The sequence below is a fragment of the Hylobates moloch genome, unplaced genomic scaffold, assembly GCF_009828535.3.
Source record: "Hylobates moloch isolate HMO894 unplaced genomic scaffold, HMol_V3 SCAFFOLD_5, whole genome shotgun sequence".
In the NCBI taxonomy this organism is placed as follows: Eukaryota; Metazoa; Chordata; class Mammalia; order Primates; family Hylobatidae; genus Hylobates; species Hylobates moloch.
In genome coordinates, this window is record NW_026652280.1 from 78410513 (window position 1) to 78553781 (window position 143269).

General features: G+C 42.6%; 4 protein-coding genes and 1 pseudogene across 17 annotated transcripts; 2 read left to right on the forward strand and 3 right to left on the reverse strand.

Annotated features, from left to right (window-relative positions):
- Window positions 1-15364: 15364 nt before the first annotated feature.
- On the forward strand, window positions 15365-73962 carry STX3 (syntaxin 3). Of its 14 annotated transcripts, none has more exons than XM_058438734.1 (12): window positions 15365-15695; window positions 23357-23920; window positions 41680-41763; window positions 55114-55213; window positions 56948-57022; window positions 58596-58663; window positions 60162-60270; window positions 61153-61226; window positions 61434-61568; window positions 63399-63509; window positions 65295-65408; window positions 68455-70694. In XM_058438734.1, the coding sequence occupies exons 2-11, from the start codon at window positions 23891-23893 to the stop codon at window positions 65376-65378; spliced, it is 870 nt and encodes a 289-aa protein (XP_058294717.1). In that variant the 5' UTR covers window positions 15365-15695; window positions 23357-23890; the 3' UTR covers window positions 65379-65408; window positions 68455-70694. The 14 variants fall into 14 exon arrangements, with proteins under 14 accessions (XP_058294717.1, XP_058294719.1, XP_058294713.1 ...); XM_058438736.1 differs by lacking the exons at window positions 15365-15695; window positions 63399-63509; window positions 65295-65408; window positions 68455-70694 and adding exons at window positions 22482-23191; window positions 63629-63739; window positions 71219-71301; window positions 71844-73962; XM_058438730.1 differs by lacking the exon at window positions 15365-15695 and adding an exon at window positions 22482-23191.
- Window positions 16850-17886, forward strand: LOC116468827 (olfactory receptor 10V1-like; annotated as a pseudogene).
- Window positions 73963-74161: 199 nt separating the features above from the next.
- Window positions 74162-79128, reverse strand: MRPL16 (mitochondrial ribosomal protein L16). The gene is made up of 4 exons (XM_032152975.2): window positions 78941-79128; window positions 78205-78270; window positions 75734-75882; window positions 74162-74857 (listed from the first exon to the last, which is right to left on the reverse strand). The coding sequence occupies exons 1-4, from the start codon at window positions 78993-78995 to the stop codon at window positions 74372-74374; spliced, it is 756 nt and encodes a 251-aa protein (XP_032008866.1). The 5' UTR covers window positions 78996-79128; the 3' UTR covers window positions 74162-74371.
- Window positions 79129-98081: 18953 nt separating this feature from the next.
- CBLIF (cobalamin binding intrinsic factor) lies at window positions 98082-115579 on the reverse strand. The gene is made up of 9 exons (XM_032151814.3): window positions 115455-115579; window positions 113930-114106; window positions 113081-113194; window positions 112495-112635; window positions 109852-110033; window positions 105891-106068; window positions 104522-104723; window positions 100479-100597; window positions 98082-98354 (listed from the first exon to the last, which is right to left on the reverse strand). The coding sequence occupies exons 1-9, from the start codon at window positions 115531-115533 to the stop codon at window positions 98293-98295; spliced, it is 1254 nt and encodes a 417-aa protein (XP_032007705.1). The 5' UTR covers window positions 115534-115579; the 3' UTR covers window positions 98082-98292.
- Window positions 115580-122620: 7041 nt separating this feature from the next.
- Window positions 122621-136538, reverse strand: TCN1 (transcobalamin 1). The gene is made up of 9 exons (XM_032151816.2): window positions 136443-136538; window positions 133976-134155; window positions 132652-132792; window positions 131294-131449; window positions 128828-129018; window positions 125650-125839; window positions 124436-124619; window positions 123012-123130; window positions 122621-122845 (listed from the first exon to the last, which is right to left on the reverse strand). Exons 1-9 carry the CDS (start codon window positions 136519-136521, stop codon window positions 122784-122786), a joined length of 1302 nt encoding a protein of 433 aa, XP_032007707.1. The 5' UTR covers window positions 136522-136538; the 3' UTR covers window positions 122621-122783.
- Window positions 136539-143269: the final 6731 nt, after the last annotated feature.

Genomic DNA, 143269 nt, shown 5'->3' on the forward strand with positions numbered 1-143269 from the left:
CAGCCTCCCAAAGTGCTAGGATTACAGGCACGAGCCACCAAACCCAGCCTGCCTTCTGTATTTGTAGGCTTTCTAGGTCCCCAGCCCATTGGATGGTACCAGCTGACACTGAGGGCAGATCTCCCCCACCTAATCCACTCAGACTCACACACTAATCTCCTCTGGCAACATCCTCACAGACACACCTAAAATAATGTTTTAACAGGTTTCTAGGTATCCCTTAATCCAGACAAGTTGACACCTAAAATTGAGTCCACACGTCCACCCTTGTCAATTTGGCACCAATATTCATCTCTTTAAACCATAGTTAATTTCCAGATAGGGACAATAATAAGGTAATAGTTCTGCCTAATGTGATGCAACTGTCACATGATTGTGATTTTGGGGAATTTAAATATAAGGGATTTTTAGTTTAGAAATTTTGATCTTTCAGGATTTCAACTTTTGGGACTGTGTATGGTGTTTGAGATTGTGATCCAAACCCCTTAATGTCTTGGCCTATGAAATGCTGATCAGCACTAATTTCTCCACTTTGTATTAGATTCCAATGATGAATCCCTGGATTGGCTCCTACTGTTACCGGAAAGGGGTCCCGACCCAGAACCCAAGAGAGGGTTCTTGGATCTTGTGCAAGAGAGAATTCAGGGCAAGTCCATAGAGTAAACTGAAAGCAAGTTTGTTAAGAAAGTAAAGGAATAAAAGAATGGCAACTCCATAGGCAGAGCAGCAGAATGGGCTGCTCATTGGCTATTTTTATGGTTATTTCTTGATTATATGCTAAACAAGGAGTGAGTTATTCATAAGTTTTCTGGGAAAGGGTTGGGCAATTCCCAGAACTGAGGATTCCTCCCCTTTTTAGACCATATAGGGTAACTTCCTGACATTGCCATGGCATTTGTAAACTGTCATGGTGCTGGTATTATGGCAGGCCAGGTCTCACTAATGCAGGCCTCCATTACAACTGTCCCAGCACTGACTGAATAGCTAGGTTAAACATTAAAAGCTGATTGAGCCAGTGCCCTTATACAAAGGTTGGAATGTAACAAACAGCCCACCAAGAGTTTGACTTAGGCTTTTCCTGGGCCTTCAAGCATGACAGGATAATGAAGGAATTCTTAACAGGACCCTTTTAGGATTAACCAAGTTTTATTGGGGGTCTGAAGAAACTCCCCAGGCCTCCACAAACAAGTTTACTGGGGTCTAAAGGAACTTCCCCAAACCTTTATGATCTAGCAGGAGACAAGATAAGGGTAATCACCCCAGCACCTAGACCCATTTAGATTAAGTAAACTTACTGAGGCTCCAGAAAAAGGTCTTCAGGACTCAGACCTCAGTTATAGATTTAAAGAATTTGGCTGGGTGTGGTAGCTCATGCCTGTAATCCCAGCACTTTGGGAGGCCGAGGTGGGCAGGTCACCTGAGGTCAGGAGTTTAAGACCAGCCTGACCAACATGGAGAAACCCTGTCTCTACTAAAAGTACAAAATTAGCTGGGCATGGTGGTGGGTGCCTGTAATCCTAGCTACTTGGGAGGCTGAGGCAGAAGAATTGCTTGAACCCGGGAGGCAGAGGTTGCGGGGAGCCAAGATTGTGCCATTGCACTCCAGCCTGGGCAACAAGAGTGAAACTCCGTCTCAAAAAAAAAAAAAAGTTAATCACTTGTGTCTTTAGATGAATGCACACTTACATGTAGACATACAGCTTAGAAGGTATATAAATTCTGGAAAACTGTAATTTTGAGTTGGTCTGGTGATAATTTCTGGGCCTTCTCGCTTCTCCGGTTACAGAAATGAAAACTCTCTTCCTGCCCCATTCATCTGCATCTCATTATTGGGCCACAAGAAAAGGTGGTAGAGTGGATGCCATCCCGTCTCCTGTTTTGAGGGCCTACATCCCTGAAGGCATGCAGATCCAGTGGATTTACATATCCATATGTCTTTCTGACCCTTTGTCTTTTAAGGCCTGCTCAAGTTCCACTGCCTCAAGAAAATCTGTCTGGCAACTCTGTCTGGTGGTGATCTTTCTCTTTTCATTAAATCATACTTCTTTCTATAAACTGAGTTTCATGTTTTGGTATTGCCTCTATAATATGCCTGTAAGGCCCCTTGGGTCAGAAGAAATGGCTTACTTTTTCTCTGTATTTTCTGGCACAGTGCTGGGCACATGGTAAGTGCTTAGCCTTAGGGTCCAGGGTACAAACTTGAGCTGTAATCTTTCCTTTATGTAAAAAGGGGATAATAATAATGACAGCTTTCCTACCTCAAAGGATTGGAATGATAGTCAAATGAGATAATGGGTATGTAAAAATATAATAAGAAAGTACACAATAAGCCATGTGTGTGTATATATGTGTGTGTGTGTGTGTGTGTGTGTGTGTATCTTTAAGGTCTTTAGTCACTTGCAACTGAATAGCTCTCGCTAAGTTGTTTAAGTCCCACCTTCCTGAAGGTCATATCAGCCCTTCGCAAAATAAGTAGTAGAGTCAGCTGCTTCTTATGGCAGTATATTGGGTCCTGCAATCCTTCCAGGGGAATGCCAAAACCACAATGGGCAATGAGCAGGGTTGTTATGCAGATTGGTGGACAGGCTCAAATGGAAGATTAGGAGTAGGGAAAGATATTTTCAAGATACCTTCCTTAGTAAGATTAAAAAAAAAAATCTCATTCTCTTCTTCTGCTTTTTCTTTTTTTCTTTTGATACGGAGTCTCCCTCTGTCTCCCAGGCTGGAGTGCAGTGGTGCAATCATGACTCACTGCAACCTCCGCCTCCTAAGTTCAAGTGATTCTCCTGCCTCAGCCTCCCGAGTAGCTGGGACTACAGGCATGCGCCACCATACCTGGCTAATTTTTTTTTTGTATTTTTAGTAGAGACGAGGTTTCGCCATGTTGGTCAGGCTGGTCTCAAACTCCTGACCTCGAATGATCTGCCCACCACGGCATCCCAAAGTGCTGGGATTACAGGTGTGAGCCACCATACCTGGCCCCTCATTCTCTTCTTGATGTTGCAAATGCAATGCAATAGAGGATAGAAGCCACTCTATCCCATATCTAATAGTGCAATATACAAAAAAGGGAAAAAAGGGAAAACCAATATGGAAACCCAGTGGCAAGAATTCTTGGGGTCCTTGGCTGGGCAACAACATTAAGAAGTGCAGGGTCATATACGCATTTTATTTATTTTATTTTATTTTTTTAGAGTCGGGGTCTCAATCTCTCATCCAGGCTGGAGGGCAGTGGCATAATCATGGCTCACTGCAGCCTTGAGCTCCTGGCCTCAAGTGATTCTCCCACCTCAGCTTCCTGAATTTTTGGGATTACAAGGATCAACCATAGTGCTGAGCACAGGTATTTTTAATAGTGCTAATGTGGAGAAGATTTGATAAATATTTTATCTATAACAATGGCATTTATTGAACTTAATAAATTACTTCTCTATTTTTAATCTATTTTATTCCCAATATCCTTCCACAAAAGATTCGAAGAAGCTTAAAGATACATCTAATCCAAAAGTTAAAAACACATCATCAAGAAGATTGGGGTAAAGAAAAAAATCCATCAGGATTGTAAAAAATACAGTAGTAAGATTGGTATGCAGAAAGGCAAAGCATGTGCTCCTCTGCGGTTTAGAGAGTGGCCAGCTATAGGCATCTGAGCTTCCTAGTAGCCAAGAGAAAGAATGAAACACGATTAAATTTGAGAATTTTAAAGTTCATATAATAACATACAAATATATGAAGAAATCTAACTTTTTGGCATAACCTTAGATGTAAAAGGGTCTTTTCCTACAGTTTTCAAAGGAGAATATACCATATATTAAAACACATCAGCAATGATAATAACACTAGCTGTCTTTTATTGGGCATTTAAGTATGTATCAGACATTGTTTTAGGTGCTTAGCACATGTTAACTCATTTGAGTCCACAAAATCTTATGGGGTAAGTACAATTATCATTCCCATTTTACACATAAAGAACTGAGGCTCAGAGAGAGTAAGCAAATTTCCCAAGATTACACAGGTACTAAGTGCTGGCTCAGCCTCACTCCAGAGCCTGTAACCTTAACCACTAATTCTCAATGTAGGCTAATGGTGTGTCATCGACATACAAGGCACTTCAAGCAGTTCTGGAAAGGGCCATCACAACCAGTAAAAGGATACAGCTATTTGATTGTCTAACTTGATTTTAGGGAATAAACCTAAACTATTAGAGACTGATTAGCCAGCAAGTGTTTCAAGAAATGCCCCAAGAACACTGTTTTACTCAACCAGGATCTTGATAGGAATTGGAAACGAGAAAATTTCTGATTATAGTTTCTACCCAAGAGCTGGAACACCTATATTCTGCAATAATAATGAGTAAGAAGTTTTACATTTAGTGTACAAGATTTGGACATGATTGGTTTTCATTTCTTTAAAAAATGTTTTTATTTCAATAAGTTTTTGGGGAACAGGTGATGTTTGGTTACGTGAATAAGTTTGTTATGGTGACTTCTGAGATTTTGGTGCACCCATCACCTAAGCAGTGTACACTGTACCCAATGTGTAGTCTTTTATCCCTCACCACCCCGCACCCTTTCCCGAGTCACAAAAGTCCAGTGCATCATTCTCATGCCTTTGCGCCCTCATCACTTAACTCTCATATATGAGTGAGAACATATGATGTTTGGTTTTCCATTCCTGAGGTACTTCATTTAGAATAATAGTCTCCAATTCCATCCATGTTGCTGCGAATGCCATTATTTCATTCCTTTTTATGGCTGAGTAGTATTCCATGGTGTATATATATATATATATAACCTTTATCCACTCGTTCATTGATGGGCATTTGGGCTGGTTCCATATTTTTGCAATTGCAAACTGCGCTGCTATAAACGTGCATGTGCAAGTGTCTTTTCATATAATAACTTATTTTCCTCTAGGTATCTACCAGATACCTAGTAGTGGGATTGCTGGATGAAACAGTAGTTCTACTTCTAGTCCTTTAAGGATCTCCACACTGTTTACCATAGGGGTTTTACTAGTTTACATTCCCACCAACAGTGTAAAAGTGTTCCCTTTTTACTGCATCCACGCCAACATCTATTTTTTTTGATTTTTTGATTACGGCCATTCTTGCAGGAGTGAGGTGGTATCGCATTGGGGTTTTGATTTGCATTTCCCTGATCATTAGTGATGTTGAGCATTTTTCCGTATGCTTGCTAGCCATTTGTATATCTTCTTTTGAGAATTGTTTATTCATGTCCTTAGCCCACTTTTTGATGGGATTGTTTGTTTTTTTCTCACTGATTTGTTTGAGTTCTTTGTAGATTCTTGATATTAGTCCTTTGTTGAATATATGGATTATGAAGATTTTCTCCCACTCTGTGGGTTGTCTGTTAACTCTGCTGATTTTATCTTTTTTTTTTTCCTGATGAAATCTCGCTCTGTCACCAAGGCTGGAGTGCAGTGGGTCAATCTTGGCCATGTTGGCCAGGCTGGTCTTGAACTCCTGACCTCAAGTGATTTGCCCACTTTGGCTTCCCAAAGTGCTAGGATTACAGGCGTGAGACACTGTGCCCGGCCTCTGCTGATTATTTCTTTTGTGCTCAGAAGCTTTTTATTTTAATTAAGCCCCATCTCTTTATCTTTGTTTTTGTTGCATTTGCTTTTGGGTTCTTGGTCATAAATTCTTTGCCCAAGCCAATGTCTAGAAGTGTGTTTTTCTCATGTTACCTTCCAGAAGCTTTATGGTTTCAGGTCTTAAAGTCCTTAAACCATCTTGAGTTGATTTTTGTATAAGGTGACAGAGGAGGATCCAGTTTCATTCTTCTACATGTGGCTTGCCAATTATCCCAGAACTATCTGTTGAATAGGGTGTCCTTTCCCCACTTTGTGTTTTTGTCTGCTTTGTCAAACAGCAGTTGGCTATAAGTATTTGGGTTTATTTCTGTGTTCTCTATTCTATTCCATTGGTCTATGTGCCTATTTTTATACCAGTACCATGCTGTTTTGCTGGCTATGGTCTTATAGTATAGTTTGAAGTTGGGTAATGTGACGCCTCCAGATTTGTTCTTTTTGCTTAGTCTTGCTTTGGCTATGTGGGCTCTTTTTTGGTTCTGTATGAATTTTAGGATTGTTTTTTCAGTTCTGTGAAGAATGATGGTGGTATTTTGATAGGAATTGCAATTAATTTATAGATTGCTTTTGGTAGTATGATCACTTTCCCAATATTGATTCTAACCATCCATGAGCATGGGATGTGTTTCCATTTGTTTGTGTCGTCTATGATTTCTTTCAGCAGTGTTTTGTAGTTTTCCTTGTAGAGGTCTTTCATGTCCTTGGTCAGGTATATTACTAAGTATTATTTTTGCAGCTATTGTGAAAGTGGTTGAGTTCTTGATTTGATTCTCAGCTACATCACTGTTGGTATATAGCAGAGCTACTGACTTGTGTATGTTAATTTTGTATCCTGAAACTTTACTGAATTCATTTACCAGTTCTAGGAGCTTTTTGGATGAGTCTTTAGGGTTGTCTAGGTATACAATCATATCATCAGCAAACAGCAACAGTTTGACTTCCTCTTTACCAATTTGGATGCCCTTTATTTTATTCTCTTGTCTGATTGCTCTGGCTAGGACTTCCAGTACTATGTTGAAGAGAAGTGGTGAGAGTGGGCATCCTTGTCTTTTTCCAGTTCTCAGGGAGAATGCTTTCACCTTTTCCCCGTTCAGTATAATGTTAGCTATGGGTTTGTCTTAGATGGCTTTTATTACTTTAAGATATGTCCCTTCTATGCCAATTTCTTTTAATCATAAAGGGATGCCGGATTTTGTCAAATGCTTTTTCTGCATCTATTGAGATGATCCTGTGATTTTTTATTTTAATTCTGCTTGTGTGGTGTATCACATTTATTGATTTACATATGTTAACCCATCCCTGCCTCCCTGGTATGAAACCCACTTGATCATGGTGAATTATCTTTTTGATACACTGTTGGATTCGGTTTACTAGTATTTTGTTGAGGATATGTCCATGAGACCTATGTTCATCAGAGATATTGGCCTGTAGTTTTCTTTTTTTGCTATGTCCTTTCCTGGTTTTGGTATTAGGGTGACACTGGATTCATAGAATGATTTAGGGAGGATTCCCTCTTTCTGTATCTTTTGGAATAGTGTCAATAGGATTGGTATCAATTCTTCTTTGAATGTCTGATAGAATTCAGCTGTGAATCTGTCCGGTCCTAGACTTTTTTTTGTCAGCAATTTTTTGGTTACCATTTCAATCTCACTGCTTGTTATTAGTCTGTTCAGAGATTCTATATCTTCCTGGTTTAATCTGGGAGGGTTGTATATTTCCAGGAGTTTATTCATTTCCTCTAGGTTTTCTAGTTTATACATTTCAAGGTATTCATAGAAGCCTTGAATAATCTTTTGTATTTCTGTGGTATCAGTTGTACTATCTCCTGTTTTGTTCCTAACTGGGCTTATTTGGATCTTCTCTCTTCTTTACTTTGTTAATCTCGCTAATGGTCTATCAATTTTATTTTAATTTGTTGAGACAGAGTCTTGCTCTGTCATTCAGGCTGCAGTGCAGTGGCACAATCTTGGCTCACTGCAACCTCTGCTTCCTGGGTTCAAGTGATTCTCCTACCTCAGCCTCCCAAGTGGCTAGAACTGCAGGCCCATGCCACCACGCCTGCCTAATTTTTTGTTGTTTTAGTAGAGATGAGGTTTTGCCATTTTGGCCAAGCTGATCTCGATTTCTTGACCTCAGATGATCCGCCCACTTCAGCCTCCCAAAATGCTGGGATTACAGGCATGAGTCACCACCCCTAGCCTATCAATTTTACTTATTTTTTTCAAAGAACCAGCTTTTTGTTTCATTTATCTTTTGTATTTCTTGTTTGTTTCAATTTCATTTAGTTCTGTTCTGATCTTCGTTATTTCTTTTCTTCTGCTGGGTTTGGGTTTGGATTGTTCTTATTTCTCCAGTTCTGTGAGGTGTGATCTTAGATTGTCTATTTGTGCTTCTTCAGACTTTTTGATGTAGGCATTTAATGCTATGAACTTTCCTCTTAACACCACTTTTGCTGTATCCCAGAGGTTTTGATAGGTTGTGTCACTATTATCATTCAGTTCAAATAATTTTTAAATTCCCATCTTGATTTCATTGTTGCCCCAGCGATCATTCAGGAGCAGGTTATTTAATTTCCGTGTATTTGCATGTTTAAGGATTCTTTTTGGAGTTGATTTCCAATTTTATTCCACTGAGAGAGTACTTGATATAATTTCAATTTACTGAGAATTGTTTTGTGGCCTATCATATGGCCTATCCTGGAGAATGTTCCATGCGCTGATGAATAGAATGTATATTTTGCAGTTGTTGGGTAGAATGTTCTATAAATATCTGTTACATTTATTTGCTGTAAGGTATAGTTTAGGTTCCTTGTTTCTCTGTTGACTTTCTGTCTTGTTGACCTGGCTAGTACTGTCAGTGGAGTATTAATGTCTCCCACTATTATTGTGTTGATGTCTATCTCATTTCTTAGGTCCAGTAGTAACTGTTTTATAAATTTGGGAGCTCCAATGTGTTAGGTGCATATATATTTAGAATTGTGTATTTTCCTGTTGGACTAGTCCTTTTGTCATTATATAATGTCCCTCTTTGTCTCTTTTAACTGCTGTTGCTTTAAAGTTTGTTTAGTCTGATATAAGAATAGCTATTCCTGGCCAGCTGCAGTGGCTCACATCTGTAATCCCAGAACTTAGGGAGGCCGAGGTGGGCAGATCACCTGAGGTCAGGTGTTTGAGACCATCCTGGCCAACATGGTGAAACCCTGTCTCTACTAAAAATACAAAAATTAGTTGGGTATGGCAGTCCTCCCACTTTGGCCTCCCAAAGTGCTGGGACTACAGGCATGAGCCACCATGCCCAGCCAACTTTCTTTTTTTTAACTAAAGATGTCAGGCAGGCCATAGCTCAGCTTCAGGTGGCCCCCCCTCTGACACTCACGGTCTCTTTTTGCTGATTACCCATAATAGTGGAGGAAGATTACATATAAAGTCAAAAGTCTAGGTTAAAATCCCACATCAGCCACTGATGAACTGTGCAAACTTGGAAAAATAATTTCACCTCTGTGAATTGTTGTTTTGCCATCTGCAGAGCTGCATGTTAACCATTGCCCAAGATATTAAGTATTATAGGATTGAAATGAAATATAAATGAAACTTTGTAAATGTTAAATTATAACACAAATCATATGGTCAGTGTCGATGTCCTAATTGTTCCTAACTCCTCATCACACTCTCCTACTTCTTTATTGTGGCTGCCATCCTGATATCTGCTCTGCAGAGGGGAGGCACAAGGCTTTTCCCACCTGCTCCTTCCACCTGGTTTAATTCTCCTCCAGCACAATGAACAAGTCTCACCTATTTGTGCCCCAGCTCCATCTTCCCTTATGAGAGGGGCAAGGTAGTGTCTACCGTTTACACATGCATCACTCCTGTGCCAAAGCCCTTGATCTGCAACATGAGGAAGAAGGAACTCAAGCATGCTCTTTAAAAAAAAGAAGAAATTGCAAGGTTCTTGCTGCTCAGAACACATTGACTCTTTCTGGATATTGTTGATCAAGAAGCTATTTCTACCTGGAAAAGAAAATTGAATGAACCATAAGAAGTTAAGGGAAAAAAGACACCTAAGTGTCAGGAATTGTTGTAAATTCTATTGACTCTCCTTTTGTTGCTGTGTATCCGTTTTCTGGCTGTGAAGACACAATGTCTTTTTTCATCTCTAAAATCAGTCTGCTTGTGAGGCCTGTTGAAAGTACCATCAAGTGAGACTGTGGACTTAATAGTCCTATATAAATTGCTAAGCCTGATCTCAGATGACTTGGGGTCTTTTTTTTTTTTTTTTTTTTTGAGACGGAGTCTCGCTCTGTCGCCCAGGCTGGAGTGCAGTGGCGCAATCTCGGCTGACTGCAAGCTCCGCCTCCCGGGTTCACGCCATTCTCCTGCCTCAGCCTCTCCGAGTAGCTGGGACTACAGGCGCCCGCCACCACGCCCGGCTAATTTTTTGTATTTTTTTTAGTAGAGACGGGGTGTCACCATGGTCTCGATCTCCTGACCTCGTGATCCGCCCGCCTCGGCCTCCCAAAGTGCTGGGATTACAAGCGTGAGCCACCGCGCCCGGCCGACTTGGGGTCTTGATTCTGTTGCTTCCTAGAAACAAAATCCATTTCTCTTTTCTTTCTGAAATGCATTTACATTATTTAGGTGACTATTAGCTAAGAAGGCAAGTGTGTTAAGTTCCAGTAGCCACAAGATATCAGAATTCTCAAATGCTGCTGAAAGGAGTTACCGTAAGATGTTGTATCATCTTCTCTTCTAGAACAGAATAAATCAGCATTTCTTAAAATGCTGGCTTACTTTCAGGTGCCTACTTTCCTCAAATGACTGGTAAAAAAAAAATTCCATGGCTAAGAGGAAGAAAAGTGCATACTAACACTGCTTTCCTCTTGAGGACTCACATGCACTTCATCTGGGGTGTCCTAGAATGAAACAATCTTTGTAGGGTTGGAGTTTCCCAAAACATTTGATCATGAGAACTCTTTCTTTAACCACCTATGAATTTAGCCGAATGAAGACAATCTTCTGGGAATACTTTCAGAGAAATGGTTATGTAAATAACCAACAGCAAAGACTTAAGGAAATGGTACTAGGTGGAATGGTCCTTTAGCTCTGAATGAAGTAAGTCTACTGTAACAGAATCCAGGCTGTAGACGTCAACTCATAAGCAAATTGGTTTTTTTTCTTTCTTTCTTTTTTTTTTTTTTTGAGACAGGATCTTGCCCTGTCACTCAGGCTGGAGTGCAGTGGCATGATCACGGCTTACTGCAGGCTTTAACTCCTGGGCTCAAGTGATCCTTCCATTTCAGCCCCCTGAGTAGCTGGGACTACAGGTGCATGTCACCAGACTTGACTAATTTTTATTTTTTTTTTGTAGAGATGGGGTCTCACTATGTGACCCAGGCTGGTCTCTAACTCCTGGATGCAAACAATCCTCCTACCTCTCCTCCCAAAGTGTTGGGCACCTGGCCTATGAGCAAACTGAAAATGCAAATTTTTTTTTTTTTTTTTTTTTTGAGACAGAGTCTTGCTGTCCCCCAGGCTGGAGTGCAGTGGCGCGATCTTGGCTCACTGCAGGCTCCGCCCCACAGGGTTCACGCCATTCTCCTGCCTCAGCCTCCCGAGTAGCTGGGACTACAGGCGCCCGCCACCTCGCCTGGCTAATTTTTTGTATTTTTAGTAGAGACGGGGTTTCACTGTGATAGCCAGGATGGTCTCAATCTCCTGACCTCGTGATCCGCCCGCCTCGGCCTCCCGAAGTGCTGGGATTACAGGCGTGAGCCACTGCGCCTGGCCTGAAAACGCAAATTGTTAGGCTCATGTCCATCTTTGAATTACTGAACACAATTCCTTTAGATATATTTTAAGGTTTGATTGTTACCCAGGTAAGTTTGACCTAGAAACCAAAAAATTTCAAGAAAAAAACACTAAAAATACAATGATTTAATAATTTTTTGAAGTAAAATTCACTCCTCACTCTTAGCTTTTAGCAGTGGCTCATACCTGTAATTTGAAGCAATCCAGGAGTCTGAGGCAGGAAGATTGCTTGAGCCCAGGAGTTTGAGATCAGCCTGGGCAATATAGTGAGACCTCATCTCTAAAATAAGTAGATAAATAGATAAATAAATAGAAATAAAAATAAAAAGATCTTTGGGGGCATAGAACATTTACTGGAGTGTAAATGCTTACTATTCTTAGAGAGGGGAGATGTAGGTGTTTGTTGAGGCCTCATTTATCAATAGCAAGCTTGGCTGGGCCCCCCTTCAAGCCATAGAGACACAGCCCATACTTGCCAACTGTGTCCACTGGGGTTAGTGGTTGCATTTGGGAGACTCAGGTTGAAATGATGGGGTCAGCTAGAGGCTCTCAGTAAATCAATGGGGAATGTGGGAGAAAATAATTCATTGATCATGGTAACAGCCTCATAGTTGCCTGGGATCCCATCACTTTCTTTTCCAAACTCCCTGGAGTCTGATTCTAGAAGATGGGCCAGAAAATGGCTAAGGGCTGGTGCCATTTGCAAAGGAGTCAATAGATTTTTCTCGCTGAAGCTTTTTTAAAATATGAGTTTTCATTTGTACATTAAATTCAGCAAATAGAGAACCGTTAAAGGCACATTAAATTCAGCAAATAGGCTGGGTGCGGTGGCTCAGGCCTGTAATCCCAGCACTTTGGGAGGCCGAGGCAGGCAGATCACCTGACATCAGGAGTTCGAGACCAGCCTGCCAACCCAGTGAAACTCCATGTCTACTAAAAATACAAAAATTAGCCAGGTGATGTGGCAGGTGCCTGTAATCCCAGCTACTTGGAAGGCTGAGGCAGGAGAATCCCGTGAACCCAGGAGGCGGAGGTTGCGGTGAGCTGAGATTGCGCAACTGCACTCCAGCCTGGGTAACAGAGTGAGACTCCATCTCAAAAAAAAAAAAACAAATTCAGCAAATAGAGAACCATACTTACAGGCATAGATAATGGAGAAAAAGAAAGGCAAAAGAAATGGAAAGAGAGGGGCAGACTGGGATAATGAAATGTAGAACTTAAAGAAGAAAGAGAAAGTTAAAAATATTTTGTGTGGTTGGAATTAATAAAGTACTGTCAAATAGTGCCTTCTGCACAGAAAGACACATTTTCTCACTCACATGTAGGAGCTAAAAAAAGTGGATCTCATGGAGGTAGACAATAGAATGGTGGTTACCAGAGACTGAGAATGGAAGCAGGGAGGGAGGATGAAGAGAAGTTCGTGAAGACGTGCAAAAATACAGTTAAATAGGTTGAATTATTTCTAGTGTTCAATAGTAGAGTGGGGAAATTACAGTAACAATAATTTATTGTATATTTCAAAGTAGCTAAAAGAGAAGAATTGTAATGTTCCCAACACAAAGATAAATATTTGAGGTGATGGATATTCCAATTACCCCTGTTTGATCATTACACATGTATACAGCTATCAAAATATCACATGTACCCCCCAGATATGTATAACCATTATATAAAATTTTTTTAAAAATATTGCTTTCTGTGTTATGCAGAGACTGTTTTTCTGGCTTTAGCAGAAAGAGTGTAGACTCGAAATAAATTGAACTGTGGCTGGGCTTGGTGGCTCACACCTGTAATCCTAGCACTTTGGGAGGCAGAGGTGGTGGATCACCTGAGGTCAGGGATTCAAGACTAGCTGGCCAACATAGTGAAACCCCGTCTCTACTAAAAATACAAAAATTAGCCTGGCATGGTGGCAGCAGGTGCCTGTAATCCCAGCTACTTGGGAGGCTGAGGCAGGGGAATCGCTTGAACCTGGGGGGCGGCGGAGGTTGCAGTGAGCTGAGATTACACCACTGCACTCCAGCCTGGGTGACAGAGTGAGACTCCGTCTCAAATAAAATAAAATAAAATAAAAATAAAAAAAAAATAAAAATAAACAAATAAATTGAATTGCAACTCAAACATGGCAGCTGCTCCACCACGTGCATCCTGAAGCACTGGGCAGTAGAACAAAACCTTGAAACACAACCCATCTGAAAGCTTATTCATGGTCTGTAGCCTGTAGGCCAGCAGCTTGCAATTACTGCTCTAGTGCAATTAAATGGTTTTGTTTGAGTGGACACTTGACCACTCGTATGTCCTTAAAATATATCCCAGCCCAGGATTCACATACACCCTTAAATGGGTGTGACTGTTTCTTAAGGAAAGGTTTTGTATTTTTTTTCAAGACTGCTTTGAAAAACTCCTGCCAAATTTTCACACACAAACACACACACACACACACACACACACACACACACCCTGTAAGTCCTTCTTTTCAATAATGGTTCCAGAGTTTTCAGAGCTATTCGTATTGGAAGTGAAAGTTTTAGGTTCTACATGAATAAGGATTTAAACATCTTTTGTATTTATTTATAAGTGAGGGATAAGTATATATAAATAGTACAATACACATTGTTATGTAACAAAAAGTGAGTGAGTTGAATTTAAGAAAAATGTTAAGTAAATAATATCTATAACTGAGATAAAATATAAGTCATGAAGGTTGTTCATGAATAATGCAAGTTTGGAAATTTTATTTTTTCCTTTTTTTTTTTTTTTTTTTTAAGCGATAGGGTCTCACTCTGTCACCCATGCTGGAGTGCAGTGGTGTCATCATAGCTCACTGCAGCCTCAAACTCCTGGACTCAGAGGATCCTCTTGTCTCAGTCTTCCATGTAGCTGGGACTACAGGTGTGCACCACCACATCGGGCTAATTAAAAAGACATTTTTCTTTTCTTTTTTTTTTGGTAGAGATAAGGTCTTGCTATGTTGCCCAGGCTGGTCTCAAACTCCTGGGCTCAAGTGATCTTTCTGCCACAGCTTCCCAGATTGCTGACATTGCATGTGTGAGCCACCACTCCTGATCTATTTTCTATATTTTATACAATCTTGACCATGTATCAATATGAGCAGTTTGCATAAAATGCTTCATTTATAAAAAGTATGTATGGTCTTGAACAACATTAGATGAATGAATGAAGGAATGTCCAGTGATATAATATTCTGCAATCAATGAATGCTAAACATGTGCTATATGCTTAGCACCACACGAGAAAATGCAATGCAATATCTAGCTGAATTAGTTACTCTCTTTGAGGACCTATCCTGGTAGAGGTGGAACAACAAGTCCTATAATATCACAGAGTGATAACTGCTATAATTGGGGTGGGCACAAAGCCAGTACAGAGCATGAAACATGGAATCATTTTTCCTTCTTGGAGGAGGGTGGAGGAAAGTGTATATATCAGAATTAATCTTCATTTAACAGGAGGCACTTGGCTGAAATTTGAAGATTCTGAGAATTTGTCTAGGTGCACAAAATTAGCCTCTGCTTTGATGAATTAAAGCTGGCTATTTTGCCAAACTTATCTTAAATGTGGAGAATAAAAACTTAAGCAATGATTAAAATACAGCTAGCTAAGTGTAGCCTGGGCGTGGTGGCTCATGCCTTTAATCCCAGCACTTTGGGAGGCCGAGGTGGGTGGATCACCTGAGGTCAGGAGTTCAAGACCAGCCTGACCAATATGGTGAAACCCTGTCTCTATTAAAAATACAAAAGTTAGCTGGGCGTGGTGGTGTGCGCCTGTAGTCCCAGCTACTTGGGAGGCTGAGACAGGAGAATTGCTTGAACCCGGGAGGTGGAGGTTGCAGTGAGCTGAGATCGCACCACTGCACTCCAGCCTGGGCAACAGAGCAAGACTCTGTCTCAAATATATATATATGTCTAGTAGCAATTAAACCAGTTTAGACTATCTTGTCTTTAAGCAATTCCTGTTTGTGTTCAAACATTAACCCTACTGGGGATGGTCAAGTTGAAAGGTAAGTTATCCTCTTGGGGCTTTACTGAACCAAAGTAGGCAGGGAATTCTCCAGAAATGATATGAGAAGGAGAGAGAGTTGAGAAAGAACCTACAGTGAAAGCCCCACTGCCTTCTCTTTTGAAGCAGCAGCAAGAAAGGACTAACAGAATCTAAATGTGTGCTTCCCTCGGTGAAAGGTGGTTTATCTGAGATTTGACTCCGTGGTTCCCAAGATAGTAAGAAGAAGATTCTACCTCGGGCTCTACTCAGCTTCAGGTAAGGATGTGATCATCAGCCTCTCTGCGCAGAAGACAAGGAAGGGTAAAGGGAAGACTGGGCTGATTGGGCTGTTATGTGGTCTAAACCCTGGGGAATGGACCAGTGAACCCTACGGGCTTTGGGATTTCCTAACCCTGTGAGGGACTTCCTGGTGTGGAGTTACAAATGAATTGAAACATTCACAATAGTTTAACCGCCTGGAGCTAATGAAGTGACATTATATGCTAATGATACTAACAACAAGTAAGTCTTCCAAACAGACATTATGAGTGACATCAATAAATGGTGAACTAGGGGGTCCCAGGCCTCACTCTCCCCACAGAAAGGTCAACTAGCAACTACCCACAGACAAAAACACTTTGGTAAAAACCGCAAAACATGGGACCCAAGTGGTTTAGCTGTGAAGTTTCTCCCTACATCCCGTTTCCCATGAGGTGGGAAAAGGGAACTAGGGAGGCAACATTCAGCCTCCCTAGCACATCCTAAGACATTTCTCAGGAAGCTCACTTCATAGTATTAATGATTATTGCTAACATTTATGAAGAGCTGACTGGGAGCCAGATACACTTATTCTCACAACATTTTTTTTGACCTGCGTCTTACCTTTATATTTATAGATAAAGAAGTTGCAGCAGAAAGCTTCAACAAGTTATCCGAGGTCATACCCTTGGTCAATCAGATCAGGAATTAGAACCTAGACTAGAGGCTGTACTCTTGACAATCAGGCAAGAGATCAAAGTAGAGGGCTTTGTGGTCTGGGAATGGTATAGTGTGTTTTAAATTTCAGTGCTGACTCAAAGATGTATTTGTGCACCAATGTTCCCAGCAGCATTATTCAAAATAGCCAAAAAGTGGAAATAGTTCAGTGTCCATGAGCAGAAGAATGGGTAAACAAAAGGTAGCATATACATACAATGGAATATTATTCAGCCTTTAAAAGAAGGCAGTGTTTTTTGTTTGTTTGTTTGTTTTTTAAAGGCAGGGTCTCACTTTGTCACCCAGGCTGGAGTGCAATGGCTTGATCTCGGCTCACTGCAACTCCACCTCCTGGATTCAAGCAATTCTCCTGCCTCAGCCTCCCTAGAAGCTGGGATTACAGGGGCATACCACCACACCCAGCTAATTTTTGTATTTTTAGTAGAGGTGGGGTTTCACCATGTTGACCAGGCTGGTCTTGAACTCCTGACCTCAGGTGATCCACCCGCCTCTGCCTTCCAAAATGCTGGGATTACAGGCATGAGCTACCATGCCCAGCCTCCATGTACTTCTTCCTGACAAATTTTGCAGCTCTGGAGATCTTCTACTTTTTCACCATTGCCCCTCTGACTCTGGCCAATGTCCTGTCCATGGGGAGAAACCTCATTTCCCTGCCCGGCTGTGGAGCCCAGATGTTCTTCTTCATCTTCCTGGGAAGGGCTGACTGCATCCTGCTGGCCGTCGTGGCCTTTGACTGGTTTGTGGCCATCTGTCATCCTCTCTGTTACAGCCTCATCATGAGTTGGAGGTTGTGTGTCCAGCTGACCCTGGGGTCTCTGCTGCTGGGGTTCTTCTTAGCCATGCAGCTGACCATGCTTATCTCCCAACTCCCTTTATGCAGCAGCAAAGAAAGCAGCATGTTCTACTGTCATGTCCTCCCTGTCATGTGAGACTGGCCTGTGCAGATACCTGGGTCCATGAGGCCACTATGTCTGGGTCAGCATCACCGTTCTCACCGTCCCCTTCCTGCTCATCACTCTCTCCTATGTCTTCATCATGGCCGCCATCCTGAAGATCTGCTCTGCAGAGGGGAGGCACAAGGCCTTCTCCACCTTTCCTCCCACCTGACTGTGGTTCTCCTCCAGGACTGATGTACACGCCTCGTCTTCTTGTGTCCCAGCTCTAGCTACTGTCCTGAGAGGGGCCAGGCAGTGTCTCTGCTTTACACCTTCATTACCCCTGTGCTGAACCCTTTGATCTACAGCATGAGGAACACAGAACTTAAGGATGCTTTGAAGAGTGCAATGATGAGCGTTCTGCTGCTCTAAACACATGCCACTCTTCAATACTGCTGGGCAGAGACACATGGCATACTGCCAGAAAGATAAGAAGGGGGACAACAGTTGATTGTGTTTTATACTGTTACTTCTTAGTTATTTTTGAAAAGTCATTTTCCATTTCCCAGCCTCAGGCTCTTCACCTCCAAAATAGAGATTAAAACACCTGCAGGATCTAAATTCTGGGGGTACTTCTGAGGATCAATAGATATATTAAGTGAAAATACTTTGTGACTTTTAAAGCGAGATATGGGCAGGGCGAGGTGGCTCACGCCTGTAATCCCAGCACTTTAGGAGGCTGAGGTGGGTGGATCACCTGAGGTCAGGAGTTCGAAACCAGCCTGGCCAAACTGGTGAAACGCTGTCTCTACTAAAAATACAAAAATTAGCCCGGCGTGGTGGCGGGCGCCTGTAATCCCAGCTGCTTGGGAGGATGAGGCAGGAGAATCACTTGGACCCAGGAGGCAGAGGTTGCAGTGAGCCAAGATGACACCACTGCACTCCAGCCTGGACAACAAGAGTGAGACTCCATCTGAAAAAAAAAAAAAAAAAAAAAAAGGGAGATATGGCAGTAAATGTGGTTATTGCCATCTTCACCATCATGTAAAATCTGCCCTACCTTGGATTTATCTCCAGATGTTGTTCTTAGGTTCTCAGCAGTCCCAAACAATGCACATGTGGGGCTAAGCCAAGAATAGGATTCAAATGAAACTGGGACCACTGAGTTTGTGCTTTTTTTTGAATTAATAATCTTTCATCCTAATTTCTATTCCAGGGAAAGGTGATGGGGAAAATATCGGAGTCTTGGGGTTTTGGTAGCTTCTCTTTTCTTTCTTTCTTTTTTTTTTTTTTTTTTTAGATAAGAGTCTTGCTGTGTTGCCCAGGCTGGAGAGTGCAGTGGTGCAATCTTGGCTCATTGCAGCCTCCACACCCTGGGGTTCAAGCATTCTCCCACCTCAGCCTCCCAAGTAGCTGGGACTACAGGTGCCATACCACCACACCTGGCTAATTTTTGTATTTTTAGTAAAGACGGGGTTTCACCACGTTGGCCAGGCTGGTCTCGAACTCCTGACCTCAGTTGATCTGCCCACCTTGACCTCCCAAAGTGCTGGGATTACAGGTGTGAGCCATCACACCCGATCTCTTTTCTTACCTTTATACCAGAGCTTATTGGTCTCCATATGAATCATTGGCTCTGTATCAGTCTGCCTCTGAAATGTTCTCCCCACGACTATTCATTCCCCTCCCCTTTCTCCCGCAAATGCGCGGTCATGATTCCCTAAGCTGAGGGATGTATTTTGCCATGTTTTCCAAACTCTTTTTTCTTTGGAGGATGTCTTGAAATGGGTTGTGTTGTTGAACTTATGTTTATAAATGCAGCATTATGTTGGAGAATGCTGAACTTATGTTGGAAAATGCTGACTCTGAATATCAAGATGGTTATTATTTTATCTGTGAATGAACTATTCCAGGCATTTCTCAGTTTCCCATGCTCTCTGAGAAAGCAGTGCAGTTATAAAGGGTTAGCAGACTTTTTTTCAAGTTATTGAATTACGGAAGTAACAATTCTCATATATATTAACTCACTTATCCTCACAAAAACCCATGCAATGGGTACTATTATTATTATTATTTATTATTATTAGTTTTTTGAGACAGAGTATTGTTCTGTCACCCAGGCTATAGTGCAGTGGTGCAATCTTGGCTCACTGCAACCTCCTCCTTCCAGATTCAAGCAATTCTCATGCCTCAGCCGCCTGAGTTGCTGGCATTACAGGCATGAGCCACCACGCTTGGCTGATTTTTGTATTTTTAGTAGAGACAGGGTTTCACCATGCTGGCCAGGCTGGTCTCAAACTCCTGACCTCAGGTGATCCACCCACCTCGGCCTCCCAAAGTGCTGGGATTACAGGTGTGAGCCACCGCGCCCAGCAGAGATGGGTATTATTATTATCTTTGCTTATGGATAAGGACATTGAGGCACAGGGGCATTAAATCAATTGCTGAAGGTCACACAACCATTAGTGGTAGAACTGAGATTTGAACTGGGTAGTTTGGCTCCACAGCCTGGGCAGGCAACCACTGCCTTTTGCAGCATGCCTATCAGCATGCTATGTGAGCTTGGGAAAATCATCTTATTTGTCTGTACTTAATTTAATTTATAATAAAATGGGGATAATAATATCTACCCTAACTCCCTCCCTGAGTGATTGTGTGAGATATCAGAACAAAACAAAGTTATAAAAGTGCAGTAAAATTCAGTATGGCTATTCAAACATTCACACGAGGAAATACATTAGATGGCTTATTTCTTTAATTACAAGGAGTTTAAAGCCACAATTATCCAATTGCCCTTTACCTGTACTTCATTATGAATATCCTGTTACTCTTTTTAAAGGAATATATATACTTTTAATTTTTTTTTTGAGACATGTCTCCCTCTGTCACCCAGCCTGGAGTGCAGTGGTGTGATCATAGCTCACTGCAGCCTCAAAATTCTGGGCTCAAGCAATCCTGCACCTCAGCCTACTGAGTAGCTGGGGACTACATGTGCGCACCACTACACCTGGCTAATTTTTTTTTTTTTTTTTTTTTTGAGACAGAGCCTTGCTCTGTCACCAGGCTGGAGTGCAGTGGCGCGATCTCGCCTCATTGCAACCTCTGCCTCCCGGGTTCAAGCAATTCTCACTGCAGCCTCTGCCCCCCCGGGTTCAAGCAATTCTCCTGCCTCAGCCTCCCAAGTAGCTGGGATTACAAGCACACACCACCACGCCCAGCTAAGTTTTGTATTTTTAGTAGAGACGGGATTTCACCATGTTGGCCAAGATGGTCTTGATCTCCTGACCTCATGATCCACCTGCCTCAGCCTCCCAAAGTGCTACGACTACAGGCATGAGTCACTGCACCCGGCTCAATTTATGTAAGCTTTGTAGAAATGGGGTGTCACTCTGTTGCCCAAGCTGACGAAGAATTTTTTTTTATTATTATTATACTTTAAGTTTTAGGGTACATGTGCACAAAGTGCAGGTTTGTTACATATGTATACATGTGCCATGTTGGTGTGCTGCACCCATTGACTCGTCATTTAGCATTAGGTATATCTCCTAATGCTGTCCCTCCCCTCTCCCCTCACCCCACAACAGTCCCCGACAAAGAACTTTTAACACAGTTGACACTGTACAACTATGGAAGGTGCCACCTTGGGAATGTCTGGAAAAACTAAAAAAGTTAAAATGGCAAAAACTCCAAAAATTATTGGGTGTCTTATGGCATGCTAGGCCTTATCTAAAGCCCCTTTCTGGATTACCTGATTTTTTAGTGATTTGTGCCTTATAAAATCTTGCAGCTATTTTCCAACTTGGTAAGTTGTAGAAAATTCATAGGAATGCCAATGATTCTTGTCCGTAGAGATGCAAATGAATTTTGCCTGGTAGAAGTGCAATTGCTCTCCCAGCACCCCGAGGCCAGTTCTGCATTTATTATTTATTTATTTTTATTAAAAATATAATTTTTAAGACAGAGTTTTGCTCTGTGGTCCAGGCTGGAGTGCAGTGGTATGATCTCAGTTCACTGCAACCTCTGCTTCCCAGGTTCCAGAGATTCTTCTGCCTCAGCCTCTCGAGTAGCTGGGATTTATAGGCGTGCACTGTCATGCTAATTTTTTGTATTTTTAGTAGAGATGAGGTTTCAAGATGTTGGTCAGGCTGGTCTCGAACTCCTAACTTCAAGTGATCTGCCTGCCTCAGCCTCCCACAGTGCTGGGATTACAGGCGTGAGCCACTGCACCCGGCCAGTTGTGCATTTATTAACATGTTCATTTCAGCATTCCTGATTGCCTATATATGTGTGTACACTTTGTGTTTTCCTCTGGACAGGGCTAGCCCTTTACTGGTCTCCTCATTCATTAATGAATTAAAGTCTTTGATGTGTGTGCATTTTATATTTGTAGAGGAGTCAAGATTTTACTCTTTTCAAAACAATTATCCTGTAACAGGAACCCTCTGAGCAGAGGCTGACAGGCCACCTTGATTCCTGCTGTAGAAACAGAATTTCTTACTCCAGACCCCAATAGTCCTTTTCAGATTCCTAACGTGAAGGGTTATTCATATCTCGGCCTCTCTCAGAAGGCTCTATTTTCTTGAAGTGTGGGGACGTACCTATCCCCACTAACAAAAATGTGTTAAGGGGCAGGGCACAGTGGCGCACGCCTGTAATCCCAGCCCTTCGAGAGGCCGAGGCGGGCGGATCGCTTGAGTACAGGAGTTCTAGACCAGCCTGGGCAACATGGCAAAACCCCATCTCTACAAAAACAAAACAAAACAAAACAAAACAAAACAAAACAAAACAAAACAAAACAAAAAACACAAAAATTAGCCGGGCATAGTGGCGCGCGCCTGTAATCCCAGCTACTTGGGAGGCTGAGATGGGAGGATGGGTTGGGCTCAGGGGATCGAGGCTGCAGACAGCGGTGATCGCGCCACTGCACTCAACCTGGGCAACAGAGTGAGACTCTGTCTAAAAACAAACAAACAAACAAACAAACAAACAAACAAACAAACAAACAAAAAACAAACAAACAAACAAACAAACAAACAAACAAACAAACAAACAAACAACCCCCCCAAACTCCCCAAACGTGTTAGGGGAAGGAGGTGGGACAGCGTGTATTTCTGACCTACTCGCCTTTCCTAGTATGACCACCAGGGGGCGCGGAAGCCCTCCCGGTACTAGGGCGGGGACACCCTGCTCAGCGAGCACAGCGGGCAGAGGGAAGTGTGCAGCACGCGAGAGAGAACTAGGGCCGAGACCCGCGGGGCCGGCTGAAAGCCCGACCTCTGCCATACGCACCGTATCTTTATGGGAGCCGATGAGGTCAGCAGGGAGCACGCATTCAGATGGCAGAAGAGGGCAAAGTACTGCTAGAATTACAAAGATATTTACAGCCTTTTAACCTGAAAGCACAGAGCAGATCCTATTCTTCAGAATTAAATCTTCGGCTCGTCAGTCCCGTTTGTGGAGCTCCACTCTGATGAATGTGTCATTTGTTCCCAAGAAGACAAATTGGGTAGGGAGAAGAGGGAGAGGCGGGGAGAAGACGAGATAACGGGACGATCTGCTCTTCCGGAAGCAGAAGCTGCCTGGGAACCACCTGCACACCGCGCAGGCTGCGAGGAGGGGGAGCGCTCCAGTGCAAAGCTCTGTATTTTAAAGCCCCTCCTCGCTCACAGGCTTCACAGCAAACTACGAAGTGGGTATCATCTCTGATTTACAGACACGGGAACGGGGTCCTCTTGAGAAACGATGCTTTCCCAAACGTATGCAAATTGTGAGTGCCAAGTGTCTCCACTGGCACTAACAACATCGAGTTGCTTACGTTTCTTGGAGCGGTCCCGATTTCCAACAAGCAAAAGATCCAACTTCTCTGACCACCCTGACCGTCCTGTATCTCCAGATCTCCAGGTCTTTCCTCTGGACACCTCCCCCACCCCCCCACTTTCACTGCCAGCAGCCCGGAGGCTGCGCGGGATCCCGCTACTCGGAAGGCCTTCCCCCTGGCGGGATATTTTTAGAACACTGGACTGCCATCCAATGTAGCCCACATCACATTGTCTTATTTGTTTTCAGGAGCTTGTCCCCGCCTAGCAACGAGTCGGCTAAGAACTGGATCCTAGCGAGGAGCCCGGCACAGACAGCGAATGACCGCAGCCAGACAGTCGCTCTTGCTCTTCCTCGGCCCTGTGGCAGGATCCGCCGGTGCAGGGGCCTCTCCCCGGACTCCACGCGTATCTGGAGTGCTCTCGGGTTAGGGAAGGGGGCTTTGGAGACGCCCCGGGCGGCTGGGCGGTGGCGGGACGCGGGCCCTTTAAGAAGGAGCGCGGGGCGCGGCCAGGTAGGGGCGGGTCCCGGGCGGATCAGCGCTGCGCCGGCGCCGGCCCGGGAGCCGGATTTGGAGCGCCGCGGCGCCGGTGGGGGCGGAGGGGGCGGCGCGGCGGAGGCTCCTGTGGCCTCGGACGCTCCTGCTAGCTAGCGGCCGCCACCCGCCGCCGCCTGCGCCTCCAGCTCCTTCGCCCCGGCGGGCCCGGCCGCCGCTTCCGGCAGCTCACCTGGGACGCGCTCACCTGGGACGCGCTACCTGCCTCCGGGCGCCTGGGCTTCAGGATGAAGGACCGGCTGGAGCAGCTGAAGGCCGTGAGTTTCGCCGCAGGCGGGGTGCTGCCAAGAGGGGTGCTGCATGGGAGAGGGGCTTCCCTTTGCTCCCCTAGTCGAGGCTGGAGGGGTCCCGAGCCGGAGGCTTGCCCTCCCCAAGCCCCCACCGCTTTCCGCGCCGGTTCCGCACCCTCTCCTCCCCTCCCCCGCGGGGTCATGTGCCCGGTGATTCATCGCTAGGCAATGATTTTCCTGAACGCCTCTAACCCTCCCACCCCGCAAGCTGGACAGTGTCTGTCCAGAGCTGGTTCCCGAAGTGGGTGCTTGGGCCGGGGAGGTCAGGGGTCCCTTCACCACCTGCCCACTGCTGCCTGGCACTATGCCCAGGACCAGCCTCCTTCTCCCTTTCCTGTTTCTCTCCTGAGGGGCTACAGGCCTGGCTGCCCCTTCCCCCAGGGAGCAGCTCAGAGCTCCCTGGTGACCTCTGGAGCTGTGAGCCGGTCACATGCTGGGATGGGTCAGCTCCTCTCCAACCGGTGGTCTGTAATTGTTATCCACGGGTGTCGTTGTCCCCCCTCCCCCGCCGTATCTTTTGGAACAGCTGTGGTTAGGTCAAAGGATCTGAAGGTAGACTGCTTCCAGCCTTGGCTGCGCAAAAGCTGTAAAGCCTTAGGCTACTTACTCTAAGTCTCTGTTTCCTTATCTATCAAATGGGAATGATCATACCCTAGGAATTTGTTGGGAGAATCAGATGATCCAATGGAACTTGACACAGAAAAGGGTTAACGCATGGGATTTTAAGCCAGATATTCATTGACTCATGCAGTACATAATTATTGAGTGTATTCTATGGGGAGGTCCAGTGCTAAGCCTTGGAGATTCACTGGCACAGGTTCTACCTTAATAGAATTAAAATCTAGCCCTTGACACTCAAGAGTTCAGTCCATCTACTTTGGAGCTTGTCACAAGTGTAGCAGCCGCAGAATCAGAATCTAATTATTCATCAATTTCCCCAGGTGATTCACGGGCACATTACAGTTTGGGAAGCACTGGACTGGATTAGAACTGAGGTTGCCTCCTGGCTCCACTGCTTACTGGTGATCCCTTAAACTCCCAGCCTAAGTTTTGTCATTTGTAAAATGGGTACTTTGAAATGCAACAGAACATGCGTAAGAACACTTTTAGGGTGCATGGCACGGAGGACTTATTAAATGGTGAAATATTATGCTAATAACTGTGAGTGCTCTTTGGAAAATGCCAGGGACTGTTGGGATGATGTTACAAGAGTTTATCCTTTTCCTCCCTTGCTTGGATGAGACCTTCATGCCTGTTTCACCTGTCCTGTGTAGCAGGGCTGCGGAGGAGGCAGGTAGCTGGGGAAGTGAGAGAAGCAAAGGGACAGTTGCCTATTGTGGGAGTGGCCTCCCTGCCTCAGGCTTGTGCTTAGTCATCTCAGCCTCACAGCGTCCAGGTTACTGATGGGGCAGAATTTATTGCCCCTGTTTTTATAGATGGGGAAACTGCTGCTCACGGGGTAGGAGGGATGCTCCAGGACACAGAGCCGGCCAGGGCACCACCAGGAGAGGAACCCAGGCTCTTGACACTCTCCACAGCGCTCCTTCCCTTGAAGCACGCTGGTTGGGGAGGCAGAAGGAAAAGAAGAGCACGATTTTGAAGATCTCTCTGTGTCAGCACACCCAGCAACCATAAAAAAGTACAAAACTGAGCAGCAGACTCTTCCATTTATTAGGAAATCCATTTCCAGAGGAAGATACTCCATGCCCCCTTTCAGTATCTCGTTGTCAACAATGAGCAAAGAGTCTTAACTGAGCTTTGAGTTCCAAGAAGAAATTTAATTTGCCTGGAAACCCTGAGCAAGTCTCTTTGCCTCTCCTTGGTGCCTCATGGTTACCCTCTGTACAATGGAATTAATGATAGGTTTCCTCCCCTTCCCTCTTGGGGATGTGGTGAAAGTGAGACTGGAGATGGTGGTGTTATTATGGGAGGATTGTTCTGAAATCACAGGGTGGCTTCTGTAGCGTCTTGGAGCAGATGCATGGCAGCACGGGACAAAGGGACACAGGTGGCAGGTTCCAAGACTCTGATCACTGTGCTTCTTTGCATCACTTAACTTCTCTGCTTCTCAATTCCTCCTTTGTACAACAAGGAATTGAGTTGATCTCAGAAGTCCCTTCTGGCGTTATTATAGGTTTTTCTGTGAAGACTGTTAAGGTTACGTGGATTTTGGTGTCAGTTCACCTCCTCTTATCCCCTTTCCCCAGCCAGACTCCCAGGGATCACCCTCACTGAAACAAGATATACGTCTTCTCCCTCTGATTTCCATTATCAATTAGAAGCATTTGTTAACCTGCATGAAACAAATTGCACATTGAGCAGCCTATGCAATCTCTTTCTGTGGTGTTCTTTCTAAATCCTGGGGAAGGGAGGTGGTAACTGCCTCCCGAGAGCTGGAGGGCTTTCAGTGCCTGAGATTGGCTTTGCTCTGGGTAGATACAAGGAGAACATGTGGGGTTGATGGGTAGAAATGAGGAATCTGTAAGAATGCATTTTTAGTAGACAGAGCTGCCCAAGGATGGAGTAGATGGTGTACCCTCCAGCATGGGAAGGAGGCAAGAAGCTTGTTGGAATGTTGAATGTTGTAGGAATTTGAGCATCTCTTGGAGGGGAGGTGAACTCGGAGATATAAGGCCTTCACCAACCTTAAGAATGTGTGGTTTTATAAAATGCTTAATTGTCTGTGAGCCTGTCCTGAGGCTTTGAAGTCTACAGGGACTGAGGCCTCAAGAGTTGCCCCTGTAAAGTGGCTCATCACCCTTTTCCCATAGGATCATCGTGAGGGTAAAATGAGATAATCTGTGACAATCACCCACCACTGTTATTGTGAGTTCCTCTGTCTTGGCCTGCTGGTAGCAGCGTCCACACAGAAGGGCATCCCTTCCTGAGGCCATGGTCACAAGACCTGACTCACCTGGTCTCATCTCATCTCATCTCTTGCACTGCTCTTCTTGGTGGGCTCCCTCGACAGCCTGCTTCTTCAGTGACAGAGGACAGGCTTGCCAAGAATGTGCAATGCCTCTACCCAGCCTATCCCAGGACATGGTTTTCTCTGACTTCTCAGCAGCTGAACTTTAAATCTGCTGAGTCCAGACAGTTCCTGCTCTAGTGATCTTTTGCATGGCCCTGTTTTCATTCAGCAAACATTTGCTGAGTACTGAGTACCTACTGTGTGCCAGTCCTTGTACTAGATGCTGGAGTGTGGTGGTGATAAACGCATGTTCCTGGCCCTTAGAAAGTTCATGGTCAGGTAGGAAGAAACAGAAGAAATAGACATGAGGATATCATCCTTGTGATAGAAGCAACCACAGGAAGACGCTGTTGGCCAGTCTTTGGAAGATGGGAGATGGGCATTAGGCTTTGGGTGGGTTCCCAAGAAGAAGTAATGCTTGAGCTCAGCTGCTTCTTCCAGCCCAATCTGACCTTTTCAGATGTATAAAGGTGGTTGGAGATACATAAGGTATCTTATGTAAAGATACATAAAGATACCTTGTATCTAATCCTCTCAACCCTGCAAAGCAGAGTGGGTTTTTCTATTATTCTCATTCTACAAGTGAGTGAATTGAGGCTTAACAAGAAAGGCAAGGATCCTAGATTGTCTTAATCACTCTCCCATTAGTGTATAAACCATCAAGCACATAAACAACTCAAGGGAGCATCAGCAGAGTCGCATGTGCATGGTACCTGCTGACCACCATGATCAGAGCTTTGTGACCTCTGTGTGCCTAGCATCCTGCTGGGCATCAAGTTTAGGCAGGATTGACAAAGTCCTAGTATCAAAGGGTAAATGATTACACAGGGGAAGACAAAGACATGTAGTACAAGAGGACCAACAATCAAAGGGAGATGATGGATGGACAAGAGGACCAACAATCAAAGGGAGATGATGGATGGAGAAGCCAGTGATGTATGGAATAGAGGTTGAAGGCTTTGGGCTCCCTTGGAGACTGATCTATAGAGGACTAGAAATGACGTGGATGTAATGACCCTTCAAAGACCAGCACTAATAGGGACACACTAATGAAATCGACCACCTGGGGCTCTAAAGGCCAGACTGACTTTTTACTCTCTCTGTGTCTTGCTGCTTCCTAAATGGCTGTTGTTGGCCTCCTTCCCCACTGGAAGCTCCAGGATCTTTGTGGAATCATAGTTCCTTAGGATAACATTATAACCCCATCAGCAACATGGAGCTGTGTACTTCCCCTTTAAAGCTTAATTTGTTAATAAATATTTATTGAGCCGTTTTTATGTGCCAGGTGCTTTGGATCATAACTGAACCTTAACATACCAATCTGCACTTCACTGAGATTCTGTCCTTCTCTAGTCATAAAATTTCATACAAGTCAGGATTCCTGCCTCCCTGCTTTTCTGTACCTGGGAGGATTCACTCTCTGGGAGAGCTGTTTTTCTGTGAGCAGACAGGAAGCAGAGCTGAGAGTGATGGGGATTGAGTAGGGATTACAGCCCCATCAGCTGGAGGCCAGAAGATGCTTGGATGAGAGAAGGGGATTAATTTTATTTTTATTCCTGTGAGTGTGGGGGAAGTTGGGGGAATTGGCAGGAGCTAAGGGAGGGACATTTGTTCATGTTGTCCTCTCTCTCTTCCAAAGCTTCCTCCCTGCCTTTTGTCAAAATTTCTACCCATCTTCCAAAACTCATTTTTTATAGGTAGTAGTGGTCTGTAACTGCAACCTAGAATACTCTCCTCCATTCTTGCAGCTCTCACGGGGTGCATGTTGCTTTGCAGTGGGTTGTATTTTTGTTTGTTTGTTTGTTACCATGGAGTGGGTTTGAAACCACTGTCCATTGCTTTTTATAAGTTGGACCCTTTATCTTCTAGGTCCTTTTGTCTTTAAGGTCAATGTTTCTAGTACTTCTTGTTACCATTATCAATTACAATAACAATGATCATTTATTGAGCAGCTACTATTGGACAGACTTGTGCTACATACCTTACATACCTTGTCTCTAATTCTCTCAACCCTGCAAAGCAAAGTGAGTTTTTATATTATTCTCATTTACAAACAAGGGAATTGAGATATTATTCTCATTTTACAAGTGAAGGAATTGAGACTCAGGTTTGACTGAGATCCCCATCTGGGACGTGGTGGGCTCAAGAGTTGAACATGTGTGTCTTGCTTCTTCGTATCACCTTACACTGTATTCGATTGTGTCCCTAACTGCACTATATGCCCCTGATGCAACAGCAGTTTTAATAGTCCTCTGGAGCCCCAGTGCCTAGCACTCTGCATGGTAGGCCTGTATTAAACATTTGTCTCTTAGTTGATTAATAACAGCTTGACCCTTACACATCCTTTACTCATTATTACGACTTACTTGTCTTGCTCCATTCCCTGTGGGCTAGTGAACCTTTACCTACCTGAAGTGGAACATTTACTGAGGGAACCCATATGTTTGCTAATGAAGCCAGACCTTACAGGTCCATCCCCAAGGACGGAGTTCCAAGGCTCCTAACTACACCTAAACACCTAGCCCAAGATGACATGGAAGGTTGCCCCTATTTAGAAAGACGATGAAGGCGAAGATGTGGCTACCATGGTGAAAACTTAGCTACTCCATTTTTCTCCTGGCAAAATCCTACGTATCTCCAAAGTCTCAGTTCCAGTGTCATCCAGCTTCCCAGGCTGACAGCACTGACCATGCCTTTCCTCAGACCCCACAAACTTTATTTTTGGTGGTATACACAAATAGCCACATGGTATTGCAATTTCAGATGCCACTGGCTCTGTTAGTTCTTGTGCTCTGGAAGAGCACAGACCACGTGTGTCTCATTCTCTCTTGTACCCTCCCAGCCCAAAGCCTGTAAAGCTGTAAACCAAACCGTCCCGTTGATGAATGGGGATATTCTGTAAATGTATTTGCCTGCAGATTCTGTAGTCCCTGAGGGGCCTTATCTCCAGCCACCTTTATGTTAGGCCCCTCGGCAACTGCCCTCACCCCATCTCCTCTCTCAGGGTAGCCTGGTTTTTGGCATTGGACCAGCTCCATGGCAACTTTCCCCAGTCTCCATCTGGAAACTGAGTGAAGTTCAACCCCTACCTAAAGAGATTAGTGGAGCAAATACTGTCTGGGTATGTTCAACTGTCTGGGTATGTTCAGCTGTCTGGGTTAGGACAGCTCAGTATGGCATCAGGATTTTTTTTTTAAATAAATTTTTAAGTTTTAGCCTACTTTTAGATTTATGGAAAAGTTGCAAAGATAGTACAGAGAGTTCTTGTCTAGTCCTCTCCTGGTTCCCTCACTTGGTCACATTTTATATTACAGTGTACACTTAGCAAAACTACGAGACTTATATTGGTACATTACTATTCACCCAACTCCAGACTTTATTTGGATTTCACTAGTTTTTCCACTTATGTCCTCTTTCTCTTCTGGGATGCGATCCAGGACACCACATTGCATTCAGTTGTCGCGTCTCCTTAGCTTCCTCTGGCCTGTCTGACAATTGCTTAGTCTCTTGTTTTTTTGTGACCTTGTCGGCAGGGCTCCGTCATCTGTTTTCTAGTGCCCTGGAAGCACATTTCCTGTGGCTGGTGCTACATGCTACAGCTAGGGTGGTGGTGGAGCAGCCGTTAAGAGGCAATACTCCAGATGGCTGAGGACAAAGACCCAGCAGCCGGCTGCCCAGGCACCCCTCCTAGCTCATGTGCCCACTGTCCACAGGATCTTGGGCAGGTCACTTGGTGTCTTTATGCATTAGTTTTCTCAGCTGTAAGATGGGGAATATCCCCAGAAGACTGGCCTAGGGATTAACTGTCATGGTCCATAGAAAGCACACATCTTAGAAAGATCCTCACTCAGTGCATGTTGAGTGTTTAGTGAAGGTTGCGCGTTGTCACTGTTATTTAAGTATTCTAGAATGACCATGAGGGAGAGGAAGCTTGCGAGACAGAGGCTGAAAGGAGGGTTTGGGGAGAAGGCTGAGGATGGAGTAAGACAGTATTAGTTCCTTTCTTCCTCCTCTCTGTGTCCTTGAGAACTGAGTGCCATGGTGGTGTCCAGAGGCCAGGGCAGGAGACAGGGGAAGGGAGTGGAAGTCAGAGAGGGAAGAAGTGTGGGGTGGAGGAGGAAGGATCTAAAGGACACCTGAGATCTCCAGGAGGAAGAAGAAGGCCTTCTTTGAATCTCCTTGAATGGCTCCTGGGATGAGAGAGAAAGCAGGAGGAAGGTCTGATCTTCTCACCCTGAGTGGCCTTCTTGTAGGTTTCATTTGGGTAAATCCACGCATTCCTCAAAATTTCTCCAAGGAGTCACTTCTGCCAACATTCTCTAATAAGATTCCATCTTCCCCAGGCTCAACCTTGAATTCCGGCAAGGTTGGGCACTGCGTCTTCTCTTGGGTGTTTAATTCCTTGGGCTAAGCACTGTCCTCACCTGTCATGTGGTGGCGTGTCGCATGGACTGTTGCTTGGCAGATGTTAGATGTGCAATAAATACTGCCGGATGAATGAATGAACAAATGAATCTGTTACTTTGCATGGAACATTGTGGCTGTGCTGATGGGTAATGAGGCCTTGAGATGCCTCTCTGAGTTAATGAAGGAGTGAACATTGGATTAGACCACCCAGGTTTCTAATCTTGGCTGTGTTCCTTATTAACTGTGTGATTCTGGATGAATTAACCTTCCTAGCCACAGATTCCTTGTTAGTGTACATAACATCTACGTAGAGGGCCTTTTCCCCCTCTTCTTCCTTACTTGGGACTTTTTATCCTTCTTCTCTAGACCCACCTCAGGTCTGGAGAAGCAAAAGCAAGTAGGATGGCATGTGAGGATTAGACTTCAATGATTTTTGTATCCGATAAGCAGAATGCAAGTTCTTCTGAAACACACATAGAAGATTAAGAAATACCATGTATTAAGACACAAAGAAAATGCCAAATCTCACAGAATAAAAGTCATATAGGCCGTTTCCTAACAGTGATATAATTAGAAATGAATACAATAATTGTCCTCCCCAGGCTAATCCATATTGGAAATGTAAGAACGCCTTTCTAAATAACTCTCGGGCTAAAGATAAATCAAAGTAGAAATGACAAACTATTTAGAAATAAATGATTGGCCGGGTGCGGTGGCTCATGCCTATAATCCCAGCACTTTGGGAGGCCGAGGCAGGTGGATCACCTGAGATTGGGAGTTTGAGACCATCCTGGCCAACATGGCGGAAACCCTGTCTCTACTAAAAATACAAAATTAGCCGGGCATGGTGGTGCATGCCTGTAATCCCAGCTACTCAGGAGGCTGAGGCAGGAGAATCACTTGAACCCGGGAGGTGGAGGTTGCAGTGAGCCGAGATTGAGCCATTGCACTCCAGCCTGGGCAACAAGAGCGAAACTCTGTCTCAAAAAAAAAAAAAAAAAAAAGGGAATGATCACAAGAGTGGTAAATATCAAAATTTTGGAGAAGAAGTGGAAGAAGAATTGAGAGGGAGCTCTGTTTCTTTAAAAGCATATAGTAGAAAAATGACAGATTTAAAGCACATGAGGTAAATGCCAATGAATACATGAAATTCTCTCCTCCTGAGACATCTAGTGTCACCGTCTAAGAATTGGCATTAGAATTGCATCTTTGACAGAAACTCTTAGCAAAAACAAGGCCCAATTTTCTGCTTTAGATAGCACGATCTTGGGCATTTAATATGTGCCTGGCATTGCTCTAAACATGTCACCTGTAGTACTGATTTAATCCTTGCAACAATTCTATGAGCAGATTATTCTTGTCATGTCACAAATGAAGAAACTGAGGCACAGAGGTTAAGTAATCTGTTTAAGACCATATAGCTATTAAATGGTAGAGCCAGGTTTTCAACTCTATATCTCTGTAGAGGTACAGAGATGCATCTGACTGCCTGAGTTGGATTATATAACTGGTATCTTTTTCACTCATGCATATAGGTTAATCCAACTTAGTTTTATGGATGTTGCGGTATCCCCTGAAATAAGCGAGAGCGTGTTCACTGAGCCTGAGTGGGGAGGGCGCCTTCACGTGCGTGTAGTGGGGAACAGCAGGAGCCCTGGGCTCCCACAGACTTGCCTGTGAGTCCTAATGAGGTCATTTATTAGCTGAATCATTTTGGATGAATTATTTAATTAAGCAGTTGTCTTACCTGGAAATGGGGAAAGTAATATTTGTCCCTCAGAAGGTTGATGGGAGAATTAATACATTTGAAACCACAAAAGTGCCTGCAACAACACACCCACACATTATCTATTATTATTATTATTATTATTGTTAGGGCACACTGAGTGGAGTGGGGTCCTCAGGGACCTTGGCTCTTGTCCAGTTGTCCACTGGCTCACTGGCCTTGGGCTCACTGATAGGATTTATTCTGCAGTGTCTTCGTCTTTCAAATAGGGCTAATTCTTTCCTCAAGTTGTTCAGCTAGGGCTTTCTTCGAAGTAAAAGCATGAGGCTCACTTAGGATATCATTATCTGTCGATTTCCTCTTGATTTCATCTGATGAGTGTGTTGGGGAAGATGGAATTAAGTGAAAAAGGGAAGTGTGCCCTCTGGGAGGGTTTCACTGGAAGAGAAAGCACAGCTTAGTGAGAGAACTGGGCACTGGAGAAGAGTCATTTGACTCTTCACATAGGAAACAGAGCATGGAGTGCCGGTTGAGAACCTACACTCAGAATTTCTGGCTCTTTAAAGAAGAGGGACTGGAGAAACCAGATGTTGGGCAGTGTGTGCATGGGTGTGTGTGTGTGTGTGTGTGTGTGTGTGTGTGTGTATGTGTGTGTCTGTGTAACCTTTGTAAGTGGTGGTATTTGTCTTTAGGAATCCCCAGACCCTCATTTGGAGGGAGGCAGTTGGGAGAAGTGGGTAGCAAGGACAAGAAAAAACAGGTGTCAGGCTGGGTGTGGTGGCTCATGCCTGTAATCCCAGCACGTTGGGAGACCAAGGCCGGTGGATCACCCGAGGTCAGGAGTCCAAGACCAGCCTGAGCTACATGGTGAAACCCCGTCTCTACTAAAAATAGAAAAATTAGCTGGGTGTGGTGGTGTGTGCCTGTAATCCCAGCTGTTTGGAAGGCTGAGGCAGGAGAATCACTTGAACACAGGAGGCAGAGGCTGCAGTGAGCCGAGATTGCACCACTGTACTCCAGCCTGGGAGATAGAGCAAGACTCTGTCTCAAAACAAACAAACAAACAAAAAAAAAACCCAGGTGTGTCATTGTCTCTTTGAGTTAAATTTATTGGGAGGTAATCTGGATTTATAAAGAAGCATCTGTGTATCCAGAGAAATAATTGTTTAAATTTGGAGAAGAGAAGTTGCAAGAATTTGTACTCACTTGGTTGTGCCACGAGGGGTGCTGTCCCACCGGCCCACAAATCTTTAATGTCCCACTGTGGGAAGTTAAGGACCAGATATACCCTTTCCCTTCCATTATTTCTTTGACCCAGAAACTTTCCTGGGGGCTCCTGGGCTTTCTGCCTTGTCCTGGGACCCTTTTGTCTGCCTGGGGTCTGGCACCTGTGGCAGGAAGAGATTCAGAGCTGGTGAACAGTGTGCTCTTCCTCTGGGATGACTTCCTTTTTCTTTGTCTCATTCTGCCTTGCTGCTCTGATTTGTAAAAATTCTTAAGGAGATACTGATGATTTAAACTTACGTTGCAGATGTGTTTTAACTTGGAAAGGAGGGACAAACTCTTTCTTTTTAGAAAGCACTTGTTCATCTATTTCTGTGATTTTCCAACTTTTTTTCTTTCTTTTGTAACAGTAGGACTCTTTCTTAAAATGAAATCTTATATTGAATCCCAGTGTATACAGCAGATAAAAGTAAAGCTCTGCAGATTGAAGAGGGAGTGAGGCTCAGGACGGCTACATCCCCCCATTGGCTTCCTCCTCCCTGAGTACCCTGAGTGGGGTTTCTGAGGCACATGTGAAGTTTCCCGGGTTTCCACAGGTCTGCACTGGAAAGCCAAGCCCCTCCTTAATTGATGAGAAAGGCTTAATAGAAACAAATGTTGTCCCCAAAGGGCCACAGCTCCACTCTCTCAGCCCAGGATGCTTTCTGCAGGGTTGGGCTGCTTAGCTTCTGGGCCCCAGCTGCTCTCAGTGAGAAGCTGCCCTGAGCAGCATGCAGTGCGATAAGAAGGGCTTAGGACAGATGACTTAAGCTTGAGCTGTGTTTCAGCAAATCAGTAGCTGGGAGACCTTGAATAACTTACACCTTCTCTGACCTGCACGTTCTCAACTACATGCTGCAGATGGGATTCGTTGACGTGGTGTACACAAAGCAGCTAGTGTCTTGTGGCCACCTAGCACCTACTAGGGGCTCTATAGGTTGCATATATTTTTATAAATTATATGAGCTAATGAAGAGAGGAAGCTGTGGTCAGATAGACTAACAATGATAGAGAAGGCAGTTGAGACAAAGACACTGAGCCTTGAGAGAGAGGAATTGCAGTTCAATTGTTTGAGGTTGCATTCTGGGCCCCTGAACTCTTTCTACTTTCTGTCCAGAGAGGAGGTCATAGCCCTGGCTGACCTTTCTGGATTTGGGTGCACACTTGAGGGGTAGGGTCGGGGGAGATAGATCCCAGGTTGGAGTTCATTGTTGCCTAAGTCATTGGTGATATCTCTCATCTCCTGGGGTGAGAGGCATCTAGAGGTTGGGGAGGAGAGGAAGTTGATGGCTGGGCTTGTGGTTCACTTGTATGTTTTTTATTGTGGCTGATATTGCAGGTACTGTAATGTTCCTATTACCACATATGTTGATTCTTTGATAAAGATGCTGAAGTTCTTTTCTTGGCTAAGCTCAGTCATGTGGGCTGAAGATAAGGGCATTGTATGTTTTCCTTGTCCTTGGGTTCTGATGCCTCTAGATCTGCAAGAGAGCACATGTGTGTCAGAAGGGCAGGAGCCCTTGCCCTGGGATTGGTTGAGCTTGCTCTGTAGGGAAGCCTGCTGGTAGCTCCAGTTTCATGTGACTCCAGATAACATGCGATGATGGCCTCTTCCTTGAGTTTTCTGATCTGGACCAAACTTTGTTGTTGTTGTTTTGTATTTTTGGAAGTGGCATGCTACAGTGGGAGAAACTCTGCATGGGAAAATGGAAATCCAGAAACCTGGGTTCTACTCCTTTCTGTGTCAGTAACTCATTATTTCATCTTGAGCCTTGGTTTCCCCCTGGTTTCTGTCCAGACCTCCTCTCTGGACAGAAAGTAAAAAGAGTTCAGGGGCCCAGAATGCAACCTCAACGTTTCCCCTTTTCTAAGTGAGGGGATTTGATGGTAAAATCTTTAACATTGCATTCAGCTCTGAAAGTCCTGTATCTGAAGATACTCATATCCAGGTCAAAGCTATAGAGAAGTTGACTTGGCCAGATCTTATATATGGTTGCTTTACTGAGTTCTTACTGTGTGCTCTACATTGCATAGGGAATTTTAAAATATTATCATATTGAATTCTCACAGCATCCCTGGCAGATAGCATATATTTTTTTATAGAAGGAGGCAGGGAAAAGGGGTGGATTTTGCAGGGATTCTCTCTGTTGCAGTAAAACCAAAGAGTACATTTTGGCAGTGCTGGTAGGCATGCAGTCACATTGCATGTGACAGGCAGATTCAGTCAGTTGGTATCAACTTCAGCTTTCTATGTGCCCAGCCTTGTGTCAGGTGCCCAGGAGATACTAGTAACACTTATGAGATACTATCCCTGACTTCAAGTTGGTTAAAATTGAGCTTGAAGTTGAGATTGCAACTCATTAAACTATTTGATAAACATGAAGTGGGGCAAGTTTTCTGGGAGAAATGCGCCCTGAGCTGGGCCTTAAGAGTTGTATTTGGATAGCAGAGGAGTATATGAATATTGGTTGTGGTTGGGAATAAGGGGACATAGTTCTAATATGACTATTGGTGGTGGTTGGGAATAAGGGGGCATGGTATTAAGAAAGCCCAGGAGCAGGAAGCAATGGGATGTGTGCAGAAGACATAAGGAGATCAAGTTGATGAGCAGAAGGTGCCTGGGGGAGAATAGTGGGAATATAGCTAAACGCATAAATACGGTCAGCTTCCAAAGAGTTATGACAGACAGGCTGAGGACTTTTACACAGTAAGTAATAGGGAACCATCATGTATTGGGAAACAGGGACATAATGGGATTGGACCAGAGAGATAATGGAGGTGGGTATGGGCAGGAGGCTGTTGTAATGGTACAGGGTCTGCTACTCAAGCAAAGTCCAAAAATACTCTATTATTCCTATTTTATAGATGAGGAAATTGAGGCTCAGAGATATGTTACACGTGTGTAACTTTACAGGGAGGTAGCAGTGTGGTTTTGTTACATGGCTCTATTACATAGTAGTGAGGTCTGGGCTTTTAGTGTATCCATCATCCAAATAGTATACATTGTATCCATTAAGTAATTTCTTGTCATCTACTCCCCTGCACACATGTGTTGGGAAACAGGGACACACACATTTCTTTTTTTTTTTTTTTTTTAAGAGGGAGTCTCGCTGTCGCCCAGGCTGGAGTGCAGTGGCGCGATCTTGGCTCACTGCAGGCTTTGCCTCCCAGGTTCACGCCATTCTCCTGCCTCAGCCTCCCAAGTAGCTGGGACTACAGGCGCCCATCACCACATCCGGCTAATTTTTTGTATTTTTGGTAGAGACGGGGGTTCACCGTGTTAGCCAGGATGGTCTCGATCTCCTGACCCCGTGATCCGCCCGCCTCGGCCTCCCAAAGTGCTGGGATTACAGGCGTGAGCCACCGCGCCCGGCCACACATTTCTTTATCCAATCATCCATTGATGGATACTTAGGTTGATTCCATATTTTTGAGGCTCAGAGGGGTTAAACCATCTGTTTAATGTTCAGTGAGTAGCATGTGATGGACCGTGATATAGAGCCCTGGCCATTCTGTTGCCATGGAGCCGATCTTACTGACTTAGCCTTTAGTTTGAGAACTTCCTGTGGTGGTGGTGGTGGTGGTGGTGGAGGAGGAGGAGGAGGAGGAGGAGAAGGAGAGGAGGGACAGTGATGACTCAAAGGGGATTCTGCTCACGTAGACCCACATCTTTTCAGCGGGGCAGTGGGGTTAGGCGCTGATGTATGCCTTATATTGTGCTTTCCCTATCTGATCGCTTTCAGTCCTCATAAAGGTCATAAGGTCTGTGGGGGTATTACTACTTATGGGTTAGAAACTCAGAGAGGTTTGGGACTTGACTGAGGCATCTCAGCCAGTAATTGGTAACAGCAGGTTTTGGACCTAGGTTTCTGTTTGCCCATTTCACAGATTCTCACTGAAGGCGACCAGGCTGCCTGGCTAGATCTGCTCAAAGTCAAGAAGTAGCCATTGTGGATGTGGGGAATCCCTGTATGGATACTAGGGGTCTCGAGAACTTACGTCATGATGCAGTAATAGGTGTCTGCCTCCCGTGCTCCAGGTCACAGTTGTTCCCAGCTTCTGGAAACTTCCTTTAATCCATCCCATAATGGTAGCCTCTTCCCATTTCCTTAACACATGTGTTTGAAGGCTGAATTGATGTCTTGTAGTGTATACGCGTGTGTGTGTGGATATATGTATGTGTTTGTGTGTGTGGGGGGAGGGTGTGTGGGTGTGTGTGGGTGTATGTTTGGAGGGGGTGTGTTGGAGTGTGGGTGTATGTGTGTAGTGGGGTGTGGGTTATGGGTGTCGGTGTGTGGGAGCTTGTAGGTGTGTGTTATGTGTGTAAGGGTATGTGTGTGTGCTGTATGTGTATGAAAGGTATATGAAGGGGTAGGGGTGTATGTGTGGAATGTACGTGTGTAGGGTGTGTGTATGTGTGTATTTATGTCTAGGGTGTGTGTATGTGGGGTGTGGGTGGGCGGGTGTATGTGTTGAGTGTGTGTATATATAGGGTGCGTGTGTATGTGGGGAGTGTGTGTGTGTGGGTATATGTATGTATACAGATATACTTGAGGTCTGTCCCCTCAGTCATTCTCTAGATGACTCTGAAGAAAGGATACTCCCCAAAAAGCTTATTGATTCACTCTCCTAGAGGAAGACCGGGTTACATCAAACTTCTTGGGAGCTGCAACTCTCTAGAGGTTGCTGAGGGGCCAGAGAGTTGATGATACTTGATGAAGAGAACATTTTGTCTCAAACTTTAGAAACTGATGGTGAATCCTGGCTGCTAGTCTCTGTGGAAGCTAGTTATTTATTCAGCTAAAATTGGTTAAATTTCTATTATATGCCTGGTACAGGATGAGCACTCAGGAAATGTGGAATAAATTAATGACAAGTACAGTGCTCAGTTTTAATTGCAAGTGACAAAACCCAAGTCTGGCTAAATGAACTTAAAAAAGACCTATTAGGAGGATACTGTTCAACTCATTGAAAGAAGACTAGGGAAGATCTATAGAACCTGCCCAAAGCCAAGAGGTGTGGTGGGAAGCATGGGAACGAGGGCAGCTCTGGGAATTTCATGGACATCTCTGGGGGCAGCCATTGACTGACTCGGGCCCATTCACTTCAGACTCCTTTCACAATTCAGATTCCTCAGGGAGCTTGGGTCACTGTTGATCGACTCCCCCAAATCATGTGGGGGGCGTGAGGGGTTGCTCCACAGAGGAAGGTGTTTCGAGCAGACACAGACACACATACAAGTATCCACTGCGGCTGGGTGCAGTGGCTCACAGCTGTAATCCCAGCACGTTGGGAAGCTGAGGCAGGTGGATTACTTGAGGCCAGGATTTTGAGATCAGCTTGGGGAACTTAGTGAGACCCCCGTCCCTACAAAACAATAAAAAATTTATCTGGGCCTAGTGGTGCATACCTGCAGTCCTAGCTATTTGGGAGGCTGAGGTAGGAGGATCACTTGGGCCTAGGAGGTTGAAGGTGGGGTGAGCTGTAATTGCGCCATTGCATTCCAGCCTGGGCAACAGAGTGAGTCCTCCTGAATAAACTTGCCCCCACTGCCCCCACACCCCCCCACCCCCCAGCCCACAGAATCTCCAGGAGTTTGTAGTCGGTGGGGAAAGACAGGTGAGTAAAGGGGTGAGTAAAGGGCTGTGATGGTTGGTGTTGAAAGTTTGTGCAAAGTGCAGTGGGAGCTTAGGGAGGTTTTAACTTTTGCATGCGGGAGCCATGCCCAGGTCAGGCATACAGACAGAGGTTGTCCGAGCTGAGTTTTAAGAGCTAAGGAAATTTTTGTCAGTTGGACCAATGCCTTTCAGGAGGACACCCTGTGTGATAGAGTGATCTAAAAGAATGGTGTGCCCAGGAAATGGTGTGTCCAAGTGCTTGCTTGGTCTAGAGTGTGCATCATAGAAGGAGAAGTATGGGTGGAGCTGGATCTTAAAGGGCCCCACGTGCTCTGTTAGGCACTGGACCCTTAAATTCTAGGAGCTGAGCTATCATTGGATGATGTTATGTGGCAGAGGGACATGGTCAGTTCTGAGTTTGGGGAAGATGATTGGGGAGGTGGTAGCAGTGCCCTCAAATTCAACTCCCTTGCATGTGGCTATTAAGCTGGGGATGCTGATTGTTGCAGACCAGCCAGAGAATGAGATGCTGGGGGAGCCAATCAAGAGACTCTCCACATGGCTGGAGAATCCCAAATAGCCATAGGATTTCTGAGTAACAACTTCTGCTGTGGATTCAGGGGGATGCTAGTGGGTGAAGGAAAGAGGCTTCTGGTGACATTCATTGCCCATGGAGTTCTGAGTGTTCGAGAGTGCTGTATCTTGGACTTAGAGGGTCAGAGGCTGCTGAAGCTTGTGAAGAAGCAGGCATGGGGGGTTTATCCCCTGCCTCACCTCCACCTTTCACAACAGTCAGTTCTCTGTGCTTAGAAATCAGCAATGTGCTGTGCAGCAGCTGTCTGGGAAGAACATTGAAGAGGAATGTAGAAACAGCTCGGGCCCTTATGCTGGGTGGGAATGGAATCACTTCCTTTAGATGGCCATTTTCTGAATTTTTACAGAGGAAGTTGAATGAGATTGAGAAAGCTTGGGTCCCCAGAGTTGGCTAGGGGCCGGGGGAGAGCTTCCTCTTTCTTATAAACAGGAGCTTCTGACAGGGAGTGACATAGCATTGTTTCCTTTGTGATAGGTGGTTTCTGAAAACAGGAAAATCTTTACTCCTAATGTGAAAATTGAAAGCTTATGCTTTGTAGGAATTGTGTCTGGAACCTGTTTGAACAGCGTGGAGAAGGGTTTAGCAACCCTGGGGTTCAGATCCAAAAGATAAGTTCGATTTTACCTGTTGCCATGTTTTAGCTGTGTGGTTTTTGCCAAGTTACCTAACCTCCCTAAGTTTTAGGTTCCTCAACTGTAGTGAGTTACAGTAACTACCACCACCACCAACAGCAACAAAACCTAGCATGTGTTGAACTTACAGTGTACCAGGCACCATGCAAAAGCATCCTATATTCATTATCTCTTTTATACCTTACACAATCCTATGAAGCAGGTAGTGTTGTTATCAGCATTTAACAGATAAGGAAACCTAGGCACAGCAAGATAGGTAACTTGCCAGTTCCTCCCTTCCTCACCCCCTCACCCCCTGAAAGAAAACACACACACACAAAACCCAGCAATTGGTAGACCCAGGATTTAATTTCAGATGTTGAGACACCAGAGTTTGATGTATCAGAGAGCTGTTATGAGTTTTAAAGGAAATTTTGTGTAAAATGCTGAATATAGTTCCTAGTACTTCATGAGCATTCAATAATGTTAGCCATTTATTGTGTTTTTAGTCTCACTCTGCTCTTGCCTTTTGCAGAAGCAGCTGACACAGGATGATGATACTGATGAGGTTGAGATTGCTATCGACAACACGGCTTTTATGGATGAGTTCTTTTCTGAGGTAGGCAACCTTCCTGTATTTTTTTCTAAATGTACATAAGGAAACACTGTTTCCTTAGTAAGAATAAAAAACCTTAGATTTTTCAGGGTAGCAGAGGATGGGGTAACTAGGGTGGGATGGCCAAAGAAATTAAAATGACATTATTTTCAATATTTACTTGAATCTGGATTTTTAAAAATCTTAAGAAAGTCAGCAGAGGGTCAATTATGTGTAATTGAAGGATGCTTTTAAAGTCTTACACTGTATGACAACATTTTAATGATATCCTTTCTTGCTTAAAGTACATAACAAATACAGAATCAACCATAGGATCACAACCATGAGTATAAAACATTGCATCTTTAGGCTTGTGATTCAGATACATCAAATGTGTAGTTTTGAAAATTTTGGGGCCAGACATGGTGCCTCACGCCTGTAAGCCCAGCACTTTGGGAGGTTGAGGCAGGTGGATCACTTGAGGTCAGGAGTTCGAGACCAACCTGGCCAACATGGCAAAACCCTGCCTCTACTAAAAATACAAAAATTAGCCAGGCGCACCTGTAATCCCAGCTACTTGGGAGGCTGAGGCAAAAGAATCACTTGAACCCGGGAGGTGGAGATTGCAGTGAGTCGAGATCGCACCACTGCACTCCAGCCTGGGTGACAGAGTGAGACTTCGTCTCATAAAAAAAAAAAAAAATTTATAGTCCCTCTGACTGAATTCTAGTGGTAACTGAGAAACCAAGCTGCCAGTTTAGTTTTGTAAAAGTTCAACAGGGGCAAAAATGGGTTCATGTCTACAGATCCATGTACTCTGATCTTAAAAGTCCTTGATGGGATGGTGCTATGATAGGTAGGTGGTAGAGGAAAGCTTGTAGAGGCAGTAGTATATCATGGATGAAAACACTGGCTTTGGAGCTGGGTACACTTGGGCCCAAATCTCAACCCTGCTTCTGAGAAGCTGTTGATTTCATGAACATTCCTTAACAATCTGTGTCTGGGCTTCCTTACCTGTAAATTAGGATTGATAATGCAATTTCCCATAGGTAGGATCACCTGAGCCTAGGAGTTTGAGGCTGCAGTGAGCTGTGATCATGCCACTGCATTCTAGCCTGGGCAACAGAGTGAGACCTTGTCCCCTAAAAAAAAAAAAAAAAAAAAAAATTCACTGGTTATCCAGTGTTTAGGTAAGAAAAGAAAAAAACAATAAACAACAAAAATCCCCATTGAGTTGCATAAGGATTAAGAGGGACAGGCCAGGCGCGGTGGCTCACGCTTGTAATCCCAGCACTTTGGGAGGCCAAGGCGGGCGGATCACAAGGTCAAGAGTTCGAGACCAGCCTGGCCAACACAGTGAAACCCTGTCTCTACTAAAAATACAAATATTAGCTGGGTGTGGTGGCGGGCACCTGTAATCCCAGCTACTCGAGAGGCTGAGGCAGGAGAATCGCTTGAACCCAGGAAGCGGAGGTTGCAGTGAGCCGAGATTGCGCCACTGCACTCCAGCCTGGGTGACAGAGCTAGACTCCATCTCAAAAACAAACAACAACAAAAAAACCAGGAGGAATAATGTTTGTAACACAGCGTAGCATCTGGCATATGTGCTTAATTAATGATACTTCAAAAAACAAAAACAAAAAGCTCACTATTGTTGAAGTTTCTGCCACCATACTACGGTTTCTTAGGTTTTTAATTTCCCCTGGAAAGAAAACAAGAAGTATCATGCTCTTTTTGCAGAGAGAATGTGATGCTTCCCATCCTCTAGACTGTGGATGTGGAAAAGTAACCCTCCATTTTTTTTTCTGGAAGGAATGGAGTGGGGCTTGACAGTTCGTGCCCATTTATCTGTTAGAGTAGTAAACAGGAATTAAGAATAAACTTGAGTGTATGCTGGCCTGATTGGGAAGTTGGCTGTAAACTCTCCACAGATCCCCACCCTCCTCACAGGCGGGTCCATCAGAGTCATAGTGAGATGAAACAACACTTAGGCTTTGTGAGTCCAGTGTTACTCCAATTGTGGATCGTGGAAGGACAATATCCTTTCACTCTGTGATGGGGTTGGACTTAAGGAGATGTTTGAAGTCTTTCTAGCTTGTCTCAGTCTGCCTTGGAGAACCAGATACATTAAAGAACTTCTTCCCTAAGATAAGGAATCTTTTCCAATACCTGTGTTCTCCTTTTTCTTCTGAGCCAGGCAGAGGGTCCCCGAGAGGACCCTCTTTGTTAGGTGGGAAGATGGTGGGCTTTGGCCTCTAAAACATGGTTTGGGTCCACTTTTCAAGCGTTTCGTAGCAGTGTAACCTTGGTCAGGTTGCTTAACCTCTCTGAGCTTTAACATCCTGCTCTGGAAATTGGGAGTGTTGGTACTTACCTTTCAAGGATGCCATGAGGATCGTATGAGATCACACATCTGGGAAGGATCGTCAGGCAGAAAAGCACTGGATGGGTGATGGCTACTTCTGAAGAGGCCTTTGAAGATTTAACAAGACCTTCAGGGCTGCTGCATTGCTTATTTCTTTCTCTTTGTTATATGGGTGTCTGTCATTTAGGGAAAAACCCCATGAAACTTATATTTAGAGTGGAGAAGAGGGACAGCATGTGGGGGTGGAAAGAACATGATCTTTGAATTAAATTCCATATCTGCCGCTAACTTTGTGATCTTGGTCACATTCCTTAACTGTTCCAAGTATCAGTGGCTTTATCTGTAAAACGGGGAGAAAAATATTCATGTCATAGATTTGGTGGAGATTAAAGGAGCTTTTGCTCAGAAAGTACTTAGCATGGGGTTCAGCAGCGTTACTTTCCTCTTTTCTTGGATCTGATAGAGCACAGAGAGGATAAGGCCTTGGGGGAGTGGGGAGAAGTAAGAGGGAGTGGATCAAGTAGGCTCTGGCCCCACCTAACATGGTCTGAATCTCAGCGCTGCCAATTACCAGTGGTACAATTTTGGAAAAGTTAACTACTCTAAACCACAATTTTCTCTGAAAGGAGAATATTCCCTGTTGGTTTTTATGGATATAAGATGAGAAAGGGTATGGGTGCACCTAGCACAGTGCCTGACATCTAGTAGATATGTTCTCATCACCCTTCTGTCCCCCAATGTACTTGTGATTAAGTAGACCACAAAGTTTATTTTATAGAATGTGGTATAGACATACTCTTGAAATTGGGATAAATTATGTTTCAGAGAATAGAGATTTGGGGAAATGAGAGATTGTCCCCCTCTATGTGACTGGTGAGCATGCCCACTACACCCTGCAGGTTATATAGCTAAGTCACTTTGTTGGGAAAGCACTCTTGATAAAACTTACTGTTTGGACTGGTTCCAGCAGGTCACCCTTGGTTATTTGCTGAGAGCATGAATCACAGCTTAGTCATAGAGGCATTTGCAAGGTGCACATGAAGTCACAGGACCAGGGTGTTTTCAGAATGTGATTTGCACTGTCAGATTCCATTGTATCTTCTCTAGCTTCTTGATCGTTGGAGAAAAAGATTGGCCCTTGGGTTTTCAGGCCACTTTGGCTGATCAAGCCAGAGCGTGGTAAATGATAAACGCCACATTTTTGTCTAATTTGCAGTTGTCTATATTTTTCTTGGTCTGTTTGCTCAGTTGGCAGAAAGTAATGTTCAGAGGAAACAGACCTGCCTTTGGAGGCAGAAACATTAGGGGTTTATTGTTCTGTATTCGTTTATCTATTCATCAAGGTATTTGAGTGCTTACTGTCTTCAAGATAGCATGTTAGGTGCTGGGGATCCAGTGTTCTGTGTGACAGGATTCTCGCCCCCTGTTGTCTCCTTATCTGGTAAGGGTGATAGAAGTTTTTAAAACGTTGTTATATGATAAGAAAAGTGTCAGTAACGTACCATGGGAGCACAGAAGAGGAGGCGTTAAATTCTGCCTGGAGTGAGGAAGGTGAGGGAAGATTTCCCTGGTTCTTAACTAGATTCGTCATCAGAATCACCTGGGGAGTTTTTTTTTGCACATACACATACCTGATTCTTAGGGACTGGAATGGCTCAGACTTTTGGATTTTTAGGAAGTTCTTACAGATAATTCCGTTGCCTACTGCAGCTGTGTACCACTGCAAAGTGATGGGGAACCTTTGAAGATTTAAACAAGGAAGTGATGGGCTCAGAGTGTGTTTTAGAAAATTCACTCTGATGGCAGTTTGTGGAGGGTGCGAAAGACCTGAAATGGAAAGATCAGCAAGCCGGTGATGGAGCCTTGACCTGAATCTGTGATCCTGAGCAGCAGTGTAGCCTATCATTTAGGGATGCTTTTGACTAACTGTGGCTTAAGCAACAAAGATATGTAATTATTTTGCATATGAAGAAGTTTGGGGTTAGGGACGGTGCCATTTAAAGGTCAGCTTGGGGTTCTAGGTCAGCATCGCTGTGATCCTCTTGGCTTTTCTCTTAGGATTGTGAGAGAGAGAGTCTGTTCTGATTATCTATTGTTATATCACAGTATAGCCCCAATATTTAGTGGTATAAAACAACTGTTTTGTTTTGCTGACAGATTCTGTGGATTAGGAATTCAAACAGGGCAAAATGGGTCTGGATTATCTCTGCTCTACAATTTCTGGGGCTTTTATTGGGAAGACTTGAACAACTGCAGGCTAGAATCTTGTAGAGGCTTTTTAAATTTTACTGTCTGGTGCCTTTACTGGGGTGGCTCAAGGGAAAAGCTCAGCAGAGACTGTCAATCAGAGCACCTACACTTGGCTTCTTTCTGTGGCTTGGGCTTCTCATAGCTGGCCCACGTAGGGCTATTGAACTTGTTACATAGAAGCTCAGGGATGCAAGGCAAGTGTTCCAGCTACAGAAGTTACATAGCACATCACTTCTGCTTGGCTCTATTACTGAAGCAGTCACAAGCCTGCCAGATTAAGAGAGTGGTACATAGGTCCCACCTGCCTGTGTTTTGAAACCACCAGTGTCAGAGCTCTATTTGGCATCACCCTGTGACAGCATTACAAGCATTAAGAAAGGGTGCAGCTAGAAAAGTCCAAAGATCCTTTCATCAGGGAGGAAAACTGCCCAGATCCTCCCATCTGACTTCCCTTATGGCCTCCTGGATAGCACTGGGTCACATGGTGTGGGCCTCCTTAGCTGGAAGGGACACCAGGAAAGTGAGTACTCAGCAAAGGGACAGGATTGCCAGGATTGCCATCAAACACATCATGATTCATCCTCTGGGGCTGGCAATGCCACTACCCAAACAAAGTCAGACTTCTGTTAAAAAGAAAGAAAGGGAAGGGGCCAGGGAATGGCTGTTTGTTGGGTCAGTCAAAATGCGTTGTCACGGATGGCAGTGTGAGATGCAAAAAGCCTTCTGTGATCAAATATGTTTGAGAAATGCTTCCTACTGCTTTCTTCTCTTGGAAACTTAAAATGCACATTAACTTATTGAAAGCTCTAAGAAGTCTTGTAATAAACCAGCTTAACTTGGCTATCCAGCATTTAATTTTTCACAGCAACACTTTCTAACATGGAACTTCTATTAATAAGGATGAAAGTTTTCTTTCTTTTCTTTTCCTTTTTTTTTTTTTTTGAGATGGAGTTTCACTCTTGTCGCCCAGGCTGGAATGCAACGGTGTGATCTCGGCTCACTGCAACCTCCACCTCCCTGGGTTCAAGTGATTTTCCTGCCTCAGCCTCCCAAGTAGCTGGGATTACAGGCATCCACAACAATGTCCAGCTAATTTTTGTATTTTTAGTAGAGACAGGGTTTCACCACGTTGGTCAGGCTGGTCTTGAACTCCTGATCTCAGGTGATCCACCCGCCTTGGCCTCCCAAAGTGTTGGGATTATAGGTGTGAGCCACTGTGCTGGCCAAAAGTTTACTTTTTTGAATGCTCTCTTAGTTTGGGCTGCTATGAGATAGTACCATAGACTGAATGGCTTATAAACAATAAGAATGTGTTTCCTACAGTTCTGGAGGCTGAAAGTCTGAGACCAGGATTCCAGCATGATTGGGTTCTGGTGAGGACTCTCTTCTGGGTTGTGGACTGCCACCTTCCTGTATCTGTATCCTTACATGGTGGAAAGAGCAGGCTAGCTCTTTGGCCTCTGCTTATAAGTGTACAAGACACAGTCATGAGGGCTCCACCCTTACAACCTAAATGCCTTCCAAAGGTCCCATCTCCCTCCAAGTACCATCACATTGGGGATTAGGCATCAACATATTAATTTTGGGAGAGCACATTCAGTCCATAACAAGTATGCATTTGTAGTGGTATAACAGACCATTTGTAGTGATATAAGAAGCATACTTGTCTCCTGCAGTTACTTATATTCATTTATTTATTCAACAAATGTCTACTGAGTGACCCACATGCTTGACAGTGATGAATATCAAGTAGTCTAAGTTGAGCAACACGTGGTCCTAGTGCTTGAGGGGGTCTGAATCAGTTCTGGGAGAAGTTAGGGTGGATAAATTGTGGGCATAGTGCAGCAGAGCCTGGCTGGGGTGAGGGGTGGGTGGAGCAATACCTGGCTGGAGGAACATGAGGTGACCAGTCTTGAAGCATACGGATTTGCTAGGTAGGCTTGATTTTTGTTAGAACTAAGAACCTCAAAGTGAATCCAACTTGGAAATCCACACATTAAATCTAGCAGGTTAAATACTTTTTAATTCTTTAAGTAGAATGTTAGATGACAATGACCTACCAAGCAAACTGGTAGATTCTGCATTTCTGGGCTTTTCCAATGGGGCAGGCAGGAAGTCTTGCCAGTCATTTGCCTATTTGCATTGAGGCCCATTCCCTGCTGTCCTTCCTCTGCTCTTCTCTGTATCACAGGGAACTACATTTCCCAGGTTCACCTGTCAATTGTTTTTGGTATATTTGACTAAGGAGAGTGTTATGGACTGAATGTTTGTGTCCCCTCAAAATTCATATGCTGGAGTCTAATCTCCAATGTGATGGTATTTGGAGGTAGGGCTTTTGGGAGGTAATTAGGTCACGAGGGCGAATTAGTACCCTTATAAAAAGAGACGGGAGAAAGATGATCTCTCTCTCAGCCATGTGAAGATACAGGAAGAAGGCAGCTGTCTACAAGCCAGGAAGAGGGTCCTCCTCAGACATCAGATCTGCCAGTGGACTTCCTAGCTGCCAGTACTGTGAGACATATATCCTGTGTTTAAGCCACCTAGGCTATGGTATTTTTCTTACAGGAACCTGAACAGATTAAGACAGTGAGGTACTAGCAGAAGACTCAAGGAGGAGGGAAGAGGCCATGGTTTTCCTCCCTTCTCTCTCCACCTCAGACATGCCTTCTTCATGGCCTCAGCTCTTTCTCAATAGACCCTGCCTCCATGGTCCCAGTTTTGCTGGTCACCTCCACCATGGTCTGGCCCCCATCAGACAGCTCTGGCTTTAGGCTCTGGCAACCTTGTCTTCCTTCTCTTTCCCTCTGACCTGCTGTTGCTAATTTTCAGAGTGCCCCAGCAAACTTCTGTTTGGCTTCTTGACGCTTCCATCCCTGCATAAACAATCCCTTTATTATATTACTTTGATTAAAATAACTAGATAGGTTTTCACTTTCCTGACTAAATTTTGAGTGATGCAAAGCCCCAACACACTTAATTTACTTGAGATTATTGTCTCAGAATACTTGTTTTCATTGGTCAGTATAATTCTGAGTTCATTCTTTTATTTTCATTCATAAAAGGAGAATTAAAACACTAGTCCTGGTCTTGATAAAATGCTTTTGGGACTTGACTTCCATTGCTTGGTTGACTGAGGTGGCCTTTTCCCTCGCTTTTCATCAACATTTGTTTTCTAAAGCAAAGAAGCAAACAAATTAAAGAGGACTTGACTGAGCAGCTCTAATATGAAGACTGTTTGGGATTCTGTCATTTTTGGGGGAAGTAAAGGTATATAAATTGTGAAAAGGAGGGATCATTTGACAGTTAAAGTCACATTACTCTTGTCACCTCAGAATAAGTTTTCAATACGTAAATATGCAGCAATTAATGCTCAACTAGAGGTACAAGGTACCTGGGAGTTTAGGAGAGGCAGAGACTAATTCTTAGGGAGAATAAACAGAGCTTTTTTGCTTTGCCTTCCATCTTACCCCATGCAACCTGCCAGTTCCACAAACTAGTACTTTCTGTGCTTTTCCTTGTTTAATTAGATTCCACTGGCTAATTAGGTCCAGAAGGAAGAGGCCATCCATATCTCGAAAATAACTCCTTCCTTTTAGTTAGATTATAGTTATTAGTATAATATAGTAATTATATTTGGCCACGCCCAACATGCAGAGTGATTGACTTGGGTGTTGACTTTAGATTTCCTTGGGTGGCTACTGATGAGGTCAGACTGTTTTATTAAGACTTTTTTACAGGATTGCTATGAGGATTAAATGAGATATGCCTGTCAATGCACTGCATAGTACCTGGCATATGATAAATGTGCAGTAATTGCTGGCATTTTTGTGTTTATCATTGTCATCACCTAACATTTATTGAACATGTATTTTATGTTAAACATTTGACATGCATTGTCTAATTTAATATTCACAAAAACTCTAAAGTGGGAATTGTGATAATTCTCATTTCACAGATGAGAGAACTGGTGCTTAGGGACACTTACGGGGTGCGTTCAAGGTCATAAATCTGCTAAGAGAGATAGAGCAGAAACTGGAACCTGGTCTGTTTGATCTTAATTCCTTAAATCCTATATTATCTAGATTCCCATATTACTAACAAAGCATTGAAAAGTACATTTTAGGCTGGGCCTGGTGGCTCATACCTGTAATCCTAGCACTTTGGGAGGCTGAGGTGGGTGGATCACTTGAGCTCAGGAGTTCGAGACCAGCCTGGCCAACATGGTGAAACCTTGTCTCTACTAAAAATACAAAAAAAAAAAAAAAAAAAAAAAGAAGGTTGGTATGGTGTCGGGTGCCTGTAATTCCAGCTACTTGGGAGGCTGAGGCAGGAGAATTGCTTGAACCCGGAAGGTGGAGGTTGCAGTGAGCCAAGATCATGCCACTGCACTCCAGCCTGGGCAACAGAGCAAGGCTTTGTCTCAAAAAAAAAAAAAAAAAAAAAAAAAAATTTAATAAACAATGTGCAATGAGAAGGCACTGGGAATATATTAGCTGTAAATTTTACGTGGTGATTTATTAAAAAAAAAACTTTTAGATTGGTTTCCTTGGTCAACAGTACTTCTTGAGGGCTCATTTTGTAAAAAGCTTTCTATAGGGAGCAGTGGTGAGAAGACAGAGAAATAGGGATCATGATCTCTGTGAAAGGCAACTGATCCATTCTCCCAAAACAGTGGATTGAACATGTGCATTAACCTGATGTGGGCTGAATATGCATGAACTTGGGAGAGAAGGTATAGGAGCCTTCCTTAGGCGTGTACCTGGTTCAGGAGACAGGATTTAGTATTCCTGAGTTCAAACCTCGGTTTTGTCTCTTTCTGCAGTATAACCTGGAGTAAATTTCTCTACTTCTTTGAGACTCGATATTCTTATATGTATAAAGAGGAGATGATGATAGCCTCATAGAAGTATTGTGAAGTGCATAGCATCATTTCTGATACAAGAATATGTTTAGTCAATTTTAGTTCTTAAATATATGACTATGCAGAGTAATTTTAGATGTCAGTATACTTAACCCCAGACAAACACATGCAATAGCCCTTAAACTTTTAGATTGGGCACTTCTCAGTTTCCTATACCCCTTCCCTGCAACTGCCTCATGATTTTTTGATTATGTGGCAAATGCACAAAAGGAAACCACATATAGCTGCCATTTCACACCATTAAATACTCAGAAAGTCACCTTTGAGGAAAACCAGTACTTCTAAGAAAAAGCAAAGCTACGAAGTTCAAAAAAAGAAAGCTCTATGGTTGGCCAGTTGCCATCCTGAGGTCCCAAAAAGGTCCTGTGATTATTTGGTGAACTGACTTAAATTGCTGTGAAATCAGATTCCCTGAAATGCCTCCAAATAGAGAGGTTGATGCAGTCAGAGGAAAGAGACCAGCTACAGTGGGTGGAGGATGGGTGGGGTGGAATGGAGTGCTCCTTGGGCCTGGGAAGTCCCATAGGCAGGTTGCGGACAGAGCACCCAGGACCAGTTCTCCTGTGCATAGGGCAGGGTGAGCATCAGCCATCCAGTCTCCAAATGCCTGTAGTGACACTGAGCCTGAGGTCTGCCATTCTCATCCTAGGAACTTCTATCTCTTCCTGTGTTTCTACCATTGACTAAATTTTGGGTCAGGATACTCTTCAGTTTATAAAATAATTTTCCAGATGAGAGAATTTCTGTGACAACCAATCTGTTGAACATGCAAAATCTAAGTCCTTCATGGCTTGTTAAAATTTGATAAACTCATTTAAAAATGTTTATTGTGTTTTCTTCTAGAAAGCCTTTCTTCCCCCCTCAATCCTGTAAAACAGTGTAATTGCTTTGGCAAGACAGTCATGTGGTGGAACTGGAAACATGGTGTGATGCAATGACATGAGTTCTAAGAGGGGCCAGTAGATTCTGAAGTGGTCACACCCCTAGAGTCTGTGAGTGTATTAGTTTGTTTTCATGGTGCTGATAAACACATCCTTGAGACTGGGCAATTTACAAAAGAAAGAGGCTTAATGGACTTTCAGTTCCATGTGGCTAGGAAAGCCTCACAGTCACAGCAGAGGTCAAGGAGGAACAAGTCACGTCTTACATGGATGGCAGCAGGCAAAAAGAGAGCTTGTGCAGGGAAACTCCTGTTTTTAAAACCATCAGATCTTATGAGACTTACTATCACTAGAACAGCACAGGAAAGACCCACTCCCATGATTCAATTGTCTCCCACTGGGTCCCTCCCACAACACATGGGGATTATGGGAGCTACAAGATGAGATTTGGGTGGGGACACAGAGCCAAACCGTATCAGTGAGTATTCATAGGTTGTAAGAGGCCCTTTTTATAGCTGGGTAGGGCTGGAGTGCTGCTAAACAGTACAGATAATTAAAAAAATTAACTCTTCAATCTAATGGAAAAAAGCATCCCACTTGGAGTGTGGAGGGCACTGTTTGCATGCTGTCTCTACCACCAGCTATGTGACCTATAATTTCTTTAAACTTGTTTCCTCATTTGAATAATGGTACTGGTCCAATCTTACAGGTTGTTTTGCAAACTCTTAAAATGCTTCACAAATATTTGAGTAGTTACCTGTATGTATATTTACATGTATATTCCCATGATATTATTACATTGTAATTTTATTCTACATCTTTCAGCAAGCAACTCTACTCTCAAACTCTGGCACATCTAAGCCAATATATTTATAGAGGGGAAAATCCTGTGCTCCAGTGGCAAAAGTACTGATTTGAGGACTAGAGAGCTCAAGTATAATTTCTCCTATTTTCTTTCTTTTTTCTTTTCTCTTTTTTTTTTTTTGAGACAGAGTCTCACTCTGTTGCTCAGGCAGGAAATGCAGTGGCACGATAATGGCTCACTGTGGCCTCAACCTCCCAGGCTCAAGGGATCCTCCGTTTTAGCCCCCTGAGTAGCTGGGACTGTAGGGGCATGCCACAATGCCTGGCTGCTTTTTGTATTTTTTGTAGCGATGGAGTTTTGCCATGTTACCCAGGCTGATCTTGAACTCCTGGGCTCAAGTAATCTGCCTGCCTCGGCCTTTCAAAGTGCTGGGATTACAGGTGTGAGCCGTTGTGCCTGGCCTTTCCTATTTTCTGTTGAATATGAAGAGCTATAATCAGGTTTTGAAAAAGGTGAAGTATCCATGGGAAAAGAGGGTTACTGGAAGCTGCATATGCATTGAGTTTTATTTTTGTTGCATCTCAGATGTTAGGATCCTACTGTATGACATTTTACAATATTTCTGTTTGTTAATTGTTGCAATGTTGATGTGCCCTTCACTTTGAGAGTGAAGCGGATAGACCCTGCAGGTGTTGAAGTCTCTCCTTCCTGCCCTGCTCCCTGTACATAGGCTTCCACTGCAGCAGGGCTGTGGTACCAGTGGCACAGGCACCTATGAAGGGGGAGCTGAGGCTGCAGTCAAAGCTCATGCAGGAATGTCTGGCAGTGGCGTTCTACCTGGGAATGAAGTGCTGCTGGAAATATTTTATGATACCCACAGCCTTGTACAATCAGGAACCTTAGAAATATGCAGAAATGGGCTGTGGCTCGAGCTACTGGGTCCTGATTGTCTGTGGAAATCAGTTAGTACAAGAACATATGTCCTAGAGAAGCTTGGGCTGTCTCCTGAGACCTTCATTGCCTAGTATCTCTTTTTTTCTCTCCTTGTCTTCTTTATCTGTTTCTGTTTTTTTTTTTTTTTTTGAGACGGAGTCTCGCTCTGTCGCCCAGGCTGGAGTGCAGTGGCGCGATCTCAGCTCACTACAAGCTCCGCCTCCTGGGTTCACGCCATTCTCCTGCCTCAGCCTCTCCGAGTAGCTGGGACTACAGGCGCCCGCCACCACACCCAGCTAATTTTTTTTTTTTGTATTTTTAGTAGAGACGGGGTTTCACCATGGTCTCGATCTCCTAACCTCGTGATCCACTCGCCTCGGCCTCCCAAAGTGCTGGGATTACAAGCGTGAGCCACCGTGCCCGGCCTTTTTTTTTTTTTTTGAGACAGAGTCTCGCTCTGTCGCCCAGGCTGGAGTGCAGTGGCACGAACTCGGCTCACTGCAAGCTCCACCTCCCGGGTTCATGCCATTCTCCTGCCTCAGCCTCCCGAGTAGCTGGGACTACAGGCGCCTGCCATCATGCCTGGCTAATTTTTTTTTTTTTTGTATTTTTTAGTAGAGACGGGGTTTCACCGTGTTGGCCATGATTGGCTTGATCTCCTGACCTCATGATCCGTCCGCCTCGGCCTCCCAAAGTGCTGGGATTACAGGTGTGAGCCACCGCACCCGGCCTATCTGTTTCTGTCTTTTTCTTCCTCTCATTCTGTGTTTTTCACTCTCTAGGTTTGTTCTTTTCCTTTCACTTCTTTCTTTTCCTTCCTTCCTTTTTCCCATCTCCTTCATTCTCACTCTTTTCTGTTCTCACTTTTTGGGCTTTAAGGCTCTGCCTGCTAAGTTCTGCCGATTCTCCCCCTCTGATCATTCTTCATGGTTTTTCTTAGCTCTTCTTGACTTTGGCCTGAATCCGTCCATCCGAAGTGGGCGAATGTATTACTCTCAGGGAGCAACAAGTACGGATTTTTAACAATTGTTCTGTTGAGATGACTTTATCTGACCATGGAAAGGGTACTCACTGGGCAGCTGAGGACTTTAAGTCATTATCTTCTTCCACAAACCCAGAAGATGGGCAGCTTTCACCAGCAGCTCTGCCAAGCATTTATCTCAACCATGGACCTGTACTTCCTCTTTGATGATGAAGGTTATTGTCTTTCTGATTATAGATTGAGGAAACTCGGCTTAACATTGACAAGATCTCAGAACATGTAGAGGAGGCTAAGAAACTCTACAGTATCATTCTCTCTGCACCGATTCCAGAGCCAAGTGAGTGTTTACTTAGAACTGAGTCACCCAACAATCCCCCTTTCCTTGGGGCTGAGCCAGCCTTGTTTTCTTGCCCTTCATGAGCAGTAGGGAAGTGTACAAGTTACAGGGCACTAGTGTACATATTATCTCATTTCCCTCCCCTTTACCTTACCTGAGCTCCTACTGCCTGGCCACAGTCAAGGTTTTCTCTTCATAGTCCCACTCCAACCATTTAGCGAGACTTTCCCTGTTTCCCAGCTAGTCCCTCTTCCTGACTAGCGACGATTCCCACTGCTACTTACATACCCTGTGCCCTGTCCCTCCTCTGAGCCTCTGCGTATGCTATTTCCCCAGCCAGAAATGCTTTTCCTAGCCCTCTTTCTGAATCCTACCAGATCAAGTCCATTTTTTCTTTCCATGAGGTGTTCCAAAATGGTTCAAGTTCATAGAAATTCCTTCTATCCCTAAACTGTTTGTTACCACCACCTAGGCAAACGCTTTTTCTCCCCTAATTGTTTGCACGGGTGTCCAACCTTTTGGCTTCCCTGGGCCACAATGGAAGAAGAATTGTCTTGGGCCATACATAAAATACACTAATACTAATGATAGCTGATGAGCTAAAAGAAAGGTTTGCACATAATTTTCCTGATATCAGCCACCACGGATAAGCAAAAAAATCCGTGCGTTCCACGGTTTGGACATGGGTGGTTTAGGGCTATATTTTCAGTTCCTTAGGAACAGGGAACAAGCCTGACACTGTCATTCCACTCTTTCATTTTTCCCATGGGCCCTATTACTTAAAGACTGAAGTGGGAACACTTTAGCAGAGCATATGGGCATTGTCTTGATCACATTCCTGTCTTCCCAGCCAGCCCGTCTCCTGCCATCCTCCTCCTGCTTCCCATGCTTCAGCCAGAGCAACTCTGTCTGGTTCCCCAGACATTTCCTGTTCACTCATACCCTTTACTTACTGTTTCTTCTCGTAGGATTCCTGCTCGTAGTCTCTTTCTCCACCTGGCCAACTCGCAGGCTTTGAGACTCAGTCCTGCTCATCTCCGTCTTTAGAAGCTTTTCCAGATCCCTCCAGGCTGTGCACACCTTGACCAGAACTCATACCTTACTCCACGCTGCATATAAGAGCTGCTGATTTATTTCTCCCTTGTCTCCCACTAGACTGTAAACACCTTGCAGGAAAAATCTAGATCTTCTTTCTGATTCCATAGTTTCTAGCTCTGTTCCAAAGTTGTAGTAGGGCCTGAAGGATGGCTTTTGAATGAATGGTTATAGCCAATACTTAGTTTGCTCCATACAACCTAGGATGTGTGTAGTAGGTATGTCATAAATATTTGCCTCATTTTAAGTTGATTAGCCTTGGTTGAAATCTCTTTTCCCCATAAGCTCCCTAGAACCTTCTCAACCGAAGCCCCCATGGTAGGCTCTTTCCTCTAAAAGCAGAGTTCTCACAGTTTTATGTGCTGCAGGATTACTTAGGAGGGTTGAAAGGGCTGATTTTGCGGTTCCAACCCTGGGTGTTTTTATACTGTAGACTGAGATGGGGTGCCTGGAAAATGCCTTTAAAAAAATAAGCACTCTGTGATTCTAATGACAGATTCTGGGGAGTGCGTTGGGATAAATACCATTCTGGCAGTGGATGCCTGAGGAAGCTCCCCTCCTCCGATGATGATTGCTATAGCTCACAAAGGAATCAGTCCTCTCCTTTCTAACGGATTCTGCCTGCCTTTGTTTACCCAGAAACCAAGGATGACCTAGAGCAGCTCACGACTGAGATTAAGAAAAGGGCCAACAACGTCCGGAACAAACTGAAGAGTAAGAAGGGAACAAAGAAAACAAGCCAGTCCCCACCACCATCTATCTCAGCTCCCCTAGGGTCCAGCTTTCCGAACTGAAACTCCTCTTGATGGAAGTGACACCACTTGGTCCATCTTTGCTTGTGGTTTGGGCTCTGTCCCCACAACGATCCATTGCAGCCCGAGAAATTTACCTTTTCTTAAATCCTGACTGTACTGGAAAGAGTCCAGAATTGAAGCTAGGAGATGAGAATTAAAATGTGCTTTCAGCTGCTGAGTAGTTGTGTGACTTGGTCCTTTAACTTCGTCTTTCAACTTTTCTTTTTTTTTTTTTTTTTGAGACAGTGTCTCACTCTGTCCCCCAGGATGGAGTGCAGTGGCACGATCTCGGCTTATTGCTACCTCTACCTCCTGGGTTCAAGTGATTCTCCTGCCTCAGCCTCCTGAGTAACTGGGACGCACCTGGCCCATCAACTTTTCCCTTATTGGTCTTATTTCCCTGGCAACTACATACTTTTTTTTTTTTTTTTAAGACAGAGTCTTGCTCTGTTGCCCAGGCCAGAAGGCAGTGGCTCAATTTCGGCTCACTGCAATCTCTGCTTCTTAGGTTCAAGTGATTCTCATCCCTCAGCCTCCCAAGTGGTTGGGATTACAGGCATGCACCACCATGCTCGGCTAGTTTTTGTATTTTTAGTAGAGACGAGGTTTCGCCATGTTGGCCAGGCTGGTCTCGAACTTCTGGCCTCAAGTGATCCACCTGCCTGGGCCTCCCAAATCGCTGGGATTGCAAGTTTGAGCCACAATGCCTGGCCACCTACATACATTTGAATAGTGATTTTAGAGATATATAAATGCAAGAGATATCATTCAGTCTACAGATATTTCTTGGTGGGCTAGGCATACCACCTTCCCATACCCTCACTCCCCCCATTTGGGAGAGTATAGTTCAATGAAGCTACTGTCATAGATTGAGTTCTTCCAGAGCCTAGAAGGTTTACTTAGTTCTGTTGCTAGAGCCTGCATTCTTGCCCAGTGTATTTGGTGCATGCATGCTATTGATCAGAAGAGAAAGCATTATTGCTCAGCTCAATTTACCATTTCTTTCCCCCAAGTATATTGCAATAACTATTTTAACTGGAGGAGTCATTAGTAGCAGATTCCAGTAATAACAGTGACAGTGCACCTGCCATTGTGCTAGGCACTTTATGTGTCTTCTCATTTAATCTTCACATTAGTATTGTGAGGGAGGGACTGTTAGTTATTCTGTTTTACAGACGAGAGAACAGGTACATTAAGAGAGGTTAAGTGGCTTTTTCAAAGTCACACCCAGTAAGTGCCAGGGCAAGGATTCAAGCCTAAGTCTCAGGGTGACCAGAACCTATGCTGTTAACTGTTATGCCAAAACCTGGTCATCGTAAAGGCTGCAGAATGCATGTCCTGTGGCTCACCTGGGAGCTGACCTTTTGAGGTGACACCTACCTGTTACATCTCCATGGGCTGGATGTGTGGGAATGAGTGAGAAAGTTTCACTGGATAGCATGCTTCTTGGAGGCGGAGATAGGTTGCAAGTATAACCTTCCTCTCCTCTTTAGGCATGGAGAAGCATATTGAAGAAGATGAGGTCAGGTCCTCAGCAGACCTTCGGATTCGGAAATCCCAGGTAAGACTTTTCCTGGTCTCACGATTATCTAGTCCAATCTCTTATTATTTTCCCTTAACTGTGAAGGGATTTTTTTTTTTTAATACAATCCTTATTTGAAATCAATTTGAAGACCTGGTAAAGGAGAACTCTCCAGGTTGAAATAGGGGTCCGGGCCAGAGTCCAGCCCTTTTGGCCCCTCTCTTGTACTCTCCTTCTCTAAGGAGGCCCCTGAAGAGCTTCTTCAGGCTTCCTAGAGCACAGCTTAGGATTTAGTATGCCTCCTTGTTTTATAGGAGAGGAAATTAATGTCTTCTAACAATTGTTAGTCATTGGTTGTCCAGTTTGGAGCTAGGCACTTTAGGGGTCATCAAAGATATGATCCTTGTCCTTAAAGAACTGGCATGCCATTGAAGTGGCATGGAAAGCTATTACCTAAGACCTAGCAGGAGGACGGGATAAGAAGACACATGCATGGTGCTCTGAGCATCAAAAGATCTCAGGAAGAATTGGGGATAGCCAGAGGAGGCTGGGCCAGAGTGCCAACATGAGCAGGCTTAGGAAGTAGTTTCCCCTCTCTCAGAGGCACAGGGGCAGGAGTGAGGCACGCATGTGTGTGTGTTGGCAGCAGTGGTTGGTAGTGGTGGGGGGTGGACGTAAGGGGCAGACATGAAGACAATAGGCTTTCTGAAGAAAAAAGTTTGCTGTGGGATAGTGGACACATAATTTTTAGTAGATAACGTAGTGTCACATTCTAGCAGTCTTTGAGGACCATTCTAGGGAATTTGGATCTGATGTTATAACTTACAGGCATTTGCTTCAGGCAGCAGTATATTAGGAGGATTATTATGGTAGCCATTTGAAAGCTGTTTACAAGTGGGAAAGAAGCAGGAGACTGGAGGTCCCTAGTTAGGTTTTTGCAAGGGTTTTGGTCTAAATTTGTGTGGTGGTAGTGGGTTTGGAAAAAGTATACATATTGGTGATTTTCCAAAGGAGAAACCAGTAAGTAGGGCTTGATGCTGAGAAGTGAGCAAGGAATAAAAATTATTAGGAAGGTTTTAGCTTAGGCATCCAGGGCTGTTGAGATAATGCATCTACTTATAAGCAAGAAAAGTTGGGGAGATGAGTTTAGGGTAAGAACTCAAGGATCTTTTGTAAGGATAACATGTGGGAAGGGAATCTGACAGTTTTAGAATGCAAGCCAAGTGTTGTGCCAGAAAAATGCTACTAGTCCATGTGAATGTAGGGCTCAGAGATTTAGAGATGACCTCTGGCCTCACTATTACCACGTGAGGTCAGCAGTAAACCGGTTTCAGTAAACTGGTGCTGAAACCATGCTTTGGAAAGGGCAGTGGACTCTCCTAGTAGTGCAAAGCTAGGAAACAAAAAACTTGGGTTGACCCCTGGTTTTTTGATTCCAAGTCCAGTGCTACTGTAGATGGCTGTGTAGGGGTGCGGAGGGGTTCTATAACAGTTACAGAACCACTGGGGCCTGACTGCATGTTACATCATCCCACAGCACTCTGTTCTTTCTCGGAAGTTTGTGGAGGTGATGACCAAATACAATGAAGCTCAGGTGGACTTCCGAGAACGCAGCAAAGGGCGAATCCAGCGGCAGCTCGAAATTAGTATGTACTTGAGGTTTGGCGTGTGCCCTCCACCTTTCCTGCCACCTGGTTGTCCATCCCAAGTTTTGAGGCCCTGGTAGAGCAAGCAGGAAGCACATTTTGTGCCTAAGTCTAGGGCAGCTCCTACAACACTGGCACATCCTGAATGCTGTGCTGTAGGCTGAAAGGGGACACCGTGTTTATCAGGCCCAAGTAATTTTATTGTATGGGGTCCAGCATTGTCTCCTATATAGAGGGGAAATGCTTGCCAAACAGTTGCTCTCCTGTGGACTCATTGTATCATTTTGCTGTCTGTTTGACAGCAAAGCATATTTATGAAATAAAAAGTGTGGTGTAAGTTGCTGGGAGGATAAAAGTGTGGTGTAAGTTGTTGGGAGGATTAGAGAAATAAATAAAGCTGTACCCTTTAGGAATGTAATAATGTGGAAGGCAGGGCCTGTGGAGTGGAAGGTGCTTTGGATGAGAGGAATGGTATGAACATAATCAAGAAAGAGCAAGTGTGTTTAGGAGTGGCAGGTTGTCTAGGGTCTGGAAAAAGAGTGTGTCTGGAGTAGCGTAAGGTTAGGTGGGATTGAGGGAGGGCTTGCCCATGAACTAGCATGTTATGAGGGCCTTGGACGCCATAGTGTAGTGAATGGGGCAGGGAAATGTTCTGAGCTGGGAAGCAATGTAATGAGATATGTGCTTTAGGAAGGTAAGTGCTGATAATGTTAAGAATGGCTTGGATTAAGGGAGAAATAAGATGAGCCAGGAGGCAATTGGGGGAGTGTTGTAAAGGCCATGGTCTTTATAGGGAAGTCACGTTCCTAATTTTCAGGGACCTTCTCAGATGGTGTTCCACTGTGATCTTATATTTGACACTCTACTTCTTTTGTTACAAAGCCGGCAAAAAGACAACCGATGAGGAGCTGGAGGAGATGTTGGAGAGTGGCAACCCAGCCATCTTCACTTCTGGGGTGAGAGCCCTGTGTGCTTGGATAGCACATCCCTCTCATGAGCAGGGAGGCCACTGCGGAGCTCATGCAATCCAGCAGGTGGAGGGGGAGCTGCAGGTGCAGGGAGTTCAGGGAGGCAAGGAGCTCCCCAGGAGTGTGCGTGAGGGCTGTGGTAGGAGAAGCCGTTCTTGCAGGGGTAGCTAACAGTCTGTGTGTGGCCTGTTGTAGATCATTGACTCACAGATTTCCAAGCAAGCCCTCAGTGAGATTGAGGGACGGCACAAGGACATTGTGAGGCTGGAGAGCAGCATCAAGGAGCTTCACGACATGTTTATGGACATCGCCATGCTGGTGGAGAATCAGGTAAGTGGCAGTGAGTCCCAGCGTGGGGAGGGAGGAGAGGAAAGCTCAGGGTCTCCTGAGAACAGGGAGGAAGGGAATACTGGAAGCCAGTGAGGTAGGGTGGGAGAACCATTGGGAATTTGCATAAAGGAGAAACAGAATCCCATGGGAAAGTGTGCATTCGAATTGAATGTTGGCACTTTGGGTGATCTTAGCCTTGTCACTCTTGCCCGTCCCTATGGCCTTGCAGTCGTTGCTAGTTGATACAGGGTTTGATGTGTTCTGTCAAGTACCCAGTTCCCCTGGATTTTTTATTTTTATTTTTTTAAGATGGAGTATTGCTCTGTTGCACAGGCTGGAGTGCAGTGGTGTGATCACAGCTCACTGCAGCTTGACCTTCCAGGATTTGTCTTTTTTCTTTCTTAAAAATCAGAGATCGGGGCTCCTAATGGTGACGTTTTAAAACAGCCTGCTGATATGGACTAGTTCACTGATGACATTGAAAATGTGATCTTTTCTCTAGTTCACAGGGAAGACTCAGGTTTAACATAAATTTTTATTTTTTTCCATTTTTTTTTCTGTTTGTATTTTTTTTTAATTTTGGCACCTTTTGTTAAGGCACAGAGCAGACAACAACATGAATGAAGGAGTAGCAAAATAGCATTGACAGAAAGACTCGAAACACTCGTGGTGCTAGTTTGACAGCTTACTTTGTCCCAGGCATGCTTGCTCGGGATAGAATTCTGGATTGCCTGCATAGGGTGCTAGTTTCACATAGTTAGACGGTTCCTAGTTCTTATGGGACAGTTAAGTGTGCCACAGGGTCATGGTGCTGTGCACTGTTGCCATGAACTTCCAGCTGCTCTGACACTTGGATAGGAGAGAAAGTGGCTTCCGTAGTAGGCAGACTACACAACCTAGTTGAAGCTCGAGCACAGCTTGACTAGTTTTTGACATTGGTTCCCTGCTGAGGGCCTGGGTGCTTCCCCCCATTCCTGGCTGGCCTCTGAGACCATTTCTTAAGTCCCTCCATCCCACCTCTTCTTTTCCCCTACACTGCCTTGCCGAGGAACTGGCTTGAGATTCAAGTGGTGGTAAGTGCCTTGTTCTGTTTACAGACGGCCATAAAGTGATAGAGTTGGGTTGGGTAGTTGAGAATTCCTAAGATGCCTAAGATTAATTGGAATGATCAAACTTCCCTGTCAGGAAGTGATTGCTAGGAAATGGTTGGGGAGCTTATCAAGAGACCACTGTCTGGAAGGGAACATATAACCAAATAGCTTGGGTAAACCCAATGTCTGTCAGTTAAAGGGCCTGGAAATAACTTAGAGAAAGCAAATGTTCCCCACCTCAGATAGTTATTGAGCACGTACTGTGTGCCAGGCACTCTTCTGCAGTTAGTGAATGTACTCAATTCAGGCTGAATGGTGTTGATTCAGGTCTGAATGACCAGGAAGAGGCCAGCATCCTAGTGATGTCCTAATAACAATGAGATATCCTTATTTCGGTTCCTCTCCATGTGCTTAAGTGTAAAAAAAATAACAAAGGTTGTCCGGAGATATCTCAGAGTATATTTATAGGTAGTTACCAGGCATCTAGACAGTATGTTCTGGATGTCCAGTGGCGTGCTGGTCACAGAGAATTAGTAAAATTCAGTGAATGTTTCTTGAACAAGTGACCACCACCCCACCACCAAGGACTGTGAATGGGTGTCCTATGGAAGGCCATGCATCAAGGTTTCTGGATGCTCTTCTTGCCACTGAAGATTGTAAGAAAGAGAATCCCTTCCCCACATTGGCTAGGACTATCCTGGGATGTTTACTGGGTGTAACCAGAGTCTGTTCTTTGCAGGGTGAGATGTTAGATAACATAGAGTTGAATGTCATGCACACAGTGGACCACGTGGAGAAGGCACGAGATGAAACGAAAAAAGCTGTGAAATACCAGAGTCAGGCCCGGAAGGTGAGACTCTCCTGTGGCCTTCAGACAAGAGAGTCCATTTTGTTTGCTGTGTCTCGCTCTTTCTCTTCCCTCTCCCTGTCTCTGTTTCTGCTGCCACTACCTCTTGCATCTGGGGAAAGGGATCCATGATTGACCGTATCGAGAACAACATGGACCAGTCAGTGGGCTTTGTGGAACGGGCCGTGGCAGATACCAAAAAGGCTGTCAAGTATCAGAGTGAAGCCCGGAGGGTGAGCACCTTCGTCTCAGCTGTCCTTCGTCTCAGCTGTCTTACTAGTATCTCCTCTCCCGGCCACCCCCACCCGTGTCCTTGAGCCCACGCCTCCCTGCCTGTCGTGGCCTCATCAACCCCTCCCTCAGCCTTTCCTAGAGACCAGCTGCCTGCCCTTCCTTCCCAGGTGTGCCTTGCATGGATCTGGCTCACAAGCTATCTCCCCAAGAACCCACACTTGAAAGGCAGTTCTGTAGGATGGATGCACGGCCCAGGTGGTGCTGTTAATCTTCTCCTGGACTTAGCTCATGGGCCTTTCAGATGTTAAACTTGACTCCTCTGTTCAGAAATCTTCTCTTCATTGTCTTCCACTCCAGGCGCCCAAGCCCCGCCTCCCTTCTCTTTTTCTCTACCTTGTACCTAGCTCATGCTAACGCTATCTATACATTATGTCATATCTGATGGAGCACCTGTTATTTCTGCTTTATAAATGAGACAGTTGAGGGTCGGGCTCAGTAACTGGCTTCAGGCCACCTAGTAAGTAGAGGCACTGAGATTCAAGTTCAGATCCCAATCATTCTCTTTCTACCACACCACTGTATTTGCCCACCCTCTGGTGCCCCTGCTGCTTAAGGGCTTCTAGGCTTCTGTGCTCATGACTGTGGGTATCCAGCTCTGGTGGCTTCTGCTTTTTAGACTTTTCTCCTTTGACTGATTCTCTTGGGCTTTGATATTGTTCTTTAGTTCTTTGTTTTTCATCCAACTTTACCTATTGTTTATGCAGGGATTTAGGGGACTGGGAAGTTATTTTACATGGTGAATCCAGGTTGGGTGTCATTTTCTGATATCCAGGCAGTGTACTGGGTCTGACACGTAGGAGTATGGGCAAAAGTAGGAAATTAGAACTCTATCAAAAATGCCTTTACATTCCCTCTTAAAATGGAAAAAATCTGTCAGTGACTTTTTATCTTGGCCAACTGCTCCTTAGAGACCCCATGATAGTGGCTCTGATTCTATCTGTCCACATATACAGAATTGCAGTGAGAGCTGAGAGAGGCCCCATATTTCCCTCTGCTGGCATTCCTAGCCTAGAAGTAATTTAAGAAATTTAAAGTGTCCTAGGCTGGGTGTGGTGGTTCATGCCTATAATCCCAGAACTTTGGGAGGCTGAGGTGAGAGGATTGCTTGAGCCCAGGAATTTGAGACCAGACTGGGGAACATGGGAAGACCCTGTCTCTACAAAAATAAAAAAAATGAGCTGAGCATGGTGGTGCATGCCTATAGTCCTAGGTACTCAGGAGGTTGAGGCAGGAGGATCACTTGAGCCCAGGAGGTCGAGGCTACAGTGAGCCATGATCATGCCACTGCACTCTAGCCTGAGTGATAGAGAAAAACCCTGTCTTAAAAATAAATAAAGTATCCTAGAAGGATGTCTGTGTGTAGAGATGTAGGCCTCTTATTCAGACTGGTAAGATATTTTCTATGTAGAGGTGACGGGGTTGGGTTTTGGATGAGTGTTTATTTTTTTGGTTGTTTGTAATAATGATTTGTTTTTGTCTTATTCCTCTCTCCAGAAATTGATAATTATCATTGTGCTAGTAGTTGTGTTGCTGGGCATTTTAGCATTGATTATTGGACTTTCCGTTGGGCTGAAATAAGAGTGGCCTAAGAGGCTGCTGCACTGAAATGTAAGTAAACGAGTGGTTCTTGGGGACTCTGGATTTGGCTCCTCAAGAGGAAATTAGCTTGAGATTTCATATTCCTCTTCTTTCCCCCTATGATTGTCCTTGGACACAATGAGCTTTCTAAAACTTTCAGTAGCCTGTGGATTATCTCCTTACAGTTCTATTGGTTTCTGGCTGCAGTACGTGGATGAGCTCTCCGTTTGCTCTTATCTTGTAGATTCTGTCCCCAGTCTCTGTCTTGTCGTATTTCTTACCACTTCTCCCAGCATACCTGAGCACCCCAGGTGACTCCCCTTACTCAGGAAGCATGCTTCTAAGTTGGGTACACCTCTGTCTTGGATCTGGAGTCTGTCTTCTGAATTCTTACTGATTTTCATGGATGTTGGGCTTTACTTTCTCTATCCTTTTCAATGTAAATGAAACTCTGAATTGGGATTTGGATTTGCAGAGTTTGTTGCTGACTGGTTGGGTCTTAAATGATGATAGTTAACACACTTTTGAGTGTTGTGTTGTACCAGACAATGTACTAAACACCTTATACACATATCATTGAATCCTTACAATGTCCTTTGAGACAGATACAATATTATGCACATTTTACAGACAAAGAAACTCAGTCAAAGAGAATGTTGAATAACAGGGCCAAGTTCACCCGGCTAACAGTGGACCTAGCTTCTCTTTGTAAAAGAAGGTAGCCACTTACCATTAACTATAAAGCCTGGAGAACCTTAGAGGATAGTGATGCTAAAATTTAGACTATTAATTTTCTTGAAAATTTGTTAAAAATGATAGACTTACCACTGAATCACTGTTTGTTTTTTTTTTGTTTGTTTTTTTGTTTTTGAGACAGAGTCTTGCTCTATCTCCCAAGCTGGAGTGCAGTGGCATGATCTCGGCTCACTGCAACCTCTGCCTCCTGGATTCAAGCAATTCTCCTGCCTCAGGCTCCTGAGTAGCTGGGATTACAGGCACATGCCATGGTGCCCTGCTAATTTTTGTATTATTAGTAGCGATGGGGTTTTGCCATGTTGACCAGAATGGCCTCGGAACTCCTGACCTCAGGTGATTTGCCTGCCTAAGCTGGGATTACAGGCGTGAGCCACTGCGCCCGGCCTGAATCACATTTTGGTTGTTGTTGTTGTTTGTTTGTTTTTTGAGATGAAATCTAGTTCTTGTCCCCCAGGCTGGAGTGCAGTGGCGTGATCTCAGCTCACTGCAACCTCCGCCTCCTGGGTTCAAGCGATTCTCCTGCCTCAGCCTCCCGAGTAGCTGGGATTACAGGCACCTGCCACCACACCCAGCTAATTTTTGTATTTTTAGTAGAGACGAGGTTTCACCATGTTGGCCATGCTGGTCTCAAACTCCTGACCTCAGGTGATCCACCCGCCTCGGCCTCCCAAAGTGCTGGGATTACAGGCGTGAGCCACCGCACCCGGCCTGAATCACATTTAATAGTAGTGAGCATATCAATCTGGTTATTGGGACTATTAAGACTTTTGTGACTTTAAAACAAAAAAATTTTTTTTGTTGTTGAGATGGTATGTTGCTCTGTCGCTCAGGCTGGAGCACAGTGGCGCGATCTTAGCTCACTGCAACCTTCTGCCTCAGCCTTCTGAGTAGCTGGGACTATAGGTGTACACCAACACGCCAGGATAACTTTTATATTTTTTGTAGAGACGGGGTTTTGCCATGTCACCCAGGCTGGTCTTGAACTCCTGGACTCAAGTGATCCACCTGCCTTGGCCTCCCAAAGTGCTGGGATTACAGGCATGAGCCACTGCGCTCAGCCAGTGACTTTTAAAATATTTTTCTGAATAAAATATAGCATGCATTGTTAAAAAAAAAAAACTATAAAATACAGAAAACATAAAACTAATGAACTTTTAATATTATTGCTGATAACCTTGTGGCATGTTCACATACTCAGACATAGTTTTACATAGTTCAGACTATATTATCCATAGTTTTGTACCTAGTTAGCATTATTCCACAGCATTAAAATCTCTTTGTAAATCTAATTTTCAATATGAGATTGTGGCCATACTCTCAAATATTTAACATTTTCACAATGTTCGAGGTTTATGTTATTTTTCTATAGCTAACAGTGTGACTAACCTTATTTAATATTTTTCTCATTTAAATTTTCTCTTTATTACCAACTCATATAAGTTGGATTACTGAAATAACAGGTATAAACATTTTTAAGACTTGGCACATAATACTATGCCAGTACCCAGAGCTGTGCCTTCCTTTTATATTTGTTTCAATGTGTCCCTTCTTATTCCTCCTCCTTCCATGTGACCACAGGATCTAAAAGTCAGCTTATTATAGCATTGAGCATTCAACTTCATCTTGAAAGATAAGCAACAGTGAGATGAACAGCCTCTCATAGACAGGTGGTTGGTTGATTTTTTTTTCCCGTCTTTTTTCTGGCACTTGGAGTCTAGCCCTTGACTTTTTTTATGTGAACTTTAAATTTAAATTTTGGTTTGGCTCTGAACAATCTGATTGAAATAGATGTTGAAACTTTAAAAAGATATAAGAGTTGTTATTTTTCCATATCCTTGGATGAAACATGATGTGCAAATTCGTGGTGCCCCTTTCTATTCCTAATTCCAGGACTTCAGAAGGTATATGAATCATTAAGAGGAGCAGACTAATTAATATGTTGTTTTTGGTTGACTAACCCTATCTTTAACCTGCTAAATTGCTGAGCAGTTGTTAAGCTGCTTTTTTTGTAGTGTATTGCATGTTCCCTAGCAAAGTCAAGACTGATTGTTGCCTAGGTCTGGACTCCCCTCTTCCTCCATGTCACCCAAGGGAGAGAGGTCTCTGAACAGGAGGGTAGACAGTGTGTTTATATTTCCTAGTAATGTGCCAGCTGCTTGCTCTAAGATCATAGTATCCTCATTTTACAGACGGGGAAAGAGCAATGAAGTCAAGGAACTTGCCCAAGGCTACATAGCTCATAAGGTGGAGCAGCCATAATATGACCCCTGAACTTTTTCCATATGCTTTTCATTGTGTCCTTCTGTTTTCTAAAAGAAAGGCAGCAGGGAGTTCATGAAGATCGAGAACCAGAAAGCAGCTCCTGCAGCCTGTCTTCAGGAGCGGCGCTGCTGTGGGACCTGCAGAGCAGGTGTTTTCACTAGGGATTGTCCCTTCCCACCACGTCCTTCCATGGGTGTGGACAGCCTGTGAGAAGGCTTATAAAAGGCCTAGAGGCTTTTCTGTTTTTTTTCCCCTCTCACAGTAGGGCTTTTTGTTCTTTGTACAGTGGGATATTTAACTCCAGGTTCTGTCCTGGGTTTGTCTATTTCATAGCGATTTCTGGTCTTTCCTCCCCACCTTCCAGGTTTGTGGCTGACTCCTTCTGTGGCCCTTTGCCTTCTTCCTGTGTACTGATCAGCTCCTCCTTTCCCTGCCTCCTAGAAACTGATTTCACTCCAGACTGGTGTGGCCACCCTTGTCTTCAGATGAGAATGGAGTCTGAATGGCCTTCCTGAGAGCGAGTGCGACCTGTTCCTTTGTTTCCTTGCGACCACCCTTGGACCTGACTCAGCTAACAATCTAGCCCTGGGGGAATGCGATCTACCTGATGCGACCCTGAGTTCTCCTCAGAGCCTCCTCCTGCCCCACCAGCTCTCAAGTACCTTTTCTCCTGGACTGTGTGAACCCACCCAGCTTTCTTCCTCCCTGTTGTGTGTCAGATTATGCCTTGCACCTGGGAAAGCTCTTGTGAGACCCTCCCAAGGTGCTGTATTTTTCTACCTCATGGAGTATTCTCCCAGAAACTGCAATGTATTTTTTTAGGGGAGTATCTTTAACAAAGCAGAAGGATTCTTCTAAGTTTGGCAACAAGAAGGCTTGGATCTGAGTCTTCTACCTGGCAGGATGCCAATCCTGTTTGTTGCCCGTATGTCCTGAAAACATGCCTCATGACAGACTGGCAGATGTCATTTTGGTCTGAAGAGCTGACTTGTTTGAAATTCAGCCTTAAATTAAGCTCTTAGTTGTTCAGCTTGGGGGGCAACTTTGATTTTTCTCTGTGTTGTAGTCTCTCGTGTTTACTCAAGGAGGGACCAGGATGATACAGTCATCTGAGGTTATGCTTTGCAAAAGGCTGAGGGTATGGAATATGTTTCCATGTCTGAGTCTTAGAAACTGGCTGTTCATTGTTAGAAAGTGATGCTTTGTGAGACTATTGCCTTGGGGCCAAAAATAATCAGGGATTTTAAATTGGACAAGGGACAAGGTGCTAGAATCCTAAACTCTGGAAATATTTCATGACACTGGTGTATTCACTCATGTGTTCCAGATATATTCTAATTGTGTATGAGATGTATGTACATATAAGTGTGTGTCTCAGGAAGAAGGAAATAAAAATGGAAGCTATTATGACCTCAAAAAAAAAAAAAAGCCAACTTTGAGCTAGGATAAAAATTGGGTAAAGGACATTTGCTTACCTGCAAATGAATCACTGTGGAAATGTGATCTTCCCATATCATCAAGAAACTTGTTTTCTGGATGAATACTGGGAGAATAAAATGAGAACTCTGGAGTGAGCTAAATTGATCCCAATTAAGTTTTTCTGCTTAGCAGACAGAAAGTATAATTTTTTGACACCCTTCCCCACCTGCTGCCTATGCTAGGCTTGTCCTGAGAACATCCCTCAGTAACTTGATATTCACATGGCCTACAGGATGTCCCATCTGCAGGGCTGAGTCAGTTGGGGAACACCAGAGGCTACACAGTAGCTCTTCCTGCTACTGGGTTAATGAGCTTGGCAGGTTCTTTGTTTCACTTAATTCTTACCATGGAAGCAGCAGCAGCAGCTGCCAGGAAATCTTCAAGTGTAGTGTCTGTGCTAACCCAGTGGTAAATCCCTTAGATCCCCTGCTGGTCTCTGGCAGTCTCCTTAATTTTGGGTACCACGTATATTTTCAGCTTTGACTTTAACACTTTCTAGGATAGGGTGAGCACCCTTAATCCAGGCACTGTCCATTAGCTTCCTTTGCAAAGGCTACTTACGGCTGGTCACAATCCAGCACTCAGACAGAGCCAAGGCGATATGCTCTTGCCCATGGCTATGATGTCAGACAGTGGATGGGCTCCAGCAACAAGAGACAAAATCACTAAAGGCCTTTGCTCTCCTCTGACATTGAGGCCTGGGGCTTACAGTTTGGAATACAACATGTGAAGGTTTTTGTTCTTTGTATTTTTTAAATGTAAACTTGATTATTTTATTGCTAATTTAAAAATAAAAATGACTTTGTATTGATTGTGAAACGGTTCTGGCTCTGTCTCCATGCAGAAACACAGTGATCTGGTGCCACCATGTGGTGATTTTTATTCAGGTTTTAGAATGTAGTTCACATCTTTTTAAGCCATGTGCTGGATCAGATGGTTCAAAAGTGCAATTTTTGAACATGGTTTAACTCCCACAGAATGCAATGTAACTATGTTTGTGTTTCAGATTTGAGGTGTTCCCCCGAAAAGAATTTGGTTCAGTCCTTGGGAGTATCTGGCTTTAGGAGGAAATGGGGGAGATCTGTCACGATGTTATCTAGAAGGCAGAATGACCATACCAAATATCCCCTGGGAATCCTTTTGATCTAACTTTTGAATGTCTCACCAAAAATAACATTTCTGTTGGCATTCTGGGCCCTAGAAGCCAGATCCATCTCCTTTTTCCTTTTGTTGCTCTCTTCCTTCACACCCTCTTCCATGTCCACATGCACTTGTCTCCCTGCAGAATACTTTTTGCGATGATGTTTCTCATGTATTCTTTCTTTCCTTGTCTGGATGAGCAGAAGAAGATCATGATCATGATCTGCTGTATTATCCTTGCGATCATCTTAGCTTCCACCATTGGGAGCATATTTGCCTGAAAAAGGTGAGCCATCTATGGGGAGGGTCAGGCCTTCTTTCACTGACTTGAAACCTTTGCATCTTGGGGGCACTCTAGGTGCCTTAATCTGGGTGGGATTAGGTGCTAATAAAGGTTAGAGAAAACTAAGAAAGGGATGTTTCAGAGACAGAAAAATGAGTGAAGAATTAACTGTTAGCAGGTAGTCTGTGGGAGGAGAGGGGGAGACAGAAGGTGGCAATCTGTCCTATAACCTGGTGTGGCAGAATGCTCTTTGTACAGGTGAAGGATATTGATTCCTGCTAAACAGTTTGAGCCTTGGTATCTGGAAGTGACAAAAGGAACAAGAATTAGTTCTTGCATTAGGTGCATCTTGAACTTTTTGGAAGAGGGCCAGCCACACAGTAAATTCAAATTAAATTTCTTCCCTTTCACGATTAATGAAAGTTAACACAGACTTGTGTATAGTCCCTTACCCTGGGTAAGAGAGGGATTTGGTGATCCAACCACGAACACCATGCTATATAATCTATGATTTTTTTCCTCCGTTTTTCTATTATTTCCCACAGCCCTCACAGATTGATCGACTGGCATTTCTAATCCTCCTTCCACTTCTGTGGTACCATCACTTCTCCACGCAGACTCATCAGCTTCTCCTCTTTCCATTATGAAACTTCTTAAACAGGGCAGCAATCAACTACTTATTAAGAATTATGCAAAGAACAAACGTATACAGAATTGGGTGGAGGACAGGGACAGGGAGTACAGATACACAGCTGATTAGGCAGAGGACTGATTAGGAGGACTGCAGGGTAGAGAAGCAAGCAGAGTGGGTGCCTCTTTAGGAAGTGAAACTTACAGCCTGCGCGTGCAGTATGGCTGTGATGGGCAGATATTGTAGCATACCTAACTCAACAGGATCTTACTTGAACTGCTGTGAGTTGGTCAAGTCAGGGCACTTCTGCTCTTCAGCCTCCTCTAGGTCTCACCTTTGACTACCCTACATCTGTTTCCTCTTTCAGGCTTCAGTAGTAGTCTTAAAAGTGAAGTTTATCTAAGGATAAGCACATGCCTATCTTGCTCACTGCTGTGTCCCCACTTTTTAGCACAGCGCCTGCTGCTTACAGGTACTCAAATATCTGCTGACTTAATTACTTATAATTAAGCTCTTATTTCAGTCATGGACAAATCCTTGGGTTTGACTCCTAAACTCTTTAAGGTACCGATGAGAACGTGGTTTGTTACTATCAGAGGCTGTGTAAAGCCGCTTGGGAATGGGCTGATCTACTTATGCAAAAATGCTACCAACCATTCTCCCCATTACCACAACATGAAACTTTAAAGTGCTTTTTCTATGGGTGGTGATGGTGGAGTTCTAGCAACAGCCTCTTAATCTGTGGAGAAGATGGCTGGCCCCAGGACTGTGGTTCAATAACGAAATACAGGCCCACAAAATAAACAGGTTTATAGTATGACTGAACTCACACATCAGTAGAACACTCCATGAACCATAACAAAGAACAGATAAAGGTGTCAGGTGAGAAAGGTGAATGAGGTTATCACTCACTTCACCTCTCACCTGATTTGTGTTGCTAGCTGAAACTGCTGGCCAGTAATGTATGTGTAAGAAACTGTTATAGGCCAGGCACGGTGGCTCATGCCTGTAATCCCAGCACTTTGGGAGGCCGGGGCAGGTGGATCACCTGAGGTCAGGAGTTCGAGACCAGCCTGACCAACGTAGTGAAACCCCCTCTCTACAAAAAAAAATGCAAAAATTAGCCAGGCATGGTGGCTTGCACCTGTAATCCCAGCTACTTGGGAGGCTGAGGCAGGAGAATTGCTTGAATGCAAGAGGCGGAGGTTGCAGTGAGTCGATATCGCGCCACTGCACTCCCAGCCAGGGCAACAAGAGCAAAATTCCGTCTCAAAAAAAAAAAAAAGAAAGTGTTCTTAATACTTAATACTGTCCCCAATTCCATTCAAGTTTCAGTTGTGTTCAGCTTTAAAGCCAGCTATGTGAATGTGAGTTCTAGTGCAGATAACTTTATTTAGTGATTATGTAACTAAAATTCATGAAAAAATCACAGTATACAACTGTGAGGAGCACACAACTGCTAAGTTTGTACTTTTGAAAGTAAATTATTCTTTGTTTGATACATTATTTTTTAAGAAAGTGGATTAAAAAATATTTTGGTCAGTGCTGTTTTCTACCCACCTTCAAAAGCCAATGCTTTGATACTTCTATTAATTTGTGCTTCCTTTAGTTTTAATAGGGGATAGAAGACTGCAGCTGGTTAGGTCTGGAGAACATTAATCTGGGCAAACAGAGCTGGAGCTGTGAGGATCTGAGTCCCAGAGGGCCCTCTTTCACTAGCAGTAAGAATTTAAGTGGTGCATGGCACATAGCACTGTACTAGATTCTGCAGGGGCACAAACATAGAGCCAAACACCCTCCCTCTTTGGAGAATTTCAGACCCAGAAAAGGCGACGCAGTTCTAACTTTTGTCATCGGTTCCTTTTGCTAAAAGGCAACGGGTATGTTCCTTGCCTATTGTCCAACATCCCCCTTCCAAGATTGTGAGAAGATGGGTAGCTGGGCATCAATAAATGTTGAATGAATTGACCTATGTACTGTTGTTTTTTTCTTACTCTAAAAATGTGTTTTTAACCTAGTAAAATATCACAGAAACTGGCTCCTGAAGTGTGTACATATAAAAGGCAGTATAAACATTTAAGTGAGACTCGCATCATAGATGGGGGAATACAAACATTTGTTTCAGCCTTCATGTTCATTCTTACACCCCAGGAGGACCAAGAACTCTTTACAGTCATTCAGGCCTATTTCTTAATCTTTTAAGGGATTAAGAATGACCAATGAGAAGTTATATCCTGAAGTGATGTTTAAATTTTATTTAATAAAAATACAGTTTTCTTTTTAAATCAACAAATAACATTGTTTTTCAGAAATCATCTTCTCATATGCTGCTCCTTAGTTATGGCTTAAGAGCTACCCAAAGACTTTAGTGGGTAGGCTGAGGGGAATAGAAATGCAGAATCCTCCTTTCAATAGCCTATATACAGTTATCTCCTACACTCACTACACACGTTTGGGCATGTAGAACTTGCCCCAGTATTTCCCCTTGTGGGTCAAGTCATATGGGCTCAGTACTTTCCGTATGCCCAGCATGTTGGCAGTGGCTATTCGCTCAAATGTCCAGGGGTTTTGGTTGTTACGTTCTCTTTCCTCTTGATCTTTTCGCATCTTCTCTAGAGTCTCGCGGCTCACAGCCTTTGCTGCGAAGGGCAACTTGTGGGCAACCTGGTCAAGGAAACCTTGCACTTCTTCGAATTCACAACGCCCACCCATCTCTACAACAAGGCGGCCAGCCTTCACAGGTGTCACGTAGTGGTCAATGGCACCTTTGCCTCCCCCCATGCGTTGCCCAACACTTTTGCGAGTGATGGGCTTGAAAGGGGCTGGTACTCGCCATTTGGCAAACATGTTCTTGGGGTCCATAGAGCGGTTGATTGTCAGGCGCATCATTTCAAAGTGGCCCCAATGCAGGTAGCCACCACCCAATGCCTAAAAGTGAATGGGAGAATTAGAAACACATGCGGACTTCAATATCTTCTATGGGCTCTATTATTTTGTCTCTTCTAGTAACTGTGGCTTCAATGATACGATTGAAAATAAAAATCTAAGTTCTAATAAGTCCCATGGAGATAAAGCCTAGGGTACACAGTAATAGGGTGAAGGGGGACCCATTTCAGTGGAGAGCCAGGAAGGCTTCTTTGAAGAAGTGACATCTAAAGCTAAGACCAGAATAAAAAGAACTAGCCAAGGGAAAAGAGAGGAGTGTGCCAGGCATAAGAAAGGCTTATGTGGAGGCCCTGGCACAGCAGAGGGCTTGGCAAGTTGAACAGAAGCCAATGTGGCTGGAGTAGGGTGAGGAATGGGGAGAGTGGGCAGCAGGTTCTGAGAGGTCAGTGGGGGTGATTATGTAGGCTGCAGGAAGAGGACTTTAGAATATCACTCTGGCTGCCTGGTGGAAAATAAATCCTAGTGCACACCCATTTGTGTGGCTGCTGACATCAAGTCTTCATGGAAGCTACTCAACAAGTAAGGAAACAGCTGTCTTCCACATCCTATATTGTGGATGGTTTTATTTTTACCAGGGCTTGAAAAGATCTCATGATCTGATTATGGGGCAAATTAGCTAGCCCCTTCCTTCTCCTGCTTTTACGTTATTTTCACTCTACATTAAAAAAAAAAAAAAAAGATGTATAACCCAAATGTTTACTGGGTACCCAGTAGCCTCTGTACATATCAGTTTAAAGAGCAACTGGTGGCAGTTCTAATAAAAACTGTGGAGGAAGAGACTAAATTATCTCAAGGAGTATGAGATTTTGTTATTCCCTAGCTTCCATCCCATTGCTGCTTGATGCTGAATTCACTCACCAAGATTGCAAAATTGCCTTCTGTAAACTCCGTAGCTTCAGTGGAAGGTCCCCGTATGTCACTTAAATTTTTAGGTTCTCTTCTTACTTTTGGCACAAGTGGTACCCTTTCAATAAATCTAAGCTTGGGTTTTTCAGGAATGGAAACATCTAAAAAGCACAAACAACCAGGATAAAGTAAAACTACACATCTCAAAAGATCTATTTTCCTAGAAGGATTTATAACAGGTGAAAGTCTTAATTTCTTTCTTCTTCATTTTTTGGTAGAGACAGGGTCTCACTATGTTGCCCAGGTTGGTTTCAAACTCCTGGCCTCAAGTGATTTTCCTGCCTTTACCTCCCAAAGTGTTGGGATTACAAGTGTGAGCCACCATATCCAGCCTGAAAGTCTTAAAGTTACCACTGAACAGTAACTGTAAAGGTATATTACATTTTTGCAGATGCTTTTAGTGACACTGGAATCTTCTGGCTGTGACAGTGGCTAATGCAAATGTTTCTAAAACTATTTTATTTTATTTTTTTTGAGACAGAGTCTTGCTGTCGCCCAGGCTGGAGTGCAGTGGCACGATCTCGGCTCACTGCAGGCTCCGCCCCCGGGGGTTCACGCCATTCTCCTGCCTCAGCCTCCCGAGTAGCTGGGACTACAGGCACCCACCACCTCGCCCGGCTGATTTTTTGTATTTTTTTAGTAGAGACGGGGTTTCACTGTGTTAGCCAGGATGGTCTCGATCTCCTGACCTCGTGATCCGCCCACCTCGGCCTCCCAAAGTGCTGGGATTACAGGCGTGAGCCACCGCACCCAGCCTCTAAAACTTTAAAGACAGCAAAGTTTTATCCTCTGAATCCAAATGCACTTATTAATCACCAACTCTGTGCTTAACACTGTAACAGGGATTGTTTGGAAATCACTAGTTTGCTTAATCTTTAAAATAACTTTATAGCCTTGGTATTCTTTCAGGGCTCCCTTTTTAAAAATTTTAAACTTGTCAAAGTTAACACAGCTATATCAAAGGGCCAAATTTGATAATTTGGTAATTCAGCTCAGTGAATTACCAGAAAGTGAACACATGAACACACATCACTATTACCCAGATCAACAAACAGGATATTAGGCAGGTAGTATTTTTAATCTCCATTTTATAGAAGAGGAACCCGAGGGCTAAAAACATTTTATAATCTGGTCTATGCCATCCAGTTCAACAGCAAAGCTACATACCATGTCACAAAAATATATACATATATTTCCCTGCCTCTCTGGATGTTAATGGGGGTAGTGGAAGAATACTATATTGTACATAAAAATATCTAAGTTCTCCAGCTCTGCCACATTCTTGTTGAGAAACTTACAACCTAGGAATCCTTTGATCAATGCTCTTTCTCTCATATATGCAGGGACTTTTTATGCTGAGACCTGCACAGGTCAGTGTGCCAGGTTTGGGTGCGTGGGCAAAACTTCAGGCCAGACATGTGACATCTTCTTTATCATCCTTGACAATTTGGGGAAAAAAAGTTAACATACAAATCATTTTTTAAAATTTCTAAAGTGAACCAAGTATGGCTTTATAATGGAGACAAATACAAAATAGAAGAGTTTGAGGAAATATCAAATTATTACTATCAGAGTTTCAGAAGCTGCCCCTCAGCTTCTATATGTAGCTACAGAGAAACTTAGTAATGCTTTCTTTCACCTACAAGTCAAAATGTACTTTCAAAACATATGGTGGTTTAACAGTTCTGCACAGAAGACCCTCAGATGTACAGACCCTATTCATTTTTTTGAGGGTTCCAGTATATTTCTTTTTTAAAAAGTAAACTAGTTTTACGACATTGTGGCTTAAATTTAACAAATTAAAGCTTTTTCATATATCGTTAGATGACTGCATATATGTAAACTTATTTGGAAAGAACATCAAAAGTCCAGAATTTTTTTTTTCTTTTGAGACAGAGTCTCACTCTGTTGCCCAGGCTGGAGTGCAGTGGCCTGCTGAGTAGCTGGGATTACAGGTGTAAACTACCACGCCCAGCTAATTTTTTGTATTTTTAGTAGAGACGGGGTTTCACCTGGTTGGCAGGCTGGTCTCCAACTCCTGGCCTCAAGTGATCCACCCGCCTCCGCCTCCTAAAGTGCTGTGATTACAGGCGTTAGCCTCCATACCCAGCCAAAAATCCAGATTTCAGGCCAATGACTACTGGCTGAGTGGACCATGGGACACACACCAGTGGGAGGCGTTAGGGGAGCTATCTCATTAGACGCTGCTCCGTAAGAGCAGGGAACTTTTTTGGTTTCCTTTGTTCTTTGATTTATTTCTAGTGCTCAGAATATTGGTTGGCAAAACTGTAAGCTCTAAAAACATATTTATTGAAAGAGTGAACGGGGATGGGAAACACGAGAACACTCCTATGTCATCTCCCACCCGCTCCTGGTTTCCATCAGAGAAAAGATTTACAAACAGGAGAAAGACAAGCTCTCACCTTCAAAACTTGGTACTGGGAGCAGTGTCTTTAGGCCAGCACTGGCGGGGAGGGGTGCCCAAGAATCTACAAAGACAAATCAAGTTAAATGACGAAGGTAACAAGGCCGGGACCCCGATATAACCTGGGCCAAAGGTACTACTTATTTTTATTTATTTTTTTGAGACGGAGTCTTGCTCTGTCGCCCAGGCTCCAGTGCAGTGGCGCGATCTCGGCTCACTGCAACCTCCGCCTCCCGGGTTCAAGAGATTCTCCTGCCTCAGCTTCTCGAGTAGCTGGGATTACAGGCGCCCACGACCACGCCCAGCTAATTTTTTTGTATTTTTAGTAGAGATGAGGTTTCACCATGTTGGCTAGGCTGGTTTCAAACTCCTGACCTCAAGTGATTCGCCCGCCTCGGCCTCCCAAAGTGCTGGTATTAAAGGCGTGAGCCACCGCGCCCGCCCAAAAGTACTTCCGCCGGAGGAGTCTTGTGTGGGATGCGGATTCCACTAAATGGACTCAAAGGCTCAGGCTCCGCAAAAGGCTAGCCGGGGTCTCTGGGCGCCGACTTCGACGCAGCTGTGACTCTCTTGCACGAACCCCTACGGCGGAGGTCGGCGGTGGGATAGCGTAGTCCCTAACCAGTGCTTCACCAAGCACATGCAGAGCCGCCTTTTGGGTTAGGGAGAAAAAGCACTGGAGGGTGGGGCAGGAAGAGGGGTAAAGTCTTTAGGAACAAAAAGGGACTTCTGACCTGACAAGGGCACCCGCAGGAGCGGCGCACTAGCGCGAGCCAGCAGCCTCCACATGGTCACAGGCGTCCGGCGGCGCGGAGCTCCCCCAGCGACTCCAGCTGTCTCCTGCACCAAGGTAGGCAGCGGACCTCCAGCGGACCGAGCTGGAGGAATAGGCTCAGGACACCGCTCAGTGGGGCCGGAAGTTGTGTTCACTCCGGTCCACTCCGCAGAGTCCCGACGGAAGCGAAACAAACTCGAGCGACGGGGGTTGAGTTCCGGAGGAGATTGAGTTCCTCCGGTCAAAGGCGCCGTCCGCCCAGCCACGCGCAGGTTCCCTGTTGGCTTTCTAGGATTCTCCTTCCAATCCCCAGTCTTTCCCCAGAAGAAGAGGGCGGCGGGGCGGGGAGTCTTTTGTTTTATTTATTTATTTTTCTGCGGAGTACAACTGTCAGTGCCTGCCGGTTGCTTAGCAAGGTGATCCCTTACGATTCACAGCCTTTGAGATCTTTTTCTAGGGGACCCCTCAAAGACATTCGGAGAATACCAGATTTGGCAATGGTTTAACATGTATAGGGCAATTGCAATGTGTCCTTGAGTACCTCATTCGTTAGTCCTGCCAACGAATCTATGAGATAAGTCGTTATACTTATTTTGCAGATTCCATCTGAGGGTGAAATAATTTAACTTGTTCTGGGTCATACAACAGGAAAACAGTACCATCAGAATTTGAGCACAGTCTGTGATTCCAGAGATCTCAGTGAATGAACAATATTGTTGATGAAAAGAGTGAAATTCTGTAAGATATTGGAAGAGATTTATTCTGATCCAAATATGAGCAACGATGGCCTGTGACAGCCCTCAGGAGGTCCTGAGAACATGTGCCCAAGGTGGTAGAAGTGCAGCTTGGCTTTATACATATTAGAGGGGGCATGAGACATCAATCAAATGCATTTAAGAAATACATTGGTTTGGTTCAGAAAGGCGGGACAAGTCAAGGTGGGCTTCTAGGCTATAGGTAAATGTAAACATTTTCTGGTTGACAATTGGTTGAGTTTGTCTAAACACCTGGGATGGATAGAAAGGAATGTTCAGGTTAAACATAAATGATTGTAGAGACCAAGTTTTATTATGCAGAAGAAGCTCTTAGATAGCAGACTTTAGAGAAAGACTGTTGTAAATTGTTTTTTTATCTGGTTAAAAGGGTGCCTGGAGGCCGGGCGCGGTGGTTCACGCCTGTAATCCCAGCACTTTGGGAGGCTGAAGCGGGCAGATTACCTGAGGTCAGGAGTTCGAGACCAGCCTGACCAACATGGTGAAACCCCCGTCTCTACTAAAAATACAAAAAATTAACTGGACGTGGTGGCGGGTGCCTGTAATCCCAGCTACTCGGGAAGCTGAGGCAGGAGAATCACTTCAACCTAGGAGGCGGAGGTTGCAGTGAGCTGAGATCATGCCACTGCACTCCAGACTCCAGCCTGGGCAAGACAGAGAAAAAAAAAATATGCCTGGCTCTTAGTTGATTGTCTCCTGGATCTGGGAAGGAAGGAAGGAAAACAAAGGGGAAAGAGAATACCTATAGAAATTGTGGATTTTTCCCACAAGAGACTTTGCAGGGCAATTTCAAGATATGGCAAAGAAATATATTTTGGGGTTAAATATTTTTTTCTTTGTCTCATAATGTTATGCCAGAGCCACATTGAAAAGTAAGTCACAATATATAGGGTCAAATAAAACCTATCTGATGAGAATTTATGGTTTGTAGGGCATGATTCCCTTAGGTAGGAATTTGGGCAAGATAAAAAATCAGAGCTTAGTCCTCAAGTTGAATATTGTGCAATATTGTTTTGAGTGAAAAATCAAGTGGCAATAAAATCACGGTTTGATTGGTCTCTAAGTCTTTTGGTACCCCAAAACTTCTACCTTATTGTTTATTTCAAAAGAGTCAAAAAGTGCAATCTACAGATCCAGTGCAATCCCTATCAAAATTCCAATGTCATTTTTCACAGAAATAGGAAAAACAACCCTTAAATTCATTTGGAACCACAAAAGACCCTGAATAGCCCAAACAATCTGGAACAAAAAGAACAAAGCTGGAGGTGTCACACTCCCTGACTTCAAAACATAAATTGATTGTAATCGAAACAGCACGGTATGACAGAGAAATAGACACGTTGACCAATGAATAGGATAGAAAGCCCAGAAATAAACACATACATTTATACTTCATTGATTTTTTTTTTTTTTCTTGAGACATAGTCTCACTCTGTCGCCCAGGCTGGAGTACAGTGGTGCGATCTCAGCTCACTGCCACTTCCGCCTGCTGGGTTCAAGCCATTCTTCCGCTTCAGCTCTCTAGTATCTGGGACTACAGGGGCGTGCCACCACGCCTGGCTAAGTTTCTCTATTTTTAGTAGAGAAGGGGTTTTGCCATGTTGGCCAGGCTTGTCTCAAACTCCTCAGGTGATCCACCCACCTTGGCCTCCCACAGTGCTGGGACTACAGGCGTGAGCCACCACGCCTGGCCCAGTCCATTGATTTTTGACAAAGGTGCCAAGAACACATAATGGGGGAATGATAGTCTCTTCAACAAATGATGTTGGGAAACCGGATATTCACATGCAGATTGAAATTGGACCCTTGTCTCATACCACATTCAACTTAAAATAGATTAAAGATTTAAATATAAGACCTGAAAGTGTAAAACTATCAGAGGCATTTGAACCAGAGTGATTCCATCTGGAATAAAGGGTGGGTAAAATGAGGCTGAGGTCTACTAAGCTGCATTGCCAGGAGATTAGGCATTCCTAGTCACAGGATATTTATGGTTAAGGGAACAGTTAATAATGTTTACCAGGGCCAGGCTTGGTGGTGCATGCCCATAGTCCCAGCTACTTGGGAGGCTGAGATGGGAAGATAGTTTGAGCCAGGGAGGCAGAGGTTGCAGTGAGCTGTGATAGCGCAACTGCACTACAGCCTGGGCAACAGAGCAAGACCCCACCCCCAAAAAACAAACAAAATTATGTTTACTGAACAGGCTCAGGACTTAGTCCCAGGAAATGTCTCGATGTCCCAATATCTTAATAACAAAAGCATTCTTAGTGTAAGGATAAGTTTCACAGACGGATGTGGTGGCTCATGCCTGTAATCCCAGCACTTTGGGAGGCCAAGGATGGTGGATCACCTAAGGTCAGGAGTTCGAAACCAGCCTGGCCAACATGGTGAAACCCTGTCTCTATTAAAAAATACAAAAATTAGCTGGGCGTGATGGTGGGTACCTGTAATCCTAGCTACTCAGGAGGCTGAGGCAGGAGAATCACTTGAATTAGGAGGCGGATGTTGCAGTGAGCTAAGATCCTGCCATTGTACTCCAGCCTGGGTGACAAGAGCGGAACTCCGTCTCACAGAAAAAAAAAAAGAATAAGTTTCACTTTCAATTTAATAATATAGATTCTTGCAAAAGACAGTAGTTACACAAAGATGAACAATCCTTTGTCACAAGCACTTGTAGTAGAACACATCTCCCCCTGATATTTTTGCTTTGTTATCTTGCATATAAACGAGCATTATACCAAAGGCAGATGTGTTTCTCCTGTTGCTTTTGGGAGTGCTCTGTCTATGAAGTAGCTATTCTTTCTTTTTTATTTACATTCTTAATAAACTTACTTTCACTTTGCTCTGTGGACTCACCCCTAAGTTCGTTCTTGCACAAGATCCAAAAACCCTCTCTTGAGATCTGGATTGAGACACTTTCCTGTAACAAAACTACTAGAAGAAACTGTGAACCCTGAAAATCTAAGACGGGTCTCAGTTAATTTAGAAAGTTTTTTTTAACAAGGTTGAGGATGCGTGCCCATGACACAGCCTCAGGAGGTCCTGATGACATGTGCCCAAGGTGGTTAGAACACAGTTTGATTTTATACATTTTAGTGGGACATGAGACATCAGTCAACATATGTAAGATGAACATTTGTTTGGTCTGGAAAGGCTGTACGACTCAAAATGGGGAGGGGACTTCCAGGTCATAGGTAGATAAGAGACAAATGGTTGCATTCTTTTGAGTTTCTGACTAGCCTCTCCAAAGGAGACAATCAGATATGCATTTATCCCAGTGAGCAAAGAGGTGACTTTGAATAGAATGGGAGGCAGGTTGGCCCTAAGCAGTTCCCAGCTTGACTTTTCCCTTTAGGTTAGTGATTTGGGGGTTCCAAGATTTATTTTTCTTTCACATTTTCCCCCTTTTATTAAAATCTTTTGGAGAAATCATTTTATGAGGTTTGACAATGTGATGCTTTTACAGTGCACTTAAAAATTTTTTTTTAACGAAGACGTATCTTAGCGTCTAAACCACGCTCTTCCTTAAAAACCAGAGTAAGCTCTGTTGCAGTTAACTATTTTAGTCAAAAAAACCAAAACAAAACAGGTAACATAATACAAAAGCAAACAGTTTAAGAACTGAGATGAACTTGTCTGTTTACATTCTTGGGGTTCCATAAGGAAAAACAGTTTTCTCCCCCAAAGGGAGTCTGGCGCTTTCTCAGTTTTCTTTAAGGAACCCCAGGCTATTATTAAACTATTTTAGGTCCCCTATGCAACAGAGGGGGCAAGATAAAGGAGAGACAGAAGTAAATGAAGAAACCAGAATTCAGTCAACTAAGTGGGAAAAAACTTTTGCTCAAAAAAAGACAGGGTCCTAGGAGAAAAACAAAACAAAAATATGAGGGTCTTTTAAATACAAACGCATTCACATGCACACATACATATACACATCTTGGATGTTAGCTTTTAATTAGGGTGACCTTTAACCATTGAGCTCCTTTTAAAATAAATGTTTTTAAATCTTATTACTGTATTTCTGTTTTTTCAGAAATACAGCCATTGTTCTTTCAGTTTGGCTTGGCTAGCAAAAAGGTGGCCTTGTTATGTAAATAAAGCTCCTTAAGTAGTCAAAATAAAAAATCTTTTCTTTTTTTTTTTATGGGAATTTAGCCACTTCAGAGGCCTCGTTCCCCATAATTTGGAACATTCCCTTGGATTTGATCAAGTTGAATAGAACTGGTCAAACCCAGTGGGAAAAGACTGAAACAACAACAAAAACAGAAACAAACAACAAGAACAAAGAAAAACCAGTTAAGCAAAACAAGTGATCGCACAACTTATATGATCACTGAGCACTCTAATGGTAAGGAGAAACTAAGACCAGTTGGTTGAGGCCGGGCGCGGTGGCTCACGCTTGTAATCCCAGCACTTTGGGAGGCCGAGGCAGGCGGATCACGAGGTCAGGAGATCGAGACCACGGTGAAACCCCGTCTCTACTAAAACCGGGGTGGTGGGGGGCCTGTAGTCCAGTATGACTGAGGCAGAGGTGAAGGCCGGGTTGCAGTGACCGCCCATGTACCAGCCTGGGGACAACAAGCTCCGTTTAAAAAAAAAAAAAAAAAAAAAAAGGCCATTGTTTTTAATTTTATTTATCCAAACAAATCTATCATTACCTAGGGATGGTCTAGGGTGAAGACTCTTTACCATCTAGAAACAAAACCCCTTCATTTCCTTTGAATCAAATCAAATATTATCCTATGAAGCAGAAAATTGCCAAAACTCCAAAAAAAAAAAAAAAAAAAAAACCAAACAAAAAAAGGGAGTTATACAGCAAAATAAACTTTAGATCTTGACCAAATTTTGGGAGATCAGGGATTCTCTGGAGGGGGTGCTCCCAGACCTCAGCAAATTGTCCTTTTGGTTTGAGCCATAAAGTTAGCTCATGCTGGTACCAAGGACCGATAGGAGATTTGTCAAAGATTAGAGGCACCTCCACTCAGAATCCGCCTGTGGTTACCAAAATGTGAACCCTGAAAAATCTGAGACAGGTCTCAGTTAATTTAGAAAGTTCATTTTAATAAGGTTGAGGATGCGTGCCTGTGACACAGCCTCAGGAGGCCCTGACGACAAGTGCCCAAGTTGGTCACAGCACAGTTTGGCTTTACACATTTTAGGGAGACATGAGACATCAATCAACATATGTAAGATGAACATTGGTTCAGTCTGGAAAGGCTATACAACTCGAAGTGGGGAAGGGGCTTCCAGGTCACAGGTAGATAAAAGACAAACGGTTGCATTCTTTTGAGTTTCTGACTAGCCTCTCCAAATGAGGCAATCAGATATGCATTTATCTCAGTGAGCAGAGGGGCGACTTTGATTAGAATGACAGGCAGGTTGGCCCTAAGCAGTTCCCAGCTTGACTTTTCCCTTTAGATTAATGATTCTGGGGGCGCAAGATATTTTTCTTTCACCAAGCCATACAGGAAAAGTTCCACGACATTGGCGTGAGCAATGAATTTTTGGAAATGACCTCAAAAGCACAGATAACAAAAGCAAAAATAGACAAATGGGATGACATCAAAGTAAAAAGCTTTTACACAGCAATGGAAATAATTGACAAAATGAAGAGACAACAGACAGAATGGGAGAAAACGTTTGCAAATTAAACAGCAGGGGTTAATATTAAAAATGTATAAGGAACTCAACTCAGCAGCAAGGAAACAAATAACCAATTAAAAAATAAGCAAAGAACCTAAACAGACATTTCTCAAAAGAAGACCAACAAAGAGTAACAGGTACATGCAAAAATGGTAAGCATCGCTAATCATTAGGGAAATGCAAATTAAAACTACAATGAGCTATCACCTCACACCTGTTAAAATGGCAATTATCAAAAAGATGAAAGATAATACGTTGGCAAGTATGTGGAGAAAATGATGTAACTCTTGTACATTGTTAGTGGGAATGAAAATTAGTACATTATTGTTATGGAAAATGGGATGGAAGTTCCCCAAAAAATTCTGTGTGTGTGTGTGTTTGTGTATGCATGCATGTGCATGTACACTATCTTTTAAAAAACCACTTGGGTTTTTGCTGATCAAAATGTAACCATAATGTCATAATAAATTACCTTGAAACTTCTTCACTCCAAGCATGCAGAACTCCTCAAGGGACTTGTTAATGTTAGCTTCCTCATCAATTTAGCTTCTACAGACCGAGTGTGGTGGCTTACGCCTGTAATCCCTGCACTTTGGGAGGCCAAGGTGGGTGGATTACTTGAGCTCAGGAGTTCGGGACTGGTGTGGCCAACATGGTAAAACCCCATCTCTACTAAAATACAAAAATTAGCTGGGTGTGTTGGTGCATACCTGTAATCCCAGCTACTCGGAAAGCTGAGGAAGGAGAATCACTTGAACCCAGGAGGCAGAGGTTGCAGTGAGCCGAGATTGTGCCACTGCACTCCAGCCTCGGTGACAGAGTGAGACTCCATCTCAAAAGAAAAAAAAGAAAAGAAAAGAAAAGAAAAAAAATTAGCTTCTACATTGTTTAGAGCATTTCTGAAAGGGCAATGATACCATAGATTTTGCCAGAACAAAAAACAATATTCTCTAATAAAATATTAACCATTAACATATTACCATGATTTACTCTTTACAAAGGACTTTCACATACACATAGATTATTTTACTGGAATCCTATTATGTACATGATAATGGTGGATATAACACACAGAAATCATTAAGATTATTAAGATCATTGCACAGAGCTGGGATTTCCATGCAAGTGTCTGTTCATTCAACAAACATCTCTTGAGCATTTACCATAGTGCCATGAACAAAATTAATGTGTCTACACTTATTCCAGAGGTTTCAAGGTAAATTAAATTCAGTCTCAACTGGAAGAGTTACTGGAAGTTTTACAAGAAAGCTATTTCAGCTGTTCTCATCGATTAAGTCAACAGGTGCAAAAAATGCATCAACTCTTTAATTGTGTGACCAAGAAGAAAGAACAGTGCCAATTAATCTTATTGTTTCCTGTCTCAGTATTCACGGGTTATATTAAAGTATTTCTATGAATGTGTTCATCGTAATGAATAATTATTGCTGCTCAGTTAAATTATTTACAAATCTGTTATTATAGGCCATGCTGCAATAAGCAGCCTTGTACATTTTTGTTATTTTGTATTTCTTTTGGACACTTTCAAAAGGAGAAATTTATTGATCAAAGGGAATGTTATTTTATGTCTTTTGACTTTATACAGTTGTGCAAAATTGGCCTCCATGAACAGCTTATCAGAGTGTTTTCTTGATCAACACCCTTGCTAAAGAAGGATATTATAATTTTTCTACAGCTTTGCCAATATGAAAGGTGAAAAACACCACTCAGTGTTACATTTATAACAGGATGTTAAAATGCCATTGTTTCTGCCTCAGTTTTGCTTGGGACCACAAAGAAATCTCCACATTTCAAAGTGAGGTGCTGGGCCTTTCAGGCAGAGTTTATGCAGCAGGTGGTAGGAACTGGCTTTGCTATTTTTAGCTGCCCATTCTCTACCAGCCTGTAAAAAACACTAGAAAAGCCAAGAAAGGAAGTGGAGACTGGAGATTATAATAAAGATTTCATTAACAGAGTTGTTGGTATACCTTGAGTTTCATGCCTTCCTCTCTTCAATGGCAAGGGTTGGGGGGATGCTCTGTCAAGCCCAGTGAAAGACATTTCTAGATCATTCAGAGAGTTTAATATAATTCTTCTGCAGTTTGAGGGACAGTGGGCGTTGGAGTTTGACACCGGCTTGAGAAAATGGTATGTTTGGAGGCTGGTGGAAGCTGCCTGTGGCATCAAAAGTAGAGAGCTGCAGGTGTGAAGTAGCCACATTTCCATTGATGGTGGGGCAAAGGCATGCGTGTCCTGTTGACTAGGTGTGGACTCCATGACTAGGTGTGGACTCCAGTGTAGAGTGCCAAGGTAGGGTTTCTTACATTAACAGAACTGCATCAAAGACAGAGAGAAAGAAGGTGGAGTAGGTGTGATGATGGATGTCCTGGGCCGGAGGGAAGAATCGTGTGCAACCAGCCAACAACTCAGCAGAGATGAATTTGCCTGCATCAAGGGAACAGCAGATGAGAGACCCACAGCAGGTGTGTGTGTGTGTGTGTGTGTGTGTGTGCATGTGTGTTTGTGCATGTGAAACATTTGATATCTTGAAGTCCTGACCCCTTGTACTTCAGAATGTCAAAGAGAAGTCCTGGAAAAGATCCTTCCTCACAGCCCTTAGAAGTGACAAGCAACCCTGCAGACACCTTGATTTCAGACTTCCAGCCTCCAGAACAGTGAGGCAATAAGATTCTGTTTAAGCCACCAGTGTGTGGTACTTTGTTTGTTTAGAGACAGGATATCACTATTAAAGCACCCTCTTTCTCTTGTGAGTGCTTTATGAATTCTTCTTTAAGAAGGAAGGTACTGCTGAGTGCTGTTATTAGTTTCCTAGAGCTGCCATGACAAAGTACCACAGGCTGGACACAGTGGCTCACACCTGTAAGCCAGCACTTTGGGAGGCTGAGTTGGGAGAACTGCTTGAGTCCAGGACTTTAAGAACAGCCTGGGCAACACAGTGAGACCCTGTCTCTAATAAACAGACAAACACACAAACACAAAACAAAGTACCACACACGGGGCAGCTTAAACAACAGAAGCTTATTGCCTCACTGTTCTGGAGGCCGGAAGTCTGAAATCAAGGTGTCTGCAGGGTTGCTTGTTGCTTCTAAGGGCTGTGAGGAAGGATCTTTTCCAGGCCTCTCTTTAGAGTGGAGGTGACTGTCTTCTTCCTACATCTCTTCACATCATCTTTCTTCTGTATATGTCTGTCTGTGTGAATGCAAATTTCAGCGAATTGGATTAGAGCCCATCCTAATGACCTCATTTTAACTTGATTACCTCTGTAAAAATACTGTCTCCAAATAAGGTTACATTCTGAAGTGCTAGGGGTTAGGTCTTTAAGATGATATATTTTTTGAGGGATCCTACTCAGCTCACACCAGGTGCCACCATCCCAGAGGCATCGTAAATAGTGAGAGATGGGGGATAAGAAAGATCTTACCTGATTAGTAAAAGTGCAAGATGAGGAAACAGGTTCACCCCGCGCTCCCCATTGTGTTTTTACTATTATCTCTCTGTCTGAAGCAGGGCCGAGCTGGGGGCGGAGAGTCACTTTTCTTTTAAATGGAATTTTAAATGGAATTCAGAGTTGTGACTGTTACACAGAATTAGACATTTTAGGTCCTGAAGTGAGAATGTTTTCTGTGATTAGAAGTGACAACACAACTGTTTAATTTTTATGTTTTAAATAAGAGAGTAATGAGAAAATACAAAAACCAAACAAACAAAAAACACACACAAAAAATCAAACCCAACCCAGCCTCACAGAGTTGATTTGGATAACCAGTAGTAAACTGAAGTTGATTTCTGATGACGTTCTCTGAGTTTTACTTAATATAACCTAAATACTGATTATAGGTTAGTTTGCATTTCCTTAATGATAAGTGATGTCAAACTTTTTCTCATGTCCTTGATTTCACATATTTTTGTCTGTTTTCTGTATGTGTGATTTGCTTGTATACTTAGTCAATTTTTTAATTCTTTTGCTTTTTTTCTTATCAATTCAAAATTGCTTATATATTAAGTATATTGCCTCCTATTAGGTTGTATATGTTTTATTTTTATTTATTTATTTATTTTGAGATAGAGTTTCACTCTTGTCATCCAGGCTGGAGTGCAGTGGGGTGATCTCAGCTCACTGCAAACTCTGTCTCCCAGGTTCAGGTGATTCTTCTGCCTTAGTGTCCTGAGTAGCTGGGATTACAGGTTCTCACCACCAGGCCCAGCCAATTTTTGTATTTTTAGTAGAGATCAGTCTTCACCATATAGGCCATGCTGGTCTTGAATCCCTGACCTCAGGTGATCTGCTGGCCTCGGCCTCCCAAAGTGCTGGGATTACAGGCATGAGCCACTGTGCCCGGCTGGTTGTGTATTTTTATTTTTTTCAGTTTTCAATATATCTTGATTGTTTTTGAAGTAGGACCATTTATAATTTTTACGCAGTAAAAATCTGTCAGTAATAATCTTAAGAATTTCGGCTTTCAGCCAGGAGCAGTGTCTCATGCCTGTAATCCCAACACTCTGGGAGGCTGAGATGAGAGTATTGCCTGAGCCCAGGAATCCAAGACTAGCTTGGGCAAAACAGCAAGAGCCCATCTCTACAAAAATAAAATATTGGTCAGACTTGGAGGCTCATGCCTGTACTCCCTGTTGCTTGAGAGGCTGAGGCAAGAGGATTGCTTGAGCCCAGGAAGCTGAGGCTGCAGTGAGCTGTGATTGTGCCACTGCACTCCAGCTTGGGCAACATAGTAAGACCCTGTCTCAGAAAAAAAAAAAGAAAGACAGAAAAAGAATAAGTCAAATATATTAATAATAATAATATTAATATTTGACTTACTTTGATAAGTCAAAATATATTAATACTGCTTATAAAGGCCAGAGATAGGGATATAACATAATTCTTTCTCAAAGTTGAAAATTCTCATTTAATATGTGACTTTATTTATTTATTTATTTATTTACTTATTTATTTATTTATTTATTTATGTTTTGAGACAGAGTCTCTCTCTGTCACCCAGGCTGGAGTGCAGTGGCGCGATCTCGGCTCACTGCAAGCTCTGCCTCCCGGGTTCATGCCATTCTCCTGCCTCAGCCTCTCGAGTAGCTGGGACTACAGGTGCCCACCACCACGCCCGGCTAATTTTTTGTATTTTTAGTAGAGACGGGGTTTCACCGTGTTAGCCAGGATGGTCTCAATCTGCTGACCTCGTGATCTGCCTGCCTCAGCCAACCAAAGTGCTGAGATTACTGGCGTGAGCCACCGTGCCCGGCCTATTTATTTTTATTTTTTATTTTTTTGAGACAGAATCTTGCTCTTTGGCCTAGGCTGGAGTGCAGTGGCGTGCTCTCTGCTCACTGCATGCAGCCTCTGCCTCCTAGGTTCAAGCGATTCTCCTGCCTCAGCCTCCAAAGTGGTTGGGATTATAGGCGCATGCCACCATGCCTGACTAATTTTTGTAGTTTTAGTAGAGACGGGGTGTCACCATATTGGCCAGGCTGGTCTTGAACTTCTGACCTCAAATAGTTCACCTGCCTCAACCTCCCAAAGTGCTAGGATTACAGGCGTGAGCCACCGGGTCTGGCCTTAATATGTGACTTTATAATGTACTAAATTCTCACAGCTTTTGGGAGTTCCTTTTGACATTTTCTTCCATTCCCATGCTCTGAGACTGGTGATACCTTGTTTTAGTCATTGTCACTTTATTACACATTTTTATGTCTGTTCGATCAAGTTCTTTGTTTTTGCACTCTGCAAAAAAACATACTGGCTATGTTTAACATGTTTGTTCTTCAAGATAAAATTTAGGGGCCGGGCGCGGTGGCTCACGCTTGTAATCCCAGCACTTTGGGAGGCCGAGGCGGGCGGATCACGAGGTCAGGAGATCGAGACCACGGTGAAACCCCGTCTCTACTAAAAATACAAAAAATTAGCCGGGCGTGGTGGCGGGCGCCTGTAGTCCCAGCTACTCGGAGAGGCTGAGGCAGGAGAATGGCGTGAACCCGGGAGGCGGAGCTTGCAGTGAGCCGAGATCGCGCCACCGCACTCCAGCCTGGGTGACAGAGCGAGACTCCGTCTCAAAAAAAAAAAAAAAAAAAAAAAATTTAGAACTGTCTTGTTAAGTTCCACACTCTCTATTTTCATTTCCTTGGCTAGAATTCTCATTCCTCTCTTTTTTTTTTTTTTCGTTTTAATCTGAGAACCATTTGTACTTCTGACCAAGTTGAGGCTTTTGCTATTTCAAAGAATTGTAGGATCTCAGTTTGAGGTGACTGGAGGTGTCAGATATTTAGTTCTAGTTCCTCAACAGTGTACTTCAACCACATACTTGTTATTGGTTATTTACACATCTAATTAAAGACAAGTGCAATTGTATACAATCCCTAAATGGAGGGGAAGTATTTGCTAGCAATCTTCCCTTCTTTCTTTTCTGCATCTTCACAAAATAGTTATGCTCAATCAACCCTTCCCCACTTTACCCTCCCAAGTAGCTGTCACTATAGATCTGTGCTACTAGGCCCGGCTAATGTTTAAATTTTTCATAGAGACGGTGTTTCGTTATGTCGCCCCAGCTGGTCTACGAACTCCTGGGCTCATACAAGACTTTACCGTGTATGTCCAGTAGAGGTCACACAGTGCTTATTATAGACACTGAAACCTCAATCAAATGCATGCTTGGGCATTCGTATTATGCAATAATGAGCACACATAAATGATTATAATTAGAGGGAATTATTACACTTTAATTCATTCTTCTCTATTACACTCAATACATTAGGATAGAGAGCTTATTATAAGCGGTGTACATATCTCAGAGAATACAATTCTTAAGACTTTTCCAAAAATAAAGAGAATTTTTAGAGATGATTCTATGCCAAATCTCTGATTGTACAGATAAAGGAACTGATCTTTGAGTTAATTAGAGACTTGTCCGGGTCACTCAGCTTGTTTACAAGCAAATACAGGAGTGACAACTCAAAATCTTTTGATTCCGAGATCAGATTTCTTCTCATACTTTGTCTGTAGACTATGTTTTCCAATAGTAACTTAATCTTTTCTGAACTAAAATAATTAATTCAATATAAATATTTATGCCAGGTGCTGTGCTAGGTGGTGAAGATATATTGTTAAGCAAAAATGATCCTCGCTTGCGAGACTATGAGAAAAATGTGAGTAGAGGCAGTAAAATAATGACCAGAAGAACCCCAGAGGTAATGTTAGGTTTCTTCCTGATGGGTACTTTCTATGCATATTCAGTACTGATTTTGTTTGGTATGTTCAGTAATTTTGTGTCTTTCTATTTTTAAAATTTAATTTATTTTTTGAAGTTAGAATTTGCATTCTAACTTCAAAATATAAATTGTGTTCTCTGAGATATGTATTATGTATACTGCTTATAATAAGCTCTCTATCCTAATGTACTGAGTGTAATAGAGAAGAATGAATTAAAGTGTAACAACTCCCTTTAATTATAATCATATGAAATAATATGAAGAAAAACAGTTATCATATTACAAATTTCTTCTCATTAATTCCTATGAGAGTTTACTACTACCCAACATAAAACTGAGTGCATAATAAATAACAAATGCATCGTTCCATAAAGCTCCCCTCATAAAAATTGTAGTAAACATTAAATTTCCAAGTGAAAGGAAATACTACAGTGTTTAATAAATGTATTTGCTTCATCTTCCAAATCTATGAGCATCCATCCTTTTTTTTTTTTTTTTTTTTTTTTTGAGACAGAGTCTCTCTCTCTGTCGCCCAGGCTGGAGTGCAGTGGCGCGATCTCGGCTCACTGCAAGCTCTGCCTCCCGGGTTCACGCCATTCTCCTGCCTCAGCCTCCCAAATAGCTGGGATTACAGACGCCCGCCACCATGCCCGGCTAATTTTTTGTATTTTTAGTAGAGACGGGGTTTCACCATGTTAGCCAGGATGGTCTGGATCTCCTGACCTCGTGATCCGCCCGCCTCGGCCTCCCAAAGGGCTGGGATTACAGGCATGAGCCACCGCACCCGGCCGCATCCGTCTTTTTTTAAAAAAAAAAATTTTAGATTCAGGGGGTACACGTGCAGGTTTGTTATATAGGTATATTGTGTGATGCTGTGGTTTGGGCTTCTAATGAGTCTGTCACTCAAGTAGTGAACATAGTACCTGATAAGTAGTTTTTCAATGCTTGCCCCACTCCTTGTCTCCCGTCTCATCTCCAGTGTTTATTGTTTCCATCTCTGTGTCCATGTGTACCCAATGTTTGGCTTCCACTTATTTTATTTTTTCTGTTTTTTGAGATGGGGTCTTGCTCTGTCACCCAGACTGGAGTGCAGTGGTGTGATCATTGCTCACTGCAGCCTCAACCTCTCTGGCCCAAGTGATCCCCCCACCTTACCCTCCCAAGTAGCTGTCATTATAGACATGTGCTACTATGCCCGGCTAATGTTTAAATTTCTCATAGAAACAGTATTTCATTATGTTGCCCCAGCTGGTCTATGAACTCCTGGGCTCAAGCGGTACCCCCACCTTGGCCTCCCAGCATGCTGGGATTACAGGTGTGAGCCACTCCCCTCAGCCTTAGCTCCCACTTATAAGTGAGAACATTCAGTATTTGGTTTTCTGTTTCTGCATTAATTCATTTAGGATTGCAGCCTCCAGCTGCATCCATGCTGCTACAAAGGACATGATTTCATTTTTTTTTATGGCTATGTAGTATTCCATGACCTATATGTAACGTATTTTCTTTATCCGATCCACCATCATGGGCACCTGGGTTGATTCCCTGTCTTTGCTATTGTGAATAGTGTTGTGATGAACATACAAGTGCAGGTGTCTTTTTGGCAGACCATTTATTTTCCTTTGGGTATATATCCAGTAATGAGATTTCTGGGTTGAATGGTAATTCTATTTTTAGTTCTTTGAGAAATTCTCAAACTGCTTTTCATAGGAGCTGAACTAATTTGCATTTCCACCAAGAGTGTATAAGTGTTTCCTTTTCTCCTCAACCTTGCCAACATCTGTTATTTATTGATCATTTAATAATATCCATTCTGACTTGTGTGATATGGCCTCTCATTGTGATTTTGATTTGCATCTCTCTGATGACTAATGATGTAGAACATTTTTTCATATGTTCGTTGGCTGCTTGTGTGTTTTCTTTTGAGAAGTCTCTGTTCATGTCTTTTGCCTACTTTTTAATGAGATTTTTTTTTCTTGTTTATTTGTTTAAGATCCTTATAGATTCTGGATATTAGTTCTTTGCTGGATTCAGAGTTTGCAAATATTTTCTCCCATTCTGTAGGTTGTCTGTTTACTCTGTTGGTAACTTCTTTTTTTTTCCTTGGTTGTTTTTATTTTTATTTTTAGTTTTTTTTTTTTTTTGAGACAGAGTCTCCTTTTATTGCACAGGCTGGAGTGCAGTGGCACGATCTTGACTCACTGCAACCTCTGCCTCCCGGGTTCAAGCGATTCTCCAGCCTCAGCCTCCTAAGTAGCTGGGATTATAGGTGTCCACCACCATGCCTGGGTAATTTTTGTATTTTTAGTAGGTATGGCATTTCACCATGTTGGCCAGGCTGATCTTGAACTCCTGACCTCAAGTGATCTGCCCACCTCACCCTCCCAAAGTGCTGGGATTACAGGCATGAGCCACTGCGCCCAGCTGGTAATTTATTTTGCTGAACAGAAGAGTTTTAGTTTGATTAGGTCTCAATTGTCAATTTTTGTTTTTGTCGCATTTGCTTTTGAGGGCTTAGTCATAAATTCTTTGCCTAGGCCAATGTCTAGAAGGGTATTTCCTAGGGTTTCTTCTAGGATTCTTATAGTTTGAAGTCTTACGTTTAAGTCTTTAATCCATTTTGAGTTAATTTTTGTATATGGTGAGAGGTAGGGATCCCATTTTATTCTTCTGCATATGGCAGCAATATCGATTGAGTAGGATATCCTTCCCCATTGTTTATTTTGTTGACTTTGTCAAAGATAAGTTGGTTGTAGGCTGTGGCTTTGTTTCAGGGGTATTCTGTTTCATTGTTACCACCTTTTTAAAAGAAATCAGGTACTGTATATTAATAAGTCACCCAATTGAACTGTTTATTCTTAGATAATTTACTGGTGCTAAATGACTATAGCATGCGAATTATGGGCAAGAGAAACAAGAGAAGCAATGCCTGGAAAAAAATCCTTAAATTGTGTAGTCGTCCCCAAATGAACAAGGAAAGAGCAGAAATCCTTAATTTCTGAGATAATGACAAATGGAAACGAGCTGGAAAATGTATTTGAAGCATATTAAAAAATGGAAATAAGTCTTGGAAAATGGGTATTTATATATATATGCACTCATATATATGATATATAAGCTTATATATCATACGTATGATATATATGTCCTAGCACTTTGGGAGGCTGAGGTGGGCGGGTGCATCACCTGAGGTCAGGAGTTCGAGACCAGCCTGGCTGACATGGTGAAACCCCATCTCTACTAAAAATAGAAAAATTAGCCTGACGTGGTGATCGGCACCTGTAATCCCAGCTACTTGGGAGGCTGAGGCAGAATTGCTTGAACCTGGGAGGCAGAGGTTGCAGTGAGCCAAGATCGCGCCATTGTACTCCAGCCTGGGCAACAGAGCAAGACTCTATCTCAAAAATAAATAAACAAATAAATAAATAAAGCACTTCTTCAAAACAGAATTACAACTTTTGAAGCCGTTTCCTTGTCTCTAGCTCTGCCAATATAGATGAACACACACACAATTAAGTCCTAGATAGGTAGCTAAAACAAGGTTTTCATTATATGAAACAAATCTGTGATTTCCCTCTTTTTGTTTTCTTTGTTTCCTCCCTAGGCTTGTTTCCTCAGTTTCTATTATTAGAGCAAAGGTTGGGGACAGAACTCTCCCATACACACACACACACACACACACACACACACACACACACAAATCTCTTTGGTTGCCCAATTTATTGTTAAACAAGCAAAAATAATCTTTGTATAAAATAATGTTTTTTCCATTTTCCAGTTGCTCAATTATTATGTGTTGAATAGCTAAAACTTAGAAAACAGAGAGGCAAATAAAAAAACCCAATCACCAATAATTCTGCACACAGAGATCACCACTGAAACACTCCAGCATGGACAATATTATAATATCGTCGTGTACTTGCCTTCATTCACTTGGAGTTGCCTTCATTCACTCACTTCATTCATGTCCATCATGAACGTCTTTTCACGTCGGTAAGAATTTATCTTCAACATGACTTTTAGTAACTTTTAAGTATCCCATCATATGGATGCACCAGTTTGTCCACTGTCTTATTGTTGGACATCTAGATTGTTCTATTTTTTCTCATATTGTAAACATTATGTTATGTGAGAGCACTTTACTCACCACCCCTGAGATTTCCTTCTATTACAGTGACAGTCTTGGCCTTTTTCTGGGATAGAGAGAGTTACCTACTAGATAAGTTTGAAATGAGGACCTGGGCCTGTGTGGCCCACACCCCCTTCTCCTAGGAGCCAGACTGTTACCAGAGAGCAGGTACTTGCTCTGAGATGCTCAGATGGGAGGCTTGTGCCTGGGCAGTTCAGTCTATCTGATTCTGGGGTTCAGTTTTAGGAAGTGTTTTGTGGCTGTACACCTAAGCTCTTGTCTATAGTAGTTACAGCTGACCTTTTGATTCTTGTATATTTATGTGTCCTCATGTATGTATATATATATATATAAATTTCAGAATTGGGATTTTTTTTTGGCCAAAGGTGTGTATATTTTAGGCCTGCTTTTTTTTTTTTTTTTTTTGAGATGGAGTTTTGTTCTTGTTGCCCAGGCTGGAGTGCAATGGTGTGATCTCGGCTCATAGTAACCTCTGACTCCTGGGTTTAAGTGGTTCTCCTCCCTCAGCCTCCCAAGTAACTGGAATTATAGGCACGTGCCACCACACCAGGCTAATATTTGTATTTTTAGTAGAGAAGGCTTTCACCATGTTGGTCAGGTGGTCTCGAACTCCTGACCTCAGGTGATCCACCTTCCTTGGCCTCCCAAACTTCTGGGATTATAGGCATGAGCCACCATGCCCGGTCATTTTAGGTCTTTTGATACAAATTTTTGTATTATTCTCTAGAAAGTTTGTACCAGTGTTCACTCCTACCAGTAGAGATTAGAGTTATGTTTATCTTTGAAAGCTTAATTTTTTTCAAGATCTATATCTATTTATCATATAAAATATATAATATGTTAAATTATATATAATCACATAACAAATATTAAGTTATATATAATCATGTAAAATATATGATATATTAAATTCTGTATAATATATTGAATATAAGTTAACTTACTACATATGTAAATGATCTAAATATATATTTTAAATATGAATTTAACAAAAAAATTGGAAATGGAAGGAGAGAGTTAAGACATAACATCAATTACCAAGTTTTGAACCATCTGGGAGTTTTATATATTGAAATGTTTGGCCATTTCATGTATACATGTATGTATATACGTGGGCATATTCACATTAGGCAATTTGAAAAGGAGTACTTGGTATGATAAGAAAATATGAAATTTAAAAAATATATCATTTGTAGAAATAGGGATTGTTCTATTTAATTAATCAAGAAATCAGAATGATATCCAAAAATATCAGCTACTCTCCCTTTTCCCCTCACCTTAGGTTTAAATGATGATTGGCAGTCATTGTGTTGAGAAGCTGAAAATTTTATTTTCATGAGTCATAGATGTTGAGACTCCAGTGAACTTTGCATTTTTATTTTCCATAGTGGTTTTCCATGTTATTACCGGGAATATGGTAGCATCACAGGCATTCACTTTTTTGCATAGATTTAAAATGAAGTGGAAAAAATTTCACCCATCCTTTGGAGATGTTCGATAGAAGCTGAACCCACCTCTTCCTTAGTACTGTGTGAAATTGGCTGTGATGTGCTCGTGGTTGAAGGGTATGTAGTCAGCAACCCCTGGAAATAAGCAGAGAATAACATGAGGTGACTGTGGTGCATGTAACCACCTCTATTCCCCAAGGGATGCAGTGAGCTAGATGCACTGAATCCACTAAAATTTTTTAAAGGAGTAAAATCACCCTAGAGAGAAATAGACGGTTTGATGATGAAGAGAACATGAAACTGAGATTTAGGGAGTTCTTGTTTCCAGTCTCTGGTCACCACTTCATGGAGTAAGTCTTTGGGTACACTCTTTAAGATGTGCGAGTCTCTTTTTCCTCACATACAAGATTTTGTTAATAATATTTACTCTGAAGAGTTATTTTCAGAATTAGGAATAATGACCGCTGGGTACCTAGTACAGTACCTGACACAGAATAATTGTGCAATAAATGGTGGTTATTGTTAAAATGGCTTATTTAGGCCAAAATTAGGGCATTGAAGGGAGAACCTCCTGTTCCTTTTTGAAGATTTTGTAAGACTTAAGAAAGAGCAGTGAGTGGAGAATTTTTGTCTTTCAGAACAGGAAAGATAGATGATGGCAATATCTGTTACCTTTCAGGTAGCTGGGCAACAGAAAGAATGACAGTTTCAGGCCCAAATATTTTTGTTTCTCAGAGGCCTTTACCATTCTTTCTCCCAGGGAAGAAAAGTAATTGGTAGACATGAGAATATGCCTGATTTAAGTTCCTGGGGCAATTACTTTCTTTTTCTTTTTTTTTTTGAGATGGAGTCTGGCTCTGTCACCCAGGCTGGAGTGTGCAGTGGCGCAATCTTGGCTCACTGCAAGCTCCACCTTCTGGGTTCACGCTATTCTCCTGCCTCAGCCTCCCAAGTAGCTGGGACTACAGGCACCCGCCACCACGCCCGGCTAATTTTTTTGTATTTTTAGTAGAGATGGGGTTTCACCATGTTAGCCAGGATGGTCTCGATCTCCTGACCTCCTGATCTGCCTGCCTTGGCCTCCCAAAGTGAATTACTTTCTTTTTTAAAAAAAATTCTGGGTATTTAAAAAATTTTTAATTTTTCTGGGTACATAGTAGGTGTGTACATTTATGGGGTATATGGGATATTTTAATAGAGACATTTCTTGGGATGAAGGTGATGGGAAAACTAATAATAATGATGATTAGTATTTTTGAATACATGCCATGCAAAAAACATTGTATTAATCATTCTAAGTATATTATTTCCAGTCCTTACAATAACCCAATAAATGATTAATGCAATTTCCATTTTAAAGCTGTGGAAACTGGCTCACAGATTTACTACTAATGTAATGCAGCTACTAAATAAGAGAAAGAGCTTCTAACCAAGTCCTCTGTGACTCCAAGATCTTTATTATATGCTTTGCTACAAATCCACAAATTCTGACTGGCAAGATTTTGCTAAATACATGATAGACTCTAAGAAAAACATCTCCTCCACTGTAATATTGGATAATGAAGCATCTTTACCAAGCCAAGTGGCCTTGGGTCTAGTGTGACTTTATTTGGCTTTACATGTCTCTGAATGGTGACAGTTAACATCAGGTTAACTAGGTAACATCATGCTTAGACTAAAACCATACAGCAATGCTCTTTAAATTGGGGAATATTTTAATATGTGTGCAAAAGCTTTAACAAATGTTAAGGTTTTGCTGAAGTCTGAGTTTTATTCTTCCCACTTTCTCCTAATTTTTTGAGGGGAAACATGCACCAACATCCATATGCAGGCATTCCTCTCTTTGGAGATTTTTTTAAAAAAGAAGGTGAAGCATGAATTTTGAGTGAAACTTTTGTGCAAAGCACATTTGTCCTAGAGTTTGGAAACCTGGGTTTGATTATCCACTTTTACATTCTAGATGCATGCCTTGTACAAGACCCTTTAATGTCTCTAAGACTTGCTTTCCTTCTCTGTGAAAAGTATTATCGCTGCCTACAGAATTAATCTTTCTCTATGTAATGGTTATATATATATATATATACACAAAATATATATGTATATACATATATAAGCAATCACTGTCTATAGAATTATTGTTTATACACATATGATCTCATAATTATTAAGTGAATGAATGAATAAATTAAATGAAAAAATAATTAAGGAATGTAGCCTTCAGACTATGGAAGATAACGCCTATGCCTTTTCTTCCCTCACCTTCATTCAAAGGTGTTACGCCACTAAGGAACTGCCAGTATGTCTTGTGATTAACATTTTCAGCGATATTGTTGATAGAAGAGACGAGAAGGCCCCAAGATGTCATTGTGGTTTCAAATCTAAAAAAAAAGTTTATATATGATTAACATCTCACTTTAGGTCAGGGAATAAGGGGTAAGATGAAGGGATAGAGACAGTCAATTAATTAATTATTTAATTAATTTTTTAGAGACAAAGTGTCACTTTGTTACCCAGGCTAGTGGTGAGATCCTAGCTCATGGCAGCCTCGAAATCCTGGACTCAAGCAATCCACTCGCCAGGATAGAGACACTTTAAATGCTTCAGATAAATGCTTCAGATATTTTAAATGATATTCTCTTTTGAGCATGATTTTATCTGATAAAATGATCAGATAAAATCAAATGAGAAAGTGCTTTAACCAGTTTACTATTGATGGGCATTTAGGTTGATTCCATGTCTTTGCTATTGTGGATTGTGCTGCAATGGACATGGATGGAGGCCATTATCCTTAGCAAACTAACACAGGAACAGAAAACCAAATACTGCATGTTCTTACTTATAAGTGGGAGCAAAATGATGAGAACACATGAATACACAGAGGGGAACAACACACACGGGGGCCTATCAGAGGGTACAGGTTGGGAGGAGGGGCAGGATCAGGAGAAATAACTAATGGGTAGTAGAATTAATACCTGGGTGATGAAATAATCTGTACAACAAACCCCATGACACAGTTTACCTATGTAACAAACCTGCAAATGTACCCCAAACTTAAAATAAAAGTTGTTAAAAAAAAAAAAAAGAGAAAATAGGCTAGGTGCAGTGGCTCATGCCTGTAATCCCAGCACTTTGGGAGGCTGAAGAGGGCAGATTGCTTGAGCCCAGGAGTTCGAGACCAGCCTTGGCAATATGGTGAAACCCCATCTCTAACAAAAATACAAAAATTAGCCAGTCTCATAACCTGATCTCAAAATAAATAAATAAATAAATAAATTTTAAAAAAGCAAACATGCAAATGATTAATGAATATGAAATTACTTCACTTAGAATGAAATGAAATGAAAATGAATGGATTTTGAAAACACCTATTAATAATCAAGTTAAAAAAATGTAAATTCCCCCAAATGGGTAAATAGTTATATGAGTGATGGAATGAATATCCAAGATTAAATATTTGGAAGCCGTGAAAATATTTGTCAGTAATTTTCAGTAACACAGGAAACTACTTATGCAATAATATTAAGTGAAAATATGAGATACAAATTTTACATGAAATATCTGTCTGTCCCATGTATATGATGGATCACACCTATTTGTAATATGCATAGAAAAAAACCTACAAAAGTTATAAAAAATATTAACAGTTGTGATATTGTGTGTGGACTGTAGATGATTTTTCTTCTTTATGCTTTTTCCCTCAAAATTTCTGCTATATGTATTTATTACATTTATAATCAGAAAAAGAAAAATTAGGCAAAATTAAAGCTAACTTCAGAGAAGCAAAGTACGGTATATTCAGAGGGTTTTAAAATTAAATATTTTTGGGCCAGACACAGTGGCTCATGCCAGTAATCCCAGCACTTTGGGAGGCTGAGGTGGGTGGATCACCTGAGGTCAGGAGTTCGAGACCAGCCTGGCCAACATGCTGAAACCCCATCTCTACTGAAAATACAAAAATTAGCAGGGCATGGTGGCGGGTGCCTACAATCCCAGCTACTCAGGAGGCTGAGGCAGGAGAATCACTTGAACCCGGGAGGTGGGGGTTGCAGTGAGCCGAGATAGCGCCATTGCACTCCAGCCTGGGTGACAAGAGCAAAACTCTGTCTCAAAAAAATAAATAAATAAACAGTTTTGAAGTGCAATGTTTATCCTGACCTGTCTATGGAAGTTAAGGAAGTTATGGAGTTGTGCAGTAAGCAGCAGACACAATGTGCTCAACAGAACCAGGTGGAATAGACCCCCACATGGCATCACTCAGTTGTCAATTCCTTAGCCTTTGTCAGTATTCCCTCTTGATATCTTCCTGAAGAATTTGGATCATCTTTTCTTTGAAAAAGAAAAGATGCTTTTTTCCTTTCCATGACTTGGCATTTTTCCTCCTCTCCTCCTATAGCTTAGACTTCTCCATGTTTCTTTACTGCTTCCTCTTTTTGCAAACTATAAACATTCCCTAAAAGTTAATTTTCTCCTCTGTGATTTATTTCTGTATTTCCCCCTACCCTGAGAGGGGCATGGAAAGAACATGAGCATCAGATTCAGTCCAACCTGGGTTCTGCTCCCAACTCTATTAGTTATGTGTTATGTGATCTTAGGAATATTATTAACTTCTTGGGGCCTAAGGGTTCTATCTGTAAAATGAGAATAACTAAATATGTCTTATGATTTTATTGGGTGCGTATATCTGCTACCTACTGCATGGATTCTTGACTTAGGTCATCACCTCTAAGAGATGACTGTCCAATTTTTTCTTTGCCTGTTGTGACCTCTTTTCCTAGTACTTCCTCTATGCTTCCAAAAGCCTGCCTTTCTTTTTCTTTCTTTCTCTTTCTTTCTTTCTTTCTTTTCTTCTTTCTCTCTCTCTTTCTTTCTCTCTCAATTCCTTCCTTCCTTCCTTCTTTCCTTCCTTTTTTTTTTTTTTTTTTTTGAGACAGAGTCTCACTCTGTCTCCCAGGCTGGAGTGCAGTGGCATGATCTCGGCTTACTGCAACCTCCACCTCCCAGGCTCAAGCAGTTTTCCCATCTCAGCCTCCCGGGTAGCTGGGACCACAGGCATGCACCACCATGCCTGGCTAATTTTTGTATTTTTAGTAGGCATGGGGTTTCACCATGTTGGCCAGGCTGGTCTCGAACTTCTAACCTCAAGTGATCCACCCGCCTCAGCCTCCCAAAGTGCTGTAATTACAGGTGTGAGCCACTGTGCCTGGACTATACCTCCAAAAGCCTTCTAAGATTCCTATTTCAAATGCCCACCATTAAACATATCTAAGGAATTTAATCCCTTTCTTTGAAAGATATTCTTCTTGACCGTTTAATCAATAGTTTTGAAGCTTCTTTCTCTTGACCTCTATGTCCCATCACTCACAGAGCTTTGGTGTGGGTCCGTGTATCCCAGAGGAAGTCATCGTCACTTCACAGCTCCATTATTGGAGTCATGTCCTACGTTTTAGCCTTGTCTCCTATTCTCATGACCTAAGCAACATTTTACAAAGTGGATTTTCTTACTCAAAGATTGCAAAATGCAGTCCAGTCTCCTGAACCTGGTATTTCAAGACTTTTACACTGTCAGCCAACCTGGTGTGTCCACCTGGCCTATTCATTGGCCCCAAATTCGTTGCTCAGTCTTATCGCAAATGCTTTGTTCTGGCCATTTCTTTTCTTTTCTTTTCCTTTTTTTTTTGAAACAGAGTTTCACTTTGTTGCCCAGGCTAGAGTGCAATGGCATGATCTCGGCTCACCTCAACCTCCGTCTCCCGGGTTCAAGCGATTCTCCTGCCTCAGCCTCCTGAATAGCTGGGATTACAGGCATGTGCCACCACACCCAGCTAATTTTGTGTTTTTAGTAGAGACGGGGTTTCACCGTGTTGGTCAGGCTGGTCTTGAACTCCTGACCTAAGGTGATCCGCATGCCTTGGCCTCCCAAAGTGCTGGGATTACAGGCGTGAGCCACCACGCCCGGCCTGTTCTGGCCATTTCTTTTTCTGAATTTACCTCTTCCCACATCTTCCTAAATAGTACCTATTCTTTGTGGTTCAAAGCTACAAAGTCTCTTTTGCCTATTCTACTCTGCCATGGACTTTCGAATCTCCTCTGAATTTTTGTTTTTAAAACTTCATCATACATTGACTTGTATGATTTAAGTTTTCCTGAGAGCCTTACCTATTTATTAGATTGTAAGCTGCTCAAGGGGCTATTTAAAAAAATCTGTTATCAAAAGGAAAAAAAATTAAGAAAACAGGATGGATTAAAAATGGGAATTCAAATCAGGCCTGGAGAGAATGATGAATGACATTTGTAATACTCACTTGAACATAGGATTTTTGCGCTGTGCTTCTTCTAGGACAACAAGTAACACTGACCCACTTTTCACACTAACATCGATGGTCTTGTTGAAGAGCAGCTCAACCCCCCTCAGCTGGTTATTTATGGTGTATATGACAGTGATGTTAGATGCGGAGGTGGGGCCAGGGCCAGGGTTGCTGGGTAGAGTTGGTTGTACCTCATGATCTGTGAAGGGCAAAGAGGCCACATTTGTCAAAGATTATGGGGTTTGTATCATAGGTGCAAAATCTCTGTTATTGGCAACTCACCCCAGAAGACATTTCAAGAAAGTAATGAGTTTCATACCATTTAACAAAGTACTTGGACAACTAGCATAGAATTCCAGCAAAAACTCCATAGCCACCTTGTTAAGGTTGGGACATCACTGGGAAGCAGCCTAAGGGGTTGAGTGAATGTGGTAGTGTTTGGTAGGATTGGGATCAGTTTGCTTGATTTTGGTCTCCACATTCTGCATTGAGATAGACAAGAAACTTATTAATCGCTTCTTGTCTTAGGAAGTTCATGCAATGCAAGAGGAATGATGCTTTATGTCAGCATTTTATTTAAAAAAAAAAAAAAGAGTTTGAGGAATCCATACCAAACACTAGTAATCTCTGGAGTGATAAGTTTTTATGCAAGACTTCCACTTTCTAAACACGTATTTCTGTAATGTTTGAATTTTAAATGTCTTTCAATTATAGCATAATTGGATAAAATATATTTTTAATTAAAAAGTGGTATGCTAGGTTTCCACTCCATCTCATTGTTATGTTGCGTGCATTGAGCTTTCATATTTAGATCTTTAAGGCTCGACTTAAATATGAATTCTGTTCTTCTCCGAAGCCTCCCAAACAAAATCAACAACTGGTCACTATTTTTCTTTTTTGCATTTGCACTGTGTGTGGCTTTAACTTCTATTTAATACTTACTCGATTGTCCCAAATATTGTAGTTTTTGTTTACACATCTGTCTTCTGACTTTGCAAAAGGCAGATATGATAAGATATGCATAGTGTTTGATGGTACATTTGTCAAATGAATAAATGAAGCTATATATGTTATTTGATAGTTGGGACCGTGGAGCTTCTCCTACCTCTAGTATCCCACAAAATGCTTTGCACATAGTAGGAGCTGCATAAATATATGCTGAATGAAGTAGATATGGGGCTGAGTTCTGAGTGCAGGAAGGTATGTCTGTGTGCTAGCACACACTCTTAAGGACTGGGAGTCAGATGTGCTCTGCCCACATGGGAATAATGGACATTACAAGCCTATATACCACTTAACATTGATCCACATGTCATTTCTGGCATAAGTTGCTGCTTTATGACATAAGGAGAGGTGGATGTCTTACCAGGGCTACAAGTGACCTGGGGCACATCTAGGTATGTCTTGCCTTTCAGGGAAGGGAGGATTTGAGCAATGGACATGGGGTTGTGGAATTTCCCCTGCTTAATCTCATCCAGTATCATATCCATAGTCGTCTTGCAGTTCCATTCCTTTTTAGGTGGCTCAGGTGTTACAGAGAGAGCCTGGGACACAAAGACAGAAAGAGAGAGAGGAAGAGAAATTAGGCATAGCTGAGAGTTGGCTCTTACATGTCTTAAGAGATAAACTTGGTCACTAATCATTGTGATCACGTAGTCACCCAGAATGCAAAGCCAATGCTATGTAAGGTTTGGAACACATTTGTCTTCAATGCTATGTCCCCACCACTTAGCACAGTGTCTGTCAGACAGTAGACACAGAACTGTGCAATGATCAGATCCAGGGAACACTATTAGGCAGTCATATTTACGAACGGCTCTTGAATGTAGAGTGAGGGTGAGAGCTGGGCTCCAGAGGGAGCTTTAGCCTAGGATAATCTAGCCACATAAACGGAGTAGACCCCTTGTTTTATGTTGTCACGCGCCCCCTTTGGTGGACTTTTCCCTCACTTTATGCTTGCGTCAGGACTCTCAGAGGCTCCATAACCCTGGCCCAGGATGGACTCATGACCTGGGCTGGGCTGATGGTGGTCACCATCCCCTTGATGACAGTGATTGGTGGACACATGTACTAATCAGAGTCATTCCCTAACATACAACGACATTGGGAGACCGAAAGATTTTTTTTTTCCCTGCTAAGGTTATTCAACTGGGACCACGCAAGTAAACAGTAAGCTGCTAGTGACCATCTTGCTCAGCCACTCTGAAGAAGCCTGCAGCAGGAAAGAATGAGGAAAATCAGGGCTGGACAATGAAAAAAGAATGGCTCCTGATATCATGATTTGAGCCCTTTATTCTGGTTATTCCTGAAACCACCTAATTCAGCCCTAGACTTCCCAGTGTATGTGAACAGTAAATCCTCATTTTTTTTCTTGAGCTAAAAGGATTTGGGTTTCTGCTACTTGCAAAATGAGTCTTGAGTAATACACCAAGCCATTCAGCCATTCACCTATTTTGCTGCGTTATCTCTCGCATGAAAAAAATAGAAATAATAACTTCTGCTATTGTTGGGGGAGTCATTTGCGGTTCCAAGGGGCTAATGTATAAAAGCATTTCGTGATGTGTGATGTGTGGTGTGGAAGCTGTCATTATCACCTCCCTTCCTTTACAGTGCTGATTATGGCCACCACAGCATGTTAACAGGCTGAGATTGTTAATGACTGGTTCACCTGAAGATTGGAATAGGAAATGGGAGGAGAGAGAGAGGAGTCAGAAATGGCTGTCTCAGCTAGGGTCAGTATGCACAACTGGGCAGTTGTGACACAGACGACCATCACTGAACCTCAGCATCTATGAAGCATGGCTCTGGGCAGAGGCCACTTTACAAGGCAGTTAGTTTAAGGGCGTCAGGTGGGTGCTCCTCAGCAACAACATCTGGTCCACTTGTCATATGCACCTCCCAAATTTCACTAAGCAAGATATATTCATTGGGATTACACATCACCAATGATGTGAGAGGATAACACATTAAGTGGTTAGACATCATTAATAACTTTCCATCAAGAAGTTTATCAGTTCTCTTTTCTTTTCTTTCTTTTTCTTTTTTTTTTTTTTTTTGAGATGGAGTCTTGCTGTGACGCCCAGGCTGGAATGCACTGGTGCAATCTCGGCTCACTGCAACCTCTGTCTCCCGGGTTCAAGTGATTCTCCTGCCTCAGCCTCCTGAGCAGCTGGGATTATAGGTGCCTGCCACCACACCTGGCTAACTTTTGTATTTTTAGTAGAGATGGGGTTTCACCATATTGGCCAGGCTGGTCTTGAACTCCTGACCCCAAGTGATCTGCCTGCCTCAGCCTCCCAAAGTGCTGGGATTACAGGTGTGAACCATCACGCCTGGCCTATCAGATCCATTTTCAAAATAAGCGCCTATCAGAGGAGCTTGAAAGCAATAGGATATTCACGGAAGAAAGATGAGAAGTTCTGGAAGAGGAAATGCCTCATGAGCGTCTTTGGGTAGGGATGAGCGTGGCCTGGGCCACTGGAAGTGTACTGACTTCTTGGAAGAAGGTGAACAAAGGCTGAAAAGGAAGTTTACTAGCATCACTGCTCTGCTGAGACAGATCTTGAACAATTGTTAAGCATGACATTATGCATGCATTTTTTTGCATACCACACTTTATTTCACCTAATTGCAACCTTATTATTATGGGGAAAATAAAATTTGGGGAAATTCAATATTTGTCTGAGATGGTGGCAGGTCTGGGAGTCAAACCTAAATTGTGATAGTTCCAGAGCCCTTTGATTTTCTATATCAGAATATTTTAGATTAGGAAAATATTATATATTAGACACCTATTGATTCCAGATTTCAGGATGCCTAAGTAAGTTCCAGATAGAGGCAGTAAAAAGGGTAGGGAGAGATTATGTATTCTGACAAGAAATCCACATGGCCTGTGGTACTTGGATCTAGACAGGGTCCTGCCTTTTGATAGGAAAAGCTTTAATTCCCAGGTACAGCTTATCAGAGTGTAATTGGCAGGTGATAAAATCCAAACGGAATTCACAAACCAAGTCAGCAAAAGTAAACACTTTTCTGTCCGGTGCTAAATTGAAGCAAGGTTATTTTTAGAGAGTCACACATAAAAAAAAAAATCCCCAAGCCATCTTTTGTATCTCTTCCAGATTGCCTTTTTCTTTCCAAAAAGCTTCTAGACCAGAGCGCTGGGAATGCTCATTTAAAATTCAGCCATGAAAAAAACAGGGTTTTGTTCTATGACAAAGTCTCCCTGACTGTGACATAGAAGTGAACTTTATTTTTATTAGTCACTTCTATACTTGGTCCATTGAAGTGGAAATTATTTTTTTTTGCTGTTATGTTTAACATGAACCAATTCTTAGGCTGTTTATATTCTTTTCTAATGTTTAATGTATGAAATCTCAATACTAGTCTCTACTGTTTTCCCCAGGAGACAATTTCTTTCTAATAGTTCGCAACTATGTTAGGTTTAGGGCTGGCATCATCATTCCATGATTCTCCCTTTCCTGGGCTTTCTGAGTTGAAGAGTCCCTGGTCCTATTAATCCCCATAGGACATTTTGAGACATTGGAGCTCAAACTTCTCAGTTGGGATTAGAGGATTCAGCCAGAGATGGCTGCTATTTTTTGATTCTAGTTGGTTATTTCTGTCCACTACCATTGGTGCATCTGTCTTCTATGGAGGCAGCTGCCCTAATCAACTAGAGTAGGGTGGGTTGTTGGATTTGGAACTATGAATACCAAGCACATCTTACAGAATCCAGGCTTGAGAATGCATGCTATTAAAGCATAGAATTGAGTATGGACTTGGCTGACAGATAGATCTGCTTTACCATTTACTATGGGTTTTTGTGAGGCTGGGTCAACTTTAGGTTATTTTCCTTAATCATTTTGAGTATAAACTTGCTATTTTTAGATCAAGGTAAAACACTGAAAAAGAACACTTGGCTGGTAAGATTGCATCAGAAAATTGTATATTTTTACAGGGCCTGCTTTAATATTCTTATTATTTATACATCAAAATTGTAGTAGTCTGTAACTATTACAAATAAACTGATCATTATTAATAATAAATTAATATATTTCTTGATTTATTTGTTTCATTTTTTTTCCCAAGGAAGAGAAACGAGTTCATATAGATTTGTTTTCACACTTTACGTAGGAGGTAGGGAGGAATTAACACTTACCTGCATTTTACCAGTAGAGAAACTGAGGCCCAGGCACCACAAAGAATATATCTCAGGTCATACTAGCTGGACTTTCACAGAGATGTTAGTAGAAGCCTGGCCTCTTGGTTCTGCCATCCAGGCTTATTGGCAGGAACCCAACCAAGAGCATCCAGCACGTGTTTACCTGCATGGCGAGGCCAGTACTGTAGATGTCTCCTATGATGCCATTATCTTTGATCTTCATGCTGATTTTCTCCACAATATCCTTTAGTACCTGACCAAACAGGGATCTGTAGCCTTCCTCTGAACCTACAGGGATCTTGTTGTACATACAGGTCAGAGCCAAGGTTGCCATTGCTCCTGTGTCTGTGAATGACAGAGGGGATAAGATCACCATAGTCACCATCACAGCAATATGAACAGCTGACATTTATTGTGTGCTTATTATATTCTGGCTCCATGATTTTATTTGCTCCTCAGAACAACCTATAAAACAGTACCCCCTCCCTTCCTTCCTTCCTTCCTTCCTTCCTTCCTTCCTTTCTCTTTTCTCTTTCCCAGGCTGCAGTACACGTGGCTGGCTGCAGACTGCCTGCCTCCGGCTCCCAGGACTCCCCGGCAATCCCTGGCCTGCCCTGCAGGCTGCCTGGGATTGCCGACGCGCGCCACCGCTCCTCCCTGGTTTTTCTCCTTTGGCTGGAGGCGCGGTTTCGCCATGTCGGCCAGGCTGGTCTCCAGCTGCTGACCTCGAGTGCTCTGCCCGCCTCGGCCTCCCTAGGTGCTGGGACTGCAGATGGAGGCTCGCTCACTCGGTGCTCGGTGTTGCCTGGGCTGGAGTGCGGTGGCATGGTCTTGGCTCGCTGCAGCCTCCGCCTCCCAGCCGCCTGCCTTGGCCTCCCAGGGTGCTGGGATTACAGCCTCTGCCCGGCCGCCGCCCCGTCTGGGAGGTGGGGAGCGTCTCTGCCTGGCCGCCCATCCTCTGGGTTATGAGGAGCTCCTCTACCCGGCTGCCTCGTCTGGGAGGTGAGGAGCGCCTCTGCCCGGCCGCCACCTCGTCTAGGAAGTCAGGAACGTCTCTGCCCGGCCGCCCATTGTCTGGGATGTGAGGAGCGACTTTGCCTGGCCGCCGCCCCGTCTGGGAAGTGAGGAGCGCCTCTGCCCGGCCGCCCCGTCTGGGAAGTGAGGAGCGCCTCTGCACGGCCGCCCCGTCTGGGAAGTGAGGAGCGCCTCTGCACGGCCGCCCCGTCTGGGAAGTGAGGAGTGCCTCTGCCCGGCCGCCCCGTCTGGGATGTGAGGAGCGCCTCTGTCCGGCCGCCCCGTCTGGGAGGTCTACCACGGAGGCCTGAAGCAATGTGGGGGCAGGACGTGGTGGCTCACGCTTGTAGTCCCGGTACTCTGGGAGGCCGAGGCGGGTTGATCACTTGAGGCTGGGAGTTCGAGACCAGCCTGGCCAACATGGCAAAACATATGAAAAATGCAACTGACCAACCAACCAACCAAGCGACAACAAAACAGGTCTACCCTGGAGTCATACTCCAATTTTTTCTATTTTCCTCCCTTTCTGATCCTTTATCCCACTTTCTTTTTCTTCCTCTTCCTTCTCCTTCTTCTTTGTCAAATAGAGGATTGAGTTATTATCATTGATCCATACAAAGTCCCTCTCTCATTTATTTTCTTTAATTCCCACCCCCCATTTCTATTCCCCGTCTTCCCATGTGCAACCTTCCTAATATGTTTGATATGCATCTTTTTGTATGTATGTACCTTTAGAAAATGTTTATTGTTTTGTGTGCAAAAATAAATTAAAAATTTAAAAAACAACAACAACAACAAAAAACAGTACCTGTAATCATCTCCATTTAAGAGACAAAAAATGGAGGCTCAGAAAAATTGAGTAAGCAGCAGGGCCAAATATCCATTTGAAAGTTGCATAACTTCATTAATGGTGCTAGTGTTACTGACAACCAGAAGCAAATAAGTCCAAATTTTTGGAGGCAGAGATGCCCCAGAAATGTGTGAGGTTCCAGATGTGAAAGGGGGACCAGTCTGTTCTTAACCCCCAGGGAGGATCCTAGAGCAGTGGTTCACCTGTTTGTCTGACAGAAACTGAAACAAGAGAGGTTGCTGATGGGGCATGCGTAAGGGAGTGAAAACCTGAGATAATACTATTGCTTAGAGAGTTGGCAGAGGAGAAAAGGTGACCATGAATGCGGGCTGTGACAGTGGCCCCCACAGAGAAGGATCATCATCCATAGAAGGGGACAGAAGGAGGACATGATGTTGTAGAGGGAAAAACTTCCATTCACAAGCAGCTATATGCTTGCAGAACAAAGACGCAAGGTGGTCCCCGAGTTTCCATGAAGGGAAACATCATGAGTTAGGGTTCTGAGAGTAGCTGTTTAATGGAGAGAGGATATTTGGACGTAATGAGGAGAAGCATCGAAAAGAATGGAGTGTGGGAGCATCAGTAGTGATTAAAGAGAGGATGCAGAGGAGAACTGAAGCAAGACATTAATATTTAATTTGGGAAGAACTTCTGACTTGAATGACATGACTATTGTTCCCAGCGGAGATTCTGTAGCTGCCAGACATACCAAGTATTATCAGTTGTCTTCGTTTCTACATAATGCTCCCTCCCTTTCCTTCATGTACTCCTCAATTCACCTGCCTAACAAATATCTGATAAGTATCTCCCATCCACAGGCACGTTCACGTCCTTAGCTCCTCCTCCATGGAATGCTCTCCTTTCCCACTTCCCTGCCAGCTCCACCATTCAGTGCATGATGCCTCTGATGTTCCCAGCTGGGGGTAGTGGTGACCTACTCACCTACATTGAAGGGAGAGGAGTTGGCCAGCAGGGTCTTGGCAAAGCGGACGGCTATTGGCAAGGTCGCCTCAGAGTTCTTCTGGCACAGTGCCAAGATCGCTAGACTGGGCCCATAGAAGGCTGATGCTTCAGTGTTGGGGCCTCGGAAGGGGACAGAGAACCTTCATCAGACTCACATTCACCACGATGAGGACATTTGCAAAGAAGGAAAAGCCAAGCCTTTGAAAAGGAAATTGCTAGAAAACCTGCCCCCAAAGAGAGACACAGCATAGGCAAAGAGCAATTTCAGTGTTTTTCAAAAGAATGTCATCAGGCATCTGCAAAGAATAGAAGGGATGACTGTGTCTTCAGACAGGCGATGGCTGGACAAGCTTGTTTCCTTGGGATCATGACCTTTTCTAGTTCATTTTGGATTGGAAATGAATCTTTCCGTTGTGTGATTATCAGAAGGACCAGAGTGAAGGATACGTTGTGTCTCTTCCCTAACTTTCCTTTCTCTCCACCCCCACCCTTTTCCTTTCTGGGTTTAAAATTCTTAGGAAAAACCATGTGCCTGCCTCTTTTCTCCCTTCCAGTCAGGTCTTACTGGAAGGTGCCCAGTTCTCCATTTGTCTTTGTAGAATGGATACTTTATCCCCAGCGTCTCGGCAGGAGGAGGTGAGGGCCATGATGACGAGGCCAAGCTGCCCAATGGTTAGATCTGCGGAGAAGAGAACACAACAGTTAGACAGAGACATCCTCAGGGGACAGCTCTCCGGGAGCCAGTGATGAGTTCTCTGCTTTTTATCTAGAGCATTTTGACTTTTTAATAATATGAGCAGTTCTTTGATCTGTCTTTCCAAAGGAAAAAATATGGAAGAATACGTAAGGGAATATTTAATATAGTGGCCTCTGTGTAACTTGATGACTCTAGTATTTGGTATTTGAGAATCCCTGGTATATGATTAGAAAAGCAGCAAAATACTCATAGATTTATATACAGAAATTTACAGTTACAAAATAATTTAAACTTTATCTAACTTGAGCCTGCAGGCAGCTCCTGGGAGATAGGCAGAACAGAGGTTTTATCATTATTATCATTGCTATTAGTAGTAGTAGGGTTATTGTTATTAGAATCATCTGCAAGGTGAGGCTGAGCAGTATCCAGTGACTTGTCTCAGATCCCAGAGTTATGACGTGGCAGAGCCAGAACCAGAAGGCTGCTCTTCCGACGTCTAGTCCAGAGCTCTCCCTGCTTTACTGACCTCCTCCATGAATGCTCTGACTTCACACGTGTTTCTTTCCAGGTACCTTCCAGGTATGTAGGGAAAGGTGTTTGGGTAGTTTATTTACAGACAGAGGCAGCATTGGGGTGGGAAGGACACTGAGTTGGGATCTGGAGGTGGTGTGTGATGTGTGAGATTCAGGGAGAGTGCCAGCGGCTCAGATGTCTCACCGTCGATGTCGCTGGACATGAGCTGGTAAGTCAGGAGCTTTTGGGCCTTCAAGTTGTAGGCTCCGGCCAGATTCATGGCAATCAGGATGCTGGGGTTTGGGTAGGCTGATGAAGTCACCGAGTTCTCCATGAGTACTTGTATTCCATTGACCAAGGGCTCCTGTGCTGAGGGAACGGCTGAGAAGAGGAAAGCCATTTACTCACCTTCTAACCCTCATTCCTTCTCAAAAACATTATCCCTGTGTCTTTGATTTTGTTTGTTTGTTTGTTTGTTTTTTGTTTTGTTTTGTTTTTGAGATAGTGTCACTCTTGTTGCCCAGGCTAGAGTGCAATGGCACGATCTCGGCTCACTGCAACCTCCGCCTCCCAGGTTCAAGTGATTCTCCTGCCTCAGCTTCCCGAGTAGCTGGGATTACAAGCACGCACCACCACGCCTGGCTAATTTTTGTATTTTTAGTAGAGATGGGGTTTCACCATGTTGGCCAGGGCAGTCTCGAATTTCTGACCTCAGGTAATCCACCCTTCTTGGCCTCCCAAAGTGCTGGGATTACAGGAGTGAGCCACCTCGCCTGGCCGTCTTTGATGCCTTTTAGGAGAACACTTGGTTAGCATTAGTATCCTAAATGACTAAAGAGAAATGGAGAAAATGCTGAGATTTTACTTTTGAGGATAATTAGTTTCTACATCTTCTCAAATAATCCATATCCTTAAGAAAGTGATTTTTAAATTTAGTAACTTCAAGCAATATGGCTCATGACATTTCTCGTAGTTTCTATCACTTTCCTGGAAATCACTGATTTCCTTGCATTCATTTTTTCCCTCACTCTTTCATGAAGAATATTAAAGATTTGGGATATAATTTATCCTCAGTGAGTACCAAAATCTCTCACTACTATGTAGTGGTGTCTGGTCACAATAGCCACTAAGTGTCTGTCTTTGTACCATCAACCATTATTCCTGCAGTAGTACTCTCATCTCTATTATTTTTATTTATTGATTTTTTGAGACGGGGTGCTGCTGTGTCATCTAGGCTGGAGTGCAGTGGTGTGATCATAGCTCACTGCAGCCTCGACCTCCTGGGCTCAAGCAATTCTCCTACTTCAGCTTTCTGAGTAGCTGGGACCACAGGTGCGTGCCACTGCGCCCAGCTAATTTTTTATTTTTATCTTTTTTTTTTGTAGAGATGGAGTCTCACCATGTTGCCCAGGCTGGTCTTGAACTCTTGGGCTCAAGCAATCCTCCTGCCTCAGTCTCCCAAAGTGTTGGGATTACAGGTGTGAGCCACTGCACCTGGCCCCATCTCTCTTAATAAAAAACGTATAGACTTGCCTCTCAAAGAACTTATGCTATTAAGTCAGGAAAGATGAACAGCACACAGACACACTCAGACTTACCCATTTTGGAATTCCTATAGTGATTGCTATTTTCAACCACTTTCTCATCAGCAGAGCTCAGTGTCAGAGGTCACAGCCCCTTCCCCAGGGCAACTGCTTCCCTGACCTCCTTGGAAAAACATCATACTCACAGCATGAACTCCGGGTCTGGGTACTAGTCCCAGCCGTAGCCCAGAGAAGGCTCAGAAAGTAGAGAGCAAACCAGGCCATTTCACTCTCCAGTCTATGTCTCTCATCCACAGGTACCGCGATTTGCAAGTGGAATATTTCTTTACCTTCTCTTATATGTGCTTCCCTTTGTTGAATAATCTGTCCCCAACCCAGCCTCTCCTAACTGCCCCTGTGCTGACCTCTCCTTTTCTGATACAAGTAAGTAAATTTTCATTTGCTTATCTAAGTTTGCCGACTATAGACCCTCCAAGGTGTCTGAAGGTGACTTCTAGGTTACACAGTCATATGAGAAACCTGGGGCTGGGTATGCAGTGAAGGCAATGTTGAGAAAATGTCCTTTACCAAAGGCCTGGGTCAGACATCAGGAAGTTTGGATAATGTGCTAGTATCAACAAGACTTCTTCTAGCCCTTCTTGTATCCAATCAGTTACCAGGCTGCTTTTTAGTAACTACTTCACTGGGATTTAGGCCATTCATAGGCATCAGCTCATTTTATGATCCTAGGCACCGGCTTTACAGCATGCCCTTTTAGGCTCTCAGGCAGGGATCTGCCAGGTGACATCTGGCTTTATGAAATTAATGATGTCTACCTGGACCTGGATTCTAGCCTAGACTCTTTGAAGTTGTTTGACTTTAGGCAAGAAATGGACCTCGGTTTCCCAGAAATGGTTTTGTTTGATTTCTCTTTCCTTATCTGGAGATAAAAGCCATCTCAAACACCCAAAGCTTTCAGATATTATCTTTTAAAGTAAGTAATTAGAAAATGTGAGATCCATTAAGTATACGTATTTCAGATGTGTAGCTATATTATAATGCAAATTATACTTCTTTTTAAGGGAGAACTGAAAATGTTATCTTGAAATTATAAAGAAAGGAGCTTTTTTTTTTTTTTTTTTTTTTCCTGCCTGTAAAGTAGCTCATTTGAAGGGGAAATTCTCCAGTGGCGCCCATCTTAGCATAAAAGTCAAAGCCCTTTTCATGACCTACAAGGCCTTAGAAGATCTGGCTCCTGGTTTCCTTTCTGACCTCAGCTCCAGGCGTTTTCCCCTTTGCTCACACTGCTCCCATCACACAGAACTTCTTGTGCCCCTTGGACATATCAGCTACCTTTGCACATGATGTCCCCTGAGCCCAGGACCCTCTTCTTTTAAATAGCCTCATGATGGCTTCCTCACATCCTTCATGTCTCTGCTCAGAGGTAAGCTTTTAGAGACGCCTTCCCAGGCCGCCCTACATAAGATCCTATATCCTCACCTCCACTGACACCCCTCATGCCCCTCGCCTGCTATAACTCATCGCCCTCTGTCGCACTAAGTGTGTAGTTGTTTATCATTTGTTTATCTCCCTACTAGAATGTCTGCTCCACGAGGGAGGGGCTTTGTCTCTTTGGCTCACTGCTCTATCCTTAGCCCTTACAACACTACCTAGCTCACAGTAGAAATAAAATACTTTTTGAATGAGTGAATTAATGAGCAAATGTAAGACATGGGTAATAAAGCATTTTTCCCCCTTGGGAAACATGGGTGAGTTTTGTGAGATGAGAGCACAGGGTATGTATTGGGGTGTGCTGGACAACTTCTAACATGGCCCTGTGTTTTCACCTCCCAGTATTCATGTCTTGTGTAGTCCTCTTCCCTAGAGTGTGGGCTGGCCTGGGGCCACATTCTATTATAATGAACATAATGCAGCAAAGGTGATGGGACGTGGTTGCAAAAGACCGATTTCCCTCTTGCTTGCCTTCTCTCTCTTGCCCTTCTTGCTCTCCTGAAGGCAGCTGCCAAGCGTGAGCTGCCTTATGGAGAAGCCCACATATGGCCCCTGAGAGTAGCCTCCAGCCAATATCCAGGGAGGAAAGAACCCTTCCCCAGTGAGCTTTGAGATGAAGGCAGCCTCAGCTGATATCTTGATTGCAGCCCTGGGAGAGACCCTCCTAAGCCAGAGGACCCATGTAAACCCTCCCTGGATTCTTGATCCACAGAAACTGTGGGATAATAAATGTTGTCTTAGGCTCCTAAGTTTTAGAGTCACTTGTTATGCAGCAATATATATCCAATACATGGCATATGGTGGAAGATGAGGCTGGAAAGACAGTTGGCATCTACTTGGTGGAGAGCCTTGTATGCTGTGTGAAGGAGTAGGAGACAGAATAATGGCACTGCCTACACACCGCCAAATGCCCATGCCCTAATCCCTGGAACTTGTGAACATGTTACATGGGTTATATGGCCAGGAAGAATTAAAGATGCACATGGAATTAAGGTGGCTAATGAGCTGACTTTAAGAGAGGAAGGTTAGCTTGGATCGTCTGGGTGGGCTCAACATCATCACAGAGGTCCTTGTTAGTGGCGGAGGAAGGCAAGAGCGTTAGAGTCAGAAAAGCAAATGTGATGTTAGAGGCAGAAGTCAGAATGATGCAATTGCTGGCTTTGTTGGTGTACAGGGGCCATGAGCCATGCAACGTGGGCAGCCTCCAGAAGCTGGAAAAGGCAAGGAAATGGATTCTTCTTTACAAGCTCTGTTACTAGGGCAGCCCTACGGAAATAGCTGGGAAGGCTCCTTATTTTCTTAAACCGTTGCTTCCCCTTAGCCTTTTTATCTATAGGTGCCACTGCTTAAAGAGCTCCAGATTGCCCAGGATGCTGCAGGAGCTTCATGATCCCTTGCCAAATACCAGAGGAAGATAAGACCTGCATGAGACCGGTGCAAACCAGAACCGGCAACCCCTAGTTACTTTTAGATCATTAACATATCATTATAATACTAGATTCCTCTCCCTTAAAAGAAAATTGCTGCCATTTTGTGTACATGCGAGGTATGAAGAATTATGTCTGGGGACTGCACCTGCGTGTTTGGAACTCCAGCCTCGGCCTGCTTACATACCTCCCCGCCCCATGTCTAACTCTTGAAAATTCCCCTGCTTTCCATTGCTTAAGGAGAAGGAGTCTTTAGAGCAAAAGCTCCCTTTCTCCATTCCCTGGCCAGTGAATACAACCCAATTGCTTTTGTCCAATTGCATGTTCCGTCTTTGTGACCCATACAAAGTATGGAAAGAACTTGGTTTACTGGTGCCACCTCTAGAAGGAACACAGCTCCTTCAACACCTTGATTTTAGCCCAGTGAGACTCTGACCTCCAGAACTGTGAGATGATAAATTTGTCTTAAATAACAAAATCTGTGGTAATCTGTTGCAGCAACAATAAGAATCTAATACAGGATTATGAGTACAGTATGGTGCTGACTTTGGGTTCCAGGGCCTGCTCCTGATCGTCCTGAGATGATCCACACACCCTTGGCCTGCCAGCTCTTTAACCACTCACTTCCTTGTATTATAAATTACCATTTACAACCAGGACTGCTGCAAGATTGATCATGACACAATTGTTGCAGTTAGTAAATAATTCCCAGAACAGGAACCACACAGGCCGTACATTTCTTAACAGGGATATTTTGACAGTCCTTGGTTAACTATTGACTGGGATGATGTGTTCATTTATTTCCTTGCTTCTCCTGTGCCTAATATTTTGGTATCAAAGCACCTAGACTCTCTGGACATAAGTAAGGTTTATTTGTGGTGATTATTCTTTGCTGTGGCAGCAAAAGGAAGTTCTTCTCTTCAGACTCAGTTCAGGTTCTGTAATAGTCTTAAGCTGTAGGAGCTTCTTGTAAGGCAAGTGTGGCCAATCAGGTTTCTTATTTTTATTTTTATTTTTATGTTTTTCTGAGTTGGAGTCTGGCTGTGTTGCCCAGGCTGGGGTACAGTGCTGTGATCTCAGCTCACTGCAACCTCCGCCTCCCGGGTTCAAGTGATTCTCCTGCCTCAGCCTCCTGAGTAGCTGGGATTACAATTGCCTGCCACCACATCTGGCTAATTTTTGTATTTTTAGTAGTGACGGGGTTTCACCATGTTGGCCAGGCCGGTCTCAAACTCTTAACCTCAGTTGATCTGCCCGCCTTTGCCTCCCAAAGTACTGGGATTACAGGCATGAACCACCGCGCCTGTCCTCAGAACTAGGTTTCACAGGCCGATGTTAGTGGAACCCTAAGGAGTGTTATTTCATGTCTGCTTCTGAGATTAAAGGCATTTATATCAGACAGCAATGTTACTACATTATACTTTTTTTTTTTTTTTTTTGAGACAGAGTCTAGCTCTGTTGCCCAGGCTGGAGTGCAGTGGCGCATTCTCGGCTTACTGCAACCTCTGCCTCCCAGATTCAAGCGATTCTCCTGCCTCAGCCTCCCGAGTAGCTGGGACTACAGGCACAGGCCAACACACCTTGCTAATTTTTGCATTTTTAGTAGAGACGAGGTTTCACCATGTTGGCCAGGATTGTCTCGATCTCCTGACCTCGTGATCCACCTGCCTCAGCCTCCCAATGTGCTGGGATTACAGGCGTGAGCCACTGCGTCCAGCCTACATTACACTTTAAGACCTCTGGCTGGGAGAAACTCGGCTCTCTCTGTTAGAAATAAAGGCTAGTAGTGCTAATTGCTAGTATGCAATTCTGACATTTTGCATATTTCTCACCTGAAACCAGTATCCTTCAATTTCACATAGCTTGTATAGGCTACAAACAGATCTGAGCACTAACAGCACCAGGGATCCTGGAAGGGTAACATGCCTCCCAGCTTCTCTAACTTAGCTTTATTATTATTATTATTAATTTTATTTTTAATATTTGTGGGTACACAGTAGGTGTATATATTTTCTAACTTGGCTTTAAAGATGAGACACAGACCCAAGGGATAGAATCCATTTCTGTCCACTCATGAGTGTCATGTGTTACACCCAGTTAATGAAGACCAGGGCAGAGTTGAACCTGAGCATTGAGTATCAATAGCAGAAAGCAGTATGTTGGAAGAGGGTTGAATCTCTGACTGTGAAGCAGTGTCACTGGTGAAGGAGAGGAAGCTAGGATGATCATGAAGAAAACACAGGAGTAATGAGGAAGACGTTATTAAAACAATTTAACTGGCCGGGCACGGTGGCCCATGCCTGTAATCCCAGTACTTTGGGAGGCCAAGGCGGGTGGATCACCTGAGGTTAAGAGTTCAAGACCAGCCTGGCCAACATGGAGAAACCCCGTCTGTACTAAAAATACAAAATTAGCTGAGCATGGTGGTGCATGCCTGTAATCCCAGTTACTCAGGAGGCTGAGGCAGGAGAATCACTTGAACCCAGGAGGTGGAGGTTGTGGTGAGCTGAGATCACACCATTGCACGCCAGCCTGGACAACAAGAGCGGAACTCCGTCTCAAAAAAAAAAAAAAATTTAACTAATTCTACCTGAAGCCATTTTTCTTATAAAAATTACTTTATTTTAAACTTTTACTTTAAGTTCAGGTATACATATGCAGGTTTATTATGTAGATAAACCCATGACATAGGGGTTTGTTTCCAGATTATTTCATCACCCCAGGCATTAAGCCTAGTACCCGTTAGTTATTTTTCCTGATCCTCTCCCTCCTCCCCACCCTTCACCCTCTCATAGGCCCTAGTGTGTGTTGTTCCCCTCTATGTGTCCATGTGTTCTCATCATTTAGTTCCCACTTATAAGTGAGAATATGCAGTATTTGATTTTCTGTTCCTGTATTAGTTTGCTAAGGATAATGGCCTCTGGCTCCATCCATGTTCCTGAAAAGGATATGATCTCATTTTTTATGGCTGCATAGTATTCCATCATGTATATGTACTGTATTTTCTTTAAAAGTCTATCATTGATGGACATTTAGGTTGATTCCATATTTTTGCTATTGTGAATAGTGCTGCAATACACATACATGTGGTTTATATTAGATTTAGATGTAGAATGATTTATAGTCCTTTGGGTATATACCCAGTAATGAGATTGCTGGGTTGAATGATAGTTCTGTTTTTAGCTCTTTGAGCAGTCTCCACACTGCTTTCCCCAGTGGTTGAACTAATTTACACTCCTACCAACAGTGTATGTGTTTCTTTTTCTCCGTAACCTCGCCAGCATCTGTTATTTTCTGACTTTTTTTTTTTTTTTTTTTTTTTTTGAGACGGAGTCTCGCTCTGTCGCCCAGCTGGAGTGCAGTGGCGCAATCTCGGCTCACTGCAAGCTCCGCCTCCCGGGTTCACGCCATTCTCCTGCCTCAGCCTCTCCGAGTAGCTGGGACTACAGGCGCCCGCCACCACGCCCGGCTAATTTTTTTTGTATTTTTAGTAGAGACGGGGTTTCACCGTGGTCTCGATCTCCTGACCTCATGATCCGCCCGCCTCGGCCTCCCAAAGTGCTGGGATTACAAGCGTGAGCCACCGCGCCCGGCCTATTTTCTGACTTTTTAATAGTAGCCCTTGTGACTGGTGTGGCATGGTGTCTCATTGTGGTTTTTATTTGCAGGAAATTATTTTAAATGGGTTACTTTACGCTTTACATAAAGTACCTTTTGCCCTTTGGTATCTTAAGTGTCCTTCTGGTTTCTGACTGTACTGCATGTAGCCCAGGTACTCAGTATAAGTACAAGCTCGTGCTGCCTTGATGTGATTCAACTTTTTTCCTTTAAGATGTGACTTCTTAGCATGACAAAAATTGATTAGAAAAATAAAAAAGGAAAAAAGTGAATTCTGTGGAAATGAACATTATAAGTGACTTTTTTGCATATGTATTTTGATGATATGAATATCGGGGTGATTTTATGGGGAAATAAAGGGAAAATAAATGTAAAAGAAGAATAAGTGTGACCCAAGGGAGACAGCTGGAGGCAGGGGATGAGATTGTTTCTCAAACTACGGGTGGACCTTTTATGTATATGCCTCACGTTTCCCCCTTTCTCCTGAGCAACATGTTTTTTTTACCCACTACCTGTATGCAATCAGTGTGACCAATGGGTTCCTCTCTTGCATCTGGGCCTCAGAGAGCTCAGTCTCTCACAGATTTTCTGCTTGATCTCATTGGTTGTTGCTGCAACATTAGACCTAGAACCTTATCCCCATTTTACCCCGTTGCCCAATGCCACTGAGATAGTAGGAGAACCTTGAGTAGAACGCCGCTTATTAGACATGTGGTCTCATTTCTTTTCACTTCAGTTCTTTCTTAGGTGGACTTTCCTGTAATAAATTTTAAAATCCTTTCAGAATGAACTAATTAGAACATGCTCTTTTTGTGTAGTTGTTAATCTTTTAACAACTTTTATTGAACATGTAGAGAGAAGGGGAGGTTATGAACTCTCCTACTTGTACTGGGATAAATGAAGAAGAAGGCATAAGGATAATCAACATGGAACTCCACTGCAAATGGATTTTATGCAGCTGAGGAAAGTTTGGGCTTATTAGTATTTGCTCCAACGAACCTCCAAGTTTTCTCCATTGTGGACAACATAACTACCAACTCCTGAAAAGGAAGAAGAAAGAGAACTGGGTCAAATGATTTGACCACTAAATCGCCAAATAATGGATGTCATCTCTACTAACCCCTTGGCCCAATCCCCACAAAGGCTCACACCCCTCTCCATTTGGGCATTTTTAGCATGGGTCTTTTTGGCATGTCTCCCCCTTACCTTGACTCAGTGGTTTGCCTCCACTCAGAAGTTCCCAGTAGGTTCTGTCATTATTGCTGCCACATAGGCCCTGAATACAGGTGATATAGGGCCCCCATGAGCTCTCCTCCATTGTGAAACTGTGGGCGATATCCAGTAGGTTACTGGAACTTAGAATTGTCAAAGGAAACCCACAATAGGCATTTCTCAAACTTTAATGTACCTGAGAATCACTTGATGACATTATAAAAAATGCAGATTTCCTGGCCCTATCTATAGATATTTTTATTTTTAGATATGAGCTGGGGGTCAGGAATCTGCATGCTTTATAAACGTTCCAGCTGATTCGAATGCAGGCACTCCACACTCCATGCTAAATTAGAGAACTGATGCTCATGGTTTCTGCTCTCCCCACCTGCCATGGTAGATACTTTTCAAATAACAGCTTCAACCTTCCACCCCAAGATAGTGACTGCTGAAGATACTGATTCAGTAGAAGAACATGTTATCCTCATGTGCTAGAGACACCATAAGTTACTGAGTTTTCCCTTAGAAAAGAGGAACAGGAAAGGATAATTTGATATTTCATATTGTGTTTATTAAAAAGTGACAGGTCAATATCTGTTTTATATTCTGTAGCCATTTTTCTACCTCCCTTAAAGCCCTTGAGGGTAGCCTTTATAATATAATATTATTATTCTGATTTTATTTATAGCATCCCATGCTATGTTGTTTGATATGATAAATAACTATCAACTAGAGTTAAGAAGCCAAATAAGTCATACTTTTCAGAGGCAAAGCCATTATTTTAATTTTAATACTTGACCTCCTTGACCAGTTACTTTAGTTTAGGGATCTATGACTTTTCTGAAAGTGAGGGCAGGGAGAAGCTTCAGGGTATCTGTGAAACCCACAGTTTAAATGCTAAATTTGGCAGTGGCTCACGCCTGTAATCCCAGCACTTTGGGAGGCTGAGGTAGGCAGATCTCTTGAGCCCAGGAATTCAAGACCAGCCTGGGCAACATAGTAAGATTCTGTCTGTAAAATAAATAAACAAATGCCAATTTTTGTGTGTATGTTTATTTTTTCCTGGATGAACATTCATTACATTCACTTGATTTTCAAAGGGGTCAGTGATTCAAAAAGAGTTAAGAACCACTGTTCTAGATCTCAAATGTTTGACTTTAGAAGTTACATTTATTGAAATAATTTTACTGAAATAAGAGAGAGCCCTGAGATTCATTAATTTATTTAGCGAACATTAATTTACTACCTATTATGTGCAAGAAGATGAAATATCTCACCTCCTATTTTAAACTCCTGCTGTGAGATGTAGATGGACAGAAGCATTTTAAATATACTTTGTATTCAGGTGCAAATGCATTCTTACTGCATCTTTAGAAATGACAGCAAACATCTTAACCTTAGGTTAGGTACAGACCTACCCAAATATAGTATCATTCATTTCCTGGGCTTTCTCCATCACACTGAGGAAGACAGAAGCATTTAGCACAGTGACATTGGTGAAATATGTTTCATTGATTCTCACAGAGTAATTGACTGAGATATATGATTGTGAGTCAGGAGGTGTCACAGTTATAGGCTCATCAATGGAGATGTTGAAGGTACCTGGCAGAGACAGAAAAGCCCAGAGCAATATTCAGAAAAATAAAAATAATATTAGAGTTTGCAGACCTACTCAACCCCTGTTCCAAGGACTCCTTGCCTTAATGCAGACATGGATTTACTATAAGGAGCAATTATCATCACTCAAGGGGCAAATTTCTCATATAACTAAAGCAGAAACTAAGACCCAAACTCACCAGCTTGTGAATGTTGGCACTTGGCTCAACTCCCAGCTGTTTAAGCAATTCAGTTGCTCTAACTTCTGTTTCTCACAGAGGATCCTGATTTTTTTCTTTTTTTGCCTTGGTACAGCATACGATAATGCTTGTCTTTTCTCCTTTTTATTGCTTAACATTTATTGAAAACATATGAAGTGCCAGGCACTATACTAATCATTTTACATGGATTGTCTCATTCAATCTTTACAAAAACCTATGTTAGATACTGTCCTTGTTCCCAACTTTTACATTAGAAAACTGAAGCTTAGAGGTTAAACATTTTGTCCAAGTTTCCTAAACCTGTGAGTGGCTGAACCAGGAATGGACAGAGATCTAAGACAATGTCTCCTCTCCTTCTACCTGGTTGCAAAGTCATTTGTTTGAATAAGTAACATATGCTACAGTTTTCGAATACTGGCTTATCCTTTCCACACAGATGTCTCATTTCCTTGAGGGATCACTCACTGTGCAAAGTCAGGGTCATGGTACCAATCCTCTGTACTTTATTTAGCATGAGAATGATGCTCAGATCCTTCTATATCCAACAGTCAGAAAATTCGCCTTTGGAGATAGACATTATTTAATCAGGTCTGCCTTGTTAATGTTTGAACTAAGAAGGACATCTAGCACTCAGTTAAGAACAAATCCTCAGGTGACTGTAATCCCTGATAACACGATGAAAACTGAATTCTCTCTGGCAACTGTTATGTTTTGGAGGTTTATCTGGTCACTTTTGGTTTCAAAGGACACCTGAATCTCACATGCTTTGGGTGCTATGGTGAAAAGCAAAACAGTGTGCTCTTTAATGCTTATACCTGCAGCAGAGACGCAGGAAGAGTCTTTGTTAATATCCAAGAAGGTCTTTCCCATCAGGGCAGGTAAGACCTGGGCTGCAGCATTTGGATTACTGAATGCTCCTTGAGAAATTTCCGTGAGCACTGTATTCAGAGTTTGTTGGCAATTCCAGTCATTTTCATTATAATAGTCTGATGATACAAAGAGGGCCTAATGAGGCAGGGCAGGGGTGGGGGGTGATGAGAGATAAAGAGAGACAGAGAGAGAATATGAGATACTTCAAATAAGGGGGAAGCCTATATATAACTAATTCAGTATTAATTGAACATTGACTACCTAGGAAGCACCTCAGATAACTCAGTTATCTTTCTTGTTACCCAGAAGCTTATAAACTAGTTTGGGCAGGAAGGTTGGAACTGCTTAATAACACAAGCTATAATAGTTCCAATGAAGGCAGACTTTCCCACATTCATTTCTATATCCCAATGCTGGGAAATACCTGTCATATAGAAGACACTCAATAAATATTAACAAACTACTGTAAAAGGAGATGCCAGAGGAATGCCCTAAGGGATGCATCTAGTGGGATGCCTCTTTCAAAAGAGGAGAGGAGCTCACAAACATTTAATGAAGCTAAAAAAAAAAAAAAAAAAAGCTTCCTGGAGAAGGTGGTATTTGAGTTAGGCCTTGGAGAGTAAGATAGAGCACTCAAGAGGAACAACACGAACAAAGGTGTTAGGTAGGAATGGCCAGGACATGACCTGGCAGTGATGAGAGTATCTGCATTTTAGCAAAGTTCCTCAGGGGGTTCCTCTTGGTTTAGGGGAACTGGTGTATGGGGAACATTGGAGGCAACTGTGGAAGAACAGGCTGGAGAAGGAAGTTGGGCTAGACTAGTAGATGCTTGAATTTTACGGTGAGATGTCTGACTCCATTTGATTGACAATGATGAGGAGGTGTCTGACATTATTTGATTGACAATGGGGAGACTAATAGTTCATTAAACAGAAACTCTCCTGGCAGCAGAATGTAAGCTCGATTGAAGGGGCAGAATTGTGAGGTAGTAAAAGTTAGGAGGGCATTGGGGTAAGCAAGACAGGAACTAAAGTGGGTTGGATTTGAACATGCTGCTCTGTAGTTTCCCAGGGATGGACAGTTCCTGTTTTCATCTTTTCTTGGAGGTTCTTAAGCTAACCAAGTGGTCCACAAGCATTTGTGGGATATTAAGAAAAAAGAAAACTGGCTATAGTACATTTCCGCTTAAGACACGTCAATAAATGTTATTCACATACATAACAATAAATTAAATGTTATTAATATTTAAAAATACCCAGTAGTGTCTTGTAGGCAATTAGCTCTTGATCCTACTGTGAATTTGTATCACCTGTAGGGCTTTTAAAACAGAGCAAGGCCCAGGCTCCACCTCTAAATTTCTGTACTACCTGGCTGGTGTGGGCCTGGGTACTAGTGTTTTCTAAGAGTTCCTTCAGGTGATTCAAATATGCAACGAAAATGGGAAAGCAGTTTATATTCAGTTCAAACTTAGTAAGGCAATCAACAACATAAATAGTAACAACAACAATACAGATAACCTTATGATTGGACCTGTGCTTACACCTCCAGCCTCCTGTTATGTTTCCCAAGGACTCTGTGCTGGTCATGCCGAACACCTTGACCTTAAAATGCCGAACATTCTTTAGTGCTTTGGGGTCTTTGTCCTCACTGTCATCTCTCCCTTGAAAGTCCTCTAGCCCTGAGTCAGCCTGGAAAACATCAGTTCATACTGATGATGCAGTAAAGTTTTTGTTTTTTTTTTTTTCTGTAAACCTTCCTTGATCGCTTCTTATGTCTTCCCCTTAGAGTTTGTAAATCAATGGCTGAATGAATGCAGGAATAAAGTCTCAGACTTCAAAGAGCGTATGCATGACAGTGTAGGTGCTGAATGTGAGTTTTGAGAACAGCCCAGGTCCCATCCCAATCTACACCACTTTCTGGTTTTGTGAGATTGGTTAGATTATTGACACAGTTACTGTGACTCATGCTCCTAGTTTAGGAAACGGAGGTAATGGGGTGGTAGTTCGCTCTTATCGGCGGCAGATACATTCCAAGACCTACAGTGGATGCCTGAAACCATGGATAGTACTGAGCCTTAAATATACTATGTTTTTTCCCTATACATCCACACCTATAATAAAGTTCAGTTTATAAATTAGGCACAGTAAGAGATTAACAACAACAATAATCAAATAGAACAATTATAATAATATACTACAGCACCATTGCTCTTGTGCTTTGGGGCCATTATTAAATAAGTAAGTGTTACTTGAACATACGCACTTCAATGTTGGGACAGTTGATCTGATAACCGGCTACTAAGTGATTAACAAGCATAGACAAAGGGATGAGTCACGTCCTGGGTGGAACAGAGCGGGAAGGTGCAAGATTTTATCACACTACTCAGAATTATGCACAATTTAAAACTTATGCATTGTTTGTTTCTGAAATTTGTCATTTAATATTTTCAAGCCTCAGTTGACCTTGGGTGACTGAAACTGTGGAAAGTGAAACTGTGGATAAGGGGGGGACTACTGTGTGTGTGAAAGTGTAAAACTACGTGTGATAGAACAACAAGGTAGATTGTAGTAGACTCTAGAGTTTCTTAGAGAAATTGTAGTTAGGAAAAGCTTCCTAGAAGCATTGGCTATGGGGAAGTAAAGCTGAAGATGAGAAGAGTACATGTCAGGCAGGGGAAGGGAATCGTATGAGCAAAATCAAAGTTAGTATAGGAACCGCAGAACGGATAATAAGGTCTTAGGAGGCCAATAAGAAAGGAAAAAGATACTGGCTGGGCACAGTGGCCCACGCCTGTAATCCCAGCACTTTGGGAGGCCAAGATGAGTGGATCACCTGAGGTCAGGAGTTCGAGACCGGCCTGGCCAACGTGGTGAAACTCTGTCTCTACTAAAAATAGAAAAATTAGCCGGGCGTGGTGGTGGGTGCCTGTAATCCCAGCTACTCAGGAGGCTGAGGCAGGAAAATCGCTTGAACTCGGGAGGCGGAGGTTGCAGTGAGCTGAGCTTGCACCATTGCAACTCCAGCCTGGGCAACAAGAGCGAAGCTCCATCTAAAAAAAAAAAGGTGCTGCTTTCTTCCAGAGAAGACTCCTTTCTCTGCCTCCTGTTTCACCCTCTGACTTACCTGCATGGCTTCTCCTGTGCTAAATGTGTTTCCAATGAGACCATTTTCTTTTTTCTCAGACAGAATCTTTTCTACTAGTGACTTTGTATAAATACTGATGTTCTTTAAACTGCCTTCATCTGCTTTGACCTGCCCATTTATTAGACTCCTCTTCACACAGGTCAGAGCCAGGACAGCCATTGCACCAGTATCTGTCAGGAAACAAAACATTGTTGATAGGCGACCAAGCATCTCAGTTTGTCCTGGGCTGAGAGGTTTCCTGGGATGTGAGACTTTCAGTGCTAAAAGAAAAACAGATCTAGAAAAACTGGGATGGTTGGTCATGCTAATTGGTGAAGAAAGATTTCGAGATACAGCAATCATCTCTCCAGCACTAACCACTCAAATATTTAAAGATTTCTTCCCAATGTTCAGTTGCCATGTACTCCATGTTCATACCTCATACTGTAGTGTGATGGGCCTCCCACTTAAGGTTACTTAAGGGAGATTCACCTCACTAGTGGCCACCATGGCCAGTTTATTTTTCCCAGTGATAATGTACTCTGGCCACCTTTAGCTCATATACTAGCATTGTATATTTTGGTACTTATGACACTGTGTCCTGTGTTGTTCAGCTATTTCTGGTGTAGTTCATCATTTGACTTAAAACCAAGCTCCCGGAGGATTAGAGAGTGGTGTCTTGTGTGTGTGTGTGTCTGCCATCATATGTAAAGAAGTACTTGACATAGGGTCAACGCTCAGCTGAACATATTTAAAAAGAAAATTCAAGATGCATACTGAAAGGGGAAAAGGGAAGTGCCCTGCAAAGATATGTCTGCTGCCTGAACTCTGAGGCCCAGGCCATGGAGCCCAGCTGAGGAACAGGTGTCTCTGAGAATCCAAACATCCTGGAAAGTATCTAAGAACTTGCCAAGGAAAAGAGACCCATCACACACACATAGTAGGTAAAGAGCCAGGAAATTAGCTTAAAAGCAGCTGAGGGTGGGATGTAGCACAAATCTCTAAAGCTCTCTTGCTGCTGTCCGGAGTGTTTTTTTGTTGTTGTTGTTGTCGTTGTTGTTGTTGTTGTTTTTGTTTTTTTTGAGATGGAGTCTCGCTCTTGCTGCCCAGGCTGGAGTGCTGTGGTCCGATCTGACTGCAAACTCTGCCTCCTGGGTTCCAGCTATTCTCCTGCCTCAGCCTCCTGAGTAGCTGGGATTACAGGAGTGAGCCACCATGCCCAGCTAATTTTGTATTTTTAGTAGAGAAGGGGTTTCACCATGTTGGCGAGGATGGTCTTGAACTCCTGACCTCAGGTGATCCACCCGCCTTGGCCTCCCAAAGTGCTGGGATAACAGGTGTGAGCCACCGTGCCCTGCCTTTATTTTTTTTTTTTAAATACAATTCTGGGTTTCTTTTTTTACACATACTTTGGTCACAAAACACCTATGGATTTGTAGGTGCATATACATGGACAGTATTTCACTTTTACATCTTGGTTGCTCTCATCTTTTCCATCTTTCTCTAATCTTTTAGCCATGTTGGCTGAGGGACTGAGAAAACCTAGGACGATGCATCAATTAAACTATGTCTTTGTAAGGCTCTCAAGGGTTTCATTAGAGTGATTAGAAAATAGTACTTTACAGAGTTGTTGCCCAGTAAACCTCTTTACAAAAGAGGATGAGGCAAGAGACTGGAAGAAGGAAAGATAAGGACTCGTTTTCTGGCTTGATACTTGGTGTCTCCTGTGTTCTTTAGCATGGGACCTTTCCTCTCTCATGGGAGAAGAAGTCTGAGAAATCTCACATTCTCCTTACTATCCAGAAATACTAAATGGTGATTTGCTTTGAACTTCAATTTGAACTTTGAATTTGGAGAAAGATGAACTTGTATATCTGGATCCATAGAGGCTAAGCACCTGTACTAACTGTCTAAAGACTTCTTTATGGATATTAAGGCTGACACAGTGGGAAATTTCTGGTTCATTTCCCAAGGTGAATATATAATCTATTGATTGTAATATTGGACTTTGTCACTGGAGAGGTGGTATTGTTCAAGACTATCAAGGTATCCAAATTGTCCCAATAAACTAGAGAAAGAGGCAGTGTTAAGATAAACAAATTCCATTGCATTTCCCTTTTCTAAAACTTACCCTTTCTAAAATATTTCATGTGGATATTCTCATGCTTTATCCTCATTTTACAGATGGAAAAATTAAGATCAAAGTTAACATTCATTGTTTGTATAACCCAAAGAAGAGCTGGAGCAGAAACCGGGTGTTTCTACCATACCACACATCTAGAAAGAAGCTTAAATGTTGTCTGTCATTCCTTCTTCTCAAAAAGAAAATTCCCTTTTGAGGAGACTAGAGCAAAGAAGGTAGAAAATAAAGTCCAGGTACTTACTGGTAGAAAAACTCAAAGAGCAAGACCTACTGGTGACCATGTCATGTCCTCTGTACCAAGGGAATTGGGCTTAGTAACTCACCTACTGAGAACTGGCTACCAAAATAATAGTTTTTATTTTCAGGAGTGAAGTGGTTGACAACTTCGGCGGTTGAGTAGTTCCCATTGAACAGACACAAGGCCAGAACATCCAGGCTGAGCTGGTAGTAGTTAGTCAGGGGAGTGCCATTGTGTGTTTCTAGAAAAGAGAAGAAATACCTCCCTTAATCATGGAAGTGGTAATGGAGTATGCATTTTCCATCTATTCCTACTTATTCTATTTCAATTTCTTTACATTTAAGGAAAGGTGGGTAATAGAAGGGGAGGTCACCCATAGAATCAGAAAACCTGAGAAATGTGAAGGCTTTTAAGGGCCACTAAATTCCACTCAATTTCTTTCATTTTATAACTGAGGGGACACAGCCTTAAAGAGATTAAGATGGCCGGGCATGGTGGCTCACGCCTGTAATCCCAGCACTTTGGGAGGCCGAGACGGGTGGATCACGAGGTCAGGAGATCAAGATCATCCTGGCTAACACGGTGAAACCCCGTCTCTACTAAAAAATACAAAAAATTAGCCAGGCCTGGTGGTGGGCGCCTATGGTCCCAGCTGCTTGAGAGGCTGAGGCAGGAGAATGGCGTGAACCTGGGAGGCGGAGCTTGCAGTGAGCCAAGATCGCGCCACCGCACTCCAGTCTGGGCGACAGAGCGAGACTCCGTCTCAAAAAAAAAAATAAATAAAGAGATTAAGATGCTATCTAGATATTCAGATGGTTACAGAGTTAGGGCCAGAATACAGGTGTTCAACCTCCAAGCCTCTTGCGTTTTCAATAGTAAGGTGTTGAAACTGTAAGCAGAAACCTAGGTTGGAGCCATCTCAAAGGAAGATGGACTTAATGAAAAATAGAATCAATATTAGGTGGGAATTGAGATAAAAACAGTGCACCTCACTAGTGGCCACCATGGGCGGTTGATTTTTCCCGGGGATAATGTACTCTGGCCGCCTTTATCTCATATACTAGCATTGTATATTTTGGTACTTATGACACTGTGTCCTGTGTTTTTCAGCTATTTCTGGTGTAATTCATCATTTGACTTAAAGTCAAGCTCCTGGACGATTAGAGAATGGTGTGTGTGTGTGTGTGTGTGTGTGTGTGTGTGTGTGTGTCTGCCATCATATGTAAAGTAGTAGTTGACATAGGGTCAACGCTCAGCTGAACATATTTAAAAAGAAAATTCAAGATGCATACTGAAAGGGAAAAAGGGAAGTGCCCTGCAAAGACATAGTGAGATGAATGGGATGAAGAGGAGAAGGAAAGAGCGGAGGGAAACTTCGTATAGTTCTGAATCAGCAGAGGAGAAGACAAGGTCGTCTAGGGTCTCTAAATATTTGATTCTTACCCATATTTTCAATTTCTGCTTGGAATTTATTTTCTAGCTTGTCAATCAGGTGGTAATCATATATTAAGTTTTCCTCAGGGTTACGACATACTCCCAAAGCCAGTATAATCAAGGCAAGCTCTCCTGAGCTTACATCTGAAACTGAAAAGAAAAGTATTCAAGCTTAACAAGGTACATGCTTTATGATTTTTTGGGCCTCCTGATTTCCTTGAGACTTATATTGCCTATCACTTTTTTCTTCTGTTGCACTCTATACAGTCTTGTGTCGCTTAATGATAGCGATAAATTCTGAGAAATGGTTATTAAGCGATTTTGTCATTGTGCAAACATCATAGAATGTACTTACACAACCTAGATGGTATAGTTGACTACACACCTAGGTTATAGAGTACAGCTTGTTGCTCTCAGGCTAAAAACCAGTATAGCATGTTACTGTCCTGAATGCTATAAGCAACTGTAGCCCAATGGTATTTGTGTATCTAAACATATCTAAGCACAGAAAAGGTACAATAAAAATACACTATTAAAATCTTGTGGGACCACTGTCATATATATTCATCATTATGTGATACATTCCTGTACGAATATTTGATTCCTCTCTTCTTTATCCTCAAAGGAGAGCCTTTTAGAGCAGTACTGTATAAATGCAAACTAAATCTTAGTCTTTTCCATAAAAATCACAGAATCGTTTTGGAATCATAGAATCCTTATGAAAGTGGAAAAAGAGGAAAAATACGTAACAAGATCTTGGATTTTTTTTCTCTTTGTGGTACCAGCTTGCTAGGATAGTAATACTTGATTTTTTATGTTCTGCCTTATAGAGTATCAAAACTCTCAGGATTCTCATAATTCTTGTAATAATATTATGAGGTAGGTAAGAGTGGCTTCATTTCCCCAGATACTAATTAGAAAACTGAGGCTCCGTATTAACATGATTGGTTCAAGGCCAACCCACACCTAGTCCAAATCTGGATTGTTCCATGGTTGCCTCTCCATCACCAGCTTTCTTAGTTATGATCTGTATTCCCATATGGTTGTGACCTAAGCTAGCTTATATAACAGCATTAATGGATAAGAATCCATAGCTTTTGTTTGTGGCTTCTTGAAAAAAGGTGGTTTTTAAGACCAAAAGAAGCAAGACCTAACTCTAGGGTGAGTGGCGTGGGATTGTGTTTTGGGCATGTTTCTGTTACCTCAGGTTTGGTACCATTAGAGGGGATGTAGCAGGGATACTTTGGATGCATAATTTTTAGGATTAGTTGCAGATAATCTTTAAATAGGTAGATTTTTTTTTCTAAATCTTCCAGAGAACACAGAAACTTACGTCTCCTTTTCACATTGTATTTGATTTGTTGGATCAGCTTTTGCTTCAGGGTTTGGGCCTGGATTCCAACAAGTTTGAGGGACAACACGACATTGACATCGCTGGTTCCCCTGGTATAGTTTGACTGGATCATTGTATTCAACAGAGGTTTTAGGTGGATGTAGTTTTTTTCACTTACCTCTATGGCAGAGAAGGAAAGAAATAAGAAACACATACTCAGAAAATAGTAAGACTTGGAGCAGGGGTTATATAGAAATATTTGGTAATAGATATGGCACAGACCTAGACCAATACAGTGGCTGCCGACTGTGTTGGTGGAATAATACAAAGGTGGGTCTTGAACCCACCCCCATGCCAGACATTACTCCTTTAACAACCAACATATTTTAACAACTGGTGCAGACTTATCATTGTGTACTGGCAGACTCCTGCCTGGGAAATCTAGCATCATTCCCTAATTTTGCATATGAAGCTTAGAGAGAGTGTCCTTAAAGAAACTTCCATAATTGGAGGCTGAGCTGAAACTAGACTACATGTCTTCTGACTCTCAGTAAGCAGGACTTTCTGCTTCCTGGATTCAGTTCTTTCCTTCTCCATCTTCTAAATCAATTGGGTTAATGTTGAGAAAATGCAGGTAAAAATTCTATGTTATACTGGTGACTGACCCCAAAACTTCATTGTCTGATTGCCCAGCTTGCTGGGCATCGAGATCATTATTTAGCATTATGCAGCCTGTGAAAAACTCTCCAGTTTTAGCCTACAGTATGCCCCAATTCCAGAGATGGAGGGAAGTCACATTATACTGTGGAAGTAGGAGAATCCATAGCTCCTAAGGAAATAGAGGAGAATAAAAAGATTTACTATTTAAAACACAGGACACTTTCTCAATATATTTTTCCATAATCTTGAGGAGTAGCCCCAAATCCTACAATCTCCAGATTATCGAATGGATTAGTGGGAGAGTGAGAAGAACATGAGCTTTGGATTCAGATTTTGGCCACATTCTGTGCTCCTTAACTTATGACTGTGGATAATAAGTTATGTAACTCGTTTTACCCTTAGTTTTCTCATTTAAAAATTGTGGCTGTTAACACTTACCTTACAGATATTGGACAAGAAACCACTGAATAAACTGTAAAATGCTGCACATGCTATTATTTCTAGCTCAACTGGAGTTTTTATCACTATACTTGAGAATCAAGGAAATATAATTTCCCTTGCCCAGATTTCTTTACTTTAAAAGAAAGAGTCAAGAAGATCTGAATAGAGCGATTGCAGAAATGTCATGGTTTGTTGCAGACACAGTGGAACAATTGTGAGTCAGTTCTCTGAGATTTTGTGGAAGCATCTAGCTCAGCAGATTTTCTGACCCTGAAACAGACTTTTTAGTTCCTGGTCAACAACTCAAATCAGCTTCCTTGACTCTCAAAGATAAATTTAATTATTATTATTATTATTATTTAAAATGAATTGAATGCCAAAACCTACATAGCCATCCCCTATTCTTAGGATCCAACAGGGGAAATGTCAGACCAAGAAGAAAAATTAGAGTCAGAAGAGTCTAGGCTTTAGCCTGTATGTATACAAGCCTGTCTTCTGTGGTTTCTCTTCTTACTGGTTAGAGAGCACAGATAGTACCACTTAGTAATCTTTGGACTGGTTTGAAGCTCAATTTCAGAGTAAAGTCTCACAAAAGAGAAGTCATGCACTTGAGAACTGCACCAGACTTCAGGAGATAATTGGCTTCAATAGTCTCCCCTCATTATCCTTTATTTATGAAGGAAGCTAAAGAAATTCAGAAACGTTGGGTGATTCAGTAACTAAGGGATCAAACTAAACCTGAATTTAGTTTTCCTTTCTCTTACTTTAATGTTCTTTTACAGAACCACACAATCTCTGGGGTCAACATCCACGCAAGAGATGATGGAACTTTATCCCATGTGTCCTGGGAAAGAGTTGAAGGGAGGTGGACATGCAACTTGGAACATCTAAACTCACTCATGACAAGACAGCAGTCATCACTATTTGAAAGAATTTTTTTTTTTTTCTATGTAGTTACAAGGGGTTAACCCAAAAATCATGCATTGAATTTCAGGAAAAAAAGATTGCATATCAAAACCAAAAGATAACTTTCCATGATCTAGAAAAGTTCCTGGGAGCATAAATTTTCTGTCATTGGAAATTCACATGAATAGAGACTTACCTGGTAGGGATGCTGTGCTAGAGAGGATCTGAGCATAGAAAGAGCAGTTAGGCAAGTGAACACACAATCTATAATTCCTCTTACAACAACATGCATTGTGAGACTTTCCTCACCATCTCCTGCCACCCTTTTCATCATTCATGGAGTCCAACCACATATGAAAATGGAATGGGATCTTTTCTCAGGTAACTCTACACAGAGTCTCTTGTCAACAGTATTCAGTAGACTATCACTCTAGATAATTTTAGCTCAAAGTTTACTCACCACAGATCTCGCATAGTTGGCTTGGAATAAGAGAAAACAGTAAGAGCCCCACCAGGGGCAGCTGGTGTGACTGTCTCATCTTTCCAACGGTGTACCAGAATGTTGAGGAATTGGCCGGCTATTTATTAAGTGATGGGCAGAAGGTAATGAGAGCTCCTCCTTCAGGTTGCCTCAGCCTCTTTTCACTCAAGCAAATATTGAGCAATGTCAGGAGGTGTGGTCAAGTGTATTTGTCCATGTAATGTAATAAATAAGGGAGAAGACTTGAAGGATGTGGTTAGGGAGAATGAGGAAATAACTTTCCTTTGTCTCCTGTCCTAAACCTTCGGGGTTCACATCTATTATTTGCCTTCCGCCCAGTGAACATATATTAGGCAAATGACTGTTTCCTGTAATCTTTCCTTTTTTTTCCATTTCACTTTATGTTTTATGTTTCCTGATAAAGTAGATTTGATCATGCAAACACATACAACATATAAAAATGGAAGTAAAAGAAGACATCCAAATGGGAAGCAGGCATATGAAAAGGTACTTGAAAAGGTGTTTAACATCACTGATCATCAGATAAATGGAAATCAAAGCTACGAGATATCCTCTAATCTCAGTTAAAAATGGCTTTATTCAAAACACAGGCAATAACAAATGCTGGCAAGGATGTAGAGAAGAGGGAAGCCTCCTACACTGTTGGTGGGAATGTAAATTAGTACAATCACTATGGAGAACAGTTTGGAGGTTCCTCAAAAAACTAAACATAGAGCTACCATATGATCCAGCAATCCCACTGCTGGCTATATACCCAAAAGAAGGAAGACCAGTATATTGAAGAGGTATCTGCACTCCCATGTTTGTTGCAGCACTGTTCACAATAACCAAGATTTGGAAGCAAGCTAAGTGTCTATCAACAGATAAATGAACACAGAAAATGTCATACATATACACAATGGAGTACTATTCAGCTGTATAAAAGAATGAGATCCTGTCAGTTGTGACAAAATGGATGGAACTGGAGATAATTATGTTAAGTGAAATAAGCCAGGCACAGAGAGACATACATTGTATGTTCTCACTTATTTGTGGGATCTAAAAATCAAAACAATTGAATTCATAGAGATAGAGAATGAAAAATGGTTACCGGGGGCTGGGACGGGTAGTGGTGGGAAGGAGGTGGGGAGGGTTAATGGGTACCAAATATTAGAAAGAATGAATAAGACCTACTATTGGTAGCATAACAGGGTGACTATAGTCAATAATAATTTAATTGTACATTTTAAATAACCAAGAGTATAACTGGATTGTTTGTAACATAAAGGATAAATGCTTGACAGGATGGATACCCCCTTCTCTATGATGTGATTATTACACATTGCATGCCTGTATCAAGACATTTCATGTGCCCCATAAATATATACACCTACTGTGTACCCACAAAAATTGAAATAAAAAATTTTAAAAATGGAAGTAAAAGTTGCAAGTCTGAAATTGAAGCAGGCAGTATTGGAGAACCTAGCACATGACGGGATCTTTGGCATAGTGGTTTCCAAACTATGATTTTTCTCCTAAGATAGATTTCCTGAGAGTTTCCTAACCAAGGGGGAAAACCCGAGAGCTATACATCAAATGTGAATTTCTGCCCTGCCAGGACAGTTGCTACATGTGAGAAGTGTTGCCTATCACAGTTCTTCTGAGAACTATTAGAGAATACTGTCAGCCTAGCTAAGGATGTCATGACTTAGTGAGCCACTATTTGCATTGTACCACTGTGATGGTTAATTTTCTGTGTTAACTTGACTGGCACCTGAGTGCCCAGATTAAACACTATTTCTGGATGTATCTGTGAGGGTGTTTCCAGATGGGATCAGCATTTTAATTGGTGGACTCTGGAAAGTAGAATGCCGTCTCCAATGTAGGTGGGCATCAATCAATCTATTGAGACCCTGAATAGAATAAAATGGTGAGGGAAGGGAGAATTCACCCTTTTTTTGCCTCCTGCCAGCCTGTTTGAGCTAGGACATCTTATCTTCTCCAGCCCTCAAACGGTTCTTGGGCTTTCAGTTTGGCCTGAATCACTCCACTGACTTTTCTGGGTCTCTAGCATGCAGACAGTAGACTGTGGGACTGCTTAGCTTCCATAAAGGCATGAATCAACTCCTTGTAATACATCTTTTTCTCTCTCTCGTATATTTATATTTTACATATGTGGAAACCACATTCTACTCTCTGTTTCCATGTATTTGATAATTTTTAGAATCTACATATAAATGACATGATAGTATTTGTCTGTGACTTATTTCATTTAGCATGATATTCTTCAGGTTCATCCATGCTGTCTCAAAGGGCACTATTTCCTTATTTTTATGGCTGAATACTATTCTATTATATAAATATATATATATACACACACATATATGTATGTGTGTGTGTATAAATCACAATTTTTATCCCTTCATCCATCAACAGATATGTAGGTTGTTTCTATGTCTTTGATATTGTGAATAATGCTGCAATGAACATGGGAGTACATATTTTATATATATATATTTTATTTATTTATTTATTTTTGAGACGGAGTTTCTCTCTTGTCGCCCAGGCTGGAGTGCAATGGCGCAATCTCGGCTCACTGGAAACTCCACCTCCTGGGTCCAAGCGATTCTCCTGCCTCGCCTCCAGAGTAGCTGGGATTACAGGTATCTGCCACCACACCGGCTAACTTTTCTATTTTTTTTTAGTAGAGACAGGGTTTCAACATGTTGATCAGGCTGGTCTTAAACTCCTGACCTCAGGTGATCCACTCACCTCGGCCTCCCAAAGTGCTGGGATTACAGGCGTGAGCCACTGTGCCTGTTCAGGAGTACATATATTACTTTGAAACACTGCTTTTGCTTCCTTTGGATATGTACCCAGGAGCAAGATTGTTGGATCATATTGCAGTTCTATTTATAATTTTTTGAGGAACCACCACACTGTCTTCCATAATGGTTGTGCAAATTTACATTCTGCAAACACAAAGGATTCTCTTTTCTCTGCATCCTCATCAATACTTTGTTATCTTTTGTCTTTTTGATAATAGTCACCCTAACAGGTATAAGGTGATACGATTATTCTGATTTGAATTTCTCTGATGATTAGTGATACTGTGCATGTTTTCACATGCCTGTTTGCCATTTTTATGTCTTCTTTGGAAAATGTTGAGGTCCTTAGCCCATTTTAAAATCAGGTTATTTGTTTTGTTTTTGTTTTCGTTTTGCTATTGAATTGCATGGTTCTTCCATATTTTGAATAGTAATCTATTTTCAGATATTGGTTTGCAAATATTTTCTCAAATATTCCACAGCAACTTGGATGGAGCTGGAGGCAATTATTCTAAGCAACACAGGAGTAGAAAACCAAAAAAAAAAATGTCTCGCTTATTATTAACATTATTCCATTCCTTTTAATGGCTCAGTAGTAGAATTCTTCTATACCCAATTTGTTGAGAGGTTTTTTTTTTTATCATGAAAGGATGCTAAATTTTTTTGATTGCTTTTTCTTTTGCATATTTTTTTTAATGTGCTGTTGAATTTGGTTTGCTTGTATTTTGTTGAGAATTTTTGCATCTATGTTTATTATGGATATTGGCCTGTGATTTTTTTTTGGTAGTGTCCTTATCTGGCTTTGGTATTAGGGTAGTACTTATCTTGTAAAATGAGTTTGGAAATATCCTTTCTACAATATTTTGGGACAGTTTGTGAGGAATTGCCATTAATTCTTCTTTAGGTATTTGGTTGAATTCACCAGTGAAGCATCTGGTCCTAGGCTTTTCTTTGTAGGGAGGTTTTTGATTGCTGATTCAGTCCCCTTATTTATATTTTTGGTCTGTTCAGATTTTCTATGTCTTCATGTTTCATTGTTGGCACATTGTATGTTTCTAGGAATTTATGCATTTCTTCTAGGTTACCCAATTTGCTGGCATATAATTGTTCATAGTAGTCTCTCGTGATTCTTTGTATTTCTGTGATAGCAGTTGTAATGTCTTCACTTCTTTCATTTATAATTTTACTTATTTGAATTTTCCCTCTTTTTTCTTGGTTAGTCTAGCTAAAGGTTTGTCGATTTTTTTTTATCTTTTCCAAAAACCAACTCTTAGTTTTGTTGATCTTTTCCATTGTTTTTCTATTCTCTATTTTATTTGTTTCTGCTTTGATCTTTGTTGTTTCCTTCTTTCTGATAACTTTGGGTGTAGATTATTCTTTTTCTAGTTCCTCAATGTTTAAACTTAGTTTGTTCATCTGAAATCTTTATTTTTTCTTAAGGTAGATATTTATAGCTATGAATTTTCCTCTCAGTACTGCTTTTGCTGTATCCTATATGTTTTCAGACATTGAGTTTACCTTTTCATTTGTCTCAAGATACTTTTTTACTTCCTCATTAATTTCCTCTTTGGCTCCTTGATTGTTCAGGAGTAGATTATCTAATTTCCATGCATTTGTAAATTTTCCAATTTTTCTCACATTATTGATTTCCAGTTTCATTCCATTGGGGTCAGAAAAGATACTTGATATAATTTCAATATTCTTAAATTTGTTAACACTTAATGTGACTTAATGTGATCTATCCTGGAGAATGTTTTATATGTGCTTGAGAAGAATGTGTACTCCCCTGCTGTTGGATGGAATGTTCTGTATATGTCTGTTAGGTCCATTTGGTCTAAGTATTGTTCAAATATGGTAGTTCCTTATTGATTTTTTGTCTGGATTATCTATCCATTGTTGAGTGTGGGATATTAAAGTCACCTACTGTTACTGTTTTGCTGTTTATTTTTCACATTAGTTCTGTTAATATTTGCTTTATGCGCCCAATGTTGGGTACATAAATATTTATAATTTTTATATCTTTTTGATGAATTGGCTCCTTTATCATTATATAATGATTTTCTTTGTCTCTTGTAACAATTTCTTTGTCTCTTGTAACCTCAGCCTCCCAAAGTGTAGGGATTACAAGCATGAGGCACCGTGCCCGGCCAAGAATCTTGTCTTTTATTCATGCAGACACTCTGTCTTTTGATTGGAGAATTTAATTGATTTAAGTTTCAAGTAATTTTGATAAGTAAGGACTTACCATTGCCATTTTGTTAATTGTTTTCTGACTGTTTTATAGTTCTTTTTTTCCTTTTTTTCTTCTATTGCTTTCTTTGTGATTTGATGACTTTGTAGTTGTATGCTTCAATTCCTTTCTCTTAATGTTTCGTGTATCTATTACAGATTTTTCTAAAACTGGTTTTTAACAAGTCACTTCTACTTTGCTGCTTCCAACAGTGATTCTAAATTCTCATTTTACTTGAACCGATAGTTGATTACTCTCTTTTTCTTACTTCGTTTGGCTGGAACACCATCCTTTTCTGGAGTTTTTCTACCTTTCTGACTCTTCCTTTTTGGTCTTTTCTTGCTATTTTCTCCTAATATATTTGACTTCTAAATGTTGCAGTCTTCTAGGGTTCAGTTTCTAAAACTCTTCATTCTCCTGTGTTGATCTCATTTAATCCCAAGGCTTTAAATGACACCTATATGCTAATGCTTCTAAAATTTATATCTTTATATAGAACATCTTTCTAAATTTAGATTTAAATTGAGGCCTGGTCATGTGACTGTCTTGGGTCAAGAGGTAGTTAGCAAATATGAAAGAGGTAGTTGGCAAATATGAAATAGGTGGAAATTAAAAAATTCCTTCTGCACTGGGTTTTGTGTTTCGAATTCTGTGATCCACAATGTGTATAAAACTGAGCTCATGTTCTAGTTGTTGTAGCTGTGACCTTCTAGAAAGGTCATATAGAGGAGAACTGAAACATGCTAGCTGTAGGCTGCCAACTACCTGACATTGAATGAAGTGCCTTTAGATTATTTAGCTTTAGTTGAGCTACCAGATGACTAAAGTCACATGAATAACACTGGCCAAGACCAGTAGAAGTGCCTAGCTAAACCTAGCCCCCAAGTTGCTACACATAGATTTGTGAGAAAATGATTGTTTTAAGCCACTAGGTCTTGGGGTAGTTATTTATGTGGCAGTAGAAAAATAATACACTATACTTAGAATTTTTTCCAGTTATATAGTTCAAGCAATATTTTAATCAGCTGACCATCTATTTCATTCCCAGTTACCTCATGTTTTGTTAGATGATGTCATAAATCACTGTGGATCAAAGCACTTCTATTGTCACTCTGATTCTATAGCCAGCTATGGTAATTTCTACAACTTGTCTTTGATGATTAGGTACTGCCATCTAATTTTGGCTAATCTGGGATCACATTATAGTGACTGAGATAATTTCAGTGGCTAAATCTTTCACTGTCAATCCCAACAACTTCCCTTTACTAATTCATATGTTAATGTCTAGTTAAGGTAGCATTCTCTGGGCCTTTCCAGGAAAGAAAGAGGCCAGGTGAGTTGGAACAGATTTTGTACTTGTCTCTTTGGGGCATAATGGGATCCAGTCCTAATGATGGTTCTAGAGGCAATTTAATATTGTACGTAGTAAATCTCCTTCTAAATTCTTATCTCTCTTAGCCTTTGGCCACAAATTTCTGGCATCTCACTGAACTGAAGTATATAGTTTAATGGTTTTTAGTGTATTCACAAATATGTGCAAACTATCACCCCATAATCAATGATAAAGCATTTTCATCACCTCAAAAGAAACCTCATACCCATCAGCAGTGATTAACCAGTCCTCCCAGTCTTAGGAAACCACTTGTCTACTTTCTGCCTCTATACTTTGCCTTTTCTGGACATTCATATAAATGGAATCATACAATATATGGTCTTTTATAACTAGTTTTTTCATTCAGCATAATGTT

Coding starts and splice junctions, on each gene's coding strand:
- STX3 (XM_058438734.1), top strand. CDS start 23,891: ATGAAGGACCGGCTGGAGCAGCTGAAGGCC. Junction 23,921..41,679: donor GGCTGGAGCAGCTGAAGGCC/GTGAGTTTCGCC, acceptor TGCCTTTTGCAG/AAGCAGCTGACACAGGATGA. Junction 58,664..60,161: donor TTCGGATTCGGAAATCCCAG/GTAAGACTTTTC, acceptor ATCATCCCACAG/CACTCTGTTCTTTCTCGGAA.
- MRPL16 (XM_032152975.2), bottom strand. CDS start 78,995: ATGTGGAGGCTGCTGGCTCGCGCTAGTGCGCCGCTCCTGCGGGTGCCC. Junction 78,271..78,940: donor CCTGCGGGTGCCCTTGTCAG/GTCAGAAGTCCC, acceptor TTGTCTTTGTAG/ATTCTTGGGCACCCCTCCCC. Junction 75,883..78,204: donor CCCAGTACCAAGTTTTGAAG/GTGAGAGCTTGT, acceptor TGTGCTTTTTAG/ATGTTTCCATTCCTGAAAAA.
- CBLIF (XM_032151814.3), bottom strand. CDS start 115,533: ATGGCCTGGTTTGCTCTCTACTTTCTGAGCCTTCTCTGGGCTACGGCT. Junction 110,034..112,494: donor CTCCTCTCCCTTCAATGTAG/GTGAGTAGGTCA, acceptor TGTCATTCACAG/ACACAGGAGCAATGGCAACC. Junction 98,355..100,478: donor CGTAACACCTTTGAATGAAG/GTGAGGGAAGAA, acceptor GCTTATTTCCAG/GGGTTGCTGACTACATACCC.
- TCN1 (XM_032151816.2), bottom strand. CDS start 136,521: ATGAGACAGTCACACCAGCTGCCCCTGGTGGGGCTCTTACTGTTTTCT. Junction 129,019..131,293: donor TGGTAGCCAGTTCTCAGTAG/GTGAGTTACTAA, acceptor GTTTCCTGACAG/ATACTGGTGCAATGGCTGTC. Junction 122,846..123,011: donor AGGCAAACCACTGAGTCAAG/GTAAGGGGGAGA, acceptor CTTCCTTTTCAG/GAGTTGGTAGTTATGTTGTC.